At 51.2% G+C, this 141,052-nt stretch overlaps 1 protein-coding gene across 2 annotated transcripts; it reads left to right on the top strand.

Annotated features, from left to right (window-relative positions):
* The first annotated feature begins 27,515 nt into the window (after positions 1-27,515).
* MYH9 (myosin heavy chain 9) lies at positions 27,516-132,643 on the top strand. 2 transcript variants are annotated; one of them, XM_031005427.3, is made up of 41 exons: positions 27,516-27,769; positions 66,244-66,595; positions 73,950-74,106; positions 87,991-88,018; positions 88,818-88,911; positions 92,956-93,048; positions 93,656-93,719; positions 94,581-94,679; positions 95,115-95,258; positions 95,844-95,939; positions 97,148-97,266; positions 98,697-98,849; positions 101,041-101,214; positions 103,147-103,320; positions 106,071-106,185; positions 108,865-109,058; positions 109,421-109,542; positions 110,370-110,439; positions 111,317-111,477; positions 112,811-112,919; positions 113,828-113,959; positions 114,436-114,642; positions 115,229-115,366; positions 116,452-116,575; positions 118,479-118,650; positions 119,778-119,990; positions 120,420-120,564; positions 121,200-121,406; positions 121,635-121,739; positions 122,008-122,160; positions 123,257-123,505; positions 124,623-124,835; positions 124,981-125,193; positions 125,507-125,668; positions 127,074-127,202; positions 127,968-128,056; positions 128,139-128,262; positions 128,591-128,799; positions 129,409-129,517; positions 129,655-129,827; positions 131,136-132,643. In XM_031005427.3, the coding sequence occupies exons 2-41, from the start codon at positions 66,263-66,265 to the stop codon at positions 131,251-131,253; spliced, it is 5,883 nt and encodes a 1,960-aa protein (XP_030861287.1). In that variant the 5' UTR covers positions 27,516-27,769; positions 66,244-66,262; the 3' UTR covers positions 131,254-132,643. The 2 variants fall into 2 exon arrangements, with proteins under 2 accessions (XP_030861287.1, XP_063560999.1); XM_063704929.1 differs by lacking the exon at positions 27,516-27,769 and adding an exon at positions 28,167-28,254.
* Positions 132,644-141,052: the final 8,409 nt, after the last annotated feature.

Raw genomic sequence — 141,052 nt, 5'->3', positions numbered from 1 at the left:
ATCACCTGAGGTCAGGAGCTTGAGACCAGCCTGACCAACATGGAGAAACCCTGTCTCTACTAAAAATACAAAATTAGCCAGGCATGGTGGTGCATGCCTGTAAACCCGGCTACTCAGGAAACTGAGGCAAGAGAATCGCTTGAACCCGGGAGGCGGAGGTTGCAGTGAGCAGAGATCGCACCATTGCACTCCAGCCTGGGCAACAAGAGTGAAACTCTGTCTAAAAAAAAAAAAAGAAAGAAAAAAAAAGAAAAGAAAAGAAAAGAAAAAAAGAAAGAGAGCTTCTTTCTCTAACTTGTTCCAGCAAACAGCCTGGGGCTACTTCCATCTCTGGACTTGATCTCAAGACCATCCTGGAACATACTCCCGGGATCCTGATTGGTTAGGCCGATGTCATGTGCCCACTCCAGACTTGAGAAAAAGGATGGGCCCAGCTTGACTCACGGGAGTTGAGTATGGGAGGCTGGTGACTCCCCAAAGGGAAAGGGGACATGCTGTTGTCAGGAGACGGGTATGACACTGGGTGGGCAGAGGCAACAGGTGACAGCTACAGGTGTTATGAGCCCTGGCCAGGAAGCTGGGATTGTGATCCAAGCTCTATCATTTACTCTCTTCGTGGCCTTGAGGAAGTCACTGACCCTTTCTGAGCTTTGGTTTTCTCATCTGTAAAAGAGGGTTTGACTCTATCACTGGGTCCCAAACCAAGCTGTTGCTAAAATCGCCTGGTGAGCTTTTAAAAATGTAAATTCAGCCAGGTGTGGTGGCTCACATCTGTAATCCTAGCACTCTGGGAGGCCCAGGCAGGAGGATCCCTCAAACCTAGGAGTTCAAGACCAGCCTCGGCAACATAGTGAGACCTCTCCTCTACGAAGAAAAAAAAAAAAAAAAAAAGTAAATTCTCTGGTCCCATCCTAGACATTTTGATTCAGCTGGTCTGGGGTAGGACCAAGGACTCTGCATTTTTGACAACAACCCCAGAGGATTCTGATTGTTTGTTGTTGTGTTTTTCTTCTTTTCTTTTTTTTTTTTAAGATGATCACTCTGTCGCCCAAGCTGGAGTGCAGTGGTGCGATCTCTGCTCACTGCAACCTCCGCTTCCTGGACTCAAGCGATTATCCTGCCTCAGCCTCCCGAGTAGCTGGGATTACAGGCGCCTGCCACCATGCCTGGCTAATTTTTTGTATTTTTACTAGAGACGGGGTTTCACCATGTTGGCCAGGCTGGTCTCGAACTCCTGACCTCAGGTGATCTGCCCACCTCGGCCTCCCAAAGTGCTGGCATTACAGGCATAAGCCACAGTGCCCAGCCTGATGTGATTTTAATTTTGGCGTTCACTGGCTGAGATGGTTCCCAAGGTCCTTCCCACTCTAATGGCCTCTAATTCCGGAGTCAATTAATGTTGGCTGAAAGGCTGAGCAGAAAGATCCCGACTGTTGGCCGGGTGCGGTGGCCTGTAATCCCAGCACTTTGGGAGGCCGAGGCGGGTGGATCACTTGAGGTCACAAGTTTGAGACCAACTATGGCTATCATGACAAAACCCTGTCTCTACTAAAAATAAAAAAATTCACCGGGCATGGTGGTACTTGCCTGTAATCCCAGCTACTTAGGAGGCTGAGACAAGAGGATCACTTAACTAAGGAGGTGGAGGTTGCAGTGAGCTGAGATCAAGTCACTGCACTCCAGCCTGGGCGACAGAGCAAAACTCCATCTCGAAAAAAAAAAAAAGATCTCAATTGAGACAAGCAGACAACAGTGCTCACGAAATGCCCAGCCCTGCCCTGTATCCTTTCTTTTTTTTCTTTCTTTGAGGAGGAGTCTCGCTCTGTCGCCCAGGCTGGAGTACAGTGGCATGATCTTGGCTCACTGCAAGCTCCGCCTCCCGGGTTCATGCCATTCTCCTGCCTCAGCCTCCCGAGTAGTAGCTGGGACTACAGGTGCCCACCACCATACCCGGCTAATTTTTTGTATTTTTAGTAGAGATGGGGTTTCACTGTGTTAGCCAGGATAGTCTCGATCTCCTGACCTCGTGATCTGCCTGCCTCAGCCTCCTAAAGTGCTGGGATTACAGGCGTGAGCCACTGAGCTCAGCTTTTTTTTTTTTTTTTTGAGACAGAGTCTCACTCTGTCACCAGGCTGGAGTGGAATGGCGAGATCTCGGCTCACTGCAACCTCTGCCTCCCGGGTTCAAGCGATTCTCCTGCCTCAGCCTCCCAAGTAGCTGGGACTACAGGCGCCTGCAACCACCCCGGCTGATTTTTGTATATTTAGTAGAGATGGTTTTTTGCCATGTTGGCCAGGCTGGTTTTGAACTCCTGACCTCAGGTGATCTGCCAGCCTCTGCCTCCAAGAGTGCTGGCATTACAGGCATGAGGCACTGTGCCTGGCCCCTGTAGATCCTTTCATGGGTGGGCCTGTGGCTAGGTCTGGCTAATGATATGGCAGTGAAAGTGACATATGTCACTTCCAGGATGAGGTAGTTAAAAGCCTATACCCCAGATGTCAGTCTCTCTCTCGCCTGCCTTGATGAATGATTTGTACAGCAGGCCCTGTACTGCAGGGGCACTTGCCACACACAGCGAAGACGTGACGGTGGGCACAGCGGAGAAAGTGGGCTTGGGCCTTGGCATTCTCCCACCCCTCCTTTCTCCAGCTGGATGAGAGTCTGCAATGAAGAATGGTGGGGGTCAGGATCAGACTGTGGGCCCCAGAGGAGGAAGAACAGGAAGGTTTTCCAAGGCCAGAGGCATCCTAGGACAGCTGGAGAAGTCTCACAGTGGATTGGCAGGATGGCCCGGGGCTACGCCAACCCCATGTAAGGCATTAAGGTGAGGGGAGAGCTATTGCTCCTTAATGAGGTGTTCGTCCTCATCAAGGTTGAAGGGCAAGTCCACTGGGGAGGAGTGACTCACCCAGCGTCCCTGGATACCTCTGATGCTGAGGGAACTCCAGCCCGAGGGCTTCCAAACCGAGGTCATTTCCCTCCATAGACCATGACTTCAGAGCGGCTTTGAGAATGCTGACAGCAATGAGTGGCCACTCCATTCAGAGGTGACCCTTGTTAGGGTTTGGACATTTTCCCCATTGATCTTAGGAAAAACCATGACTCTGGTTTTCCATGGTAAATTCTAGCATGTAGACAACAGGGTAAACTTTGCATTTGGGCTTCTCCTTACCCCAGGGGAGGAGGCTTTGACCTATGAAGTTGAAAAATAATTTCTTTTTTTTTTTCTTTTGAGACAGAGTTTCACTCTTATTGCCCAGGCTGGAGTGCAATGGCACGATCTCAGCTCACCACAACCTCCGCCTCCCGGGTTCAAGCCATGCTCCCACCTCGGCCTTCCAAGTAGCTGAGATTACAGGCGTACACCATCACGCCCAGCCAATTTTTGTATTTTTAGTAGAGACGGGGTTTCACCATGTTGGTTAGGCTGGTCTCGAACTCCTGACCTCGTGATCCACTCGCCTCGGCCTCCCAAAGTGCTGGGATTACAGGCATAAGCCACCATGCCCGGCTGAAAAATAATTTCAGATTATATATTTTTATTACTTTTTTTTTTGAGATGGAGTCTTCCTCTGTCGCCAGGCTGGAGTGTGGTGGCACGATCTCAACTCACTGCAACCTCCGCTTCCCGGGTTCAAGCGATTCCCCTGCCTCAGCCTCCTGAGTAGTTGGGACTACAGGTACACACCACCATGCCCGACTAATTTTTGTATTTTTAGTAGAGACGGGGTTTCACCCTGTTGGCCAAGATGGTCTCGATCTTCTGACCTTGTGATCCGCCCACCTCGGCCTCCCAAAGTGCTGGGATTACAGGTGTGAGCCACTGTGCCCAGCCTTTTTATTACTTATTATGTTTTAAATAATGTATTACATTTAAATTTAAATTCTGTATCTCTAAAAAGAATATATATGTATGTATATATGTGATGTGTGTGTGCGTGTGTGTATATATATATGTATTTTGAGACAAGGTCTCACTCTCACTCAGACTGGTGTGCAGGGGTGTGATTATAGCTCACTGCAGCCTCCAACTCCCGGGCTCAAGCGATCCTCCCACCTCAGCCTCCCAAGTAGCTGGGACTAGAGGTGCATGCCACCCATGCCCAGCTAATTTTTAAAAAATTTTTTGGTAGAGACAAGGTCTTGCTTTGTTGCCCAGGCTAGGTAAAAAAGAATATATTCTCATAATACCAATTCAGCAGGTGAAATCATCCGTCCAAGGTCACACAGTAAATAAAAGGCCCAGCCAGGGCCAAGGTCATGCTTTTTCCAGTGTGCTGGCTGCCTCACCATACCACTAACTAACATTGGTGTAATGCTTTCTGTTTATTAACGTGTCATAAGTCATTTACAACTCATGACAATCCTATGTGGCAGGCAGGGCAAACAATACCGTATCCAGAAGACAGCTGATGAGATGAAACCAGGTTCCAGGAGGTGCCATGGTTCTGCTACCACACGTGGCCTGGCTTTGTGCCAAGTGCTTTGAAAATCTTAACTCAGGCTGGGCACAGTGGCTCACACTTGTAATCCTAGTACTTTATGGGGCTCAGGTGGGAGGATTGCTTCAACCCAGGAGTTCAAGACCAGCCTGGGCAACACAGTAAGAACCCAATTTCTCTTTGTTTTTTGTTTTGTTTTTTTTTTTTTGAGACGGAGTCTCGCTTTGTCTCCCAGGCTGGAGTGTAGTGGTGCGATCTTGGCTCACTGCAAGCTCCGCCTCCCGGGTTCACGCCTTTCTCCTGCCTCAGCCTCCCCAGTAGCTGGGACTACAGGTGCCCACCACCACACCCGGCTAATTTTTTTTTCTTTTTTTTGTATTTTTAGTAGAGACGGGGTTTCACTGTGTTAGCCAGGATAGTCTCAATCTCCTGACCTCGTGATCTGCCCGCCTCGGCCTCCCAAAGTGCTGGGATTACAGGTGTGAGCCACTGCGCCCAGCTAGTAAGACTCAATTTCTACAAAAATAAGAAAAAAATTAGCCAGGTGTGGTGGTGCCTGCCTGTAGTTCCAGCTACTTGGGAGGCTGAGGCAGGAGGATCGCTTGAGCTTGGGAGGTTGAGGCTGCAGTCAGCTGTGTTTGTGCCACTGCACTCCAGCTTGGGTGACAGAGATCCTGTCTCAATCAATAAACCTTAACTCATTTAATCCTAACAACAGCCCATGGAATTCTTTACAGTTGAAGAAAGGGAGAATCAGAGGATAAAGTGATTTGCTTAAGGTTGGAACACAAGTAACTGGGAAAAGCAAGATTTGAATTCAAATCTGTCTAACCCAAGTGATACTCTTAACCACCAAGCACAATGGCTTGCAAAGACCCTCGTGTTTTCCATTTGACTAGCCATTGGTCCTCATATCGTAGCTGGGAGGGCAGTGTTATTATTCCTATTTTCCAGATGAGGAAAATGAGGCTTAGAAAGGTGACGCGGATTGCCCAAAGTCGCATAGCTAACAAGTGGTGGAGGCAGAACTTGAACTTGCCTCTTGTTCTCTGAGAGGCTCTGACCCCCAGCAGCGAGGCCTTGGCTCTCCTGCGGACGCCGAGTCCTTAACTCAGAGAAACGTGGCTACATCTGCAATGATTTCTCTGCGTTCACCGAGACTACGTGGGCACCGGGCACCTGGAGCTTGGCAGGAACTACGCCGAGGGAGGGAAGGGGTCAGCCCGGGGATCAGGCGACATGGCCTCCAGCTTCCGTGAAGCCTGAGCTTGTGTGATTACACGGCCGTAGGCCTCGCTTCAGCAGTCTTGATGGCGGCTTGTTTCTCCGGCTTCTGGAATTTCAGTTCTTCCTGCCACAGCAGAAACGTGGCAGAGCTCCCAGAGCATCCTGAGAACTTGAACCTGGGCGACCTGCGGCGCCTCCGCAACCATTGGTTGTCGTGAGGCGCGGGGGCGTGTCAATTTGCATAACGTATTCGATAGGCTAATGAGACGGAAGTGGGCGTGCCCTGGCTAACCCACCTGTCCTTGGGTGGAGCGTGCAGGAAGGGTGGAGGGGCTACCTGGCTGCGGCGAGTGGGGCTGGGCAGGGGCCTGAAACTTCTTCGCCGCCGCGCTCTCCGCTGCACCGCCCGTGTAACCTGAAACGCGGGTGTGAGGGACTCGCTGGAAACATGAATCGGCTGGAGCAGGACACAAAACATAACGACGTTGGTTACTTCTCCGGGTGGGCAAATTTCCCTGGCGGGGGCCGTGAGAATACAAGTGGAAAGGAGATTTTCATTGTAAAATCTTTTATGCCCCAACTGAATCATGGGAGCCTATTAAAAGGCTATTATACATTAAAAGTCCGGGCGCGGTGGCTCACGCCTGTAATCCCAGCACTGTGGGAGGCCGAGGCTGGCGGATCACTTGAGGCCAGGAGTTCGAGACCAGCCTGGCCAACATGGCGAACCCCTGTCTCTACTAAAAAAAATTAGCCGGGCATGGTGGCGCGCGCCTCTAATCCCAGCTGCTTGGGCGGCTGAGGCAAGAGAATCGCTTGAACCTGGGAGGCGGAGGTTGCAGTGAGCTGAGATTGCACCACTGCACTCCAGCCTGGGCAATAGAGTGATACCCTGTCTCAAATAAATAAACACTTATTATGTGTATATGTGTATATGGATAGATATAGATATTGATGATATATAGATACAGATTGCTCTTCTTAGGACACTATCAGAGACTTGTAAACTCCAAATAGCTTGGCATTCAAAGCCCTCTGCAACCTGCCCTAGCCTCCTCCTCACCTGCTCATCAACCCTAAACCCAAAGCCACATGGATTGGTCTCCCTAACCCAGTTTTCTGCCCCTGGAAACAGCTTTGCCCTTGACTGCCCTTGCCATTCCTTCCACATGAGATTCTCTCTCTCATTATAGTGCCACCTTTGAAGTTTCACCCAGCCTAAAGGGATCACTCAGAGGCCTCCTCGTCCCTGCCCGGAGGTCAGAACTGATCTCTGCCTTCCCTGTACTTCCAGGACAATTTGTACTTGTGTAAGAGTACTTCTTAGAATGTCACCAAGACAGTCCCCTACAGTCCCAGATGGTTCATCAGCACAGCTTCACAGCCTTGGCTCAGTGTCATTTATTGATTCAATAAACATTTTTTGTTTTTAATTTTTTAACTATTATTATTTTTGTAATTTTTAGTAGAGACGGGGTTTCACTGTGTTAGCCAGGATGGTCTCGATCTCCTGACCTCATAATCTGCCTGCCTGGGCTTCCCAAAGTGCTGGGATTACAGGTGTGAGCCACCGCGCCTGGCCCATCAACAAACATTTATTAAATGCAGGGCTGTTGTAGGCACTGGAGATAGGGCAGGGGACTAACCCTAAAAGTTCCTGCCCTCCTGGAGTTTATGTTTTAGTGAAGACAAAGAGTAAACGGATAAAGCAACACAGTGTGCAATTTGTCAGTCCGTGACAAGGACATGAAGAAAACTAAAGCAAGGGAAGGGGCTGGGTGCATTGGCTCACACATGTAATCCCAGCACTTTGGGACACGGAGGAGGCAGATCACCTGAGGTCAGGAGTTTGAGACCAGCCTGGCCAACATGGTGAAACCTTGTTTTTACTAAAATACAAAAATTAGCCAAACCTGGTGGCAGGCGCCTGTAATCCCAGCTACTCAGGAGGCTGAGCCAGGAGAATCGCCTGGACCCGGCAGGCAGAGGTTGCAGTGAGCCGAGATCTCGCCACTGCACTCTAGCCTGGGCAACAAGAGTGAGACTCCAACTGAAACAAAACAAAACAAAACAAAAACAACAACAACAACAACAAAAACAGGGAAAGAGGTCAGCTCTAGAGAGTGACGTTGGTTTTCATTTGGAGTAGGGCTTTAGCGATGGCGTCTTTGTGGAGGTGACATTTTAAGAGTGTCCTCAGTGAAATAAGAGAGGGTGCCATGTAGTATCTGGGACAACTGCTCCTGCTTGAGGGAGAGCAGGAGGAATAGCCATGTGCCTACTCAGTGCCCAGAAAATGGACATGAAATTAAATTGGACAGTGGAGGAGGGGAGAGGAGATGGTCACTGGTCCAGACGTCTTAGATTCTCTAGGAGCGGCCAGCCTGGCCTCTACCCAGGTGGCTGAGCTGTAACCAGTTAGCAAAGGGTTTAGAAGCCGCATCCAGTGAGCTAGAGTTCTCTAGGGAGGCAGCGGGGGATTTCAGGAAAGAGAACCTGGTTGTGGGTTCTGGTCCCGGTTTTGGTCCCTGTCATTGTGACTTGAGGGGCCACTTCATCTCCCTGAATCTCAGTTTCTACCCTTTTAGTAGGGTTATAAAGCCCAGCTTGCTGGTGTATTGTAGGGACAATGATATTAAGAGCTACCATTTCTTTCTTTCTTTCTTTCTTTTTTTTTGAGACAGAGTTTCACTCTTGTTGCCCATGCTGGAGTGCAGTGGTGCAATCTCAGCTCACTGTAACCTCCACCTCCCAGGTTCAAGCAATTCTCCTGCGTCAGCCTCTCAAGTAGCTGGGATTACAGGCATGCGCCACCATGCCCAGCTAATTTTTGTATTTTTAGTAGAGACAGGGTTTCACCATGTTGGCCAGGCTGGTCTCAAACTCCTGACCTCAGGTGATCTGACTGCCTCAGCCTCTCAAATTGTTGGGATTACAGGTGTGCACCACCACGCCCGGCTAATTTTTGTATTTTTAGTAGAGATAGGGTTTTACCACATCTGCCAGGCTGGTCTCGAATTCCTGACCTCAAGTGATCTGCCAGCCTCAGCCTCCTAAAGTGCTGGGATTACAGGCTTGAGCCACCATGCCTGGCCAAAATGCTGTTTTTGATGCTGCTATGGGTAAAGCACACACTACAGAGTCTGGCACGAGTGGTTTGCCCTGAGGGTTGCTATTGGAATGTAACTAATTAGGCCACACACATGGAATCGCTGGGTGGCCCTGAGCCCTCAGACCTCCAGTGCCCATGCTGGACTGATGCCATCAACAAGGACAGTTGGATTAGTAGTTCTTATGACTATTACTATTATTATTATTATTAAGATCCTAAAAACCACACCTATCCCTAATCCCTTTGCTACTTGGCTCTCAGGCCAGGCTCTGACCAGTCATCCCCATCTCAAGGCTAAAAAGCAGAGGAGTTGCCAAGAAAGTGGGTCCTGGGGGCTGGGTGCGGTGGCTCAGGCCTGTAATCCCTGCACTTTGGGAGGCCAAGGTGGGTGGATTACCTGTGGTCAGGAGTTCGGGACCAGCCTGGCCAACATAGTGAAACCTCATCTCTACTAAAAATACAAAAATTAGCCAGGTGTGGCGGTGGGCGCTTGTACTCTCAGCTACTTGGGAGGCTGAGGTGGGAGAATCTCAGGAGATGGAGGTTGCAGTGAGCGGAGATCGTGCACTTTAGCCTGGGCAACAGAGTGAGATTCCATCTCAAAAAAAAAAAAAGTGGGTCCTAGAGGCAGATGGCCTTGGCTTGAAGCCTAGCTCTGCCACTTACAAGCTCTGTGATCTTGTGCAAGTCACTCAGCCTCTCTGTGTGTCAGTGACCTCATTTTAACATAGAGAATCTAAGTCCTACCTCATAGGGTTGTTGCAAGGATTACAGGAGTGAATAGATGGAAGTGTTTTCAGAAAGTGCCTGGGACATCCTATGTGCTATATAAATGTTAGCTGCTATTGTCCTTCTTGAAGACCATGGGAAGCCACTGAAGGGGGAAGGGACTGTAAGCACAGGAGGAACCCCTAGCCCCCTGGGAGCCACCTTAAACCTGGGCATCAGCAATGACAGTAGGGCTACCTCTATCCCCTGCATTTTGCCTCCAGCAGCATGACCCCTTTGCAGCCTGTTTACCAGGAGGCACTCAGCTGTGAGCCTCTTGCCCCACTTGCTGGCACCTCCCTGTCTTGCCCAACGGTGCTTTGTGGTTTTGTCTCCATTTCCTTTGGTTGAATGACTTCGAGGTGGAGGGATTTTTCTTGGGCAAGAGCAGTGCTTCCTCAATCACTCTGACTGCTGGGGTCTTTGCCCCTCTGTCGGGAGCCTCAGCATTGCTCAGAGCCTTCCCTCATCTCCAGAATCTTGCAAGTCACTCTCTTTCCACGTTACCCAACATGACCATGTAAGCCTCTCGAGTTTCTCTAGCGTTTTCCCCACACATTTTGCCAGATAAGCCTCATCAAACCAACCTTGTTAGTTAGATGGGGCCTAACACATTTTTGTCTTTTGACAGATAAGGAAACAGGCCCAGAGTTGAGAAATGACTAGTTTAAGATCACACAGCAAGGAAACAGCAAAGCTGACACCCCAGTCCAGCCCTCTTTTCTACCCAACAATAAAACACCATCTAGCCTGAGCAACACAGGGAGACCCTGTCACTACAACGATAAAATAAAGTAAGCTGGGCGTGGTGACATGCACCTGTAGTCCCAGCTACTCAGGAAGCTGAGATGGGAAGATTGCTTGAGCCCAGGAGGTTGAGGCTGCAATGAGCTGTGATCACACCACTGCACTCCAGCCTGGGCGACAGAGTGAGACCCCATTGCAAAACCAAAACACCAACCGAACAACCGCCGCCCCCCCTGCCCCAATAATATCCGTATGTATGGCACTGATTTTGTGCTAGGGTTTTTGTTTTGTTTTTTGAGATGGAGTTTTGCCTTTGTTGCCCAGGGTAGAGTGCAGTGGCGTAATCTTGGCTCACTGCAACCTCCACCTCCCAGGTTCAAGCAATTCTCCTGCCTCAGCCTCCCGAGTAGCTGGGACTACAGGTGCACGCCACCACACCCGGCTAATTTTTGTATTTTTAGTAGAGACGGGGTTTCATCATGTTGGCCAAGATGTTCTCCATCTTCTGACCTTATGATCCACCCACCTCGGCCTCCCAAAGTGCTAGGATTACAGGCGTGAGCCACTGTGCCTGGCCACTGTGCTAGGTTTTAAAAGACATAACCTTATTTAATTTTCACTCAGCTAGTAGGTAGTGGAACTGAGATTCAAACCCAGGTGTTTGGGTACCAGACCCGGGATGCATACCCTTCTATCCCAACTGCTTTGCACTGGGGGGTCAAATTGCATTTGCTCTAAATTGCTGAAATCCTGTGATGTCACCCTGATTCCATTAGCACCCAGCTGGGCTGGGCTGCTGAAACAGCTTTGGATGTTGGCTTCCCTATCTTGGAATGAATTTAACACCACATGGCCTGACCGCCCAGCAAGGCGTATATTATGACCCTAAAGTCCTTTGCCACACAGAAGTAATATAAGGCCAAATGTTAAAATGCAACCTTCAAGAGAAGAGTCTGAGAGACACTCCCACACCAAGTCAAACATGCCAAGCTTGGCTGCGGGTGCCGTGCTGGGCTACGCTGAGATGAGGCTGTGCTCAGGCCGGGCATGGTGGCTCACGCCTGTAATCCCAGTACTTTGGGATGCTGAGGTGGGTGGATCACCTGAAGTCAGGAGTTTGAGACTAGCCTGGCCAACATGGTGAAACCCTGTCTCTACTAAAATTACAAAAATTAGCTGGACATGGTGGTGAGTGCCTGTAATCCCAGCTACTCATAAGGCTGAAGCAGGAGAATCCCTTGGACCCGGGAAGTGGAGGTTGCAGTGAGCTGAGATTGCACCACTGCACTCCAGCCTGGGCGACAGAGGGGGAGATTCCATCTCAAAAAATGATAATAATAATAATAATTAGTAAATAAATAAATTGAATTATACAACACGTGGCCTTTTGTGGCTGACTTCTTCCACTTTTTTTTTTTTTGAGACAGTGTCCTACTCTGTTGCCTAGGCTGGAGTGCAGTGGTACGATCTCTGCTCACTGCAACCTCCACTTCCCGGTTCAAGCACTGCTCAGCGCCTCAGCCTCCCGAGTAGCTGGAACTACAGGTGTGCACCACCACGCCTGGCTAATTTTTGTATTTATAGTAGAGACAGGATTTCACCGTGTTGGCCAGGGTGGTCTTGAACTCCTGACCTCAGGTGATCTGCCCGCCTTGGTCTCCCAAAGTGCTGGAATTACAGGCCCGAGCCACCTCACCTGGCCTGACTTCTTCCACTTAGCATGACGCTTTCAAGGTTCATGTGTGTATTACCATGTATAATCACTTCATTCTTTTTTATTGTCAAATAATACTCCATTATATGTATATGACACATTTTGTTTATCCATTCTTCAGTTCATGGACATTGTTTTCCATGTTTTCACTATTATGAATAACACTGCTATGAACACTCATTCATATACATTTATATACAAGTTTTTTGTAGGCATGTGGTTCCATCTCTCTTTGGCAGATTCTTCTACCTAGGAGTAGGAATTTCTAGGTGATAAGGCCGGGTGTGGTGGTTCATGCCTGTAATCCCAGCACTTTGGGAGGGCGAAGAGTTTGAGACCAGCCTGGCCAACATAGAGAAACCTCGTCTCTACAAAAAACACACAAAAAATTAGCTGGGCGCTGCTGCGTGTGGTGGCTTATGCCTGTAATCCCACCACTTTGGGAGGCTGAGGTGGGAGGATCACAAGGTCAGGAGTTCGAGACCAGCCTGGCCAATATGGGGAAACCCCATCTCTACTAAAAATACAAACATTAGCCGGGCACGGCCAGGTGAGGTGGTGGGTGCCTGTAGTCCCAGCTACTCTGGAGGCTGAGGCAGGAGAATGGCATGAACCCTGGAGACAGAGGTTGCCGTGAACCAAGATTGTACCACTGCACTCCAGCCTGAGCGACAGAGCCCACTCTGGCTCAAAAAAAAAAAAAAAGAAAAAAGTCAGCGGGCACAGTGGCTCATGCCTGTAATCCCAGCCCTTTGAGAGGCCAAGGTGGGTGGATCAGCTGAGGTCAGTAGTTCGAGACCAGTCTGGCCAACACAGTGAAACCTTATCTCTACTAAAAATACAAAAAATTAGCTGGGCATAGTGGTGGGCGCTACTCGGGAGGCTGAGGCAGGAGAATCGCTTGAACCCAGGAGGCAGCGGTTGCAGTGAGCCGCACTCCAGCCTGGGCAATAAGAGCGAAACTCCATCTCAAAAAAAAAAAAAAATTCTAGGTAATAAGGTAACTCTATGTTTAAGGGTTTTTTTGGTGTGTGTTTATTTGTTTGTTTGTTTTTTAGATAGAGTCTTGCTCTGTTGCCCAGGCTGGAGCGTAGCAGCAGGATCTCAGCTCACTGCAACCTCCGTGACCTGGGTTCAGGTGATCCTCCCACCTCAGCCTCTCAAGTAGCTGAGGATGCACCACCGCGCCTGGCTAATTTTTCTATTTTTAGTAGAGACAGGGTTTCACAATGTTGGCCAGGCTAGTCTTGAACTCCTGACCTCAAGTGATCCATCCACCTCGGCCTCCCAAAGTGCTGGGATTATAGGTGTGAGCCACGACGCCCAGCTGGCCTCTATGTTTAATATCTTCAGGAGCTGCCACAGTGTTTTCCAAAGTGGCTGCACTTTTTTACAATCCCACCAGCAATATATGAGTGTTCCAATATCTCCACCGTTTTGATTTACCCATTTCTTGTTAAAGCTTCCCAGTGGAAACTGAAACTCCCACTTGAGCAATGCAAGGTGAACAAAATATGCAATGATGGCTGCGTGCGGTGGCTCATGCCTGTAATCCCAGCACTTTGGGAGGCCAAGGCGGGAGGATCACGAGGTCAGGAGTTCGAGACCAGCCTGACCAACATGGTGAAACCCCGTCTCTACTAAAAATATAAAAATTGGCCAGGTGTGGCTGGGTGGGGTGGCTCACGCCTGTAATCCCAGCACTTTGGGAGGCCGAGGCAGGCGGATCACGAGGTCAGGAGATTGAGACCATCCTGGTTAACATGGCGAAACCCCGTCTCTACCAAAAATACCAAAAATTAGCCAAGCGTGGTGGTGGGAGCCTGTAGACCCAGCTACTCGGGAGGCTGAGGCAGGAGAATGGCGTGAACCCAGGAGGCAGAGCTTGCAGTGAGCCAAGATGGCACCACTGCCCTCCAGCCTGGGCAACAGAGCAAGACTCCAACTCAAAAAAAAAAAATTTAGCCAGGTGTGGTGGCATGCGCCTGTAATCCCAGCTACTCAGGAGGCTGAGGCAGTGAGGCAGGAGAATTGCTTGAACCCGGGAGGCAGAGGTTGCAGTGAGCCAAGAACACACCATTGCACTCCAGCCTGGGCAATAGAGCAAGACTCCATCTCAAAAAAAAAAAAATGCAATGATGGTGATGTGTTGAAGCACGTCTCTCCTTGGACCCTTGGAAACAGAGGCTGGCCCATCCCAAGTGTCCTTGGAAATCACTTAACCTCTCTGAGCCAGTTTTCTCTCGAGACCTAAACTGAGATCTAATAATAGAGATCACAGGAGAGTAAAGTTTGAAAAGTTTTGGGCTCCTGGCCTCCTTTTCCTTTTTCTTCTTTTTTTCACTTCTAATGGTACTTGGACATTTCCTTTTTTTTGAGACGGAGTCTCACTCTGTTGCCCAGGCTGGAGTGCAGTGGCGTGATCTCGGCTCACTGCAAGCTCTGCCTCCTGGGTTCAAGTGATTCTCCTGCCTCAGCCTCCTGAATAGCTGGTATTACAGGTGTGCACCACCACGCCCAGCTAATTTTTGTATTTTTAGTAGAGACGAGGTTTCACCATGTTGGCCAGGCTGGTCTCAAACTCCTGACCTCAGGTGATCCACCTGCCTCAGCCTCCCAACTTTCTGGGATCACAGGTGTGAGCCACAGCACCTGGCTTTACTTATTTATTTATTTTTTTAAGTCATCTACTCCATCTCTTCTTGTCTGAGATGGCTTAGACTTGTAAACTTTGCCTTTCTGTGTCTTCAATTCTTCTTCTATAAGAAGGAGATTAGACATCATATCATGGGGTTATTGTCACGATAAGATGGCAAACATGCAATAAATGGTAGATGTTATTATTATTATTATTATTATTATTATTATTTTGAGACAGAGTCTCTCTCTGTTGCCCAGGCTGGAGTGCAGTGGCATGATTTTGGCTCACTGCAACCTCCACCTCCCAGGCTCAAGCAATTCTCTGCCTCAGCATCCCAAGTAGCTGGGATTACAGGCACCTGCCAGCACGCCTGGCTAATTTTTGTATTTTTAGTAGAGACGGTGTTTCACCATCTTGGCCAGGCTGGTCCTGAACTCCCAACCTCGTAATCCACCTGCCTTGGCCTTACCAAAGTTCTGGGATTACAGGGGTGAGCCACCGCGCCCGGCCATTACTATTATTATTATTTTATTTATTTATTTATTTTGAGATGGAGTCTCGCTGTGTCACCCAGGCTGGAGTGCAATGGCATGATCTCGGCTCACTGCAACCTCCTCCTGGGTTCAAGTGATTCTCTTGCCTCAGCCTCCCGAGTAGCTGGGATTACAGGCACCTGCCACCACGCCCAGCTGATTTTTATATTTTTAGTAGAGACGGGGGTTTCACCAGGTTGACCAGGCTGGTCTCGAACTCGTGACCTCAGGTCATCCACCCGCCTCGGCCTCCCAAAGTGCTGGGATTACAGGTGTGAGGCACTGTGCCCAACCGGTAGATGTTATTATTAAAATACAGGAAGATCTGTTCATTCCACCACTACTGACCAAGTTCCTATTAAGTGCCAGTTCCTGTGATACGAAGATGATTGAGACCCTTGAAGTTTGTGGCTCACAGGTTGGTGGAGCAGACATATAAAAAAATCATTATGCCCCAGTATGGCAAGTGCCATAAAAGAAGTGTGTTTAAAGTTCTTTGTGGTTGGAGAGGAAAGGGTGTGGCAAGAAGGGTCAAGCAGAAGGAAGTGGCGATCGGAAGAGCTGGGTGGCGCTGGGGCAGGTGGGAGAGAGAGGTCCCTTTTCTGCAGAGTGGATGGTGAGGTCTGATGGATTCCTGAGCTGTGGGGTTCCTCTTGGCTATACCCCACCTACCCACATCTGGGACCCAGAAGTGACCTGCATGCACTCAGGCTGGAAGGCTGAACTTTGGCTTAGAAATCCAGATCAGATAAGGGCTTGACACCCTCCCAGAGCACACACCCAAACCTCTGTGTATCCAAGTCCAGGTGGCCATAGGGCACTGTGGACACCATGAATAGTGGGTGTATGAGGGGAAAAGAGACATGTGCCATGAGTTGGATTGGGGAGGGAGGCAGAATGGCACAGAGAAAAGGGTTTCGAGTTATGACTCTGCTATTTAATAGCCTTGTGATCTCGGTGGCAAGTCACAACGGCTCACTCTGGCCTCAGTTCACTCATCTGCAAAATGGGGCTAAACACAACCCTCCTCAAACAGTAAACATCAAAATGAAGCGAGGTGGCATGAAAATGCTATTGCAAAAGCCAAATGCTGTACACCTGCGGGAAGGTTCGTTATTATCTGATGAATGAATCAGTGAAATGTAGCTTATCCATACAATGAAATGGCATTCGGCAATAGAAAGGAATGAAATACTGATAGATGCTACGACATGGATGAACCCTGAAATCATCATGCTAGATCAAAGAAGCCAGACACAAAAGACCACATATTGTATGATTCCATTTATACGGAATGTCCACAATAGGCAAATTATCTGTAGAGTCGGAAGGTAGATTAATGGTTGCCTAGCGCTGGGGGAGGAGGCTGAGGGAAAACAGGAAGTGACTGTTCATGGATATGGAGTTTCTTTAGGGTGATGAAAATGTTCAGTAATTACTGGTCATGATTGCACAGCTCTGTGAATATACTAAAAACAACTGAGTTGTAAGGTGTGTGAATCTTATCCCAATAACGCTGTTTAAAAAAACAGAAGCATGGGCTGGGTGCGGTGGCTCCCACCTGTAATCCTGGCACTTTGGGAGGCCAAGGCGGGCGGATCACGAGGTCAGAGATCGAGACCATCCTGGCTAACACAGTGAAAGCCCGTCTCTACTAAAAAATACAAAAAATTAGCCGGGTGTGGTGGTGGGCACCTGTAGTCCCAGCTACTCGGGATCAAATGATCTGCCTGCCTAGGCCTCCCAAAGTGCTGGGATTACAGGTGTGAACCACCGTGCCCAGCCCACATAGATTCTTATTTCAATTTAGTAGCTTATTTGTTTATTCATGCCATGGACATTTATTGAGGGTCTTGCAGAGTGCTAGGTTCTGTGCCATGTACTTGGGATATAAGCATAAAGCACTCGTCTGTCTTTAGGAAGCTCATGACCTCCTTGTCCAGGGGTAGGCAAGCTGACAGCATGAGAATGCTATGACAGAAGCAACCCTAAGGCCAGGTGGGGTGGCCTTGACTCTAATCCAAGCACTTTTGGAGGCTGAGGCAGGAAGATTGTTTGAGGCTAAGAGTTTGAGATCAGCATGGGCCATACAGAAAGACCCCATCTCTACGAAAAATAAATTAGCTGACTGTAGTAGCACGTGTCTATAGTCCCAGATACCTGGGAGGCTGAGGCAGGAGGATCACTTGAACCTGTGAGGTTAAGGCTCCAGTGAGCCAAGATCACGTGACTACACTCCAGTCTGGGCAGGAGAGTGAGAGCGTGTCTCAAAAAAACATACAACAGAAGCAACCCCAAGTACAATGGGACCACAGAGGAGAACATCCATGCCAGGCTGGAGGATCCAGAGAGGCCTCCAGAAGGAGTTACCACACTCAAAGACTCAAGGGGCAGTGGGGAAGTGTTAATGGTATGCAGACCAGGGTGAGCCCTAGATGGACAGTGTTGTGAATCAGGCACAGGAACCATTGCATCAGATTCCTGGAATGTTTGTTGAGTGCACGTTAGAGAGGGGGCCCTGAGCGCCCATCCAGGGAAGGAGGAGGTGTGGTCCTTCAGGTGGAGGGCACAGACCTGGTGCTCAGTGATCATTTGCTGAATGAATGGTATGAAATGTGGGTGTTCAGGACTCACCACCTGAGGTACTGGTTTAATTAAAATCTCCCTAGGTGGTTGGGCACGGTGGCTCATGTGTGTAATCCCAGCACTTTAGATGTTGAGGGAGAGGGACTGCTTGAGCCCAGGAGTTTGAGACCAGACCAGGCAACAAAGCAAGACCCATTCTCTACAAAAAAATAAAACAATGAGCTGGGTATGATGGCATGTGCCTGTAGTCTTAGCTTCCTGGGAGGATTCCTTGAGCCCAGGAATTTAAGGTTGCAGTGCGCTATGACTGCGCCACTGCACTCCAACCTGGGCGACGGAGTGGGACCCTGCCTCTTAAAATAAAATTAAAAAAAAAAACCTCCCTAGAGATTCTGATGTCTGATGCATTAAAAACTCCTCAGCACAACCACAAGACACTTTCTGATTAAGCCAGTGCTTTGAACACTTTAATATGATGCCAGCCACCTGGGGGCTTGTTAACATGCAGATTCAGAATGAGTGGGTCTGGGCTGGATCTTCAGACTCTGCATTTGTTTTCTTTCTTTTTTTTTTTTTTGAGACTGTGCAGTGGCCTGATCATGGCTCACTGCAGCCTCAATCTCTCAGGCTCAGGTGATCCTTCCACCTCAGCTTTCTGAGTAGCTGGAACTATAGGCATGTGACACCACCATGCCTGGATAATTTTTTTTTTTTTTTTTGAGACAGAGTCTCGCTCTGTCACCCAGGCTGGAGTGCACTGGCGCGATCTCGGCTCACTGCAAGCTCCGCCTCCCTGGTTCACTCCATTCTCCTGCCTCAGCCTCCCGAGTAGCTGGGACTACAGGCGCCCACCACCACACCCAGCTAGTTTTTTTGTATTTTTAGTAGAGACAGGGTTTCACCATATTGGCCAGGCTGGTCTCAAACTCCTGACCTCGTGATCCGCCCGCCTCGGCCTCCTAAAGTGCTGGGATTACAGGCATAAGCCACCATGTCCAGCTGAGACTGCATTTCTAAAGGCTCCAGGTGAGGTTGCTGCTGTGATGCTGAGGGTCCCAGGACTGCATATCTGCTGCAGGGCCTTGCCCCTTCCAACTCCTGCTGCGTTCTTGACATTCCCTCCCCTTTCACTGAGCTTGTGCACAGACTGTCTTCTCCCCTCTGGGCTACGCACCCAGTTTTTCCTGTCTGGAATGAGCTGCTATTCCCCCTTACCCTACACACCCCATCTCCTCTTTCCCCAACAGCACCCTGTGCTGAAGCCTTCGCAGGATTTACCAGGCTGACCTGTTAGTACCTGCATGGATGTCTTCAGAGCAGAGACTGTGGATTGTCTATCACCAAGTTCCAGCACCTGGTACAGGATCTGGCAAATCACAAGCCCTCAGGAAATATTTGGGGAATGAAAAATGAACCTCTGAGAGGAGATAAGATAGGAAGATGCATAATCATCATGACATCATCATAGCAAATACCACTTGGCACTTACTCTGTGCTGGCCCTGTTGTTGGTGCTTGACATTTAGTTAAGTCATTTAATTCTCACAACAACCCAGTTTTGTAGGGATTATCATCAACCTTATTTTATTTTAATTAATTATTTGAGATGGAGTCTCTCACTCTGTTGCCCAGGCTGGAGTGCAGTGGCATGATCTCGGCTCATTGCAACCTCTGCCTCCTGAGGTCAGGAGTTCCAAGATCAGCCTGGCCAACGTGGCAAAACCCCATCTCTACTAAAAATACAAAAGTTAGCCAGGTGTGGTGGCACGTGCTTGTAATCCCAGCTACTAGGTAGGAGAATCCCAGCTGAGGTAGAAGAATCGCTTGAACCCAGGAGGCAGAGGTTGCAGTGAGCTGAGATTGCATCACTGCACTCCAGCCTGGGCCATAGATCAAGACTCTATCTCAAATAATAATAATACAAATAAAAAAACCTCTGATTGTGGTTAAGAAAATGCCAAAACATTTTAATAACTACCTAGCATTTACATTCTACAGTGTATTAGGGATTATAAGTAATCTAGAGATGATTTAAAGTATATGGAAGGATGGTTACGTAGGTTATTCAGCAAATACTATGGTTTTATACAAGGAACTCGAGCATCTGTGAATTTTGGTATCCTCAGTGGGGGGCAGGGGCATTGTGAAACCAACACCCTGTGGATACTGAGGAAGGGTTTTAATAAGATAATGTATATGCCAAACCCTTAGCACTATGCCTGGGATATAAGAACTCCGTGGCCAGGGCCGGTGGCTCACGCCTGTAATCCCAGCACTTTGGGAGGCCGAGGTGGGTGGATCACCTGAGGGCGGGAGTTCGAGGCCAGCCTGACCAACATGGAGAAACCCTGTCTCTACTAAAAATACAAAAATTAGCCGGGCGTGCTGGCTGATGCCTGTAATCCCAGCTACTTGGGAGGCTGAGGCAGGAGAATCGCTTGAACCCAGGAGGCAGAGGTTGCAGTGAGCCGAGATCACGCCATTGGACTCCAGCCTGGGTGACAAGAGCAAAACTCGTCTCAAAAAGCAAACAAACGAACAAACAGAAAAACAACTCTGTAAGTTTGTGCCAAGCTGATGCTTACAGCTGGGCTTCAGGACCATTAACTGAGGATGCAGAAGATACAGGTGGCAGTTGGAAGAGACAGTGGGGGAGGGCCTTGTTGAGAAGCTAAGGTCATGGTGTGGAGGGGAGGAAAGGAGGGCAAGTATCAGAGTGGGACAAGAGTGCTGGGGAGGAGAGGATGGCTGGGTAAGATGGTGGCGAGGAGTGATGGGTCCTGGGAGCCAGGGAAGAGGGCGGAGAAGGACTGCGCATGAGTGTGGTTGACAGAGAGAGGCCGGAAACCTGAATGGAGCAGGAAGTCAGGCATGCAGACAGGTTTGGCAAGAACCAGGATGGTGGGAGCCGGGCTAGACACTGTGTGCTGGATTTAAGGAGAAGGCAGTTAAACAATAGGGAAACACGCCAAGAATCTTGAACTTGAGAGTAGAACTACAGGTAACAAAGGTGTTTTGTTATTCTTTTTTATGTTTTCTAACTTTTAAAATGAGCATGTATTCTTTTGTATCTATATTTGAATTTATAGCATAATTTTTCACATTAAAAATGGATTTACTTTAATAGGCAATACAGCCGGGCGTGGTGGCTGTAATCCCCAGCATTTTGGAGGGCCGAGGTGGAAGGATGGCTTAAGCCCAGGAGTTGAAGACCAGCCTGGGCAAAAAAGTGAGACCTCCTCCCGTCTCTACAATAAAATACAAAAATTGGCCAGGTGCTACTCTGGGCACACTGCCTATAGGGTAGCCCTGCTCTGCAAGGCCAGTACTAGGGGGGGAAAAGAAAAAGAAAACAAAGGAACAAACAAAACAAGGAAAAAAAGAAAAAAAAAATTAGTGGGGCATGGTGGTGAGTCCCTGTAGTCTCAGCTACTCGAGATGCTGAGGTGGGAGATTGCTTGAGTCCAGGAGGTTGAGGCTGCAGTAAGAGTGAGCCGTGATCAGGCCACTGCAACTCCAGCCTGGGTGACACAGAGCTCACCGCAGCCTTTACCTCCTGGGCTCAAGTGATCCTTCTACCTCAGCCTCCTGAGTAGCTGGAACTACAGCTGTGCACCACTCCGCCTGGGTAATTTTTGTATTTTTTTGTAGAGACAGGATTTCGCCATGTTTCCTGGGCTGGTCTCCTGGACTCAAGTGATTCCCTCACCCCTGGCCTCCCAAAATGCTGGTATTACAGGCATAAGCCACCACACCCTGCCCTTTTTTCTTTTTCTTCTTCTTCCTTTTTTTTTTTTTTGAGACAGAGTCTCGCTCTGTAGCCCAGGCTGGAGTGTAGTGGCGAGATCTCGGCTCACTGCAACCTCTGCCTCCCGGGTTCAAGCGATTCTCCTGCCTCAGCCTCCCGAGTAGCTGGGATTACAGGCGCCCGCCACCACCCCGGCTAATTTTTTGTATTCTAGTAGAGATGGGGTTTCACCGTATTGCTCAGACTGGTCTTGAACTCCTGAGCTCAGTCAATCCGCCCACCTCGGCCTCCCAAAGTGCTGGTATTACAGGCGTGAGCCACCACGGCTGGCCCCATTTTTCTTAATTTAGATGTTCTTGGTAACTTCTGGGTACATATTCTTTGTTAGATATATGTATTGTAAATATTTTCTACCAGTCTATGATTTGATTTTTCACTCTTTTAAATGTGTCTTTTGATGAACAGAAGTTATTAATAATAATGAGGTTCAATTTAATAATCATCCATCTCTTATGGCTTATACTTTTTTTGTGTGTCTTAAGAAATTTTGGTCTACTTCAAGGTCATGAAGATATTCTCCTATACTTTTTTTTTTTTTTTGAGACGGAATTTTGCTCTTGTTGCCCAGGCTGGAGTGCAATGGTGCGATCTCGGCTCACTACAACCTCTGCCTCCCAGGTTTAAGCGATTCTCCTGCCTCAGCCTCCTGAGTAGCTGGGATTACAGGCGCATGCCACCATGCCTGGCTAATTTTTGTATTTTGGTAGAGACAGGGTTTCATCATATTGGTCAGGCTGGTCTTGAATCCCTGACCTCAGGTGATCCGCCCACCTCGGCCTCTCAAAGTGCTGGGATTACAGGCGTGAGCCACCACACCCGGCCGATATTCTCCTATGCTTTCTTTTAGATGTTTTATTGTTTTTACATTTAGGTCTCTGATCCATCCTAAACTATGTTCATTAATGGTGTGGTCAGGTCACGATTCATGTTTCCCTATGTGGGTATGTAATTGACCTACTACCATTTATTCAAAAGACCATTCTACCCTGACTTGTTTGCAGTGACACTATTATAATAAGTCAGGTGACCATGTACATGTAGATCTCTCGATTTTATTTTATTTTATTTTATTTTTTGAGACGGAGTCTCACTCTGTCACCCAGGCTGGAGTGCAATGGGATGATCTTGGCTCACTGTAACCCCCGCCTCCTGGGTTGAAGTGATTCTCCTGCCTCAGCCTCCTGAGTAGCTGGGATTACTGGTGTGTGTCAGCACGCCCGGCTAATTTTTGTATTTTTAGTAGAGACAGGGTTTCACCATGTTGGCCAGGCTGGTCTTGAACTCCTGACATCGTGATCCGCCGGCCTCAGCCTCCCAAAGTGCTGGGATTACAGGTGTGAGCCACTGCGCCCAACCGTGTAAAGATTTGAAGGAAATAACGAGTTTTTTTTTTTTTTTTTTGAAAGAGTCTTGCTCTGTTGCCCAGGCTGGAGTGCAGTGGCGTGATCTCGGCTCACTGCAACCTCCACCTCCCGGGTTCAAGTGATTCTCTGGCCTCAGCCTCCCTAGTAGCTGGGATTATAGGCGCATGTCACCATGCCTGGCTAATTTTTCTATTTTTAGTAGAGACAGGGTTTCGCCATGTTGGCCAGGCTGGTCTCGAACTCCTGACCTCAAGTGATCTGCCCGCCTCTGCCTCCCAAAGTGCTGGGATTATAGGCGTGAGCCACCGCGCCTGGCATAGGAGGTTTGTTAATAGTAACTGTGATGGGGTTGTAAGCTTATGGGGTGATTTTTCTTTTCTTTTTTTTTTTTTTTTGGTATACTCCACACCGAACGTAGTATTAATACTCAGACAAAATGAAGAAATATTTTTCTTTTTTTTTTTTTTGAGACAGAGTCTCACTCTGTCGCCCAGGCTGGAGTGCGGTGGCGCAATCTCGGCTCACTGCAAGCTCCGCCTCCTGGGTTCACACCATCCTCCTGCCTCAGCCTCCCAAGTAGCTGGGACTACAGGCACCCGCCACCATGCCCGGCTAATTTTTTGTATTTTCTAGTAGAGATGGGGTTTCACCATGTTAGCCAGGATGGTCTCGATCTCCTGACCTCGTGATCCACCCGCCTCAGCCTCCCGAAGTGCTGGGATTACAGGCGTGAGCCACCGCGCCCGGCCAGAAATGTTTTTCAAAATCTACAGGAGTAGAAACTATTAAGGGTGCAGGTTCTTAGAGGCTGGAAAAGGGGTTAGGCTTTATGCAAGTGAGAGGGCTACCTTAGCTAAAGGACTCATGTAGCCTAGGGGATGGGGAGGAAAGAATTCAGGGCCTGCCTGATGGAGGCCTTTTGTCTTATTAGTGACCTTAAGTTTTCCCTGGAGAGGGTGATGCTCAGAGGCTGGGGGCATGAGGAAAATGGAAATAATCATTACCAATAATGCTCTGTTGTATGTGCACATTGCTTAGTGGTTTATAAAACACTTTCAGGTCCATAGTCTCCTGTGTTCCTCCCAACAGTCCTGTGGGCTGGGCCAGGCCCAGTGATCACATTCATTTTGCAGATAAGGAAACAGGCTCTCTGAGTCCTGCTTAAGCATTCACTAAAGGCCATTTTATGTCAGGCCTTATGCTAGTTCTGGGCCCAGAGAGACAAATAGGGCTCAGTCCCTGACTGTCCACAGGCAGCTTCCAGCCTGGGCGGAAAAGGCAGAAAGTGAATGAACGATTAAAACTCAGTGTGTAAATACAATGAGAGAATAGATACCAGAGAATGGAGTACAGAGGAGGAGTTCCTAACTGGTCTTGAGAGTCAGGAAAGATGTTTTAGAAGTGGTGACATCTGGCCGGGCGCGGTGGCTCACACCTGTAATCCCAGCACTTTGGGAGGTCGAGGCGGGTGGATCACAAGGTCAGGAGTTCGAGACCAGCCTGGCCAATATGGTGAAACCTCGTCTCTACTAAAAATACAAAAAAATTAGCCGGGCATGGTGGCACATGCCTGTAATCCCAGCTACTTGGGAGGCTGAGGCAGGAGAATTGCTTGAATCCGGGAGGCAGAGGTTGCAGTGAGCCAAGATCACGCCACTGCACTCCAGCCTGGGTGACAGAGCGAGATTCCATCTCAGAAAAAAAGGAAGTGGTGACATCAACATGAGTCTTATTATTTTTTAATTTTTTTTAGATGAAGTCTCACTCTGTTGCCTAGGCTGGAATACAGCGGCGTGATCTCAGCTCACTGCAAATTCCGCTTCCTGGGTTCAAGCGATTCTCCTGCCTCAGCCTCCTGAGTAGCTGGGATAACTGGTGCATGCCACCATGTCCAGCTAACTTTTGTATTTTTAGTAGAGACGGGGTTTCGCCACGTTGGCCAGGCTGGTCTTGAACTCCTGACCTCAGGTGATCCACCCGTCTCAGCCTCCCAAAGTGCTGGGATAACAGGTGTGAGCCACCACACCTGGCATGAAATGAGTCTTTCAATTTTTGTATTTTTTCTTTCTTCTTCTTTTTTATTTTTATTTTTTCCAGAAACAGGGTCTTGCTCTGTTGACCAGGCTGGAGTGCAGTGGCATGCTCACAGCTCATTGCAGCCTCAAACTCCTGGGCTCAAGCAATCCTCCCACCTCAGCCTCCTGAGTAGCTAGGACTGCAGGCAAGTACTACCATGCCCAACTCAGTGTGTATGTATATTATTGGCGTGAGCGACCACACCAGGACAAAATCATGTTGTAACAGCATTCTATAAATTTGCTCTTCCTCACTTAGCAGATTTTCTTTTTCTTTTCTTTTTTGAGACAAAGTCTTACTCTGTTGCCCAGGCTGGAGTGCAGTGGCACGATCAAGGCTCACTGTAGTCTCAACCTCCCAGGCTCAAGCAATCCTCCCAGCTAAGCCTCCTGGGTAGCTGGGAATACAGATGTGCGCCACCATGGCAGTCTAGGTTTTGTATTTTTTTGTAGAGATGGGATTTTGCGATGTTACCCAGGATGGTCTTGAACTCCTGGGCTCAAGCAATCCTCCCACCTCACCTCCCAAAGTGCTGGAACTACAGGCATGAGCCACTGCGTCTGGCCACTTAGTATATTTTCAATCAGCAAATACAAATCTACATAAAAATTTTAATGACTTTTTTTGTACTTTTCGACATATGATTATATCGCAATGTATTCAATCTTGTAATATATTGTACATTTATTTCTAACATTTAGTGACTATAAACAATGTTGCAAAGAACTTTAAAGTTCATATCTGTGTACTTTTCTAATGTCTTTTAGGATGAATTCTCAGATAGAATTGATCAATTTACTTTCTCATCTGCATCTATAAATCTGACCAATATTGAGCATTTTTTTTGAATTAGGTGAAAATGGCATTTTATGTTGTTTTGTTTGCATTTCTTATGGCTTTTTAAAAATAATTATTGGCCATTTATAATTCTTCTTTAAAATCACCTGCTCCTGTTTTTGGCCATTTTTATTTTGGAGTCTTTGAGGTTTTTCTTTTTCTTTTTCTTTTTCTTTTTTTTGAGACGGAGTTTTGCTCTTGTTGCCCAGGCTAGAGTGCAGTGGCACGATCTCTGCTCCCTGCAACCTCCGCCTCCCGGGTTCAAGCGATTCTCCTGCCTCAGCCTCCTGAGTAACTGGGATTACAAGCATGGGCCACCATGCCTGGCTAATTATTTTGTATTTTTAGTAGAGACGGGGTTTCTCCACGTTGGTCAGGCTGGCCTTGAACTCCCAACCTCAGGTGATCCGCCCGCCTCGGCCTCCCAAAATGTTGGGATTACAGGCATGAGCCACGCGCCCGGCCGAGGTTTTTCTTATCAACTGGGAAGAGATCTTTATATATTGCTGATAGTAATTTGTCACAGAGTTGCAAAATCTTTTTTTCCCAGCTTTCTTTTGCCTTTAGAACATAGTTTTTTTCTGAAGTTAATTTGGAAGAATAGTCATGATAGCAAGCACATTCCAGTAAGAAAGAGTAATGATGAGAAATTTGCCCTCATAGATATAGAATGTATTATAAAGGTATCTTCATTAAAGCATGGTGGGATTGGCACAGGGGCACACAGAGAGATCAATGTATACAAGTCAGAAACAGCTTCAAGTATAAAATAGTTCAATAGGCGATGAAGGTGCCAACTAAAATCAGTGGAGAAAATAGTGTTTGGACAAGTGGCTATTACAAAAATTATCTTAGGTTTCTTCCTTACCCCGAAAATAAATTCCAAATGGATCAAAAGATTTTTCATTTAAAAATGAAAACATTTTTTATCCTCTTGTAGTGGACAGTAACCAAAAAAAAGTGCAATTTGTAACAAGTACCTGAAAGGATGTATGCGAGTTAATGACATGGAGGTGAAGAGAGGCTCGGAAGGGTATTATTCCAGGTGGAGAGAACGGCCAGAGCAAAGGTTTGGAGGCTGAAAGGCAGCAACGTGCGGACCCTACAGAGGCAGGGTCAGGAATCGAACTCAAGACGCTCACTATGGAATCCAGGGCTGAGTCCATGCCCGCCCCCACAGGGATCATAATTATGTAAAATAGCATTTTTCCCATATATGGTACTTAATATCTGTCCTTCTGGTGGGATGACATGAGACTGAGAGCACAGCTCGCGGGGCGGGGTGTCAGAGTTCCAGACCTTCCCAGTCGGCTCCCGCCGGGCCTCGCCCCGGCCCAGGCAAGGCACCAAAACCCCGGCCCGGAGCCCTCCGCGCCCCGAGTCGCCGCCTCCTGATTGGATTCCCGCTGTGTCAATCCTTGTCCTAGAACCTGGCTGTCCGTTGGACCCGCCCTAGAGGGCGGGGCTCCCGCCTAGGAAGCGCGGGGGAAGGTGGAGCGGGTGGAGGTGGGGCCGAAAGAGGAGGTTGAATCCCCACCCATCTGGCCGCAGAGGCTCCGCCCATCCCTCTTTCCACAGGCCAACATGTCTGCCCATCAAGGCCAGGCGCGGCCTGCAGTGGGTGTAGCAGGAAGGGGGGCGGGATTGTGCCCCAGGCTCCGCCCCGGAGCCGGCTCCCGGCTGGGAATGGGCCCGCGGCTCCGAGGGCGGGGCGGGAAGGCGGCGGGGAGCCGAGCTGGGTGCGGTGAAGCGCGCAGATCACCGCGGTTCCTGGGCAGGGCACGGAAGGCTGAGCAAGGCTGACCTGCTGCAGCTCCCGCCTCGTGCGCTCGCCCCACCCGGCCGCCGCCCGAGCGCTCGAGAAAGTCCTCTCGGGAGAAGCAGCGCCTGTTCCCGGGGCAGATCCAGGTTCAGGTGAGCGAGCCCCACCGCGGTCCCGCCCCGGGCAGGCGGCGGCGGGCGGGCGGGCGGGGGCGAGACGCGCTGCCGCCAGGCCGACTTGTGGTTCTTGGGCTCAGTGCGGCCCGCCACCCGCGCGGGCGGGCGCGAACGCCGGCGGCTCAGGGCCCGGCACCGCATCCTTCCCAGGGGGACCGGGACCCCCACGCGGGCGCTCGGGGAGGGCGCCGGCGGCAGCGAGGCCTCGGGGTGCAGGGGCGGCCTCGGGACCCGGCGCTCCCCGGCGCCCCGCGTGTCCCCCGGCGCGGTCCCAGGACTGGGCACTGGAGCCGACCTCCCCCAGCCGCTGGGGCACGCGCCCCGCCCTCGCCTCGCCCAGGCCCGACTCGGGCAAACTTTTTAACCCCTTCCGGGAGCCGCGGCCCCTGGGACGCAGCCTCACGGGTTGGGAGCCCGGGGCAGCCGCTCCCGTGGAAGTTTCTGGCGTCTGAGGCACGGAGGTAACGGGCAGCGGGCACCGTTTGGCAGCTGTCAGGGCGTCCTCCTGAGTCAGAGTCGGACCGTCCCGCTGCAGACCTTGCACCCGGGCCGGTTTCCGCCTCCGCGGCCGACTTCCTCATTCGCCCGCTGCCGTCGTACTGGTCGGGGAGGGCCCGGGGGAGGTGCGGCGGCTGCCCGGACAAGGGGGACCCGGCGGGGACCCGGGCGCGAGACAGGAAGGGCCACCCCCAGTCCCTGCTCCAGCCCTCGACCTCCGAATTCTGATCCCCGGGGGAGGGAGGCCCGGAATGCAGCAGCCGTCGGGGCCGCCCAGGCGTGCACCTGATTCCACCGCACCCAGGGGCCATCCCGTCTGGGCGGGGTGCGGGGGCAGCTAGCTCTGCCGTTACGACCAGGCCTGGGCGATTGCATCTTTCCTGTTTGAGCCAGATCGGAGTTTTCTATTCTCCACTTCCCGCACCCGCTTCCCTGTGCTGGAGTCCTCACCCCATCCTGTTCTGGGGTCACGCACAGGAGACAGGACTGCGGCACCCTCATTCTCCAGGGAAGCCCCGCTGTTTCAAACTGAGACTCAGCAGCCCCAGCACTAGCTTGCCGGCTGTCCTGTGGTGGGGGGCAGGGTGAGCGCACGGCCCCACCCAGCCGGTGTGGAGAGAAGACTCCTTGGGAAGTCCCAGGTCGTAGAGGCAGGCGGCTGTCTCCACCGGGCAGCTGAGAGGCCCTGCCACTTCTCGGTTCACTGCGCCCTTTTCTGGGTTTAACAGGATTTCAAAGTGACTGATGAGTAACTGTGGAAAGGGAAGAGAGCCTTAGCTCCTTCTCCATGCAGCGCAGCACTGTGGCCATTCTAACTCCACTGTCTGGGCCAGTGTTTGGCTCACCTGATGGCTTAGGAGTCCCTTTTTGGTAAGGAGGGAGGCCTTTTGAGACAATCACTCAATTAATAATAGTCAGTTTATATACAAGGCTGCTATGTGTGGGGGAAGGGGACACAGATGTGTAATTGAGCAAATATTTAACTGCCCTCTCTGTGCCAGGGACTCTGCCAGGTGGTGGGGGGTGGGAGGTTGAGTAAGACTTGGCCCGTGCCCATGGGCACTTAGCGGAGAACTGAGACAAATCTGTAGATGAGTCTAACGTGAGGTGGAGATGACAGGGACCCCGGAAAGGTACTGTGAGTCATGGGGATTGGGAGAAGGGAGCCAGACTGCCCTGTGAAATCCCTGGGGCCCTGCCTCTGCCCTTGGGGAGTTTACAGTCCTCAAGGGGAAAGTGGCAGAACGAGTGAAATACAAAGGCAGCCTGTGATGTGTGTCCCAAGTATGCCATAGACAAAGGACTCGAGGAATTTCAAGGCTGAGAGGGGCCACTTCTCTTGGGCAAGGAGGAGGCTGCTACAAGGGAGAAGCACATTGCAGGTTTGGCTAACTGAGGCAAGCATGCGGTGTTGGAAAGTGAGGAGCCACTTAGTGGGTAATTGGGGGGTAATTAAAAACATGGAGAGATTGCTCAGTGTAATTTGAGAGCCACTGCGCTCTGGATGACTGTGGGGTGACACCAAAGAACTTCAGTCTCCACACTCAGCAGACCCTGGCAGCGCAGGTGGGCAGAGCCAGGTGTCTGGAGAGCCGGCATTGGCAGGCTCTGTTTGGGGAGCTCTCCAGCCCCGGAGAGAAGGGCAGCATTCGGTGAGGCTGTTCATCTGAAAGGTTCAGGAGGGTAGAGGAGAGGGAGGGCCCTGGCTTTCTTGCTTTTATTTTTAAACTTTTTAACCTAAGGGGTTAGAGATGGGACAACTTCTCTCTTGTAGGATGAAGGACACATGTTAATCACAGCCTGCCTTTTGCCCGCTCTTGCTCCAGAAAAAACAAAACAAGGATCTGTTAGCTCTTTAAAAGAAGAAAAACACACTCAAAAAATGCAGCATTGTTGTGTAGCCTGGTAGGGTATTGCTAGAAACCAGGCTGGCTGTTCTTCCTTTACTTCCTCTTCTAGCTAATTCTTCAATAAAGTACTTAAGACAGCCCTTACCAGCTTGACATCTTTATTTCAAAAGGAGAGGAGGGGTTGGCTGTTGTTTTCCTCCGAGCCTGGCCCTACCCTTCTCTTGGAGGGGGAGAAAGAGAAACCCAAAGCAAAGGAAAAAGAGAGAGAGAAAAAAAAAAAAAACCCGTGCCTTGACAGCTTCCTCCCAAGCATCATGTTCCAAAAATATTTAGAATAACAAAATCTGTGTGTCGTCTTAATTAAACAAACGTCCTAATTTACTGAGCATAAAACAGCATCTCTGCCTGCTGGGGCAGGAAGTGCATTTCCCTTTGTGCAGCCCCAGAGAGTCACTGCCTCTCAGCCTTAACCCTTGGTGTGCTGAGTCCCTGGGCTGGAGTCCTCTGCTGACAAAAGAATGGAGCCCTGGCAGTGCTGCTGCTGTGGCTTACTGAATCTCACTCTTAGAGCTGGGAAGAGTGGGGTAGTGGAAAGAACGTGAGCTTTGGAAGCAGGCTGATTCAAATCCTGACCATGCCACTTACTAGCTTTGTGACCTTAGGCAAGTCACATAGCCTCACAGCTTGGATGTGCTTATGCATAATGTGGGAATCAAGATTCTACCCTGTGGGGTTAGATGCATGAACTGAAAGAAATAAGGTATGTACATGGCCTAATATGTAGTGGCTGTATATATATATATATATATATATATATTTTTTTTTTTTTTTTTTTTTTGAGACAGAGTCTTGCTATGTCGCCCAGGCTAGAGTGCAGTGGCGTGACCTTGGCTTGCTGCAACCTCTTCCTCCTGGGTTCAAGCAATTCTCCTGCCTCAGCCTCCCGAGTAGCTGGGATTACAGGTGCCCACCACCACACCCCACTAGTTTTTATATCTGTAGTTGAGATGAGGTTTCACCATGTTGGCCAGGCTGGTCTCGAACTCCTGACCTCAGGTGATCTGCCCATCTCGGCCTCCCACAGTGCTGAGATTACAGGTGTGAGCCACTGTGCCCAGCTTGTATATGGTTTTTGTTTGTTTGTTTGTTTTTGAGACGAGTCTCACTCTCGCCCAGGCTAGAGTGCAGTGGCACAATCTCAGCTCACTGCAACCTCTGCCCCCAAGGTTTAAGCGATTCTTCTGCCTCAGTCTCCCTAGTAGCTGGGATTACAGGTGCCTGCCACCATACTTGGCTAATTTTTGTATTTTTAGCAGAGATGGGATTTTGCCATGTTGACCAGGCTGGTCTGGAACTTCTGACCTCAAGCGATCCACCGGCCTCGACCTCCCAGAGTGCTAGGATTACAGGCGTGAGCCACTACGCCCGGCACCCCCTCACCCACTTTTTTTTTTTTGAGACATGGTCTCACTCTGTCACCCAGGCTGGAGTGCAGTGGCACTATCTTGTCTCACTGCAACCTCCGCCTCCTGGGTTCAAGCGGTTCTCATGCCTCAACCTCCCGAATAGCTGGGATTACAGGTGCCCACCACCATGCGTGGCTAATTTTTTTGTATTTTTAGTAGAGGCAGGGTTTCACTATGTTGGCCAGGCTGGTCTCGAGCTCCTGACCTCAGGCGATCCACCCACCTCAGCCTCCCAAAGTGTTAGGATTACAGGCGTGAGCCACCGCACCTGGCCCCCGCCCCCTTTTTTTTTTTTTTAATATAAATGATCAGTCTTAACTCCCTAGGTTATCAGGTTGAGGGGGTGGGGATGAGGCTGGGGGACAGATTGTTTTCCTGGCTTCTAGCTCGGTGTTCTTTCTGCCTCTGTGCACAACAAGGTATGCGTGTTTTGTGGTTGTGGACTGTGGTTGTGGACTGCCTATTCACAAGTGGCTATGAGGCCCATCTGCTGATGCTTTTGGATGCACTTGGCCATGAACTTGTGCTGAGTAACCTCTTCACAGGGCCCCGGCTGGGACAGAAGGTGTGCAGACTGTGGTTTTAGTTCAAACACATGGTTTCCTGTGGTCTGGGAGATAGCCAAAGGGTGATACAGGAAGAGCACTGGACTTGGGTGACTGGAGACCTTACTTCCAACTCTGGCTCTGGGTGAGGGGAGGTTTGATTTCCTTTTTGTTTTTTGATTTCGTTTTGAAGCGGGGTCTTGCTCTGTTGCCCAGGCTGTAGTGCAGTAGCATGATCATAGCTCACTGCAGCCTCAAATTCCTGGGCTCAAGCAGTTCTCTGCCTCAGCCTCCTGAGTAGCCAGGATTACAAGTGCACACTGCTACACCTGGCTAATTTTTGTGTTTTTTGTAGGGATGGGATCTTGCTGTATTGCCTAGGCTAGTCTCAAACCCCTGGGCTCAAGCAACCCTCCTGCCTCAGCCTCTCAGAGTGCTGGGGTTACAGGTGTGAAATACTGCACCTGGCCAGGTTTGATTTCCGAGGAGGTGCCGTATCTCTCTACAAAGATATCATACCAGTTTATGTGCCCACAAGTTATGTATGGGAGTGCCTGAAAAACTGAAAAATTAAGTAATTTTATTTATTTATTTATTTATTTGAGATGGGGTCTCACTCTGTTGCCCAGGCTGGAGTACAGTGGCATGATCTTGGCTCACTGCAGCCTCTGCCTCCTGGGTTCAAGCAATATTCCCACCTCAGCCTACCGAGTAGCCAGGATTACAGGGGCGCACCACCACACCCGGCTAGTTTTTGCATTTTTAGTAGAGATGGGGTTTTACCACATTGGCCAGGCTGGTCTCGAACTTCCGACCTCAGGCGATCCACCCGTCTTGGCCCTCCAAAGTGCTGGGATTATAGGCATGAGCCACCACGCCCAGCAAAATCAAGTAATTTAAATTTCCTAGGCACTCTTTTTTTTGTTTTTTGAGACTGAGTCTCGCTCTGTTGCCCAGGCTGGAGTGCAGTGGTGCGATCTCGGCTCACTGCAACCTCCGCCTCCTGGGTTCAAGCGATTCTCCTGCCTCAGCTTCCCAAGTAGCTGGGATTACAGGCGCCTGCCACCACGCCCAGCTAATTTTTGCATTTTTAATAGAAACGGGGTTTCACCATGTTGGCCAGACTGGTCTCGAACTGCTGACCTCAGGTGATCCGCCCGCCTTGGCCTCCCAGAGTGCTGGGATTACAGGCGTGAGCCGCCGCGCCTGGCCAGCACTCTGGTACCTTATTGATGGGAGTGTATATTGTACAACCCTCTTTTTAGAAGGTCGTTTGGAGCTGGGCATGGTGGCTCACATCTGTAATCCCAGCACTTTGGGAGGCCGATGGGGGAGGATTGCTTGAGCCCAAGAGTTCGAGATCAGCCTGGGCAACAAAGGGAGAGTCTGTCTCTGTTACATTAAACAACAACAACAACAAAAGAAAGTTGTTTGGCAGTATCTGTCAAAGCATTCTCCTGACTGTATTCTAGGAATTTATCTCACAGATAAACTCAGATGTGCTGAACGAAATGTCTGAGAATCTTCACTGCGGCATTGACATAGAAAATGACAGGAAACAAGTTTTGCTATTAAAAAGGTCAACTAAATCATGGTACAGCTGTACAGTGGAAGTCCTTGCATCCCTTTGAAAAATGAGGTCAATCCATATGTACTGATAGGGTGTGCTCTCCAAGCTATGTTGTAAGTGAAAAACACCAGACGCAAAGTAGTGTAAATGGTGCTTCGTTTTGTGTAAAACATGTTATGTAAACTCTGCTCTGTGCATGCAGTATTTCTGGAAAGATACTGAGACCCTGGTAATGGTGGTTGCCTAGGGTCTAGGCAACAGGAGCAGGGAGTGAGCAGTACATTTCACTCAATACTTTTTTTTTTTTTTTTGAGATGGAGTCTCGCTCTGTTGCCCAGGCTGGAGTGGCATGATCGATCTCGGCTCACTGCAACCTGCACCTCCTGGGTTCATGTGATTCTCCTGCCTCAGCCTCCTGAGTAGCTGGGATTACAGGTGTGCGCCACTGTGCCCAGCTAATTTTTTTGTATTTTTAGTAGAGACGGGGTTTCACCATGTTGCCCAGGTTGGTCCCCATCTCCTGACTTCAAGTGATCCACCTGCTTCTTCTTCCCAAAGTGCTGGGATTACAGGCATGAGCCAGTGTGCCCGGCCATATTGTCCCTAAAGAATCAAAAATTCAGCTATTTCTTATTTTTCTTAACTATAAAAATAAGGGGTCCAGCTGGCCAATCTGTAGGTCTCAACTTTAAAGTGCATTGCTTTAGGTTCCATATTGCATATTGAATGCCTACCTTGTACAAGGTAAGAGGGAAGGGTCTTTGTGCTTGAAACCTTTGGGTCCCGTTTTCTTCCCATGATGTCACATCACTAGAGTAACCCCTTAAACAGAAGTCCTTTCTGATCTACTTCCTCATATTCTGGGAAATGGTAGAGATGACTGATTTTTCTTTGCTGTGTGAGAAGAGAAAGCCTGCATGTGTGTCTGGAAAGCGTTTTGGGATACCCTCTTGCAAGGTTTCCATAATTCACTTGGCTCCAAATCATAAGCTGTCCTGTCCTGGGGAGCCCATCCCAACCTGAAGCCCAACCCAGGCCCTCACATACCTGGCTTACTTTCTTTTCTTTTCTTTTTTTTTTTTTTTGGAGACAGAGTCTCACTCTGTTGCCCAGGCTGGAGTGCAGTGGCGTGATCTTAGCTCACTGCAACCTCCACCTCCCAGGTTCAAGCGATTCTCCTGCCTCAGCCTCCCGAGTAGCTGGGATTACAGGCACCTGTCACCACGCCTGGCTAATTTTTGTGTTTTTATTAGAGGCAGGGTTTCACCATGTTGGCCAGGCTGGTCTCAAACTCCTGACCTCAGGTGATCCACCCGGCTTGGCCTCCCGAAGTGCTGGGATTACAGGTGTGAGCCACCGCACCTGGCCACCTGGCCTTCTTTTTTAACTTGGGGTCATTGCATCCACTATTATGCCCCTTCCCACTCTGTCCCCAGTTTCCCCTAAGACATCTGGCCTGTGGTTTTTATGTATAACAACATTGGAAAAGCCGAAATTATTGAGAAGATGTGATCAGAGGGGTGTTTTGAATCGGAGGGCCCTACCCCCCTTCTCAAGGATGGCTGTCTTTCGCCTTGGATGGTGTGGGCCCTGGGAGGAGCTGCCGGCGCTGCTGTTGTGCCCGATTGACTCCTTTCCTGAGTGAAGTCTGGAAGACCCCATCAGGGTCCTGAGGTCCTGCAAGGCAGCCTCCGGGCCTCCTGGGGGAATGGTGTGAGTCACACATGAGCACACACTATGAGACTGGCTCTAAAATGGGACTGCCGCTGCATGGGCGGGCGGCCTGTAACTGTACCCAGCTCCCTGTCCCTTGTGCTTAGATGGCACCAAATATTTGGGAGGCAGGAGGGGAGCTGCCCACTCTGTCTGATGCATGTCTCTTTAAAAAGTAACCTAGGCTTCTGTTGGAATTACTCAGGTTCCCATTCCCACGATTAGCTTCTCGAGCCTGAGATGATTCAGCACCCGGGCAGGTGGCCCCAGAGAAGGCCCTTAGCTGGCCTGCCAGGCGCTGGAGCAGCTGGGAGTCCCTCAGTGGCTGTCTGCATCTCTAGCCCGGGACCCTCCTGCTGTGGCTGGAAGGAGCCTTTGCAGGGCCTTCCGGAAGGGTGTGGCTTCCTGCCGTGCAGGTTGGGCTAAGGCCTGTAGTGGGGTTACAGGTAGCTGATCTTCCCCACCCTCGAGTCACTTCCTTGGTACCTCTCAGAGGCCCTTATCATCCTTATGGTATGTCCCAGAGGAGAAAAGGGGCTTCTCAGGGAGGTCCCTCTCTTGCCTTCTTAGGCCAAGATGATGTCTCTCTGTACAACTTTTTATTTTTCTGAGACGGAGTCTCGCTCTGTCACCCAGGCTGGAGTGCAGTGGCGCGATCTCAGCTCACTGCACGCTCCACCTCCCGGGTTCACGCCATCCTCCTGCCTCAGCCTCCCAAGTAGCTGGGACTACAGGCACCCGCCACCACGCCCGGCTAATTTTTTTTTGTATTTTCAGTAGAGATGGGGTTTCACCGTGTTAGCCAGGATGGTCTCCATCTCCTGACCTCGTGATCCGCCCGCCTCGGCCTCCCGAAGTGCTGGGATTACAGGCGTGAGCCACCGCGCCTGGCCTCTCTGTACAATTTTTAATATGTTGGGGGAGCTCGAAGCTAATCTCTGGGTAGGTTGCCACTCACCAAAAGGACGTGGGCCTTAGAAAGAAGAGCCTTTCTTCTTGCATTTTAACTCTAATTTGAAATGATCCCCTGCTTAAAAGAAAAATCAGCAACAACAATGAAAACCCTCCCTACTGGATTTAGAATTATAGAATGCCTGGCTGGAAGAGATGTTGGGAATAATTAAAATAACATTTCTTTTTTTTTTCCTAATTAGAGAAAAAGCAATTTGCTCAAGCTCATTCTGTGAGTCAGTAGAAAACCTTGGCCCCTGGTTTCGCTCATTCCCAGTGCCTTTCCAAATCAGGAGGCTTCATTTAAACGTGTTTTCTAAATGGTGACTCTCTTTTTTTTTTATGTTTATGCCGTGTTTAGCCAAGCAACACATACTTAGCTCCTTTAATCTTTCCTTAAGAGTCTATTCTTCTACTCCCTTCGTCTTTTTTGTTGTTTTTTGGTGGGGGGCACTAGGGTTAAGGAATGGGGTGGGAAGTGTTTTGGGTTTCTCTGAACTTCTTCCAGCTGGACGTGGCCACTTGGGCTGAAAGTTCCCACAGCTCGAAAAATCAATATTTCACATGGGGTGGTGCCAGGCAGCAGGGTGGGCCATTCAGAAAGCCACACCGCTGCCCACTGTCCTCAGCCAGCCCTGATTTCTAGTAACTTTAGGTCACTTAATGTCTCGGGTGATAATTTGTTGTATTTTCAACACAAAATGCACGGGAGAAGGAACAAAATAAAGTTTTGGGATCAGGCAGAGCTAGGAGCAGACCCCCCGCCTTTTCTCCTGCTGCTCACCTTAGTTTTCCCATCTGCACCGTGGAGAAGCCTCTTTCTTAGCATTATAAATGGATGTGAAGTGGTCTGGTCCTCCTCTTCCTCCCCTTCATCTCTCTCCTTTTTTTATGAGACAGCGTCTTGCTCTGTTGCCCACGCTGGAATGTGGTGGCGTGATAACTCACTACAGCCTCGGCCTCCGTCTCAAGCATTCTTCCCACCTCAGCCTCCTAAGTAGCTGGGATCACAGGCGTGCACCACCAGGCCTGGCTAATTTTTTTTTTTTTTCTTTTTTTTGTAGAGACAGGGTTTTGCCATGTTGCCCAGGCTTGTCTCAAACTCCTGAGCTCAAGCAATCTACCTGCCTTGGCCTCCCAAAGTGCTAGGATTACAGGTGTGAGCCACGTCCCCCAGCTTCTCCTTTTCTTCATAGTAACAATAACATCATCTCTCCTCAGGTAGTAGGAAATACACGTTCAAGTTTGTTTTTGTTTTTTTGGGACGGAGTCTCGCTGTGTCGTCCAGGCTGGACTGCAGTGGCACCATCTCGGCTGATTGCAAGCTCCGCCTCTCGGGTTCACGCCATTCTTCTGCCTCAGCCTCCTGAGTAGCTGAGACTACAAGGTGCCCGCCACCATGCCCGGCTAATTTTTTTGTATTTTTGGTAGAGACGGGATTTCACCGTGTTAGCCAGGATGGTCTCCATCTCCTGACCTCATGATCCGCCCGCCTTGGCCTCCCAAAGTGCTGAGATTACAGGCGTGAGCCACCGCACCCGGCCAGGTTCAAGTTTTAGAGATTTCGTATTTATCCAACAAGCCTGTCCCTCGATAACAAGGTGCGGTGATTAAGATGACTGAGGAACCTGCTGGAACTCGCCCCCGGCATTGATGCTGGGGTTTCTGATGCCTGCAACTTTCGCATCCTTTTCCCATACAGTTCAGTTCATCTCATTACACTGATCTGAGCTGGTTTAAGAATTTTTTTTTTTTGGAAAGGCTGTTACAAAGCGATAGAGGCACCTTTATTTAGAGTTGTCTATGTTCAAAAGCCACTGCGTTTCCTGTGTTTCACATTAAGTCACTGAGCTAGAGAAGGCAGCTTCCTGTCAGATAAACATAAGAACGAGGCATTTGGGACAGTCTGGGTGACTTAATCTAACTGGGCCAGAATCGGGGAGAAGATTTGAGAACTCGCTGTCCTGTGCGGATGAGGAGGTCAAAGGCGGGGTCTTCTTTCATTTCTGTCCCTAGGCTGTAACTCCGTGTTTGGGACAGAGTCAGCTCCTAGTCCTTATTGCACAAATGGGGTTCAGGTCTCATTGGTGTCTTCACTTTTTTTTTTTTTTGAGGTAGGGTCTCGCTTTGTCGCCTAGGCTAGAGTGCAGTTGCACGATCTTGGCTCACTGCAACCTCCACCTCCCGGGTTCAAGCGATTCACCTGCCTTATCCTCCCAAGTAGCTGGGATAACAGGTGTGCACCACCACACCCAGCTAATTTTTGTATTTTTAGTAGAGACAGGGTTTCACCATGCTGGCTAGGCTGGTCTCAAACTCTAGACCTCAGGTGATCACCTGCCTCGGCCTCCCAAAATGCTGGGATTACAGGCATGAGCCACTGTGCCCAGCCAGTGTCTTCAGTTCTAAGCCTGCGACAGGGAGGCCTAGATAGCCAAAAGCTTTTGAATGCCGGTTAGTGACCTCTTCATTTTACAGAACACTGATGGGGGAATCCCTGGGAGGAGAAAGGTGGCGGTAGGGGGGCATTTTCAAGTTTTTATTTTTTATATTTAAGAACCAAGTATTGGGTATAAGGGAGTTGCCCTTTGCCAAGTCAGTCCGCAGAGACTCCCTAAGCTCCAGCTGTGTGGTCTGCACTGTGCTGGCTTGGTGGGGCTCAGCAGCGATGGAGGGCTGACAGCCTGTCCCTGTCACCAAGCAGCCTTATCCTCCAACAGGGAGTTGGGTTACTGAGGCAAGCCCATGCTACCCTGAGTCAGGAGACATCTGAGCATCTTGAGCTAGGTTCCTGGAGGCTAGGATTGCCTGGGAGGAGGAGGGAGGATGGGAAGGTGGGCATGGAAGGGGGGAAGAGCTGCTCTCTGGGTCCCATCACAGCCTCGTTATTAATTATAATTATTAAATTTTACTGGCCAGACACGGTGGCTCACGCCTGTAATCCCAGCATTTTGGGAGGCCGAGGTGGGTGGATCACCTGAGGTCAGGAGTTCGAGACCAGCCTGGCCAACACAGTGAAACCACGTCTCTACTAAAAATACAAAATTAGCCGGGTGTGGTGGTGCATGCCAGTAATCCCTGCTACTGGAGTGGCTGAGGCAGGAGAATTGCTTGAACCTGGGAGGCGGAGGTTGCAGTGAGCTGAGATTTCATCACTGCACTCTAGCCTGGGCAACAGGAGCAAAACTCCATCTCAAAAAAAAAAAAAAGAAATTATTGAGCACTTGTATGTACTAGGTACCATGCTGATGCTTTTTAAAAATTATTATCTTTTATTTAAAAAATTGTAACTTACATTTAAAAAAATGGAAATGGGGTCTCACTGTGTTGTCCAGGTTGGTCTCAAGCTTCTGGCCTCAGGTGATCCTCCCACCTTGGCCTCTCAATGTGCCGGGATTATAGGCGTGAGCCACCACTGCACCTACACCTGGCCATGCTAGGGCTTTTACATGGATTATCTCATTTAATTCTTCCCTTGTTTCCATAAGGTAGGAACTTATCCTCATTTTGCAGATGGGGAGACTGTGCAGGGATTCAAACTTGGGTGCTCCAGCTCCTGACTCTCTGTGGCCTTGGAGACGCCCTGCACTCCAGGACTTGTGTTTCCTCACTTGGCGGTGAGTGATTGGGCTGGTCCTTGAGGCCTCCACCCTCACCAGTGGCTGAGCATTCATTCAATGGGCTGAGAGAACGCTGGGCTGCAGCAGAATGGGATCTCCCGTACAGCAGTTGGCAACCCACAGCGGGGTTGCCAGGTCAGCAGTGATGCCTTGGCTACTGACTTCACCTTTAACCCCACTGGCCATTTTTCAAATGAATGTGGTTGGTCCTAAGGGAGAGCAGGTGGAAAGATCCTGGCCCCAGCGTGAATCCAGGCACTGCTGTGCCTGTCTGAGTAGTGCCCTCTGGGGAACCAGCTAGCCAGGCAACCTGCCATCATGTTGCCTAGTGAGCTCTTGACATCAGCCAACTTGAAACCGTTGGGTTCCTTTCGTCCTTCATCTGTCCACCCATCAGATTCATAGTCATTCAGTAGTGACTCCTACTAGGAGGAACTGATTCTAGGTATAAGGCACTGGCTGGGTGCTAGGAATATGGAGGGAAAAGAAACATAGGCCCTTGTTTCCGGGAGCTGATGGTCTCCCACCAGATACCGATGCTGGAAACCCAGGGAGAAGCCAGGGGGGAGTCTGAGAAGGCTTCCTGGAGGAGGCAGCCTTCGAGATTGTAAAGTAGAGACATGGTGTGGCAAGTCCAGGGAGCAGGGGTGGGACCTCGTTCAGTTGCCCAGACTCAGGCAGAGCTTTGTTCAGGGGTGATTCAGGTTGGAGAAGGCCCTGTGAGTCACCTGGGGCTGGTGAAACGTTTCCTCTCCTCCTTAGGCCATGACCCAGCCTCTGCATAGGCCAAGACGGCCCGTGAAGGCTTGTTTCCTTGCCCCATTTCCCAGGAAACGTGGGAGTGCAGGATTCCACTCCCAGGTCACTCACCTTGGGGGTGGATGCTGGGAACGCGGCCTGCGCCCTCTGGTTGTGTGGCCAGCATGTTTTTCTAGCCAAAGGACTTGGGATGAGATTTTTCATGGAATATTGAGAGAGACGCAATTGTTATTAGAATCAGTTCTGTTTTTATTTATTATTATTATTTGAAACAGAGTCTCACTCTGTTGCCCAGGCTGGAGTGTACTGTCACAATCTTGGCTCACTGCAACCTCCGCCTCCCAGGTTCAAGCAATCCTCCTGCCTCAGCCTCCCGAGTAGCCGGGATTACAGGCGCGTGCCACCATGCCCAGCTAATTTTTGTATTTTTAGTAGAGATGGGGTTTTGTCATGTTGGCCGGGCTGTTCTCAAAAACTCCTGACCTCAGGTGATCCGCCCACCTTGGCCTCCCAAAGTGCTGGGATTACAGGCTTGAGCTACCATACCTGGCTAATTTTTGTATTTTTAGTAGAGATGGGGTTTTGCCATGTTGGCTGGGCTGGTCTTGAACTCCTGATTTCAGGTGATCCACTTGCCTCAACCTCCCAAAGTGCTAGAATTACAGGTGTGAGCCACTGCGCCCAGCCAGTTCTTCTGTTTTTAAAGTAAAAAAAAAAAAAAAATAAGGGGGGTGTGTGGTGTTTATTGCACAAGCATTATTGCAACAAAGCTGGCAAGAAGCAGATTTGCCCCGCACCTCATCCACCGTTTTGCATTTTTCTGGGTTTTCTGTCCATATACACATGTATTTTACAAAATTGTAAGCAGAACGGAGACCGTGTGTGTTCTGAGTTGCTTAGTACTATAATGCAAAGTTCCTATGTTGCATTGGTCACCAGAATTCATATTTTAATGACCCTCTTATGTCCACTGAGGAGAGGGACCATTTTTCATGTTGCCAGAAAGTTCCATGAGTTTTATTGAGTCTTGGAAATTCATTCAGCAAATGTATCCAGTACGTCTATTCTAGATCTAGGCCAGAAACTGCCCGCTGGTCAGGATGCAGATGAACGAGAGGTCCCAGGCCCTGTCCTGGAGGGGGCTTGCAGTGTAGACCTAGGAACATGCCACTTCACTCTGGTGTGGTTGTGATTGAGGGGGCTGAGGAGGTGGTGGCTGCTTGGATGCCCAATTCCAGTCAATTCCAGCTGATGGAAAACAGGTAAAACCACTTTGTCAGTAGTGGTGAGAAGGCTTAGACACAAGGGAGCTGGGAGATCTGTCTGGGCTTTTGGAGGAAGCTCTTCAACCTGTTCACCCCGCCTCCGCCGTGTGTGTCACTTCCAAGGCCCCTGGCCAGAAAACCCACTGGGAGGAAGCGAGGGAGAGAAAAAGTCTCCAAGGGACCATGACAACAGGGAGGCTTGGGAAATAGCCCCTGGCCCTACTGAGAGAGACCCTACCGAGGGTGACAGTGGAGCAGGGGCAGCTGAGGGCAGGGGGAGGATAGTGGGGTGGAGTGGTCTTCCAAAGTCGGAAGGCCACTGGCAGGAGACTTGGGCTCTGCTGAGGCCCCTGCCTTTTCCAGGATGGTGTGAGAATGGTAGCAACAAGTTGCAACAGTTTAGTTTTGTTGTAAAGAGGAAGTTTCAGAATCCTAGTGGCTACTTTTGAGCAGACAGATGTTTGTAAAAAGAGAGTATTTGGGGGTGGGCCTAAGGGGAGAAGATGGGTGGTCAAGGGGCTAGAAATTGGAATGCAAGAGCTGCCTTTGCTCCGGTATTTCCTTTCACTCCAGAGAAAGGCTTCCTCTGCCAGGTGTTGTGGCCGCCTCTTTCGGCCTCCAAGGCCCCTGTTCCCCAACCCCGGCTCCCCACTCAAGTCCCGCTGACCTGAATTCTGCTGTCTTCCTAGACAGCAGGAGAGAAGTCGTTTGCTTATGGGAAAGTTTCCAAAGTCTTGTTGCTCCCCACCCCACCGAGGGCACGAATAGGGCTGGGGGCCCAGGTGGTCACGGTGGCCACCGCTGCCCTTGTGTGTTGCAGATTTGCCGAGCTCCTCGCGTCCCCCCCTCCAGCCTGCTCTTGGGACCTGGATCAGCACCAGGCCTCTCGGGTTTGAGGTTTCACTGGGACAGCTCTGTCACAGTCCTTAATACCTCCCATGATTAAATACAAACTCAGCAAAAACACAACCTAAACCTTAACCTAACTTTTTTTTTTTATTACCTGTCAATTTTTTTTTTTTTTTTGAGAGACAGAGTCTCACTCTTTCTTTTGCCCAGGCTGGAGTGCAGTGGCGCAATCATAGCTTATTGCAGCCTCAACCTCCTGGGCTCAAGTGATCCTCCCACCTCAGCCTCCCAAGTAGCTGGGACTACAAGTGCATACCACCACACCTGGCTGATTTTAAAATTTTTTGGTAGAGATGGGGTCTTGCTATGTTACCCAGGCTGGTCTTGAACATCTGAGTTCAAGTGATCCTCCTGCCTTGACCTTCAAAAGTGCTGGGATTACAGATGTGAGCCACTGCACATGGTCTGAATTTATACTATTTAAAATTATTTAGTAGCTGTTATATTGGAGGAAGGAGAGGTGGATACAAGGAATAGAGAAAGCAACAGGAAGTGGGGTGTGGGGCAGGGAGTGGGTGACTTCAGAAGCAGCTGCTGGGTTTACATTTCATTTTCATTCAACTTATTTGTTCATTAAATACATATCAATTGCTAGAGACTGTTCTAGGTTCTGGGGACGCATCATTGATTAAGGCAACTGAAGTCCCTGCAGTTTACTCTCTAGTGGCGGAAACAGACAATAATCAAACATACTTACTAGGTAGGTCAAGACAGTAAGAGCTGTAGAGAGCCCAAGCAGGTGAGGGGGTATGTTGAGAGGTACTAAATTGCTCAGGCAGCTGGGTGTGGTGGCTCATGCCTGTAATCCCAGCACTTTGGGAGGCCGAGGCGGGCGGATCACCTGAGGTCAGGAGTTCGAGACCAGCTTGGCCAACATGGTGAAACCGTCTCCACTAAAAATACAAAAATTAGCCAGGCGTGGTGGTGGGCACCTGTAATCCCAGCTACTTGGGAGGCTGAGGCAGGAAGAATCGCATGAACCTGGGAGGCAGAGGTTGCAGTGAGCCGAGATGGCGCCATTGCACTCCAGCCTGGGCAACAAGAGTGAAACCCTTTCTCAAAATAAAAATACGAATAAAAAAAAATTGCTCAGGCTGCTATGATGAAGTACAAGATTGTGTGGTTAAGCAGCAGACATTTACCCCCTCAGTTCTGGAGGCTGGAAATGTAAGATCAAGGTGTGGACAGGCTTGGTTTCCTTTGAGCCCTCTCTCCTTGGCTTATAGATGGCCGTCTGCCAACTGTGTCCTCACATGGTCTTCGCTCTGTGCACGCACACGCCTGGTGTCTCTTCCTCGTCTTATAAGGACACCAGCCATGGGATTAGGGCCTACCCGAAGGACCTCATTTTAACTTAATTACCTCTTCCAAGGCCCCGTCCTCAAATACCACAGTCACATTCTGCGGTACTGGGAGTTAGGGCTCCAACATAATGGATATTTTTGGGAGGGACACAATTCAATCTGTAACAGGGAAGAAGGGAGTAGGGGAGTGTGTTTGTGTCAGCAGAGGGTTCTCTGATCCAGGGACATTCTGTGGATGCCTTCAGATCCGGGGGAGGAGCCCTCCCGGACGGTGCTCTACCGGTTGTTTAATTGCTTTGAGCTCCAGTTTCTGTATCTGTAAACTCTGGTTCATAGAACTATCTGTTAGTGTTCTCTGGGTAGCTAAAGTATGAAATGCTTTCAGCAGTGTCTAGTTCATGATGGACTCCCGATAAGTATCAATGCCCCTCCTGCCCTGCTTCCCACCCCCCACTGCCCACCCCTGGTTCACCAGCGCTTTTTCCTTTTGTCCCACTTTGCTCTCTGCTCCGGGCTTCTACTTCTGATCAAAACACTTGAGAACCGGGTGGGGGCTGCCCTGGCTGCTCCCAGCTCCCAGGCTGCCCTGCCTTCTGCCCAGTGCCTGTGAGCCAATTGTTCTTGGAGGTGGCTCCTCCCCTCTGTTAAGTCATAAGCACTTTTGACACCGGTAAGGAGGAACTGTTGTAGAAAGCTGGTGCAGGACTATAACCTAAACTCCCGGTTACTGGCCCGAGTGTTGGATGGCTGCGGTTCGAGCGTGCGTTGCTGAATGCTTCGCTTATGCCACTGTTCCCAGCAGACTGCTTCATGTCTTAGCAATTCTCTGTGCTGACTTACGTGCTGGTCTCGCTTCCCCTTTTAGAGGCCTTGCCGCCGGGACCCTTGCATGCTGCCTTGCCCATGGTGAGCACTTGATACATGCTTGAGAAACAGGTGAGGATATTCATACTAGAATGTGGGTGGCACAGACCCTGATGTGCCCTGGGTAGATGGCTTTATTTCTTTGGCTTCTGAGCCTCACCAGCATGATGGGCGTGTGTCTGGTGCTTAGGTAAATAGGCAGGCACTCTGGACTCAGACCATCTGCCGTAATCTTGGTTCTCCCACCTGCAGGCCCTTTGACCTTGAGTGAGTCATACAATCTTTCTATGTGCCTCAGTTTTCCTTATCTGTGGAATGAGGAAAATAAATGCCACAGAGGGTTTTGATGCTAATAAAGTATAGCTTTATTGTTTATATGTTTTATCTGTCCACAATTTATCCAGCACAGTGCCAGGTGATATATTTTTATCTGTTTAAAAATTTCAGTCTATTTTTTATATCATGTTACAAAGGTTAAAGTCACTTTCAGGTTATTGCAACAAAAGTCTCTCAATCCCATGAAGGTGGCAGTATTAGTGTTCCTGTTTTGTAGCTGGGAATGTTGAGAGTCCAAGAAAATCTACGTGACTAGTCCCAGGTAGCAAGTGAATGATCTAAAATCCTCTCCCAGCTCCTCATTTTCAGGCCAGTTATTTTCCATATCTACTTCCATCGCCTCTCCTGCCTTCTCATCCCACTTCAACCATTATGTGGACAATAGTTGTGAAATTGGGTTTTTGTAGACTTGCACGCATAGCCTCACAGTGGTGGTTGCTGGGTCGCGTTACCTAGTTGGCTTTATGGCACCAGCTGTAAATTACAGCCCTCCCTGTTCCATCCTAAGAGACCTGTCGGGTAGACAGCAGGTGAAGGCTTGGCAGGCTGGTGTGAGGTCTGGTTAGCCTGGTCCTTGTGGGGAACCTGGGTTTTTGCTGTCCTTCCTCTGAAGAATGGATACCGCCCCCTCGTATCTTCCTAGCCCACCAGCATGCTGTTCTCAGCCCGCCTTCTGCCCAGAGCCGGCCTGCCGCCCACTGTTTCCTGCCTTTGCCAGGGCGAGGGGGAGGTGGGTACATAATGCCAAGTGCTCATGAAAAACGCCTCATCATGAGATTAATTACTTGCTGCCGAGCACTGTGGAATTCACGAGTCTCCATCAGCACCTCAACGTCTTCCCCTGAACTCTACCTGGGGTTAGTTCTGTGGACTCTCTGGCTAGAACTTTAAACCTATGTTAGACAGAAAGAAAGAGATAGTGGCCACCAGTACGATGCTGAGGATCAGTCTGGCAGAATCCCTCCTGCCATTGACTAGCTGTGTGTCCTGGAGCCTTGATGTCCTCAAAGGGGGGGACGCTAGGCTGAGGGCGCTTCCTGGTTGTGAGGCCCGGGTGTGCCTACCTGTGCAGTATCATACACCTTGGAGGACCAGCATGGTACAGAGGGGCTGCAGAGGGGTGGGTCTCTTCCCTTTTAATACAGGTCACAGGCTTTAATGACCCTTAGGTTGAAATTAGAGCCCCCCCCACCCCCACCCCCTTGCCTTACTTCTGGCTTTTACACAAGAATCTGAAGAATGTGATGCTCTATCGCAGACGGGGCGGGCTTCGCAGGCTCTTCCGGGCTTTGCAGGGCAGCCTTTGTTGTGCTGCAGGACCTGGGGCATTCCGAATTGGTTGTGGTTGGGAGTCAGAGACAACTCCAGGCTCATTAAATTCCTGGCTGTTTAGGGCGATCTAGACAGCTGGGAGGGGTAAGGGTGGGGAGATAACACTCCTCCACCTCCCAGCACTGTTATCTTAGAGAAATTGGGTTAAAAGTGAGTCTGCTGGAGGGAATTGGTAGCAGACAGGAGGACAGATACTGGTGCTTTGGCCCTGGGCTACTGGAAAGCTTGCGGGTCCACCCTCTGCTCTTCCCCTTCCTGATCACGGAGCAACTGCTGTTGACCAGGTCCTATGTGGAGCCTTGCCAGATGCTCTGTGTGCATTCGCTGTCTCATTGCACCCCTAGAGGCAGTGGAGCAGAGTGGTTAGGGATGGAAGACCTGGAGCCCCAAGTGAGACCTGCAGGGTACAGACACCGGCAGCTAGTGCCTGTGTGTCCTTCAGCAAGTAAGCCTTCTGGCCTTGTTTCCCCATCTGCAAAACGGGATACCACTAGAATCTACCTCACAAGAGTGCTGTGTGCTAAAGTGAGATTCCTGGTGAAAAGCACTCAGAATAAAGTGCAAGTGGCCATTATTTAATTACCAACAGGGTCCTGGGAGGTGGGCCTTTTCATTCCCATTGTACAGATGAAGAAAGGGAGGTTCAGGACATTTAAATAATTTGCCGGATTTCCTGCACCAGTGAGGAGAATCCAGCGCTTACCTCCAGGTTGGCCTGACTTCGGCCATATCCCAGCATCCTCTGGGGTGCCCGTATGCAGGCATGTGTGTGTGTGTGTTTGTATATGTGCATGTCTGTTTGCACAGGTCTCTGTGTGCATGTCTCTGCACCTCTGTGTGCACAGATCTTTGCACGTGTCTGTGTGCATGCCTATCTGTGTGTGTGCAAGTCTGTGTGCACCCATCTTGGAGTGGGGAGGGTAGGAGGGGGCCTGGGGCTCTGTCCAGGGCAGGATGGCATTGGCCCAAATCTGGCAGCTCTCTAGAGCAGGGGCCGCTGCTGCTTCCTTCTTTCATGTGCAGCCACAGCTTTGGCCACTTTCAAACCAGACTGTGGCCTGGGCAAAGGAGCGCTGCTTGGTGAGTGGTAAAGTAAGCGGTAGTCACGTTTCTGGGGAAGGACTTGGTAAGGTCATCCTGCCGGCCAGGCTGCCTGCTCAAGGACACTGGGGTTGGCCAGCCTTTCAGACAAGGGTGCTGCCGCAACCCAGTCTAGGAGCGGTAAGTTAATTTTTCTGTAAAGTGCAAAATAAGTGGATTTCATCCTCACTTGTATTTGATCATTTCCCCCCGGGAATGCAGGAGGCTCTGGGATGCTTCTCTGGAAAGCTTGGCACTGCCTGCCATGCCTTCTATATGTCCAGGGCTGGCTGTGTGCTTGCTCATTTGAGAACCGGACCAAGGGATGGAAATGTCGGGAGGAGAGACCGTTCACCCTTCAGTTTTGGGCTTCTTGTTCCTGGAGTCCAGGGCACCCCAGAGCAGTGCAGGAGAATCGGCCTCCCTCCCGTGCCACGTGGACTCTTGCTATTGGGTTATTCTGTCCACAGCTTTGCTTCCTCAGCGAGATCCTGCTTAACCCTCCGGAGGGTGACGAAGAAAGAGATCCTGCCTCAAGTCTTTGTTCATGTTGCCTCGGTAGAAAAGGAGGCCGCACTAGTGCCCCATTACCTTTGAGTTTGTGACCAGGGGACTCCTAAAAGTCCATGGACCGCACTGCAGAGTCTCTGCGAGCCCCCTAACGTGGTCTGCAAGGCGTTCACCGCCTCTCACAAGTTCTCAAAGGGGTCCTTGACCACTGACCTAGACAAATAGAAGCTTTGGGTTTTCCATTTGTAGAGTGTGCACACGTGAGTGTCACATAACGGATGCAGCCTGGGGGCCGTTAGGATCAGGATGGGGGTTTGTTCTAGGCTAAGTTGTGCCACCCCAGGGGTGATCACTTTCCTGGGGCTCATCACTGTAGCTCCAGCACAGTGGCCTCCCCTCCCTGATGATCCTTCTTGTATTTAAGCCTTTAGAACACCGTCACTTCTGGGTATCTCTTCAGTGTGGGGCTGGGCCTGGAGATGGGAGGGGTGATGTTTCTGATGCCAGACTTGATCTCTTGTTACCTTGGATGCTGAGGAAGGTGGGCTCCTCTTTCGTTCTTGTGCTCTTGCCCCTGCACATCGGCAAGGATGTTCCCGGGAAGCCCTGTACCTAGGCAAGTCACTTAGCCTCCCTGAGCCTCTGAGGCTCTCTCCTTTTTTAGGGGGAGGGGCCGCATGACCCTTCACTTTGCCAAGGCTGGCGGGATCAGATGATGTAAACACCACGAGATGAATGTGTCTGGTGATCGGGTTGCTACAGCTGAGTCTCACTTGCCTGGAGTGGGACACTCCCCCCGACCCCCCACCCCTCACTGAGTTTCCCTTTGGCTTTGGACTTGAGTTTCTTCTTGGCCTGGCTATGTGATCTTAGGCAGATCGTGCCTCTCCTTCCTAGCGTAGATAAGTCAAGGTGGTGTTTTTCAAGAACTTTCAAGTGAGATTCATTGGTGGGTCGTGAAGTGAGTGGCAACCAGTTTGTTTGTTTATTTATTTATTTATTTTTGAGATGGAGTCTCGCTGTGTCACCCAGGCTGGAGTGCAGTGGCAGGATCTTGGCTCACTGCAAATTCTGCCTCCCAGGTTCAAGTGATTCTTTTGCCTCAGCCTCCCGAATAGCTGGGATTACAGGTGCCTACCACCACGCCTGGCTAATTTTTGTATTTTTAGTAGAAACAGGGTTTTGCCATGTTGGCCAGACTGTCTTGAACTCCTGACCTCAGGTGATCTGTCCGCCTCAGCCTCCCAAAGCGCTGGGATTATAGGCGTGAGCCACCATGCCTGGCGGGCAACCAGTGTGTTTAGAAATGAAATAAAATAGACTTGAATGGAAAAGAATCAGAGTGAATAGCATGTGTATGTCACATTGTGACAGTTTTGTTAGACATGTTTGTATTTATGACAAAAAGTTTTTAAATTAAAATTAAAAAAAAAAGGCCGGGTGCGGTGGCTCATGCCTGTAATCCCAGCACTTTGGAAGGCTGAGGCGGGCAAATCACTTGAGGTCAGGGGTTTGAGACTAGCCTGGTCAACATGGTGAAACTCTGTCTCTGCTAAAAATACAAAATTTAGCTGGGTACGGTGGTGCATGCCTGTAATGCCAGCTACTTGGGAGGCTGAGGCAGGAGAATTGCTTGAACCCAGGAGGTTGCAGCGAGCCAAGATTGTGCCACTGCACTCCAGCCTGGGCGACGGTGAGACTCTGTCTCAAAAAAATAAAAAAAAAAAAATAAAAATTACCGCTTAAGATAAATGTTGGGGCCCCAAGGATGAGATGCCCTGGCGCCTCTGGCAGCCCTGACTTAGGGTGGTTCCTGCCTCCAGGCCCGAGCTGAGCTGCATGTTCAGCCAGGGCTGTAAAGGGAGCCCCTTGCCAGATCAGACTCTTTTACTAAAGGGCTTAACAAAATTCTGGGAAATGAGCTACATTCCTGGGGTGGAATAAATCATGTCGAGTTGGGTTAGGCAGGATGTGACTTCAAACCCTCGAAGTGGGCTGTGTGAGGGCATCGTCTGTGACTGACTCATTATGAGCTCAGTGGCGACACAGGCTGTCTTGAGAGGAGGCAAAGATCATGGGGGAGGGGCTGGTGTTCGGGGCTGCCCCGAGCCCAGCTCTGGGAGCTTATTTTGTCCTCACAGTGGCACTGTGAGTTAGACGATACTCCGATCCAATGCAGAAGAAGGGGCTGGTGGGGGTGGGGGCTGTCAGCTAGACCCACTGGGGCTCCTTGTAGCTGTCCATGGGGGTAGCTGGGATCAGCTCCATTTTACAGGTGGAGAAACTGAGGCTTGGGGCCCAAGTCAAGCTGCAAAGTTTGTTGTTAGTTAAATGGTGGCTCTGGTATTCCACCGGCAGCCTGTCTACCTCCTGGCTGCGGCTCGTCCTCAGATGTCTTCTGTGAAGGCTGTAAGTGAATAATCACCATGAGCAGGTCCCTCTCCTTTTGAAGCCCATGATCAGAGTCCACTGTAATGACCGCTTGATCAATGCAGGGAGATTGTTGCTGACCCCTGGCCAGTGATGTGCCTGTTGGAAACAAAATAAAAATTAGTGTACGGCAGATATAGTTATCAGTGAGGCAGGGGGTGGGGCGGAGGGTGAGGACCCTGGATGGCCACAGAGAAGCTATGGCCCATTGTGGGTGGCCCTTGCTGTCTGTCCTGCTAAGGGGAGACATGAGCCACACCATAGTCATGTGGACTTATTTGGACAATAAGATAGAAGATGATTGGGCTTAACATCAGGCACTTAAGAATGGGTGACGCAGATTTGACTGGAGTTGGTCCCTGGAGTCTGGACCTTTGGGAAGATGGGAGCCTCTCCCATGACTTTAGTTCAGCACCTCCCATATGTGGGGCACTGGGGATGCAGTGGTGACCCGATCTCTGCCTTGGAGCCCTCAGCCCTGCAGGACTAGAGGTGAGATGGCTACTGGGGGAAAGTGGCTTCTCATTCATTCGCTTTTTTTGTGTTATTTAAATAATCACTCAGAGGATAAGCTGCTGAAGGCTTGAAGGGTTCTAGGCTGAGCGACCTTCAAAAGTGATCTTCTGTTTCTGGTCTCTGGTTGCACTTCTCAGCAGTCGTGATGTGGACTCAGAAAGCCCTCATGCTGCACTTTCCCACTGAGACGGTGGCCATATAATTACATCTTCTGAGTATGGTTATTTTTCTGCATTGGGTTTCAGCAAACTGTGCTCACATGCTTGAGGAAAGAAAAACCATTCTATCAGCAGAAGCTAAGGGAAGGAATAACTTTGCTGCAGGAATCTGAAGGGTTCAAGTTCCCCCTCCTGGGGGTGTGGGAAGCCTCCAGCCAGCTGGGGAGATACCATCTGCAGGGGGACATGCTTGGTGCGCTTGGTGAACCCAACCAAACCCTTCCCCTGTCAGCCGCTTCCAACCTGGGGGTGAGTCAAAGGGGATCATCTGCCCCTCACTATTTAGGAGGGGACGTCCCCACCATACCTGAAACAATTTGCTTTTCTTTGCAGTTTCTCCTGGGTGACTGAGAGAAAGCTTGTTATTGAGTAGGTAAGGCGCAGGTGTGATGTCACTGTGCAAATATTGAACCAATTAAAAGCAAAGCCAAGGGTCCAGTGTAGATGACTTATCTGCAGATCCAGCCCTAGGTCTGTCTGCCTGGCCTCTTAACATGGGGCAAAAGCTGCTTAACCTATTGTTTCCTCCTCTCCTTCCTTCCTTCCCTCCTTCCTGCCTCCCTCTGTCTCTCCCTCCAGCTACCCTTGGAGTGGTCATTCTCTTGGACTGCCAGGTTCCCAGAAAATACTTGCAAGCATTTTCAACAATTCAGTTATTTTCAACAAGCATTGATGCTCTCTCTGCAGCACCCTGGGCAAGAGCAAGAGGGTTGGGGAGACAGTTCCTGCCTCTAGAGAGTTCTAAGAGACAGCAGAGGACACAGGCAATGAAGCCATGGTTCTGTATAAGGCAGATTGCGCTGGGCCTGTTGGGGAGGAGGGAGAAGGGTGAGTAATTCATACTAGGGTAATTCATACTATGAGTCATTCATACTAGGAGAGGCTGCCTGGGGGCGATGGCATGTCCACTTGGTTTTGGGGACTCTCAGTCTGCGGAGAATTGGGGAGATGGGCCCTCCAGCTTGTCTCTGGGTGACAGCTGAAGCAAAGGCTGCTCTGGGGAGTGTGCTCTAGTGACTGGAATGGAGGGTTGTAGCAGGGGATAAGAGAGGTGTGGCTGGAAAGATGGTTGAGAGGCACTGGTGGAAGGCATTGGGGTGGGGTTATAAAGGCTGTAGGGGGCACACTTCTATCCATGCTGGGCGGGCTGTCATTCTGGGGTGATGGCAGGGCTGGCCTCAAACTTTTGCTGCTTTCTGCCCTGGCTCATTGGTTGATTGATTTATTCATTAAGAAATGGTTTCAGGCCGGGTGTAGTGGCTCATGCCTGTAATCCCAGCGCTTTGGAAGGCTGAGGCAGGTGGATCACTTGAGGTCAGGAGTTCAAGACGATCCTGGCCAACATGGTGAAACCCCATCTCTACTAAAATACAAAAATTAGCTGAGCGTGCTGGCATGCACCTGTAGTCCCAGCTGAGGCGGGAAAATCACTTGAATCCAGGAGGCAGAGGTTGCAGTGAGCCAAGATCGTGCCACTGCACTCCAGCCCGGGCAACAGAGCGACTCAGAAATGGTTTCCGTTCTGAGGATCTAAAGCCATGTCTCTGTGGTCCTGAAGTTGGTATCTTAGTGGAGGACACCCCATTGGACACTTTATTGTGTAGTCTGTGTGACACATGCCACATGAGATCTGTGCCTAAGATGCTCTGGAAACACTGGCCCTGGAGCTCCTGGGATTGCTTGGTCACTTCTCACTGTCGTAGGACGGTGATTCCAGGACTCTACTCGAGCCAGGCTCTATGGAGTAGGAGATCAGAGGGTAAAGTCTGTGGCTGCACTTGTCCCTCTCGTGTCATTTAATCACTCTCCACCTAGCCTGGTCAGGGAACTGTCTTTTCTTCTCTTAGATTGGAAGCTCCCTCCTTGCAAGTCCCCAGTATTTTCCAACCACTGACTTCTCATTGCCCCCTCCATGCAGGTAAGGGAGGATGATTTCTGTTTTTTTTATTTTTGAGGCAGAGTCTCGCTCTGTCCCCCAGGCTGGAGTGCAGTGGCGCAATTTCGGCTCACTGCAACCTCTGCCTCCTGGGTTCAAGCAATTTTTGGCCTCAGCCTCCCGCGTAGCTGGGATTACAGGCGCACACCATCACGCCTGGCTAATTTTTGTATTTTTAGTAGAGATGGGGTTTCACCATGTTGGCCAGGCTGGTCTTGAACTCCTGACCTCGTGATCCACCTGCCTTGTCCTCCCAAAGTGTTGGGATTACAGGCATGAGCCACTGTACACCCCCAGCCAGTTACTTTAAAATACAAATCTGATGTCACCTCTGCTCCTCCCCAATTATCCCTAGAATAAAGTCCACATTCCTAAATGGCTGATAAGATCCTGGGTTAGCTGCCCCAGTTTATCTCCTCCAGCCTGTCCCAAGCTATTGCCCCCACCCCTTCCCACGCAGGAGGAGGGACTCTATGTACCACATTCTGGTTTCTGGTGTCATTTTTTTTTTTTTAAAAGAAAGTGTTCATTTAATTTTTAAGTTGACAAAAATTGCTTATATCCATTGTGTACAACATGATTTGAAATACATACTGGTGTTGTTTTTGATAGCCTGAGTTTCCTTCAGTGCCAGGCAAAGTGAAAGTGACCACAGGCCCTCCCTTGGACAGGCAAATGCCATCATCTTTCATTGTTCCCTGGACTTTCAGCAGTCACCTGAGCCCCCCTCCATGCCCGCTTCAAGGAGGCAAAGGCAGAACCTGCAGATGGGGCAGGCTCTGGGGCCCGGGCACTAAGTTCCTCTCTGGTTTTCTTATCTGCTAAGCATCAACACAGGCTTGGGTTGGAATACTGCTAATGGAAACAAGTTCCAGCTTCTTCTGTAAGCAAACAACATTCCTGAGGTGGAAAGGGAAGGGGGGCCCACCCGCAATCTTCAGCTCCTACCTCCTGGGCACTGGCAGCTGGGAGGAGCCCCCCACTCCTTGTTAGCCTGGGGAGAGTGAGGACCTAGGTCGAGGCTGCTGTAGATTATTAGCCCTGGGTGACAGAGGAGCCACTTTATTGACCCACCCTGTAGATAACTGCTCTGACAGCCCTGGTGTGTATTGCAGAGAGTGGCCTTGTGCATACCTGTGAGCAGATAGGACATTTTGCAGGTGGGAAAGCCGAGGCGTGGGTGGTGCCTGCAGGATTGCACAGCTGGTCAGCACCTCGCTGGACTCAAATCCAGCTCTTCTGCCACAGGCTTTGTGCCCATCTCGCCAGACCAGCATTTCCCAGACCAGCATGGAGAGAGGTTTTTCCTGCAGGATATTCCTGGGATGGAGTTAAGCAGATTTCTTTTTTCTTTTTCTTTCTTTTTTTTTTTTTGTGAGACGGAGTCTCACTCTGTCGCCCAGGCTAGAGTGCAGTGGTGCGATCTCGGCTCACTGCAAGCTCCCCCTCCCGGGTTCACGCCATTCTCCTGCCTCAGCCTCCAGAGTAGCTGGGACTACAGGTGCCTGCCACCATGCCCGGCTAATTTTTTGTATTTTTAGTAGAGACGGGGTTTCACCGTGTTAGCCAGGATGGTCTCGATCTCCTGACCTCATGATCCGCCCGCCTCGGCCTCTCAAAGTGCTGGGATTACAGGTGTGAGCCACCGCGCCCGGCCTAAGTTAAGCAGATTTCTTTTTGCAGGCTGCTTCCTACAACATTTTGTGCATATTGTGATTGCAAGAGGGCCATAGGGAGACGGCATTCCATCCTTACTCGGCCACGAAACCCTCTTCCCTCTGCAAATTGCTGTCTTTATAGTCACTGTCCCTGAGAACTGTCCTCTATGGATGGATATAACCTGCAGAAAGAGTCACTAGACTCCTGGTAACTGATTTTCAGAGGGCCCAGGTGTCATTCCTAGGAAGAATGGGGATTAAATAGCTCAGAATCACAAGATAGAGGAATTGGGAGGGAAATTCCTATCATGCCATTCTCCACTGGGAACTTGAGCTACAACTCTTCTGATGTTAGGTGGTGGTGGTGGTGGTGTTTGTCCTCATTCTAAAGCTAGGAAATTGAGGTGCTAACAGCTTCAAGGTCACAGGAATTGTGAGCAGGGGACCTGGGACTCCAATCCAGGTCTGTCTGGCCCCAAAGCCGTAAACTCCATCGTGGTACATTACAAGCATTTATCTTGGGATTTGCAGAACCGGGACCTCATATGGCTGTGGTTTTTCCACTTCTGTCTGTCAGTTCTGAGTTGATACCAAAGGTTGATGTTGCCAGCACCTACTTGATAGATGGAGGCGTAGCATTCCAGGAGGGCACACGACCTTCTCATGGCATCCTAGCAAGAGCAGAGGCCATGCCAGCCAAGATTCTTTCTGGTATGTTGGACTGGTAGTAGGTGGTAGATGCCTCTACACTGGTTAATCAGGGGGTGCTAGAAGGTTCTAGAAAACAGAGATGGTTGAACTATATGCAAAACCGGTAAATTATCTTCAGTTCTATTTCTCTTTGTAGATTGAAAGCCCCAATATGCATTCTTTCCCTTTTTGTTTTGAGGATATAAAAATTAGTCCATAAATGGTTTGGTGTTTTGTAACAAATTAGGTGGCTATAACCCTCATGCATGTGTGGTTTCAACTTGGCTCTTCTGTTACCTTCAGCTCTCCAGCCCTGTCCCTCTTTGCACAGCCACAGCCCAAGGGGATTTTCCAGCCTCTGGGGACCTTCCCCATTAAGTCTTTCTTCCTCATTTTGGCCTTGTTTCTCATTTACTCATTCAGGACACTTTAACTGAGCACCTGCTCTGGGCCAGGCATTGTGCCAGACATTTGGAATTGATGAATGAGACCCAATTCCTGTCCTCAAATAAAACTACAAATAATGAGTATTTAGCTGTTTGGTTACAGTGGAACAAGTACAGAGCACAGACGGGAGGGACATATATATGAGACGTCTTTTTGCTGCAAAAAGTCTTTAGAGAAGGGAGCATTTGAGCTTTGATCTCAGAGAGGTTTCCTAATACAAAGGACACTTCTCTGGCTTCTTTGAAGGCCTGGAGGCCTGAGCAGAGTGTAGTATGAATGGGGAATTGATTATATGCCGCTAGGAATGACTGTGGCAAAAGGAAGGGCAGGGGCAAGATGAATGGGTGGGGTCCTAGAGGGCTTGCTTAGTATGCAGATTTTATTCTGGAGAAGGTGTGGAGCTGTCGAACCATTTTGAACTGATCAAATAATATCAATAAAATAGGAAGTCATATAAATAGGAATTTGAATTTGTGAGTCATCAGAAAGGAGTTCTGTAGAAGTGGCAGGGGAGGCCAGGAGGGAGGCAGTTGGAGCAGTCCAGAAGGGAGGGCCTGTGGGCCTGGACTGGAACAGGGCACGGGCAGTGGTGTTGGCGGAGGGCTGGGGAGGAGTTTACGGTGACTGTCTTGGGTGGCCAGATGGATGGTGTCTCCCAGAGATGGACACCCAGAAGAGGGTATGGGTCTGGGGAGAGAAGGTGGGGGAGTTCAGGTGTGATGGTGCATCCACCAGGTGGAGATGGCTCGTTGGTAGGTGTTTAAATATATTTATTAATATATGAAGGGGTGTGGGGGAGAGCTCTGGGCGGGAAATAATCCGGCTGTCCCAGTGGTGGAAGCCATGGATTTCCTGGGTCTAATCCAGATTGATTTGCCAAAACTATTCAATAAATAGCGTTTGGGCCTGGTGCAGTGGCTCACACCTATAATCCCACCACTTTGGGAGGCCAAGGCGGGCGGATTGCCTGAGCTCAGGAGTTCGAGACCAGCCTGGCCAATATGGCGAATCCCCATCTCTACTAAAATACAAAAAATTAGCCGGGTGTGGCGGTGTGCACCTGTAGTCCCAGCTACTCGGGAGGCTGAGGCAGGAGAATTGCTTGAACCCGGGAGGTGGAGGTTGCAGTGAGCCAAGATCACACCACTGCACTCCAGCCTGATGGGATTCCCAGGGTGGGGTGAGCTGGCACAGCTGTGTCAACAGCTCCCAACCCCAACCTCCAAAATGTGGCTCCCGCTTGTCTTCCGTTAATCATCTGGACCCTTTGATGCTGGTGACTTTGCTTATGAGTCGCAGGCTGAGCTGCCGTGTTGGAGGTTCTGAAGGTGCTTCTTGCCTGCCTGGGGAGGCACATCAGTCTCTTCTGCCTGGTTGATTGGTTTACTTTTAAATTGGGTATTCAGGATCTTTAAAGCACAGTCCAGCAGGAGAATCTAGGTCAGATCTCTTAGAATGCAGTATGTTACAAGGGGCTGTCATTCCTTGGTGACAATGCCATCCATAATGGCCATTTTTATGGGGTCCTGGGAATCCTTTTGCCCTGAGGATTTCTGTTTTGTTAAGGAGATTTGGCCCGTGCACTTCAGAGATGGGGGAGGATGGCGACTGAGAGGTCTGGCTTCATAGTGCTGCATTTGTTCATGCGAACCCCTTCAATCAGTGGGCTCAACTGGGCGTGATTTGTCTTCCCCCGCAACCCCCAATTTCCACCTTTGGTGATGTCTGGAGACATATTTGGTTGTCACAACTGGGGACAGGGTGCGACTGGCATCTAGTGGGTAGAGGCCATGGGTGCTGCTCTGCTGCTAAATACCCCACATGGCACAGGACAGCCCCGCCACAAAGGATTCTCTGGCCCCAGATAGCCATAGTGCCGTGGCATCGTTTTGTATGTGGTTATTGAGTGATCGTACCTTCTTCCTGTACGTTGGCTCTTGCTTTTCTCCCTCAGCCCGGGATACCTTTCCACCATCTCTTCCCTTCCCTGCCAATATTCTACCCATCTTCCAGGACCCAGTTTAAATGTCATATCCTCCACGACACTCTTCGCTTGAGTGTCCAAGGAAGTGTCCCTTTCTCTTTGTTCCCACGGCAAGTTGCGTGTTCCTCTCCTCTTCTTCGCTGAGTCTGTGGTGGAGCCGGTTGTTGACGTGGGTCTTCCTCTCTGCATGAATGTTCCACTATGGTAGGTGTCCCGTCTCATCATTATGTGTATTTAAGGAATACATGCTGCATTAAGCAGCCCTGCAAGGCAGGGAAGGCAGCATAAAATATTATCTGCATTTACAGTTGAGGCCAGAGAGGTGGCACCGGCCGAAGGCCACACAGCAAGGAGTTTCTGCATTCATCCACATGGCAGATCTGTCTAGCGGGTGCTTACTGCATTTGGGTGTTGGATTCAGCAGTGAACAGGACAGAAGGAAGCCCAGGAGCTTGCTTTCTGTCTACTCTACCACATTGCCCAGGTGGACACTCCACCTAGTCACCTAGGTTCATGTCCGTCCTGCCACGCGACCTCATTAGAAACCCCCTGGGATCTTTATGCCTTTGTCATGATTTTTTTGCATGTGGATTCTCTATGTATTAGTTGATTGAATAAGTGAATCAAATGAGCTTGAAAAATTCTACATTATTATAGCAGCTGCTTTCAAAGAATCTTTTTTTTTTTTTTTTTGAGATGGAGTCTCACTCTGTTGCCCAGGCTGGAGTGCAGTGGCACCATCTCAGCTCACTGCAACCTCTGCCTCCTGGGTTCAAGCGATTCTCGTGCCTCAGCCTCCCTAGTAGCTAGGATTACAGGCACGCGCCACCACGCCTGGCTAAGTTTTGTATTTTTAGTGGAGACAGGGTTTCACAGTTTTGGCCAGGCTGGTCCCAAACTCCTGACCTCAGGTGATCCACTCGCCTCAGCCTCCCAAAGTGCAGGGATTACAGGCATGAGCCACCACGCCTGGCCCAAAGAATCTTTCTTAACAATGGAAGCCAGCTACGTCGATAGTTTTATTTAACTCAAAACCAACGGCCGCAAGTAGAAAGAGAAAGGACATGTTCACCTGTGTTCTCCAGGATGGGGGTGGGGATGGAAAAAAACAGAGGGGCTGCTTGCATACATCAGTGGTGAGGCTGGAATAGGGCTTCCAGTGTCTGGGCTGAGGCCGCTGGGGTGTCTGAACTGAAGCCTTGGCGTGTCCAAGGCCATTGGAGATTGGTTAGGTCAACTCCTGGCAGACTGGGCACAGAGAACTCAAATGGCTCACCCAAGCTCACACTCCCACCTTCTTTCTTACTTTTAGCACCCAGCAATTTAGGTCGGAAGGATGGAGTCCCTTGTGCAAGCCAGCATGGGGAGATGGGGTTTACAGCTTTGAGGTGGCATTATCAGTGTCTGCTTAATTAATAAGGGGGGGGTTCTCTGTTTGTTTGCTTCTTGTAGCCCCCTTGACCTCACCAGTAAGGCAGCTAAGGGGGAAACGGAGCAGGGCATTGAAGCCACACGGGGCTGAGTGTGACCCTAGGTTTTGTGCCTTGTCTGAGCCCCATTTCCCCCACCTGTAAAATGAGTATGTATGTGCCTCATGAAATTATTGCAAGGATTGAGTGAGAACATACAGTGCTTCCTAGCAGGCCCTCGGTCTATGCAGCTTTATGGTGAAGGTGATGACTTGGACACTCCCAGCCTAGAACTTGGCCCACGGAAAGGTTTACATCAGCCCTCGTTGTCTGGGAGTGGAAATGCTCTCAACGTTTCAACCAAAGATCTGAGAGTAGAATACATTCTGTCTTTAAGGTGCTAGCTGTTCATTTTCCAGACAAACCCACAAATAAGTAAAAAGAGAAACGGAGGGAGGGAGGGAGAGTATTTTCTGGGAAAACAGGGAGAAATAAAAGATCCATATGGATGTTGGGGGGAAGGGGAGAAGGCAAATAATTGAGGCATTACATTTTGGGTTGAAAGAAGATGTTTTTGGTCAACCTATTTACTTTCAGTTTCATCATTTCCTGAGAGTCCTAATTTAGCCTCTGGTTGTGTCCCGCTCGATTATGGCCTAAAAAGGCAACTGCTTGGGTTTCTTGGAGCTGGGCTGGCACCCGCAGGAAGCCGGCGGGAAGGAAAGCGCTGGGGGATGGCCTCAGCCTGATCCAATCTCATCTCCAGGGGCGAGAGCTGCCTGCTTCCTTCTGAACCTCTTGCTGGCCTGCCCATTCCCACAGGAGCTCAGGACTTTCTGAGCCACGGAGATCTTTCCTTTGTGTGTGTGTGTGTGTTTTGTTTTTTGTTTTTTTGTTTTTTTAAGTGGTAGATGATGATGCTGGTTGGTTGCTTTCACGTGTACATCCTGCTCAAATGGCAGTGCATGTCGATTCAGCCCTTTTGGAAAACAATTGGATGGGACATCCCAGGACCGTAGAAGTGTTTGCATGTTCTTTTCTCCCATAACTCCACTTCTGGGAATGTATCTCAAGGTGGTGGTACACTACGGCCGGGCGCGGTGGCTCACGCCTGTAAGCCCAGCACTTTGGGAGGCCGAGGCAGGCAGATCACCTGAGGTCAGGAGTTTGAGACCAGCCTGGCCAACATGGTGAAACCCCATTTCTACTAAAACTACAAAAATTAGCTGGGCGTGATGGCGGATGCCTGTAATCCCAGCTACTCGGGAGGCTGCAGCGGAGAATCGCTTGAACCTGGGAAGCGGAGGTTGCAGTGAGCTGAGATCACGCCACTGTACTCCAGCCTGGGTGATAGAGCGGGACTCCATCTCAAAAAAAAATAAAGATGGTATATACTAGATAAGAGGGTAAAAAAACCTTATAAGTGGTCCTTAAAAAAAAAAAAAACACTTGAGAATATTGAGAATATGGTGCAGCCATTAAATGATGGACAGTGAGGCCTTGGCGTCAGGAGTTCTGGGTTCAGGTCCTCATTCCCCAGCTTGTGTGACCGAGTAGAGTTACTTTCTCTCAGGGCCACCACTGCATCATCATCTGTAAAATGGGTTGGATAAAATTGATTAACAGGCAAATCTGAGGCTGGGTGTGGTGGCTCACACCTGTAATCCCAGCACTTTGGGAGGCCAAGGCGGGCAGATCACATGAGGTCAGGAGTTTGAGACCAGCCAGGCCAACATGGTGAAACCCCGTCTCTACTAAAAATACAAAAAATTAGCCAGGCGTGGTGGCACATGCCTGTAGTCCCAGCTACTCAGGAGGCTGAGGTGGGAGAATCGCTTGAACCCAGGAGGCGGAGGTTGCAGTAAGCCGAGATCGTGCCATTGCACTCTAGCCTGGGTGACAGAGCAAGACTTCATCTCAAAAAACAAAAACCAAGCAAATCCTAGCCCTACAGGAAAATAGTCACAGTAAGTAAGGAAAATACAAAATCCGAAACTCTGTCCTCTGCCTGATAGTTAAAAATCAAGTGTTTCCATGAGCCGGGTCCAGAAAGGACCACGAAAAGAAAGAGAAAACTGATTTTGCAAGGCGGGGAGAGGTGGTGGGGGGAGTTCAGGAATTTAGGGGATTATTTTTCTTTTATTTTCAAAAACTTTTATATTATGGGCAGTTTTAAAAAGTTTCATCCGGGCGCAGTGGCTCATGCCTGTAATCCCAGCACTTTGGGAGTCCAAGGCGGGCGGATCACCTGAGGTCAAGAGTTCAAGACCAGCCTGACCTAAAACCCCATCGCTACTAAAAATACAAAAATTAGCCGGCTGTGGTGGCGGGCGCCTGTAGTCCCAGCTACTCGGAAGCCTGAGACAGGAGAATTGCTTGAATCTGGGAGGTGGAGGTTGCAGCGAGCTGAGATCTTGCCATTGCACTCCAGCCTGGGCAACAGAGTGAGTCTCTGTCTCAAAAAAAAAGTTTCAAAGAGGCTGTTTAACAGCCCCAGGACAGAGTAGGAAGGAGTGGCTGCACGCTGGCTGCTGTGTTTGATAGACTACCTCCCGGGTATCCCGCTGTTGTGCCCCTTATTGAATTTTTAGCAGCTCTTTACTATCCCCCATTCATAAATGAGGCATATGGATTATAGATAAGGTGGTTTAACCCACATGCATCCTGGAGAGGTCTGAGTATTAACCTGACTGAACACACTTATACACACACATGAACACACACACACACACACACACGCCCCCAGAGGCACAGGATACAGGTGGAAACAGCAGCTCTGCTGCAGCCCTGTGGCCCCTCATCATTGAATGTGGCTAATCCTGCCCAGGCGGGCGAGGGGGCTTTCATAGAAACTCCACTGTTTATCCTGACCTTTGCGGCTCTCCCTGCTGGTCTAACCCGTGTATTGATCTTGGCGCTGCTGCTAACCCACGTCATTCTAGCAGAGTTGCTGAAACCAAATAGCCCTGTCCTTGGCCAGGCTGAGCAGAGCCCAGCCTTGCTTAATGAAAAGTTCTGGGAGGGAGGTGCCCAGGCAAGCAGGGGCTCTGACCTTCGGCTGGAGCCTTGGTCCTTGGAGGCGGGGGGTGTCCCTGGTGGGATGCATTCTCTCTTCCTCTTGCAAGAACTGTGGCTTGGTGGCCAGGCCTCTGCTAGTCTTCAAGTGGACACCACTGGCCTGTGACTGTCCCCTGCCCTCCCACCAAAGCCTGAAAGTCGGGCAGGGTGAGGTTCTGAGGGCAGTTGGTTGGGTGGAATTCCTCCCCGCCAGCTGGTGTGATGTTTGTGACCCTCCAGAGTGGATTTCCAGGGCAGTCTGAGTGCCTGGGCCCTGCACCCTGAGGGTGGCCGTGGGCTGCCGAGAAGCCAGGCTACCAGATGGGTTCTTTGCTGTTAGGGTTGGCATTGCTGGGGCGAAGCAGCGTTTGAGGACAGTCAGAGCTCATTCTGCCATTGCTGATGGGCTGCAAGCTTGCGCCGACAGTAGCGGGCCGAGGGAGTAAATCTTGAGTTCTAACGTGCCTGCTTTTTGACGGGCCATGTGGTCCACACTGGGAAGGCTCACTCAGCCTTCCTGCCTACCCGATTACATCCGGCAAATATTTGTTGAACGCTCTGGAATGCATTCCTCTCCACTCCCCACATCATACTCAGCTTGTGGGGACAGTTAGGGCCCAGCTCCAGTGCCGGCCTGGCTTCCGAGGGACCCCAGGCACAATTGTTCTGGGAGTAGGCCAGACACAGGAGCCAGGCGTCCCTGGGTTAGCGTCCCACTCCATGCCTGGGCTGGGCAACTCTGGGCAAGTGACTTGCCCTTTCTGAGTCTGTTTCCTAGTTTATGAATTGGGGATGATGAGACAGCTCTTTCCCACGATGGTTGCCAGTTAGGTGAGGTGGTGAATAAACTGAGCTTGGTGCTGGGAGGTACTTAGTAACCGTCCCCTGCCCCTTCTGCTCTCGGTAGGAGTCTCGTGAGGGGCACCGATGTCCTCAGATGCCTTCATTGGCGGGGTCAGCAGCACACTTAGGGTTTGGGGGCATGGGGTTCAAGTGAGTCTCTCTGCTATTCATGGAGTTATCCTTCGTGGGTTTGAGGTCTATGAAAAGGCTGAGAACCCGCAGCCTGAGACCTGTGTTCTGTGATTGCTGCAAGGTCTTCAGCAGGGCAGGGGTGCGATGGGGAGACTTTGGGGAGCCTGGGTGCTGGGACGCTAGGGGTGCCTGTTGACTGGTTAGTGGTTAGACACATGGTAGGGAGAAAGAACAACTAGGATTTACCTGGCAGGGAGAAACCTTGGATTTGCGTGAATGGACTGGCCAGGGTGGAAGTGCAGACAGCTGAAAATAAGCTGGTGGTGCCCTGGGGGCTGCTCCTGGTATAGACCCTAGACCTCCGACCCGCAGCAAAGACGAGGGGTGGCCAGGCAGTTCACAGCCACCGTTCCTGTCTTGTTTGCTCTGACTCATTCTGAGCCCGGCCTGCTCTCAGGGTGGTCCTTGCAGAGTGGATGTGCCCCCTGGCCCCCACAAGGGTCTGTGGGGTTTGCCTGTGTTGGGAAATGTCAATAGAGCCACCGGCCGGGGAAGCTGGTGACACTGCCAAGCTCTGTTCCTGGGACTTGTGTCCCTCCTGGCAAAACGGAGCCAGCAAAAAGGTTTTTTCCTGGAAAACCGCCCCTTCTGGAGTGAGTCCAGGGGAGCCCCTTGGCCTTGACTGAAAACCACTAATGAGCCCAGATGAAAAGTTCTGGTCAGCCTAGATTTTTCCCTTTGTTCTTTCCCTCCCATGCCCCCAGCCTCCTTGGGATCCAAGTCCCTCTTGGAATCTGGAAGCACAAAAGCCCATGGTGTTGCGTGTTTGGATCTGGGGACTTCCTGGATTGCAGGGGCCTGAGGGGAGGGGGCTTGATCTCATAGAGGGAAAAAAAACCTTCCTGATCTTCCTTGATTTCCCAGCGGGAGCTGGGCAGTGAGCTTCTGGGCTGCCTCCTCTGGTGGCCACAAGCTGAAGTCTGTTTTACACTAGGGTAGTCACCTCAGGTGATCCCAGCCTGCGCCTCTGAGCAGGAATAACGATGGTGTTAGTCATGGAAAGGCCACAGGACTGGATGACTATGGAGAAGCCCCTTACATCCAGGGAGCTTGTTTCCTCATCTGTAAATTGGTGGTAATAATATATACCTTACCTGGTTTACAGAGTTATTACGACAAAGACCTTTCGAGATAGCGAAATATGTGTGAAAGCATTTCATAAACTATAAAACCATACAGATATATAAGGCATTGTTATTTTATGTCTTTTTTTTGAGATGGAGTTTTGCTCTTATTGCCCAGGCTGGAGTGCCATGGCACAATCTCGGCTCACCACAACCCCCGCCTCCTGGGTTCAAGTGATTCTCCTGCCTCAGCCTCCTGAGCAGCTAGGATTACAGGCATGCACCACCACGCCCTGCTAATTTTGTATTTTTAGTAGAGACGGGGTTTCTCCATGTTGGTCAGGCTGGTCTCAAACTCCCAACCTCAGGTGATCCGCCTGCCTCGGCCTCCCAAAGTGCTAGGATTACAGGCCTGAGCCAGCATCCCCAGCCTATTTTATATCTTCATTTTGCAAATGAGTTTTGAAAAAAGCAAACACACATGAACTTAAGTTCTCTTGGCTCGTGAATTGTGAGGGTCGCTTTTGACCTTAGTGTCCCCAAGGGGAAGCACTCTTAGCATTCTCCATGTTTCTTGGAACCTGGCATCTTTTCTCTGTGCTTTTTTTGGGCTGTATTATCAAGATGGAATTAAAATCTGGTGGCAACATGTATTGATGTTTTATTTTCTTCTCTTGTCTTAGTTGACTTCATGAACTAATAACAAGTTTTTTAAACTGGAAACTTCCACTATATGTGGGGTTGTAGTCAGTTGCATTTTTTGGCTGATTAGAAACCTGTTTTTGTTGGAAATCCTCCCAAACTGTGTGGCTACTTTGCTACCTTTGTATCTGTAGCATGGTGACTTGAATTGCATCTGTCTTTGAGACTCTTGTTATGTTCATTTGGCACAATAGTTTTCTTGATTGTGGATTGACCCTAGGGCGATACACCTTACCATTAGTTGCTAACAAAATCCCTGCTATCAGCTTGTTTTTCTGTTGCCCAGGCTGGAGTGCAGTGGTGTGAGCTGGCTTACTACAACCTCCGCCTCCTGGGTTCAAGCGATTCTGCTGCCTCAGCCTCCCGAGTAGCTAGGATGACAGGTGTGCACCACCACGCCTGGTTAATTTTTGTATTTTTAGTAGAGATGGGTTTTCACCAGGTTGGCCAGGCTGGTCTTGAACTCCTGACCTCAGGTGATATGCCTACCTTGGCCTCCCAAAGTGCTGGGATTACAGGCATGAGCCATTGTCCTGGGCCCAACTTATTTTTTCAGTGATGCACATCTTTATCCCAAAAGTGTGGAGCAAGAAAGTTGTGCAGCCTGGTTATATAGAGTTTTACTGTGTCTTAATCCTATACAGTTTGCAAAGAGAGGAGGTGTGAGCATGAGTGATCTTGTGTGGCTGACGTAGTTGTATGTAATGTATTGTCTTTTTCCTCCCCCCTTAGGTCCTGGCTATAAGTCACCATGGCACAGCAAGCTGCCGATAAGTATCTCTATGTGGATAAAAACTTCATCAACAACCCGCTGGCCCAGGCCGACTGGGCTGCCAAGAAGCTGGTATGGGTGCCTTCCGACAAGAGTGGCTTTGAGCCAGCCAGCCTCAAGGAGGAGGTGGGCGAAGAGGCCATCGTGGAGCTGGTGGAGAATGGGAAGAAGGTGAAGGTGAACAAGGATGACATCCAGAAGATGAACCCGCCCAAGTTCTCCAAGGTGGAGGACATGGCAGAGCTCACGTGCCTCAACGAAGCCTCGGTGCTGCACAACCTCAAGGAGCGCTACTACTCAGGGCTCATCTACGTAAGTGGCTGCCGCGGCACCCCGCAGGGTGGGTCTGAGGGCCCCGAGGTGGGGGCGGGCTGGGGCCGGGTCTTCCCATCACCCTCACGTGCCTGGGCCCTGGCTCTCTGGTTGAGAAGGGGGCTTGAAGGAGTGCTGGGGTGACATACTTGAACTTTGACATCTGAACATCCTAGTGGGATGTTCTTATAGCATTATTCTTTACCCTTTGCAGCCAAAAACAAAACAGGAAGCCTGTTTTAGAACATACGTAGGGAGAAGAATATGGCCCTGTCTGAGGGATGCCCACCCACTGGCCTTCGTCCTCAAGTTTTGGTGGAAATATGAAGGTTCAGGTCAATGTTGTAGATTCCTTCTTTTTAAATTTAATTTAATTTTTTTTTTTTTTTTTGAGACAGAGTCTTGCTCTGTTGCCCACGCTGGAGTGCAATGGTGTGATCTTGGCTCACTGTAACCTCTGTCTCCTGGGTTCAAGCGATTTTCCTTCCTGAGCCTCCTGAGTAGCTGGGATTATAGGCACCTGCCATAATGCCTGGCTGATTTTTGTATTTTTAGTAGAGACGGGGTTTCACCATGTTGGAGAGGCTGGTCTTGAATGCCTGACCTCAGGTAATCCACCCGCCTCGGCCTCCCAAAGTGCTGGCATTACAGGCGCGAGCCACCGCACCTGGCCTGTTTCTTTGAATTTTGATTATTTTTAATAATATCTTTAAAAAATCTTCTTTTTTAACATTTTATTTTTTAAATATCTTAAAAAATTTTTTTAAATAAAATATCTTAATTATTTAAAATATTTTAAAAAATATCTTTTAAAATAAAATATTTTAAATATTTTATTTATTTATTATTTATTATATTATTAAAATAATGAAATATTTTAAAAGATATTTTAAAAAATATCTTTATCTCTTGATTTCTTTCCAATAAGCTTTTTGCATTTTAAAAATGTAGTAGATTCCTTCTAAAGTAGGGAGTGCCAGTTCCTGGTTTCCTGCTTTGTTCCTCTTGCATCACTGGATCTCCTCTCCCTTCACCATTTGCCCCAAGCCCATTTTTGGTATCTCTGCCATCTTACTATTTTTTTTTTTTTTTTTGAGACAGGGTCTTTTTTAATTGGCCAGTCTGGTCTCGAACTCCTGACCTCGTGATCTGCCCACCTCAGCCTCCCAAAGTAGCTCTGTTGCCCAGACTGGAGGGCAGTGGCATGATCACAGCTCACTGCAGCCTCAAACTCTTAGGCTTAAGCGGTCCTCCCACCTTAGCCTCTCTGGTGGCTGGGACTACAGGCCTGTGCCACCACGCCTGGCTAATTTTTAATATTTTTATTAGAGACAGGGTCTCGTTATGTTGCCTAGGGCTGGTCTCGAACTCCTGAGCGCAAGTGATTCTTCTGCTTGGACCTCCCAAAGTGCTGGGATTACAGGTGTGAGCCACTGTGCCCAGCCCATCTTGTTCTTTACGGATGCTTGTTGGTGTGGGTTACTTCCCTAGGGAGTGTGCTTTGAGCAGAGGTGAGCCACCAAGAGTAAGACTTGCTCTGGGACTCTGTCCAGCACTTTAGTGCTGGTCCCTTGCCAGGCTTGACCAAGGGGAAGTGTATTGAGAGTCCAGAGAGCAGCATGTGCAAAGGGCCAGCACATGCAGCAGATCAGGGGCGTCATTTTCTTTCTTCTGGCAAGAAAGAAAATGCAGAAACGCAGTCCATCACCAAGTTAGGAGACAGGGAGATGAGTATTTATGCATCCCAGAGGCAACGGGCTCTGGGGTCACAAAGTCCTGTCCAATATCAACCCCAAATTCCTCTGTTCAACTCAAAGATATTTCCTTCTGGTTTTGTCCCCAGTGGGAAAGAAATATCTGCTTGTTATTATTCCTAAAATAGCTCTTTATTTCTTTATGTTGCTCTAGCCACCTTGAACTTTGGGCTGAATAAAACAGTCCTCAAAATGTTTTTGACCTAGTGGAAAAAAGCCATGAAGAGGTTATTATAGGCTGGGCATGGTGGTGCATGCCTGCAATCCCAGGACCTTGGGAGGCCAAGATGAGAGGATGGCTTGAGCTCAGGAGTTTGATACCAATCTGGGCAACATGGTGAAACCCCATCTCTACAAAAAAATAAAAAAGTTAGATGGGCATAGTGTGGCGTGCCTATAGTCCCAGCTATTTCTTAGAGGCTGAGGTGGGAGGATCACTTGAGCCCAGGGGGTCAAGGGTGCAGTCAGCCGAGATTGCACCACTGCACTCCAGCCTGGACGACAGAGTGAGACCCTGTCTCAAATAAAAAAAAGAAAAAAGATTATTATGGCCTTCCCACTTTACAGATGGGAAGACCAACTTTCAGACTGAGGGATTTTGCTCATGGTCACATATGTAATAAAAGCAGGTGGTGGCAGGCTCATTCTGTTACAGAGACAGCAGCTCTCAAAGGGTCAGCCGTTTAATTTTCTTTGTGACTTCAGACAGACTTAAGCACATTTCTGCGAGGTAGACTCATGCTTCTGAGTGCCCTGCAATGTGCTAAAGCCTTCAATGGGAGCCATGGGCCATTGTATTTGCCCGGAACTCCTGACTAGGACTGCATTTCCTTGTTGATTGCTAAATCAGTCTGTGACAACGAGGTCTTTGTTTTCTGCCATCGATGCTCACCCTTTGGGGATGAACCTGGCTCATCAAAGACCTATCAACAAGTAGATATGTGGAACAGTCTCCTTTACAACCCAGCCTTCTTTTTTTTTTTTTTTTTTTTTTTGAGACGGAGTCTCACTTTGTCGCCCAGGCTGGAGTGCAGTGGTGTGGTGCCATCTTGGCTCATTGCAACCTCTGCCTCCTGGGTTCAAGCGATTCTCCTGCCTCAGCCTCCTGAGTAGCTGCAACTACAGGTGCCCACCAGCATGCCCGGCTAATTTTTGTATTTTTAGTAAAGACGGGGTTTCCCCATATTGGCCAGGCTGGTCTCGAACTCCTGACCTCATGATCCGCCCACCTCGTCCTCCCAAAGTGCTGGGATTACAGGCATGAGCCACCGCGCCCGGCCCCAGCCGGGCCACGTAACATGGCAGGTGGGAAGAATTGAGGCCCAGACATAGCAAGGAACTTAAGCAGGGTCACACAGCCAGGTGTTGGCCAGGCTGAGGCTGGAACTTGGGTTCCTGATTTTCAGACCTATTGTGTCTCATCTGTTGCTTGATAAGATTATCATGTGGACCAAATTAAAGGCCCCTGTCCCTAAGGAGTATTAACCACTGAAATTCAGAATTAGTGACTTGCAAATAAATGAATGGCAGACTGTGCTTTAAGGAAGCACAGTGTGTCTGTGGGGGTGACATGGGAGCTGCAGCCTCATTGTCTGGGATTGGGAGGCGCTCCTCTTGGCAGGCTTTATAGCTTATGTCACACCCACTCTGCTGTGCCACTAAGCTGAGATGGCCTCTGCTCAGTAAAGCAGAGCCCTTAAGTGCTATAGTTGGAGCCTCGAGGACCTGGTTCAAATCCCAGCTCTGCCCCTTACTGGCCATGAGACATGGCTATGTGGAGTCTCACTTCCTCATCTGCGAGGATTCCATGGGAACATTTTTTTTTTTTTTTGAGACGGAGTCTTGTCCTGTCGCCCAGGCTGGAGTACAGTGGCATGATCTCGGCTCACTGCAACCTCTGCCTCCTGGATTCACGCCATTCTCCTGCCTCAGCCTCCCGAGTAGCTGGGACTACAGGCACCCACTACCACACCCGGCTAATTTTTTGTATTTTTAGTGGAGACGGGGTTTCACCGTGTTAGCCAGGATGGCCTCGATCTCCTGACCTTGTGATCCTACCGCCTCGGCCTCCCAAAGTGCTGGGATTACAGGCGTGAGCCACCACACCCGGCATCCATGGGAACTTTCTAAAGTACCCAGCCAGCACCTGGCTCAGGGCAAGGCCTGGGGGCCTGGACTCAGGCTGCTGATGTGTGTTACAAGTGAAAGTAACTCCTGTTTCTCTGCTTGGCTCTTTATTGGTGCCTTTTTAACTTGAGTCTCTTTTGGGATCTGCTGGATATAAATTGAAACAAGTGGAGCACCTGAGCCTGCCTGAGCTTGCACAGGGCCTCTCCCTCCCACGAAAGGGAACAGTCATTATTCAGATACACTCAGTGTTAGTGGCTGCGTCTTTCCATTGCAAGCCACACGCGGAGGTTTTACTGTGGGTGGGCGTGGTGGGTAGTGCCCACACCTTTTCTCTAGAACTCTTTGGCTGGAGGCATTAACTCTCATTTTTGCTTCCTTGCTGTCACCTCTGGTGTGCAGTTCCTCCTGCCTCTCACCAGCCTTCTTCTAAGCATCATCACTAAGAGGCCCATTGATGGCCTCTGCAGTCATTCTAGTGGAGACCCCAGCAGGTGCAGAGTTATTAGCATGTCAGCGCCCCTGGGCGGGGCCGCCTGGGCGGGGAGGTGCTGCCTCATTCATGGTCTATCTCTCCATCAAGCTTCCAAATCATGACCTCAGGAGCCTTCGTGCAGCCTGTTTGCCCAGCATTGTGGGCGGCGTGGCTAATTCTGAGCCACAGCTGCTCTGTCTTTTTCTTCGGGGGGTGAGGCCCTGGGATGGGGGCGGATGGGCACAAAGAGCCTCTGTGGCCTGTGAATGGAGCAGCGCCGTGTTGTGGCCGCGCCGCGTGGGAGCGAAGCCGCTTGCTCGATGTCTTGCCTCCACGAGCATCCAGTGAATCTCCTTCCTCCCACCTGAGCCTCAGTGCTCATTCCGCAGGGCTTAGCTCCGTCATCACTGCTTTGACGGGATTAGCCCAGAGAACTTTGAGCTCCCGTAGACCACTCCACAGGACCATCTGCCCACCCAGCTGTCAGAAAGACTTGTCCTAATGACCCGTGGTCCCCTTCTGCTGTCAGCACCAGCTGTTTCCAAACATCTGGCTCCATGGCACTCCCTTAGTGTGCGACCACGTGTCCTTGGTTTTCCTGGGCTGGATTTCCTAGAGTGTGGGTTTTCTCAAAGTCCAGGAACAAAGCTTGATTGTTTCTGAGCTCCTGGGGTGACCTTGCTGCTCCCTGGCCTTCTCTCTTGTCCCCACTCAACATTCACGCAGAGGAAAAACCAGAACAGGCTCCCGTGTCTCTTCCTCCTGAAATGCCTGGGCCCGCAGGTTGCCAATACCGTGTTTACACTTCTTCAGAGCTTTCCTGGTCTCTTGTGAAAAGAGTAGTTGGAGGGAAAACAAGTGACTAATTATCCCAGGAAGAAAGGAAATCAAGGGCCCTGCATCTCCTTTTCCAAGCAGCCAAACACGCTTGTCCATTTCTAAGCTCAGCTGCTCTTTTTTTTTTTTTTTAAGAGCAGGGTCTCCCTCTGTCACCCAGGCTGGAGCACAGTGTTGCCATCATGGCTTACTGCAACCTCGAACTCCTGGCCTCAAGTGATCCTCCTATCTCAGTCTCTTGAGTAGCTGGGACTACAGGTGCATGCCACCACACGCAGCTCATTTTTATTTTAATTTTTTAATTTTTTGTAGTGATGGAAACTTGCTTTTTTGCCCAGGCTGGTCTCGAACTCCTGGCCTCAAGTGATCCTCTCACCCTGGCCTCCCCAAGTGCTAGAATTCCAGTGTGAGCCCCTGTGTGTGGCCTCAGCTGTTTTGAATGCATACCATTGTGTGGTTGTTGGGGCCCTCTGGGTTCTGCCTTTAGTCTAATTGCTGCTTGGAAATTCCCTGTGCCATAGCCTTTGGCCAGTGCCTGAGAAGAGCCTTCTCTTCATGACTGGTTCCTATGTGGACCCTGTCTTTGGGTTCAGCCACAAGATCCATCCCCAGTTTTGGAGCGACTGGAGAGGGCACAGGTGGAGGGGGCTGGGTTGACTCTGTAGTGCATGCAGTCCCTCAGATGGTGGCTGCTTCATGAACAATGAAGGTGCAGGCCACTTGTGATGAAGAAAACAAAAGGTTGGAAGGAGCTCGGAGAACTGGCCTCCGTGACCAAGGAGGTTGGCATTGGAGACCCGAGTCTGCTCCCAGCTCTGCCCGATGCCTTGTGACCTTCCATCATCACTTCACAGAGGCAGGGCCGTAGGTGATGTGGTGCGTGGAGTCCCGGCTTCACTTCACCAGGCCCCTCAGGCCCATTTTCTTAGGAAGAGGGTACTTGGGTCACTCCAGTTGCTTAAAGAGGGTTGCGTTCCCCAACTGAACATCTGCCACCCTGGATGGTCTTGGGAGTCTTGCGCAGCTTTTAGGAATCTTTTTTTTTTTTTTTTTTTTTTTGGTGGGGGAAAGGGATCTTGGGAGAAAAAGTAACAGGAAACTTATTAGAAAAAGAATTAGTAGTCACAAGGTAAAGTATATTTCCCTGAAGACATGGAGGTAGTCACAAGGTAAGGTGTATTTACCTGAAGATGAGGAAGGACAGATGTGTGTAAACTGTTGCTGTTGGAAATGGTTCTCCTCGCCTACCCAGAGCTACTCTCCAAGGCTATGCTGTGTGCTGTGCTATGTGCTTCATTTAATCCTCATAACCACCCAATGAGGTCTAGAGCTCTGCCTGTCCCCGTTTTTCACATCGAGAAATGGAGGCGGAGAGAGGTTAAGAACCTTACCCTTGCTGAGATTTGAACTCAGGACATGTGACTCTGGGGGTCTTATTTGAATTTGATCAAGTCACACTTGGAGTATTGGGTATATTTTAGGTACCTCACATTAAGGATGTTGATTAATTGGGTTCCCCTCCAGAGAGGAAGTCTTGGAGAAAGCTCACAGGGGACGTGAAATAGTCTTAAAGTGTTTGAGGGATTTGCATGTGAATGTCTCTAGAAGATTCCAGAGAAAGAGGTGTCTGTCAGGGACCCACTATCCCACAAAAGATCTAATTGGTTTAGGACACAGTGTGTTTTTCCAGTGCTAGAAAGGTGTAAGCTTCACTATCTCTCAGCGTCCTTCAGTGTGGAATGATTTGTGTTTCTACAGTTTGCTGCGCTGCAGCTGAGCCCTTTTCTGTTTGTGCCTCTCTCACGATGACAAAGACATCTCTCATTGTCCTCGGATCTGAGTTTTGTAACTGGACTTCTGCTGTCTGCTTGGCCGCGGACCTTGCCTGGTGGATATGCACACTCACTGATCTATGAGGCTGGAGCACTCCTGCAGTGGAGAGGGACGATCTTCACTTACAGGGCAGAAGGAGGATGCCAGTGCTTCACACCTGCAGCAGGGCTGCGGGAGCTGGGCCACTGGGAGCAAGGGCCATCAGGGAGTGCCTTCACATCAGGCTGACTCAGGGGTCCTTTGAAGCCGCAGATATTTTGCTGCAAAGTTTGTACACTACTGAAGTCAAACTTCCTAACCTGTTCCTATCTGCCGCTCTTTTCTTTAGACCTATTCAGGCCTGTTCTGTGTGGTCATCAATCCTTACAAGAACCTGCCTATCTACTCTGAAGAGATTGTGGAAATGTACAAGGGCAAGAAGAGGCACGAGATGCCCCCTCACATCTATGCCATCACAGACACCGCCTACAGGAGTATGATGCAAGGTGGGTGACGTAGTGTGTGTCCACCTGGGGCTGAATCTTCACCTGAGGCCTCATCGACACCTTTTGCAGGTGCTAAGTCACATTTGGTGCCACATTGATCTAGTGGCTGGTGATGGGCAGTGCATCATGGAGGTCTGTAGACCTCTGTATGAAAGCCAGGGCCAATGGCTATCCAGAGGACATGTTTATATGTTGATAGAATGTTCTAGAAGCTTTAAAATATACATTTCCTAATTTTTCTCTCAATTTCTCATACTTTTCAAGAGCTCTTGTGCCTGTCCCCTCTGCTTTCTTTTAGGCCCCTTCTTCTTCCTGTTCTTCCCTCCCCTTTGTGTTTTTCCCTCTTCCTTTCTTGCTCCTTCCCCACAGTCTAGAAACACGTTCGAGTTCTTCCCATCTCTACACAAACAGATGCAGAGCCTCGGGTGGCTTCTGCCCCCCTGTCACTCTGGCTTCTGTGCCCCTTCTGTTCCATCGCAGTGAAGCTTTGTGGAGGAAGTGTCTGTGCTCACTGCCTCTATCCCCACCTCCTGGTCACTCCCCTCGCCCTGGCTGTCTGTCCCCACCCCTTCTCCAGACTGGCCAACAGAGGTCACCTATGTATGACCTGTGTGTTGCTAAGTCCACGGCTCTCAGGAGTTCCTACCTCACCTCTCCCCAGCATCGGACAGTCTCTACCACTCCCTTTCTTTCTTTTTTTTTTTTTTCGAGACGGAATCTCGTTCTGTCACCCAGGCTGGAGTGTGCAGTGGCATGATCTTGGCTCACTGCAACCTCCGCTTCCCAGGCTCAAGCGATTCTCTTGCCTCAGCCCCCCTAGTAGCTGGGATTACAGTCTCGTGCCACCATGCATGGCTAATTTTTGTATTTTTAGTAGAGACGGCGTTTTGCCATGTTGGCCAGGCTGGTCTCGAACTCCTGACCTCAGGTGATCCACCCACCTCGGCCTCCCAAAGTGCTGGGATTACAGGCGTGAGCCACCGTGCCTGGCCAACTTTACTCTTAATAGAGCCCCCTACCCTGTGCTTCCACCAGCTGGTCATCTTTCTGGGATGTAAATGTGATCAAATCACTTGATTTGAAATCTTGACAAATCATAGAAAGGCTCCTCATTCCCCCAGAGCTATTAGGTTTGCTGCAAAAGTAATCGTGGTCTTTGCCATTACTTTTAATGGCAAAGACCGCGATTACATTTGCACTAGCCTAATAACACTGTGACTCTGTGTTAGTGTACAGTGCCCTTCAAAATTGGCCCCTTGCCTACCTTCCCACCTTCCTAGCTATGTGGAACTCCTTACATTTCCCTAATAGCTCTTTCTGCTTCAAAACACCCTACCTGCTCCATCTGCCTGCAATGCCTGGCAAATCCCTATTCTTTTTTTAAAAACATGACTGAAGCATTAGGGCCTCCAAGGAGAATATCTGGGCTAGATTTGCATCAGAGCCCTGGTAGTGCTTTATTTGACTGCAGTGTTTACACGTTTCTTTTTCTCTCCTAGACACAGACAGGGCCCATGTTGCCTTTATATTCTCAGAGCTTAGCCAAGTACCTGGCATATGTAATCCTGACTCAAACCCAATTTTCAGGCAGGGCCGTGTTCTCCTATCTTGTATGGATAGTGGTTTGTTATGTCCCATTACATATGGATCCTTTTTTCTTTAAACTTTGCAGTCTATCTAGACAGTAGTGGTAATGCATCTTGTTGGGTTAACCGCTTTGTCCCTGGTTTAGTGGTTTACGGTGGCAGCTTGCAGCCTGTCCTCCACCACCCACGCTGTGCTGTGAAGGAGGCATTTTACTGTTGAGCTTGATGCATTATGTAGGATGCTCAAGTTTGGCCGAGTCTTTGGCTTATGTTCACGTCTATCAAAATATCTTGAGGAAGTCAGGCCTTCAGTTCTAAAGTAGAATGTCTGTTTCAAAATGCTAACTAGAACAGCCTGGTGGAAAAACATTCTGTGGGATTCCAGAAAGGTCTGATTCTTTGTCTCTAGAGGTTATGAGTCAGTTTGCTCCCAGCTCTCTTAATTGGCCTAGTGCAAAAAGTGTACTCCAGAGTCATCTTGAGATCTGAGCTACTGAGTAAGGGCCTGTTCTCACACTTGGATCCTGGATTGGGATGGTTATCTAGCAACTGGGCATTTTTGCTTTTAGGCAAGACATTAAGACTGAGTAATGTGTACTGATGAGGCAGGAGACAGTCTTCGGATCTGGACTTCAGACTGTCTTCAGTTAACCTGTGGAACTCCTTCTCCAAGAGATTCATTCAATTTTTATTTGTTCAACAACAACAAAAATTTGGTGGTGGCCTGAAAGCTCCATACATTGAAAGTAATTGGGGGACAAAAAAAAGGATGCAGAGAACCAGAGCTTTCCTTTTTCTTGGCCATACCGAATGGCCTTCATAGGAACTTAGGGGCCGCCCTCGTACATCTGTGCAATTCAGGGTCTCTTCATGATTTATCAAGATTCTGAATCAAGTGGTTTGATCAGATTTGCAAATTATGAGGGCAGGTAGGTGGGCGATTTCTTTTTTTTTTTTTTTTTGAGATGGAGTCTCACTCTGTCACCCAGGCTGGAGTGCAGTGGCACGATCTCGGCTCATTGCGGGCTCCGCCTCCTGGGTTCAAGCAATTCTCCTGCCTCAGCCTCCTGAGTAGCTGGGATTACAGGTGCATGCTACCACGCCTGGCTAATTTTTTTGTATTTTTAGTAGAGACGGGGTTTCACAATGTTGGTCAGGCTGGTCTTGAACTCCTAACCTCATGATCCACCCGCCTCGGCCTCCCAAAGTGCTGGGATTATAGGCGTGAGCCACCGCGCCCAGCCAGGTGGGCTATTTCATCTTTTGGAGACCAGGGATAGGAAATACGTTTGTGAGCACGGGAAACTTGTATTGTTGATGCCTCCTTTAAAGCAGTCCGTGCAGGAATTGGGTCCATGTGTTTTCTCACCCTCAGTCTGAGAGGTTTTCACTTTGCCTTCTGCTAGCTTTGGACTTGCTGCCGCTCTTGAGCTCCCACATTGACTGACGAAGGACGTCTCTAGGCTATTTTCCTTCTGCTTCGGCTGGGTGTGGTGGCTCACACCTGTAATCCCAGCACTTTGGGAGGCCGAGGCAGGTGGATCACCTGAGGTCAGGAGTTCGATACCAGCCTGGTCAACATGGCGAAACCCTGTCTCTACTAAAAAAAACAAAAAAATTAGCCAGGCATTGTGGCGCACGCCTGTAGTCCCAACTACTCAGGAGGCTGAGGCATGAGAATTGCTTGAACCTGGGCGGCAGAGGTTGCAGTGAGCTAAGATCGTGTCATTGGACTCCAGCCTGGGCAACAGAGCGAGACTCGGTCTCAATTAAAAAAAAAAGAAAAGAAAAGAAAGTTCCTTCTTTTTGTATATAGCTGACCTGCAAAGCAAATACTAATAGGTTTCTTGCTCTTGGAGCAGGGAGGAAGTTAGTAACAGAAGTTGTCCATGTTATGACAAGCTGGTTCACTAGTAAAAGAAAAATATCCAGAGGAACCTTTGGTTCTTGCCCTGGGTCATGTGTCACCCGTGGAGCCTCGGGGTCTGCAGGCTGTTAAAATCTGCTCCTGTCTTTTGGAGTGAAGTCTTAGTGCATGCTGCCCACCTGGCTTTGGGGGAAACAGATTTGTTCTCTGCCACTTACATCTTAAAAGGCACAGCCGGAAAGTTCCTTTTGTGCTTTTTCTTTAAACAAGAACTAGACAAAGATTTCCTTCCTGAGCTGGCTGTGCCTTATGACATACTAGCATTTATTCTGCCAAACAGGGCAGTTGGTGGCTCTGTCTGGGGACTTGTAGGAGAGGAGCTCTTTGACCCTTCCTGGGGACCTCCATCTGCCTTTATCTGTTCAGTGTACTGGTTTGCCTGTACAGTCCTGATTTATGCCTGTTGTTCCACAGTTATTATTAATAGCACTCTCTTTCACTTTCAGAAGCATCCCAGTTTGGAGGATAAATTATATGTCACTCACCTATTGTTAGACTAAGCCAGGGATTCTCACTCTTGGCACTAGTGATATTTGAGGCTGGATGATTCTCTGTTGGGGGTGGGGGATCTTCCTGAGCACTGTAGGATTTTTAGCAGCATCCTGGCCTCTATTCACTTGGTGCCAGCCACACCTTCCCTCTCCAGTTGTGACAACCAAAAATATTCTCAGACATTGCCATCAAGTTTCCGTGGGGGGCAAGATTATTCCCAGTTAAGAACTACTGGACTAAGCATTGCAGATTAGTTTTACTTTGAGTGTCATCTCCGATTGATCAGTAGTGGTTGCCTGGAGCCCTGTGCTGGCAAGGATTTGAGACTCGATGCAGGAATTCTGAGATGGATTAGTGCTGTCTGCCGTGGGCACGGGTGGGGCATGACAGCATGTAGTGCCTTGGATTAGGCCGTGGAGGTAGGTGACAGAAGGTGCCAGAATGCCAGGAGGTTTTGACATTATCCTGTTACTGGATGCCCTGGTGGTCCAGGTGGAGAGACGAGGCATGTTTATAGACAGAGATTTGTGGCCCTAGCTACAAAACAAGACATTTGGTGCCTACACCTGCGCCAGCACGACTGAGCCAATGTCAGGTGTCCTGGGAGTTTTGTCAGGTGTGGCGAGGTCGGATCTTGCAGAAAGGCGGTGGTGTGTGTCAGTCAGTAAGTAGTTACAGGGCATCCTAGACGTGCCCAGCATGGCCTTGGGTGACATGGTCGGTTCACCCTCCTGCCCCTGGCTTTCCCATGTTGTTAATTCGTTGTCATGGCCGTTCCTGGGTCTTCCTGCCTTGGGGATTGGACTGTTCCTCGGAACTCTGTGATGGCACCAAAGGCTTTGAACTGGCCAAGGCCAGGAGAGTGAGAGAGCATAAACGTTGTGTTGCTGGCCCTTGCCAGGCAGCGGGGGAGGGGTGGGACTGTGTCCCGGGGCAGGCACAATGGTCTGCTGTAGAGTTCAGGTGAAAGCAGCTGTGGTCTGCAAAAGGTCTGCCTCGCCTAGGAAATGGTGCTTCTGGATCCCGGGCCAGACCCTCTGGGGTCTCCCCTTTGGGGAAAGGTGTGTATGTCTCTACAGGAGAACTCACTGGTTGAGGAATTTGACATGAGCCCAGTTATCTCCCCAGTGAGTAGAAAAAGCCCCTTCTATGTGAATTAGGTAGAATGCCAGGTTTGGTTCACTTGCAGTGACTTTATGGTATTAATATTTTAATGAGTTCCCAGCATTTTGGGGGAAGCAGATCTGCTTTCATTCTAGGCCTAAACTTGTCTGAGAGCAATTTAACCCTTTGCTCTGTGCCAGTCTCCCTTCCCACCCGATCCCTGGTTCCCAATGGAAGCTGCACCAGAGGTGGTTGGTCACCCAGCAGCCGCTCAGAGTGCCAGTGAGTGTGCACATGCCCCTCGGTGTCTGACCTTTTTCTGTAAACAATGAGGGGTAGAATTTTGGTGTATCTTCACGTCTGAGCATGGCTCTTCGAATTCATACGTAAAGAGGCAGGCACAGATAATGTTAACTGGCTTGTCGAAAAGCCCGCAGAGAGCCAGCCCCAGAAGGCAGTCTCCTGATTTCCTGTCCTGGTGCCTGTTACCCTGGCACAGGCCCGTGGGGCATTGGTGCCCCTCATTTTCTCTGGCTGGTCTTGAAGGAATTCTTATCTCCAGCTCAGTGGTTGGGGGGCACTAGGGGAGGAGAGGCCCTCTCTTTCCTTCTCTCCACATTCTCCCTGCCCCGCTAGTTGTGTCTCCTGTGGAACTGTCTGCTTTCCAAGGTCTTTCTGAGGAAAAGTGCCATGTTTGGCAGAGGCTCAGGAAAAAGCTTCAAGGGGCAGAAAAGCTCTGTTTGAATCGACTCACCGGGACAGGCAGCTGAGGAAGGAGCGCCATGGAAGCCACAGATGGGATGACTCTGCTGAAGCAGGAATGCACCCAGCCGGGAGGCCGCCAGCCCTGCCAGCCGTCAGCACACAAAGGCACCGCTGTCTGCTGGGGAGGTCGGGAGCAGGCCCTGTGTGCCTAAATGTGCCTGTGGAGGCAGCGTGGGCTCTCCAAGATGGGGCGTGTTCTGTGTCTGCACCTGCTGGTCTCTCTGTGCTGGCTGAGCTGAGCACCTACTGTGTGTGTGCCGGGCACTCTGCAGAGAGTGTACAGACAGCAGGCTGGGGCCTGCCTGGAGGAGGTGACTGTCTCGTGCTCAGAGACAAGCAAATCAGCTTCAAGATGAGAGCGAGAGACCAGCACAGAGGAGGGGCGCCCCACCGAGCCTTGAGAGCTTCTGGGGTGGGTACAGGCCTTTGATAGATGACACAGCACTTCTATAGGGCACCAAAAAGGGGCTGCTGGGCCTGTCTCAGCCTTAGACTTGGGAAAAGTGCCACGTATTGCCTTTGAGCAAGAGGAAGTGTGTCGTGGAGGAGAGACTGTGGGTTTTGGACTAGACAGAGCAGGAATCTGCCTCTTTCGCTTCCTAACTGCAACCTGGCTGGAGCAAGTCAACTCACTCTAATTGAGCCTTTGTCCTCTTGTCCTCCTCTTGGGCTTCATAACACTCCCGGGCAGGGCCATGGTAAGAAGTAAGACGCCGTGTGTGTGATGCCTGCGATAAGTACCTGTTAGAGCTGGCAGTAGGAGTCCAAACACTTCTTGACTGAACAGCCCCGCCTTCCACGGAGGCTTCAAATCGCTCATTCCTTCCGTCCACACTCCTGCTCGCTTAATGAAGGTGATGGCCAAATGCATCTTCCAGGCAGCCATTTGAATCTCTCCAAAAACACTCTCCCGAGAGTCCAGGTGCAGGAAGTGAGTTGTCACAGCCGCCCCTGCAGCGACCGCGCCACACACTGGAACGCGATAGCAGACGCGGTCCTGACTTATCTGGTCTGGTCCACGCAGAGCTGAGGCCTGGGGCTGATGTGGCCTCAGTGGAGCTTTAGGAGATATGCTTGATCCAGAGTTGGTTCTTCTGCAGCCCTGAGACACTTTTCTGTTCCCTGGGATGCTGGTGGACCAGACAGGTGCTGTGGGAAGCAGGCCCTGGGCCACCACCCAACACCATGGCTGCAGCCGGGAGGCGCTGTCCTCGAGCTGATGCGAGCTGGCTGCTTTGTGCTGCTCCTCCAGGAAGGAAAGCCCGGCCCCAGCATGAGGCTGCTGAACTACCCATGGTCCTGCCTGTCAGTCTCATTTCTAGAACTTCTTCTTTCTAGAAGAGGAATCTGCGGTTAACGGGCCCTTTTCAAGGATTCAGCGTTAGGCTTACTTTTTTTTTTTTGTAAATCCAATCCAACAGGCCCACCATGCTTTGCTCTGGGCCCACTGAGCGGGAGATAAAAAGGAAGTGGCCTCTTAGAACCTGAAATTTTGGGTGGGGGTGTTTGGAAGCTTTGCCCAGTGTTTTTTGTTTCTGCTCCCCATCCCCTGAAATAAACCAACAACAAAAACTCACATCAAATCCCTAATCACTAAGCCACTTTGTGCTTTTGGCCTCCCGTGATGAGTTCTCTTGCTGCCTGGTGAGTGTCACCTACCAGCCCGTTTTTCCTGTTCTCTCCAGCTCTGGCTTAGAGACTTCAGTTGAACTGTGTCCCAGTTTGTCAGGGCTGAACAACAGTGTGTTCAGAGAAAGGAGTTGCTTTCTTTTACATACCTGATTTCTGGAATGAAGTTATCAGTTGAGAACCAAAGTAATTCCCTACAACTAAAGAAAGATAAATGAACTGAAAATCTGCAGGTATAAAAGTTGGGATTCTGCAAGTGGCTTCTGTCAGATTTGTTTAGTCTTGACCAAGGCTGTCAGCCCCGTGTGGACCTTGATCATAAACTCCATAAACTCTTGAGACCCCAGGTTTTCTTTTGGCAAACAGACAGTGCTGATGGGGGCTCAGGATGTCATTCCCACCTGGCTTTGGGATTCTTCCTGAAGATCTTGTCTCTTCCACATGAGCTGGTCCACAGATACAACAGGGCACAGGTCTAAGCTGAAAGGAGAGGAAGTGTGAGCCGTGCTCCAGGAGTGAATCCTAGCCTAACAGTCACCAACATGCCTTTCCTTCTACCGACCGCTCCTCCGAGGCAACATGTTCATGCGCTGTTACTGTTCACCTCCTACCACTGATGTCCCTGGTGCTCTCAAGCACGTTTGACTCATCAAAAGGAGTTTCACAAAGCCGGCTGCTGTCTTTGCAGGCCTGTTTGTGCTCCAACAGGGAGCCGAGTTTGTCATGAGCAGTGCCTGACTGTGTCTGCCATGCTCCTTGTGTGTGTCCCAGCTCCTTCCCTCTTATTCCCTGTTGATCCAGCCCTCTGCAGAAATCAACAGGGGCCCCTCCTGCCTTGTCTTTCCTTTTCCCAAGGGAAGTGTTAGGTAGGAGCAAGGCGGAACTGGACTGGGAGTGTCCCGGTGGCATGTGCTGTGGGTGGTCAGCACTCCTATGTGGCTTTTGAATTTCCCTCCAGTCTGACAAACCTGTTGGAGCTGCCTTGGCAACAACCCCAGAAGGAGAAGTTTCCCCCTCCTGGCCCCACCCACAGAAACAGCAGTGCTGTTTCTGGCAGATTTGCCTGTGTGCTGGGAACTTAACCTGTGTTTTCCTAATGCATTTTGGCCAAGAGAAGGCTTGTTTGGGGCCTCGCTTAGTCTGACATAATGAAAGTTAAGAGCAATCCCTTGAAGTTTTTTGTTTTTTTTTTTTTTTTAAATTATCCAGAGTGCCTGGAGGGGGAGGGCTACCCATTCTCTGCCTCCTATAAGTGGGGACTTGGGTCTCAGCAGGTTCAAACCAAGGTTCCACCTGGGAGATCACAGGGGCTATGGGCAGAGGCACTGGGCCGAGTCGAACTGGCTTCTGGTGTGGATGCTGCTGAGCAGGCATGTCCCTTGGTCTGGGCCTACCGTGGTGGCCTGGAGGGCACACTCGCCCATGACCACATTGTGTGCCTGGGAGCGACGTAAGGGGCTTCCTCCTTTGCTGGCAGATTGCTAGGCAGGCAGGCTGCCAGGAAGCTCCACCCCACTTGGCACAGATCTGCAGCCTCTGCTAATATGAAGCATCATTTTGCACTTGCTTTTCTTCACCTCTCTGTTTGCCTCCCAAAGACTTGTAACCCAAGCTTGTCAATTGAGCTGGCTGTGGAGAAGCAGAGCTTCCCGTCATGAGAGTGTCGCGGCCCTTTCTTTGCAGCACTGAGGCAGGCCTGCGGGAGGTGCCGAGTGCTGTGCTCATAGGGGTGTTCGATGGAGGGGAGTCCTGGGGTGGGTGAGGTTTCCAGAGACCTGAGTTCTCGGCCCCATTTGTGCAACTCTGATCAAGCCATCCTGGCAACGCAGGGCAGGGCTCACAGTGCCAACACATATAGCAAGCCACCCCCCAGGGGCCACTCTGGAGTTTCCCTGAAAGCAGAAGACTCCCTGGTGGTGGAAAGTTTTGGTCCCATTTGTCTCAGATTATCCCATCAGTCTCACCCAACGTGGGCATGTTGTCCAACCTGAAACTGCCCTTTTTCCTGTCTTTCTTTCTTGGCCCATACCCATTTCTCAAGAAGCCCAGTGGAGCCGAAGATGGGGTCCTGCAGGGGCCTCTCCCAGGTGGAGCCCGAGAGAGCTGCTCCATGCTGGAACCTCGGGAGGTGTGATCTTGGGAGCTGGGTGATGAGTCAATCCCAGCAGTGGCTGCTGGTGAAGCAGGCCCCTTCCTCTGTACTTCCTGTTGGGCTGATGTCACCGCTCTGCGAGCCTCGTGGCCTTTTATGGACAAGAGTGAGCTGCAGCTCCTCTCACAGAGGAAGTGAGGCTTAAGCCCCCAGCAGAAGTCTGCACCTGGGATGAAATACCTGCGGTCAGGTTCCCCTTCCTCCCTCCTGGGCCCAGCCTGCTGAGCTGGCTGGAAACACCTGTCCACAGGTAGATGGCCACATCAGCTCAGATGCCCTCACTGCATGGGCTTGGCCTCAGGACATTTTAGGTTGAAAATGAAATCCAGGGAGAAAATGGCCTGGTTCCTGAATTTGTAACTTTTATGAAAGACTTTCTCGTGGCGGTGCCAGGGAATTGCCCAGTTGGGAGCTCCAAGACAGCAGGCGGGTGAGGACGGCATGTCTGGGCATCTGCCTCACACCGTGTACGACAGGAACACCATTTCCTTCCATCCTCAGAGCAGTCCCTTCATTCCCAGAGAGGTCAAGGGGCCAGGCATTGCGTGGGGAAGAGCGGAACCCAGGGCCGCAGCGCTCTCGGCTGTGGCTTCCTCCTTTGCAGAACTGCTCCAGACACATGGACTAGTGGTTGTCAAACTGTGCTCTGAGGAACCCCGTCTCCACCACCCACTGTCCCTTGCTCAGGAATTTGGGAAGATTTTATCTGAGGAAGGACTGCCGCTGCTTTTTGAAAAGTCTGAAAACTACTGCAGAGTGACTCATAACCCCGTCTCTACCCCACCCTCACCAAGAGAGGGGCTGGGGTAGTGGGTTCAGGCGCCTACCACGGCTAGACTTTCATCTGGCAGGGGGCTCGTGTCCCAGAAGAGGCTTGTCCCTGGCGGCCTCCTCCCGTTTAGAGGAAGGAAGGGCGTTTTCAAATAAGCCTTCAGTCCTTACAGGCCAAATAAGGACTCGAGCCAAAACAAGCGGATTGGGCCGGACTCTGAATGTGCTCATCCTGTGAGATGACAGTGCGGGGAAGGGTTGATGGGGTGGGCGCCAATGGCAGTCTCCACTAGAATGCATAGGGTGGGGAGGTGGGCTGCAGAGTAAACTGAGTAGGCCAAAGAGCCCACTGGTTGCTAAGAATTCTAACCACCCCACTGCCCAGAAGAGATGCCTCTGAGATCAGGAACAAATCCAGAAGAACCGCTGTGTGGAAAGATTGCAAAACAATGATGATAATACCTGCTTTGTACATTACAATACAATACCTTGTAAGGTTATTGGAGGCCACACAAGATAACAGACCAAAACCCTTCCTGAGCATTGGAAAGACCTTTTCGGTTGCATGGGGCCATGGTACGATTCGTGGTGCATAGGGCCGGTGGGTTTAGGATACTAAGCAGTGCGGTAAGAGATGCAATGAGGAGGCCTCCCAGCAGTTTGCCTTTCAGAAAGCATTTGTCCAGATGAATGTTCCTAGCAGAACAAATCCAGATTTCTTTAAGGTATGGTTAGGCTGTGTTGACAGTGGTAAATTGGCTTCAGGAATTGGAGGGGGAAGGCTGGAGAAGTGGGAGAGCTAGGGATGCTCGGGTGGATGGAGAGGAGGCACTGAATTTGGCTCTGGGGTTTCGGAATTTGAAGTGTGTGTGCCTGTGCATACATCCGTGTGTGTGCATGGCTATGTACATACATGTATGTTCACATTCACCTGTGAATACATGTGCCTTGCGTGCCTGTGTTTGCACTTGTGCTTGTGGATATGCATCTGTGAATGCGTGTGCAGCTGTGTGCCTTGTGTGCGTCCATGTGTGGATCTATGTATATGGCTTTGCACACATGTGTGCGCATGTATTTCTGTGCACACGTACCTCTGTACACCTACCTCCATATGTGACTGTGTATGCACAGATGCTTGTGTGTCTATGTGTGTGTCCATGTCCTCGTGCGTGCGTGCGCCTGTGTGTGCATGCCCTCGAGTGTGTTTGGGGGCTCTGCTTCCTGTTGTTCAGCAGCAGAGCCTCTGACTCCTCCTCACACAATTAGAGGAATTCCAGCCATCCTAGGGACAGCCCTGGGAAAACGGTTCCTCTGGAAGGGTTGGGGAATGTTTCCTTTTATGGTAGCATTGGGCCGTTGCTGCTCACGACTTGCCAGCACTCGCAGGTACATTCTTGCCTGCTAGTAGAGCCGGTGACTAAACATGCCCACAGCTGGGGCAGACCACAGGGAGACGCAGTGGGGGAGGGCAAGGGGCTGGGATGACAAAAATGTTTGTTCCAAACCCTTATCAGTTGCCACACTGTCATTAGGGGCCAGCAATGAAATTGCTCTGTCTTCCCCAGGCTGTCGTTCCTGCCGCCTCCCTCCCTTCTGTCTTCCCGTCTGTCTAGTCGAGGATGCAGGTCTCTAATCTCTGTCCTCGCTGTGCAGGCTTGAAGGACTCTGTGTTTTTTGAAAAAGGCAAGGGGGAGTAAGGCTTGCCTCCCCTAGAGCTTGCCTCCTGAGTAGTTTCCACATCAGAGAGCAGGGTGTGGGGTGTGTTTGTGAATGAGAGTGACCCAGCCCCTCTGCGCCCCCACCCCGTTGATGCTTAGGGGGCTGGGAGGAAGCTGCGGCCCAGGGCAGGGGCAGCTGCCATTGGTGTTGGGTGTGAGGTTTGTTTTTTCTTCTTTCTGTCTGGGCTTCCTTTTCCCTCCTGAATGACCAGTGGGCAGAAGAAGAGATTGGAGGCAGTGCCCAGCCCCACACGCTGCTGAGGTCAGGCATGCTAGAAAGCTCACCTCGGAAGAGGCAGGCAGCCTAGCTGGTCGGTGGCTACTGGTGTTGAACGGTTAAATGTGTCTCCTGAGGCCATGCACGTGGAAAGCCGTGAGTCATTCTCCCAGTGCCTAGTCACGCAGGGCCCTGACCAGGCGGTGCGAGCCACTCAGTGTGTCCTTCACACGTCGCTGAATCCGTGTTTCCACCCAGGGCTGATACTGTACCAACAGCCACGGATGCTCCCACTGCCCTGACAACGCCACTGCCACCCATCGTGGCGACGTCGCGATGGGGAAGTCGGTATAGACAGCAACCGTTTGTGGAGCTTACTGTCTTTACAGGGACTGCGGCAGGTCCATTTTATGTGTTATTTCTATTTTTCAAACTAATCCTGCAAGGGAGTTAGTAGCAGATCTTACTTTGTGGATGTAGAAACTGAGACTCAGAATTAAATACCTCACTGCAGCTCAAATATTTGTAAGTAGCCTGATCCTGGATTCAGGCCAATTTGACTTCAAGGACGGTGAGGCTATTAGATGGGGCGGGATAAAACGGAAAAAAATGAGTTTGTATTTTCAGCTGTTGCTTCAATACCCAGTACTGAACAGCCAGGATGCCTTAGTGTTTCTGGCAAACTTAGCTTTCAGAGTGTGGGCATTACTGCCCCTCCTGTACTGGGGGAGGGTGAGTATTTATAACCTTCCTTGCCGAGCAGTTCATAGAGCTGTTGATAGTTGCTGAAAGTTCCTGACACCCGGCTAGAGAACAGGTTGTCACAGAAACCCATCAGAAGCTGTCATTCTTTACAAGCTGCCTCTAAAGTGACATCATTGCACACCTTCCACTTGCCAGACACCGTGCTGGTGTGTTCACGTGTGCTGTGGACACAAGTACTGTTATCCCCACGCTGCGGAGGAGGGAGCTGGGGCTCAGAGAAGCCTGCGCACCTGTCCCGGGTCTCAGGCTGTGAGGCAGCATCTTGTCCCAGGGCTGTCCCGTTGCAAAGCCAGGCCTCGTCACCCCTCCTTCCCCAGCCTCTTAAATGGTGCTCCTTCCTTCAGTGGGGATGGTATTTACAGCACCTGCAGCAGGCTTCTAACAGCTTCAGCCCCCCACCCTGTTATAAACACACAGGGCAGGTCCCACTCAGCTCCCAGGGAAGTCGACTCCTGGAGAGTTTTCCACACACTAGTTCCTCTAAGGTGGGAGACACAGAACTATTTCTGGTTTTCTGGTGGGGGCTGAACAGCGTGGGTGGACAGTCTGAGCTCCTGGGCGGCAGGAGCAGCTGCCCAATGGCACTCTCCCCCGCAAATGCTCCTCCCAGCCAGGTGTGAGGGTGGACTGCGAGATCCCCACAAAGACAGCATCTGTGACACTGTGCTCCCTGTCTGGGAAACGGGCAGCTCTTTGGGAGCAAGGCGGGGAGGCTTTTGCATCTGGCGGGAGTTAATCTGATGTCTCCTTTGTTTCAGACCGAGAAGATCAATCCATCTTGTGCACGTAAGTATTTCTCTGTCTGGGTAGTGGTTCGTTTCACCCCAGTCTGTTCTCATTCTTGAGGTCTCCTACTGAAACCACAACTGGGGCTTGCAGAGTCCCCCATTCCCAATTCAAGGCCCCTCCTCCACTTCTCCAAGGGATAGGACTTCAGTTTGTGTGTTTGCTACTCAGTGGTCCCACTGCATGGATGAGCTCAATTTCAATCATCCTTCCTCAAGGAGCCAGTGGGAAGGAGGGTGGAGCTTATGGCAGAAAGGAAAAGCAAGATCTCTCCACAATCCAGCTGGGAACCAGCTCCTCCGTAACTTCTGGGCAGAAGGCATTCCTTCTTGCTCTGGATGGTGGCTTTTCTTTACCTGGATTGAAGTAGACACTGGGGCCTCTCAGCCTCTGAACTTAACAAGGAGATCCATAAACCCCATTGCCAAGGGAGTTAATGGCACAGAACGTTCCTTTAAGTGACGTTTCAAAGGAACATGTACAAGTGCCTTTGACCCCTAAGTCCACAGCTGCCTAAAACTGATTTTTAAAATACTTGGATGTGAAGTCACTTGCCCTGCCAAGTGACCAGGACAGGCAGTGGATTTCAGTTTACTTCTGTCTGGCCCCTGGAGAGCCATGGGAAGTGAACTGCCTGAGGATTCCAGAGCGTTTATGTGGCAGTCCCATTTTCTGCCACACGTTGGGTCCTTCACGGGCACCCAACAGAATGCGAGGCAGTGGAGCGTGCAGTGGGAAGGGACAGAGGTCAAGGACTTGGCCATGCCTAAGCCCGGGACTTCCTTGCCTCTCTTGGTAGTGGTGAATCTGGAGCTGGCAAGACGGAGAACACCAAGAAGGTCATCCAGTATCTGGCGTATGTGGCGTCCTCGCACAAGAGCAAGAAGGACCAGGTGAGTGCTGCGGCCCTTGTCCCCGTGGCCGCTTGCTTGGCCTTGGTGGGATGATGGAGGAAGAGCACTTAGTGGTCCTGGCTTCAGCTTTACAAGAGGATGCTTTGGGGAATGAAGCAGAGGCTGGGCCCATTTCCGTTGAGGCGACGGCGTGGCCTGTCCTGGGAGTGGTCCGGCGGTAGCAAGCCCATTCCGTCCTTGGCCTCCTAGCCTTCTGAGTTGCTGTGGAAACTGGCGAGGTCCTGGAGTTTGCATGGCAGCCCTCTTGGCTTTTGCAGCTCATTGCTGTGTGTCCTCCCCTTCTGAGGCTGGAAGGCAGATTCCAAGACTTGGTCCTCAAGTTGATGGAGGCTTGAAAGGTCTCAGGCAGACCTGTATTTGATTCCATTTCTTTTCCCTGCTGTTGAAATGCCTCTGGGTGGACAGCCACCCACCCCCACCACCCCAGCGAAGACAGAAAGGGCAATTGGAAAGTCATCTCACCTCCATTTTTTTCCTCTCCCTTTTGATGGATTATGGTTGAACCCAGCAGTGTCCTCGCTAGGTGAGCTGCACGTTTACTGCACGTTCTGCACTGGGAATGCGTGTTCTGCCCATCGTGTGCCCTTGAATTCTGTATTTTGTTCTAAGCAGCTTTTCACCCCACACTTGTCACTTTCTGCAGCTAGAACTCTTCTTTTAGGCTCAGCTCACTGACTGTCTTGGGAGGAGGGGCTGGGTGTGGCACACAGTGACCTCCTGTGCACTCTGAAATGACAGCTCCTGCAGAATGGGGACGGGCCTCACACCTAGTTGTTCTCAGAAACTCCAGTCATGCCCAGATTTCCCCACAGCGCACCATAGCTGTCATGTCCCATGCGGAACCTGACCCCGGCACGGTGGATGGGGACTCCGCCCTCATGGAGCCCTCCACGCTCTGTGGTCCAGACCAGATGCAGATGGCCGGCTGCCCTCACCTGCCACCGCCGTGCCAGTCAGAAGCAGTGCCGGGGAGTTCTCACGTTGGAGTTTTTCAGAGGTTGGGGTGATCAGACTTAAGCATGGCTGTGGGATGCTCTCTCTCAAGCACACACTCTTAACCTCCCCTGTGAAAGCTAAGTGCCAGTGGTGTTCCTTGAAGCCGTCAAGGGAGCTTGGCCGCTCCCGGTGGCTCCACCTTACTGGCGTGCCGTGTGCGGCCTTCGTAAGTAAGGAGGGGTGTGAGTCTGCATGCAGGTCTGGGGTGTGGCCTGCAGAATGGCCTAATGAGTACAGTGTTCTGGAACCGAACCAAAAGTAACTTTTCATGTGCCAAGCTTCTCAAGACGTTTGGAATCTTTTTCCATGGGGCGTCAGGAGTTATATTTAGAAACTAATAAAGTTTCTTTTCTTCTGTCTCCCTCTCTGTCTCTCTCTCTCCATCCCTCTCTCCCTCCCTACCCCCCATTTTCCATTCTTTTTAGGAGGCCTATTTTAAAAACAGAGCTGTGAGGTTAGGAGTTCTCTAGCTGTGCTTTTCCATCTCTGAATTTGCAGTAAAATCCATTTCCCAAATATTTATTGACTGCCTAGTATGTGACTGGTTCTTGGGAGGGTGACATTGGAGTTCCTGTCCTGGAAGACAGGAGACAGGACACGGAGAGCAGTGAAATAGATCATATGCCTTACATCTGGGGTTCCTGTTGTAGAGGGGAAGGCAGCACTCAGCAAAGACAGCATGCTGGGGTTGGGGGTGACAGTGGGAGCCACGTTGTCAAAACGCAGACTTTGGTAGGCACCCCGTCCCTGCCCTGAGCCCACTAGAGTGAGGGAATAGGTTGCCCCAGGCTTCCAGTCATAGCTCAGGCTGTCAGCGTGAAAGGCCATTGGCCGGTTTGGTTGATTTCCTTGCCTGAAGCTGTGCTGTGATTTTCCACAGGCCGCCGGAGCACGGAACACCCTTGAATTGGTTTGGGAGCCAGCACTCTCTCACTTGCAGTGACCGAGTTGACCCTCCCAACACCAGCAGAGGGGTTGTTCCAGACCTCACCTTGCTGTGGGGAGGCCAGGTTTGGCCTGGGCTGCAGGTTGGCAAAGCAGAGCTTAGTCCAAGGGGCTTTCCAGGCAGATGCCCGGATCCTGAACGGTGACCTTTGACTCTCCCTGCTCTGTTATTTGTGTACGAGCTGGGACCCACTGGCAGAAACACCACCCAGTGAAGCCCTTCAGAAACCGATGGGTAACCCCAAACCTTATACAGTACCGCATCATTTCATGTTACACAGATTTCATTGAAAAATTAAAATCTCTTCTGTGCCCAATTAGATGTCAGTAGAGAAAAATCCATAGGTTAGTCATCACTGTTGTCAGCAGGGAACACAGCTCTGGAATCTGAAGTGGCTGCTCCCGACTTGGCCCCGCGGCCCCACTTTCCACGGCAACAGCATGTGGTCCCAAACAGAGGCCTCAGTTCGCCTCCCAGCCAGGGCGAGCACAGGCAATGGAGGGGCCGCGCTCCCTTCTGTCTGCGGGAATGGGAGCGGTTCAGCCAGCCTGGCAGCCTGGCCTGTGCTCTGAGAGGAACGGCGTAGTGGGTGGGGGAGCCATTCTCATCCAAGTCTGGCTCCGTGGGCTGCCTCAGCCGACTTCCCAGGCCCGCCCGAGGCCTGTGGGTGGAAGCCCGGTGTCCAGTTACCACTGGTGCCCAGCGCACACGTAGAGCCTGCTCTGTGGGCTTGACCCCTGCCCTCTGACCTGGCCCTGCTGACCCTCCTTCAGGGGCGGGCACTAGAGCAATGCCCTCACTTGCCTGGATGGTTCACAAGCGGAAGGTTTCCTAGCCCTGGGTTGGGGGGTCCTGGCCTAGGAGGGCTGCCAGAGGAAGAGGCTCTGCTGTGTCCCTTGTGGTCTCAGGTGGGCTTCCAATCTGGCTCGGCTAGACTCCAGAGTGTCCTCGGTGCCCTGCAGATGGGTCTCGTCTGTGGCAGGTGTGCTTGTAAGGCCAGGGTCCATGGCTGTCCTGGGAGCTCCTACTCCTCCTAGTTTTCCTTGTCATCACTCACAGGCGGCTGCTGTTCCCGGAAAACCCTGGCTTGACTCCAGTCTTTAATAAATACAAAGCCTTGCCTGGCCCTTGTGTGATGTTCTTTATCCCAGAGGGCACTCAGGCATTAAGGGGAACCAACTCCCTAGTTTCCTTAGCCAGCATTAGTTAATCCCTGGTTGCATGGGTCTGCTGCACAGGTGCGAAGACAGGGCAGTGGCTGACAGGTTAGGTAGGGGACTGGAATTCTGCCACCCCGCTCTGCTGATTGATAGCTGGATGACCTTGAGCACCCCTCCCTTGGCCTCAGCTTCCTCTTCTGTGAAATGGGGCTGCTCTGTCCTGCCCCATGAGTATGGTGGTGATCCAGGGATAAGAAGGCACAAGGGTGCATTTTGTCTACCACAAAGCACCCTGGAGTTCACAGTAGGATTTATTAACATTCTCAGTAAACAGCTTGGAGCCCAAAGTGGGCCTCATGGATCGCGTGCTCACTGCCTGTCATGGTGGTTTTGGACGCGGCAGTGGAGGGGCTGGTACAGAAAGTGAAGCATTTATCAGGAGACAGATGAGATGAGCGTGCATATTTTCCAGATCCGATCCCCTCATTTGCTTTTCCTATGAAAAGGAATAAAAATGTGAGGATTAGAGGCAAGGAGGTAGAGGGAAGCTGGTGTATACAGGGTGGAGACACTGTCCCAGGGTGTCTGTGCCGCCGGCTCCCTAGTTTAAGTGCTGCTTTCACATGGGTCGTCCAGGGCCAGGTTCCTAGAGCTGAGGGAGCTTCCTGCCTGCCGTTTCCAGGGCCACGGAAGTAAGTTCAAACTGACCAAGGTTTCCAAAGCCTCGCGGGAAGGCCGCACTTGGATGATACCAGGGCCTGGCCTTGGTTGGAGTCGCACACTGGAGCCCACCCGGAAACCTCTGTTCCTGGCATGTTGGACATGCTGACACGGCTCTGCCATCGTCCCCCTTCCAGGCAGGGCAGGCTTGGCAGCCCAGGTCGCTGCCCGGCCTTCACTGCGTCCCTGGGTTCCTTGCAGGGCGAGCTGGAGCGGCAGCTGCTGCAGGCCAACCCCATCCTGGAGGCCTTCGGGAACGCCAAGACCGTGAAGAATGACAACTCCTCCCGCTTCGTGAGTAGCGCGGCGGCGCCCCGGCTCTGGGGACAGAGGGCCTTGCCCGGAGCTTTGGCTCATGCTGCCTTTTCCTGGGTGCCCTCCCCTCCAAACCGAGGACGGTTCAGACTCGGTGCTATCTGGCCTGTCGTGTGGACTAGGCCAGACCGAATGCCAGTTGGTGTGGACCTGCCCTGCCCCTCTTAAGGACGAAGGCCACGAGTAGCTTCTTCAGCCTCCCTCATGAGAGGTGGAAAGGCCAGTGAGGGCACTGCCTGCTCTGCCCCAGAGTGCTCAGCTGTCACCAGTAGCCAGTTAGTTCCCGGGTCAGGCAGAGAGGAACACTTCCAGATAACTGGTCTCTTTCCCCCTCTGCGGAGGAACCTGGGTGTGGGATCAGCTTGTCTCAGGCTCATGGCCTTAGGCAGTGTGGCGCCTGAGTCCCGAGGTCCCGTGTGGTGTGGGCGTAGGGGGCCCCTGGCTTGGTACATGGGTCCCGTCTCTGGGTTTTCTCCCTCCAAGCTGTGCCCACCAGAGGTGGGGCAGGGGGCTGTGGTCTCCCCCGTGCTCTCTAGCTCCCCATGTCAGGGGCACCCCTGATCTCTTGCTATCCTTTCTTACTTAGGGCAAATTCATTCGCATCAACTTTGATGTCAATGGCTACATTGTTGGAGCCAACATTGAGACTTGTATCCTTGTGGTTCGTTGGGATAAGAGTTCTGGATCCGGAGGGGAGGCATGACCTCTGTAGACAAGAAGCTGCCTCCTGATTCCAGCACTTTCCCCCTTATGGGCCCATCCTGACACCTCTGTGGAGCTAGGGGACTGTCAGGATCGGCTAGTGCAAACCCAACACAGAGCTTAGGGCTTTCCTTATTTACAGGCAGGATAACCTGTGCTTTGAATGGCATGGAGCTGTTGAAAGCCGTCTAGTGTGGGTCCCAGAGGTAGGCGTTTGGGGGATGCCACTCTCCCGCGTGCCACCGTTTAGCCTTTGCTTGTGGGAATGTTCTTGTTCCCATTACCTGTAAGAATGAGACAAGGCTCCCGAAGGTGTGAGCTCCTCTTGGACATGCCGTGCCCCTTGAAGGTGAGAACCCAGGTAGTTTGCTTTTGCTGTGTTTTGCCATTTTGTGCCATTCTTCCTTCCTGGTGAAGTTCAGTTCCTTTGGACGAGAATAAGAGGACAATGGAAGGCTGGCCAGGCACAGTGGCTCACGCCTGTAATCCCAACACTTTGGGAGGCTAAGGTGGGTGGACCACCTGAGGTCAGGAGTTCAAGACCAGCCTGGCCAACATGGCAAAACTCTGTCTCTACTAAAAATTAGCTGGGTGTGGTGGTGGGCGCCTGTAATCCCAGCTACTTGGGAGGCTGAGGCAGGAGAATCGCTTGAATCCAGGAGGTGGAGGCTGCAGTGAGCTGAGATCACGCCACTGCACTCCAACCTGGGTGACAGAGCGAGACTCTGTCTCCAAAAAAAAAAAAAAAATGAGGAAAGTGGAGGGCTTGCCTTCTCCCCAGCTTGTGTTGCTCCTTAATATTTGCAAAGATCTTTTGGAGAAATCTCGTGCTATCCGCCAAGCCAAGGAAGAACGGACCTTCCACATCTTCTATTATCTCCTGTCTGGGGCTGGAGAGCACCTGAAGAGTGAGTAGTTGGCCTGCAGCCTGACACCGGGGCTGCTGGGCTCTGGGCCTCTTGCCAGAATTGGGCCGTAGACATCATTTGGGAAATGAAAACTTTTGGCCTTGGGTTTAACGGGGAGAAGTGAGAGTGACTCCTGTTCTCTGCGCCATCCTAAGGACTTGGTCTTCTGTTTCTGACCATGCCAGAGAAAAGCTAGGGTGGGTTGCACATGTAGCTGCAAATCACAGGACCCTGGCGCTCTCCTGGGCCAGGAGACGGGAGTGTCAGAGTCTCAGACACTGAGGAAAGCTGAATGTCGCTGGCTACTCTGCGGTTTCCAGGGCGCGTCAGGGCTCAGGGTCTGTCCCAGTCTCTCCAACCTTTGAGGTCACAGCGCTGATGGAGCCTCTGCTTTCAGCACCTTGCTGAGGCGCCCTTGCCCTCCACCCCTTACAGCCGATCTCCTGTTGGAGCCGTACAACAAATACCGCTTCCTGTCCAATGGACACGTCACCATCCCCGGGCAGCAGGACAAGGACATGTTCCAGGAGACCATGGAGGCCATGAGGATTATGGGCATCCCAGAAGAGGAGCAAATGGGTACAGGGCTGGCCCTCCTGTGGTCGAGTGTGGGGCAGAGGAAGGCTGGTACCCACGCCCTCAGGGGCATCAGGGTAGCCGATGGGCCTGGGGAGCCTGCTAGAGGCCAGAGGAAGGGGAAGGCCTTCAGTGTGTGGGAAAATGATTCCTCAGATTTGAGGTTCAAGGTTATTTGTTCCTGGTGGTACCACAGGCATTCAGAAAGGGTGCAAAGGACATGTTCTTAACTGCCCAGGGCTCGGGTCCACTGCACAGCCCTTGCCATTTGCTGAAAGTAGAATATTCACGTCCTGTCTCGGGGAGTGTGGAAGAAGCTGGGGATAGATGGGTGCTTTGTGCTGGTGAAGCCCAGCATGAATGGCAGTGCGGACAGGCCATGTCGGCCAGGAGGGGGTGAGCCCTCTAGGGTGGCTGGGCCCACCGCACACCGTTAGATGCAGACCTGGCGCCCCTGTGGCCCCAGGGAGTTGGGGGGTGTCCCTGCTTGGCTTGTCTGGCTTGAGGATCTCTAGATGAGTGGCCCCCACCCCCGGGAATCACCATGACCCATGTCTGCTTCTGAGCTGCCTCTGATTGCATCCAAAGGCCTGCTGCGGGTCATCTCAGGGGTTCTTCAGCTTGGCAATATCGTCTTCAAGAAGGAGCGGAACACTGACCAGGCGTCCATGCCCGACAACACAGGTAACACCCGGGGCCTCTCTCCGGAAATAATGGGGCAGGTGCTTGGCCATGGATTTGCTCAGGAGGGAAGGTCTTGCGGAAATTCCGGACACTGTTCTTTTTAATGTTAGGTGTGTTTATGGCCGTATATCTGTCGGTATTTTCTATACAGATGTAAAACACACGTAAACATGACCCTGCTTTTTTTTCTCACCAAGTAAGCATTTCAGAAAAACTTGTGATCATGTGGACCAGGGCTTCCCTTATTCATTCCTGAGACCAAACCATTCATCAGGACACCAATGATTTCTGCCGTAGCTCCTCCTTAGTGGGAGCCTTGCCCGTGACTATGTCGAGATCTTGAAATTATGTCCTTGCCACACCCGACTCAGCCCCTTTGTTAGGGTTGCTGCAAATGACCCCATGCAAGTTATTCAGTCTTAACGTGCCCTCCTTAGGGTCTCTCTAAGGATGTAATGCATGGGTGTGTGGATTGTAAAAGACACTCCTGACCGGGCGTGGTGGCTCACATCTGTAATCCCAGCAGTTTGGGAGGCTGAGGCGGGCAGATCACGAGGTCAGGAGTTCGAGACCAGCCTGGCCAACATTGTGAAACCCCATCTCTATTAAAAATACAAAAATTAGCCGGGCATGGTGGCATGCGCCTGTAATCCCAGCTACTTGGGAGGCTGAGGCAGGAGAATTGCTTGAAGCCAGGAGGTAGGGGTTGCAGTGAGCCGAAGTCGCGACACTGCACTCCAGCCTGGGCAACAAGAGCAAGACTCCGTCTCAAAAAAAAAAAAAAAAAAAAAGACATTCCTGTGGGATCCTGTGCTGTTCCGTGCCCCAGCACCAGGTTGGCCTGCTCCTCTCAGCCCCATTGGTGAGTAGGGACCTGCTTTTACACTCTGAGGTGTGCGGCTGAGAGTGGACAGAGGAACCGCTGCTGCCGCTGGGGCCTCCAGTCAGGACGCCTTCCTCTCTGCCCCGTGGGGCTCGGGGGAGGTACAGCTGCCCTGCCCACTGACCTGCATGTGGCTGCTGAGTCTGGGGGGTGCTAGGTGTCCGTGGCCCTGCTAAAGAAGGGCCCAGATGTGGTTGTCCTGGTAATGATTGCTCATTCACCCCATGGCTTTCTTCCTCTCTGCTCCCAAGTCAAGCAGAGGGCCTTACTCTCTTGGGTCTAATTAGGACTTTTTGTCCCTCTCTTATTCTCTGAAAAATCTTAGCTGCCCAAAAGGTGTCCCATCTCTTGGGTATCAATGTGACCGATTTCACCAGAGGAATCCTCACCCCGCGCATCAAGGTGGGACGGGATTACGTCCAGAAGGCGCAGACTAAAGAGCAGGTATGTCCTCTGGGGCCAGGGCAGCTGGCTGCCTCCTGGGTGAATGTCCCTGCAGCAGCACAGTTGAGGCTGTTGTGGGCCATCCTGGGGTGTCCGTATCAGGCACTTTCACATGATTCCATGATGCAGTCCTCACAGCAACCCGGAGAGAGGTGGCATAACCCCATCTAGAGCACTGGAGAAACTTCATGGCACGCTCAAGGCTTCACGCCCAGGAAGTGCCATCCTGAGACTGCATTGTGCCTCTTTACATTGAGATGGTATTTTGGCTGATTGGTCGTCAAGGATATAGGCATGTCCTGTCTGGTATAAAAGCAGGAACTTGATGCCACTGTAGCTCAACTCCTTCTGGTGCCAGGGTGGCGGCTCCCGCCATCCTCGAGCCTGTGCCAAGCGGCTGTTTCTCTACCACCTGCTGCCTTGGGCTTGCCACGTGTGCTGAGAGACGAGCAGCAGCGCTTGCTCCTTCCTGCCAGACTGATGTGCCTGCCTGCCCCCGGAGTGGAGGTCCTGCCCAGTGTGGACCGCTTTCTGCCTCTCTCCGGGGTTTCTAGTTTCTTTTATGGTGCTGGCCATGGGGGTTTTTAGGGTGCCAAACCCATCTCTCAAAAATACTTGGAAGCTCATTTTGTTAGTCTTTCTCCCATTCGCTGTACACTGACAGCTCACGGCTGTTTCTGTGCAGAAGCATTGCATGAAAGACAAGACCGTTGTTTTCAAAAGACATCGCGTATTATTATTGCCACCTGTTCGTTTCCCTGACCATTAAGGAGAAACCTCCATTTTCTATTACAAAAATACTACATGACTCTTAATACAGAAAAATCGAGAGAAGGAAAACAATTCCCAGTGATGAATATCGTTGGGCAGCTCTTTCCTACAAGACTTAAAAAAAAAAAAGGAATTAAACTTAGTTCTCGTTCTGGCTTTTAATTACAGAGCTTTTCAAATGTGCAAAACAAAGAAGAGGGGAGAGTGTAAAGAGCCCCACGTGCCCATCACGTAGGCGGCTTCAGCAGTTACTAACTCACGGCGAGTCTCGGCTCATCGTTTGTCTTATCTCCCCCTGCCCCTCTGCCCACTGCCTTATTTTGATGAGATCGGGTGCGTTTAGGGTGGTACGGCCATAGATCACTGCCTTATTTTGAAGCATCACTTTTTCTATAAATCCTTTAGTGTGTCCCCATTTTATTTCGAAAGATCTAAGTTTATTGTCCCCATATTGTTAGATATTAGGTTGTTTCTACTTTTCATCATTTTAAATAACACCACAGTGAACATATTTGTGCACGAAGATTTTTTTTTTCCCCCACATACTTAGGGCTGTTCCTCTAGGGGGAGAACTCTAAAAGTGAAATTACTGGGGCATAGGGTATGAGGGTTTTCAGATCTTTGTATCTGACACCACTCTCCCCGGGTGTGCCCCGCAGGCTGACTTTGCCATCGAGGCCTTGGCCAAGGCGACCTATGAGCGGATGTTCCGCTGGCTGGTGCTGCGCATCAACAAGGCTCTGGACAAGACCAAGAGGCAGGGCGCCTCCTTCATCGGGATCCTGGACATTGCTGGCTTCGAGATCTTTGATGTGAGCCTTGCCCTTCATTACCCACCCTGCTGCCTCCTTGGCCTGTTGGTTGCCTTATCCTTGGTTAAGAACCCTGCTTCTCATGGTCCCGCACCAATCTGAGTTGGCCAACTCCTTTGCATGAAGACTGTGGTTGGGTGTGGGTTTTTTTTTTTTTTCTTTTTTAAAAGACAGGGTCTCGGCTGGGCCCGGTAGCTCATGCCTGTAATCCCAGCACTTTGGGAGGCCAAGGCCGGCAGATTGCTTGAGGTCGGGAGTTTGAGACCAGCCTGACCAACATGGAGAAACCCCGTTTCTACTAAAAATATATTAGCCGGGCGTGGTGGCGCATGCCTGTAATCCCAGCTACTCAGGAGGCTGAGGCAGGAGAATTGCTTGAACTCGGGAGGCGGAGGTTGCAGTGAGCCGAGATCACGTCATTGCACTCCAGCCTGGGCAACAAGTGTGAAACTCTGTCTCAAAAAAAAAAAAAAAAAGTCAGGGTCTCGCTTTGTCACTCAGGCTGGAGTACAGAGGTGCAGTCATAGCTCACTGCAGCCTTTACCTCCTGGGCTTAACCGATCCTCCCACCTCAGCCCCCTAGTAGCTGGAACTATAGGCACACACCACCACTCCCAGCTAATTTTTAAATTTTTTGTAGAGATGGGGCCTCAGGTGTGGCCCAGGCTCAGTTAGATGTGTTTTAAGCTAAACAGAAGGGCTCATTTTCAACCAGAAATGCTGGAGAAAATGAGACCTTTTGTTTGTTTATTATTTTTATTTGAGGCAGGGTCTTGCTCTGTCACCCAGGCTGGAGTGCAGTGGTGTGAACATGGCTCACTGCAGCTTCGACCTCCCGGGCATAAGCCATTCTCCCACCTCAGCTTCCCGAGTAGCTGGTACTACAGGCATGTGGCATGACACCTGGCTAATTTTTGTATTTTTTGTACGGATGGGGTTTTGCCATGTTGTCCAGGCTGGGAGGATGGGACCTTTTAGGTCACATTCTTGGAGGCTTCCTGGGCAGGTGCTTCCTGTTTATTCTTCCAGCAAATATTCCCTGAGCATCGGGATAAGACGTCTCCCTTGCCCATGACAACTTTGAGGTCTAGTAGGGAAACCGATACTTACAGTAGATTAGAGGTTCTTAACCTGGAGTCCACGGGAGGTTTCAGAGGAGCCATGAGCTGGGATGAGAAAATTACATCTTTATTTTTTACTAACCTCTCATTGAAATCATGTATTTTTTCCAGTTGCGAACTGAACAAACTATACAAACCACAGTTGTATTAGCAGTACTTGTGATCTGTCACCAATAGAAATCAGATGTTTTCGTGTTACATTCCGGTTGTTGCAGAGATCTGGTAGTGTCATTTATGCATCGCTACCTCAAAATTTTGGAAGTTATTAAGCCCATGGCTAGTTCTTGTTAATAAGGAAGCACAGAGGCCGGGTGCGGTGGCTCACTCCTATAATCCCAGCACTTTGGAAGGCTGAGGCAAGAGAATCATTTGAAGTCAGGAGTTTGAGACCAGCCTGGGCAACAAAGCAAGGCCCCATCTCTTCAATAAAAAAATAGAAGGGCCTGGTGCAGTGGCTCACACGTGTAGTCCCAGCACTTCGAGAGGCTGAGGCAGAAGAATTGCTTGAGCTCAGGGGTTCAAGACCAGCCTGAGCAACATGGTGAAACCCCATTTCTACAAAAAATACCAATGTTAGCCATGTACCATAGTGTGTGCCTGGGGTCCCAGCTACTAGGGAGGCTAAGCTGGGAGGATCACTTGAGCCCAGGAAGCGGAGGCTGCAGTGAGCTGAGATTGCGCCATTGTACTCCAGCCTGGGTGACAGAATGAGACTCTGTCTCAAAAAATAAAAAATAAAAATAAAAAACAATGTATTACTCGATCACAATATTTTGATGATTATATTTCAAAATAACTACTTTCTTTGTAATCTATTGGATGCAATTTAAAGCACTATTCTGAAAAGGCTTTACCAGACTGCCCGCGGTCCCTGGCTCCAAAGAGTAAATGTCGCCCACTGCTGGGTGGATAAAGGGAAGGCCAGGAGCATCCGGGCTCTAAAGGCAGCGGCATGGAGGTGCCCAAGGAGGCCCTTCCTGTATCCCTGCCCCACCCTCCTTCTCAAGGGGTGTCTGGGCCTCTTTAGTGAAGGGTTGGCGTCTCTCTGACATTGTTTTCTCTCCTTGCAGCTGAACTCGTTTGAGCAGCTGTGCATCAATTACACCAATGAGAAGCTGCAGCAGCTCTTCAACCACACCATGTTCATCCTGGAGCAGGAGGAGTACCAGCGCGAGGGCATCGAGTGGAACTTCATCGACTTTGGCCTGGACCTGCAGCCCTGCATCGACCTCATTGAGAAGCCAGTGAGTGCCAGGCTTGCTTTGACCTCACACCTGCCTCTGGCTTTTCCCTTCCGGGGCACCCGCTCCTCACCTCAGCTCTGTGTTGGTTGTGGAGGTGTCTTAACTCCCCTTCCTTTTGGTGCCACCCGGAGGATGAAGCCCCGAGGCTGAGATCCAGTGCCTGGGAGACCTGGGTGGGTGCCTCCATTAGAGGAGATGCTCTGGGCTGCAGCTGTGGGCTGGGCTTTTCCCAGCTGCCGGACCAGGTGCAGATGTGGCGGGGGCCCTAGCATCCTGTTTTCAGTCCCAGAAGACCACCCAGCATCCTCCTGAAGGCTGGGCTCGATAAGCATTTCTTTGTCTTAAAGAAACAGCCATGCATGGATGTAGTAAGGCCCTATCGCGGGCTGCTTTCACTGTAGCGTGGAACAGTGCAGACCCTGGGCATTGAGTGCTCTGCCCAGGTGTACACGTACCAAAGCTCAGCTCATCCCCCCATAAAACCAGCAAGCAGCAGTGCTTTTATCGCCAGCATTAGCTGTGTGAAGATGGAAAAGAGGAACCCTTTCCAATGAGTTCATACTTAAACCTCTTGCCAGGTAGAGGTTGGGTCGCCTGTTTGTGTTTTAGGCTTGTTGGGGGTATGATCTGTAATGAAGCCCGAGCTGTTTCTGTGTCTGGGTTTTCTTCTTTTTTTTTTTTTTTTTTTTTTTTTTGGAGACGGAGTCTCGCTCTGTCGCCCAGGCTGGAGTGCAGTGGCCTGATCTTGGCTCACTGCAAGCTCCGCCTTCCGGGTTCATGCCATTCTCCTGCCTCAGCCTCCTGAGTAGCTGGGACTACAGGCACCCGCCACCACGCCCAGCTAATTTTTTTGTATTTTTAGTGGAGGCGGGGTTTCACCGTGGTCTCAAGTCTCAATCTCCTGACCTCATGATTTGCCCTCCTTGGCCTCCCAAAGTACTGGGATTACAGGTGTGAGCCACCGCGCCTGGCCTGTCTCTGGGTTTTCTTTTGATTATGGTTAATTGATCAGAAGGCCTAGGACAAAGTTTTTTCAGTTTGAAAAAAATTTCCTTTTTTTTTTTGAGACAGAGTTTTGCTCTTGTCGCCCAGGCTGGAGTGCAATGGCGTGCTCTCGGCTCACTGCAACCTTTGCCTCCCTGTTTGAAGCGATTCTCCTGCCTCAGCCTCCTGAGTGGCTGGGATTACAGGCTTATTTTTGTATTATTAGTAGAGACAGAGTTTCACCATGTTGGCCAGGCTGGTCTCGAGCTCCTGACCTTAGGTGATCCGCCCACCTCGGCCTCCCAAAGTGCTGGGATTACAGGCGTGAGCCACCGCATCTGGCCAAAAATTTACTTTTGTAATGAGCTTTTTTCTTTAATCAGTTGAATTTTCCAACTAATAGGAACCCACTGGGCTTCAAGTTTTGTCAGCCTCTCTGCAGTGTCCAAATCTGCTTTCTTGTCTTGTAAACTCAGTGTGCAGAAGGCTGCTGGGTCCCTGGGACTGTCTTCCTCAAGGGGCTCCTCCTACATATCCCATCTCATCATAGACATGCAGACGCAAAGCATGTGGGGTGGCATCTCCCGTGGCAGGATCACAGGGTACTTGTTGAGGGCAGCCTCCTGGGCAGACCCCAGTGCACTGTGAAGTCAGACTCTGGCCCCGCGGGTCAGCAGATCTGCACTTTTCATCAAACCCACTGGGGATTTCACTAATGCTGGAGAACCACCGTGATGGATCTTTCGGTAAAGGTGTCAGCCGCAGCCTGGGCCCCAGAGGTTTCTTTATAAACTAGAAATCTTCAACAGTGCTTTGCTTCTCCTGGGGAGTGTGTCGCCCACCCTCTGTAGGATTCAGGGGATTTTGATGTCCGGGATTCGGCTTCTTGAAGGGTGGGGTGCCCCTCCCAGGGTGCGCTCACCTGTGCTGATGCTGTGCTTCCTCCAGGCAGGCCCCCCGGGCATTCTGGCCCTCCTGGACGAGGAATGCTGGTTCCCCAAAGCCACCGACAAGAGCTTCGTGGAGAAGGTGATGCAGGAGCAGGGCACCCACCCCAAGTTCCAGAAGCCCAAGCAGCTGAAGGACAAAGCTGATTTCTGCATTATCCACTACGCAGGCAAGGTGAGGAGCACTCACGGGGAGGTGCTGGCCAGATCTTCACAGGAGAGGTGGAGTCGAGGCTCTCTAGGACCAGGAGCCAGGCAGCTCCTGGGGACGCAGGGGTGTGACCTGAGTACGGTTCTTGCACAATGACTCACCCAGTAATGTGGCCGGTGACAGCATCATCATTTACACAGCTTATAGAGCCCCTTCACCTGCTCCATGCTGTTAGAAGCCTGCGACACTCCACCGCGGTGCCCAGGCTGGTTGTCATCATGCATTATCGTTGGGTCTGTCTGCCAGGTGCAGAACTTTGGCTAAAGGCATGGGCTCAGAGTTTGAATAGAGCTCTGCCACTCATAAGCTGTTTGACTTCGGGTCAGTTACTTAACCTCTCTGATCCTTGGTTTCCTCATCTGGAAAATGAGAATGACCACCCACCATACAGGATTACGTGGATTAAACAAGCTCTTGAGGCCCAACATGTGGCATGAATCAGTGCTCCGGGGCAGGGCTCCTCAACCTCGGCATTCCTGGTATTGCGGGGTGGGTCATTCTTTATTGTGAGACCATCCTGTGCATGCTAGGATGTTTAGCAGCATCCCTGGCTGCTACCCACTAGAGTTAGGAGCACCGTCCTTAGTTGTGACAACCCAAAATGTCTCCAGACATCGCAAACATGTCCTAGTTTCGGGGGGGGGAGGTGCGGGGAATTGCCACTGCTGTGGGTGACAGCTGCTGTTGCCAAGTCTGCCACAGTCAGTCAGTGGTGGACCTGCCCTCAACACTTACCTAGCAGACATCTTCCCAGTCGGCATGTGACTGGGGCTTAGACCCAACTTAGTCCATAGAGGTGCATGCTTAGACAAAAGCTGGTTTTTCTCAGCATATTGTGTGCTTCCTGCACAAAGACCCTAACAGTTAATTGCTGTGATTAGGCAGGGGCTGCGCCATCTCCTTGTTGGTGGTGACTAGTTGGTGGTGACTGGCGAGGAGATGTGGGAGCTTTCACAGGTCTGTTCCCAAGCCACAAGGAGTCCAGGCCCGGTTCTAGCACACCTGTGCCAGCCTCTTCTATTTAGCTTGGCTGGTTCCTGGGGCTGCGGAAGCAACTGTCTTTAACTACCCATGAAAAAAATAATAAAGCCAAAAAAGCGATTTACACCATTAACCAAGGAATGTTTCCCAAGCCTCCTTTCTCCACTCTCACCTTTGGGAAACGCACATGCTCATCAGTGCAGAAGCTTCCAGGAAGGCTTTTGCTGTGGGATTATTTGTAATGCTGAATAATTAGGAACACCGTAAAGCCCACCAAGGGGCCTGCACGATGGCATCAACTGTGGTGCGTCTTTCCGTGGGCTGTGCTGTGGCCGCTAAAAGGACAAGGATGTTGGCCTGGGTGGGAGGGTCTGAGCCTGGGGAAAGGAAACTGGCATCACCTACCTCATGATAAACAGCAACATGCATTCGCCTGCATGCTGAGGGGAGCACCCCTGGGATGCAGCAGCGTGCATTCACCTGCATGTTGAGGGGAGCACCCCTGGGCTGCAGCAGCATGCATTTGCCTGCATGCTGAGGGGAGCACCTCTGGGCTGCAGCAGCGTGCATTTGCTTGCATACTGAGGGGAGCACCTCTGGGCTGCAGTTTGTGTTGGGAAGAGGGAGGCCTAGGTCCCTGATGCTCTCTGGGTATTGTTCTGGGACCTTTTGCAATGAAGATGTCATGCTGTATTACTTGTTTTGTTAAGTATATATTTTAGCAGAGCACAGGGGCTCATGCCTGTAATCCCAACACTTGGGGAGGCCAAGGCAAGAAGACAGTTTGAGCCCTGAAGTTTGAGACCAGCTTGGGCAACATAGTGAGACCCTATCTCTATCTTTTTTTTTTTTTTTTTTTTGAGACGGAGTCTTGTTCTGTTGCCCAGGCTAGAGTACAGTGGCACGATCTCGGCTCACTGCAACCTCCGTCTCCCAGGTTCAAGCGATCCTCCTGCCTCAGCCCCCCTAGGGGCTGAGATTACAGCCCTGTAGCTGGGATTACAGGCATGTGCCACCACGCCTGGCTAATTTTTGTATTTTTAATAGAGATGGGGTTTCGCCATGTTGGCCAGGCTGGTCTCGACCTCCTGACCTCAGGTGATCCACCCGCCTTGGCCTCCCAAAGTGCTGGGATTACAGGCATGAGCCACCGCACCCAGCCCCTATTTCTATTTAAAATGAGAAAAAAGGAATCTATTTCTGGGAGTCTCTCTGAACCCTCTAGTTTAGGAGGCTGCCCAATTAAAAAAATATATTTAAAAACAGAATATATTTCCAAAAAGATGAAACTGACACATACTCAGAGAAAATGTGAACATTCTAAAAAGACAAAGAAAAAACAAAAATTACTTGTCTTATGACTAAAAACAAATAGTAACATTTTGTTGTCCTTCCAGGATTGTTTTTCTTTGTTCATATTACCTAAAAATTTAAAAAAAGCTGAAACCCAGCACGGTACTGTGTGGCCACCATGCCATGTCTAGAGCCAGGCTCCCGTTGTTGGCCATGCCTTGCTTTGAGGCTTTGGCTCTGCACGAGACGCCTCAGAGAACGTCTTGATGCCTCGCGCCCCTTATCCTCATCACTTCCTTCTTAGGGGTGGAAATGCTGGATCAAAGGGTCTTCACGTTTTCTGACTTTTCCACGCATGGGGTTAACCTGTGCTCCGGAGACCCTGTGAGCACACGTGTCCCCAGCGCAGCTTGTGACTTCTGCCTCTCTGACCCCGCCAGGTGGATTACAAAGCTGATGAGTGGCTGATGAAGAACATGGATCCCCTGAATGACAACATCGCCACGCTGCTCCACCAGTCCTCTGACAAGTTTGTCTCGGAGCTGTGGAAGGATGGTACGCCCTTTGCCCTTCGCCCCCTGCCTCCTCTTGGCTGCGGCTGGTCATCTTCCCACCTCCACAGTGGGCCGAGCCGCCAAACAAGGGGTACACATGTGCCCCCTGACATAGGCCAGGTGGTCTCTGCCCTCTGTAGCTCCCATGAGAGAGGGCTCCTCGGACCGAAACAGGAGGCCACGGCCCTCGCTCACACACCGTGGCCGGGTCCTCCTGGGCGGAGCGCTTTCCGTGTGTGGGAAAGTCAAGGGCAGCCCCGAGCCTCGCAGCCCAGGCTCCCAGCCCCGCGCCATGTCGCATTCCCGCCTGTACTCCTTGGTAGGCTGGTTGCTTTGAGTGGTTCTTTTTAATTCTTTCTGTTGGTTTCTCCTTTTCCTTTGCCTGGGTTTTGCTTTAACCTCTCTGTTGCAGAGATGCAGAGCACTCAGAGAGCCTATTTCTATCATCGCTTTCCTATTCTCCACCTAGAACCAGGTGACTGGCCGCCCGAGTGGTGTCTCTTGTCTGTGTGGTGCGTCCAAAGCTGTGCAAGAAATGCTTCTGCCTAGGTTTTCTCGCGCCCCCCCTTGCCTTGGCTTTTCCTGCCTGCTTACACCCCAGTTCCCTGATCTGCCCCTGGGCTTCTGGGCAGGTTCCCCGCACTGTGCCTATCGCCGGCCTGTAGTAGCAAACTGGGCAAATGAGGGGCTGTGTCTGGAATTTGGAGACGTCACATTCAAATCTTAAAACACTGTAATCCCAGCAATCTGGGAGGCTGAGGCGGGAGGATTGCTTGAGTCCAGGAGTTTGAAACCATTCTGGGCAACATAGGGAGACCCTCATCTCTACAAAAAAATTAAAAAAAAAAAAATCAGCTGGGTGTGATGGTGCATGCTTGTAGTCCCAGCTGCTCAGGAGGCTGAGGCGGGAGGATCACTTGAGCACAGGAGGTCAAGGCTGCAGTGAGCTGTGATTGCACCACTGTACTCCAGCCTGGGTGACAGGGTGAGACCCTGCCTCAAAAAAAAAAAAAAAAATCTTAAAACAGCAAAAATTGTTTAAAAATTTGTATCCTCCTTAGAGCTTCATGCCTAAAGACAGTGTCTTAAACTGCTTGAATGGCTGCGAGTGTCTTAGCATGAGGTTCAGGTATGCACACTGCTGTGTCTGTGCACCTGAAAGCTGAAGTGGCATCTGTGTGTTCATTCAACAGTTGCTTGGCAAGGTCTGCTCCATGGGGGTGGGGCCAGGACACACTCAGCTAAAAGGGCCAGTTACGATGAGGCCACATTAACCTTTCTCTGGACAACCTGAGTGGCTTTTGCAAGTTGCCACGCCCAGGAAACCTGTGGTAGCCAGGAATATTGGCCCTGTGGTGGGTACACAAGGTCAAAGATGACTCCCTTTTTTTTTTTTTTTTGAGACGGAGTTTTGTTCTTGTCACCCAGGCTGGAGTGCCATGGTGCAATCTCGGCTCACTGCAACCTCCGCCTCCTGGGTTCAAGCGATTCTCCTGCCTCAGCCTCCCAAGTAGCTAGGATTACAGGCACCCGCCACCACGCCCAGCTAACTTTTGTATTTTTAGTAGAGATGGGGTTTCACCATGTTAGCCTGGCTGGTCTCGAACTCCTGACTTCAGGTGATCCACCCGCCTCAGCCTCCCAAAGTGCTGGGATTACAGGCGCGAGCCACCATGCCCAGCCACCTCCCATTTTAATTGACTGGTTTGTAGGCTCCATCCACACTCCTGGCTTCTGTCTTAAGCAAGCATCCTTTTTGCTGTCTTCAAGTAAATAATAATAATCTGGCTGTGAAGGAATACGAAACGGGCTTCGTCAGTATTCTTCACTTTTATATCCAGTAATAGAAGGCTTCACATTTAACATTAGCTCTTGCTTAAGCTGATCTCAAATCGCTGGCCACTTTGGTTTGGCTTGTTTGTTTGTTTTTTACCTTGGAGGATGCAATTGGTTTAATTGCTGCTGGGCGTGAGTTCCAGTGCTAGGGGCTGCTTCCCTTGAGGGTCGGTTTACATGAGAAAGACCCGTGCACAAGGAGACAAAATGAAATACAAGTACGTGAAGAGATCCCTAAACTTTGGAGTATTTATGATCAAGAGCAGTTCTTTGGAGCTCTCTCTTCCTGAGATGTCTGCGTAGATATAGAGGGGACCCTGCCAGGTTCTGCAGACAGTGACAGGGTGGCCCCAAGCTCTGCCTCCTGACTCCCAGCCCAGTGCTCTTATGACAGGGTCAGTGAGAATTCAAGATGCTGATTTTTTTTTTTCTAACTGTGACCATAGGACAGCAGGATTCCGTAAGCCAGGTTTTCACACCCCTCGTTAGAGCCAGGCTAGTAGAATTCTCACTATTCCAAAATACATGACTAGCTTCATTGAGTCTTTTTGGAAATAAGAGCTTCGAGAGTGGCTGAAGGTAGGTGACAGGAAGGTGAGGTGGCCGTGGCAGATGCATGGCTCCCCAAGAGACAAGCCCAGTGCCTTTGCATCCCCCTTGGCTTCCTGCTGTGTTTGGGGATGACCTTAGCACCCAGTGTAGGCTCCAATTGGAAAGGGTCCTGTTGTTTCATTCTGTCTCCTCTTTTCCTGTCCGACGTGTGCCTGTCTCTCTCTCCTACGTGCTCCCCCACCACCCGGCTGCAACTGTGTGGGCACTCACGTGTTCTCTGTGGTCTCCACAGTGGACCGCATCATTGGCCTGGACCAGGTGGCCGGCATGTCGGAGACCGCACTGCCCGGGGCCTTCAAGACGCGGAAGGGCATGTTCCGCACTGTGGGGCAGCTTTACAAGGAGCAGCTGGCCAAGCTGATGGCTACGCTGAGGAACACCAACCCCAACTTCGTCCGCTGCATCATCCCCAACCACGAGAAGAAGGTGCGGCCGCCTGGTGGGGTGGCCCGGGCAGGGCACTGTGGTGTGGGGTGCTCAGCCCTTGTCTGTCTCCCCAGCAAAAGCACCCCTCCAGCCCCCCAGCACGCACAGAGCCTTCAGTCGTTTCTCTGCAGGGTGGGCCTTGGTTCGCTTAGGAGATACGCTACATTCACAGCCTGCACTTCCTCTTGGTGGCATTGGCCCCTCCCAGACCTGGATCCTTTGACTTCATTGTTCAAACCTGTGGGCTGCAACGACCCCCTCCCTTAGGCTCTTGCCCTGTCAGGTTCATAGGGGTTCCCCGACTATTCTCCGACTGTTCTAGGCACGGAAGTGAGACCGCATGCGTGTGTTTTCTTCCCCAGGCGGGCAAGCTGGACCCGCATCTCGTGCTGGACCAGCTGCGCTGCAACGGCGTTCTCGAGGGCATCCGTATCTGCCGCCAGGGCTTCCCCAACAGGGTGGTCTTCCAGGAGTTTCGGCAGAGGTGAGCCAGGGCCCGGAGCCCGCTTCTCCTGGGCCCTGCTGTGCGTGCAGTGAGTCCCAGAGGTGGGCTGCTGCTCCCTGGCAGGATCCTGTCGTGAGGGAGCGACGTCCTCCATCCATGTGGAACTGAGTCTGGCCAGCTCTTCCCCACCTCCTTCTCTTTTCCACCCTTTGCAGGAAAGGAGACTTCCCCATTTTAATACCGAAATGCAGGTCATCATCATCCTGTTGACTTTTGCTCCTAGTAACTGCCGGCCCTGGTGCTATTTACTACAGTTAGAGGAGCTATGAAAAGAAATGTAAAAGAATCAGCCAGAGACCTAGGATATTACAGGAACTTTGTGGAAATGAAACACGGCCGTGCGTTGCTGTGTGCAAAGACGGCAACACCTTCCTATTTCTCTGATGACTGTGCTGAGTGTCAGTTGCTGTCGGGACGCAGCCCTTTATTTCTTGGGCCATCTCTGTTTATTAGCAGCTCCCTGCAGCGTCCCAGGGAAGCTGTGTGAACATGGCTGTCCCTGGGTGACAGATGAGGATCCCAGGCAATTAGCACTTAGTCCAACCTGAAGCACGCCCTTGAGTGATTGAAACGGTCCTACACGAGTTTCCATTCACTTTCCGGAAAACACCAAGGCTTCCTTGTCTCATTCAGCCGAAGAAAAGAGTGGGGTGGGATTTGCCTGTGTCTTCTTTCCTTAGGAGAGTTTGTGTAAAGAATTCTGTGTCTGTTGCATTGTAGAAATGATGTTAATCTCTCGCCTATATTCCAGGCATGTGGAATCGAGGCAATGGGTAAAATGACCAGGCTTCTCTTTCCTTCCTCAGATATGAGATCCTGACTCCAAACTCCATTCCCAAGGGTTTCATGGACGGGAAGCAGGCGTGTGTGCTCATGGTGAGTTGAGCTGCTGTCCCTGCCTCTCTGGATGGGCAGCCCCTTGTCTGGGGAGTGCCCACATGGCCAGGGCCCGCCTTGCTATATCAGTGGTCGGTGGATGCCCAGGCTGTGTCCCTTCTGATGCTCCGCGTCTGACTCTGCCGGGCGCCTTTTGCAGCAGCCCCTGGGCCTCAGATAGCCAGGGATGGTGTTTGGCACCAGGGTTGTGTGGAGGAGACAAGAACTGTAGCCATGGCCGGGCTCTGATGTAAGATGATGGCCTCTTTGGTTTGGGGGACATTCTCCTGCTTTCTTGCTCACGGGCCTGACTCCACATCCAGTGTGGTGAGCAGGGCAGCTCACAGCCAGGGCAGCAGGCCTGGTGCTCCGTGACCTGGGCTTCTCCTCCCTCCCTCCCCACTCCCAGCCCTAGTGCAGTGCTGGACGGGCCGTGCGCATGCTCTGAGTTCCGGTTGAATGAAAGCCCTGCAGTGACTCAGTGCCAAGCCAGGGCTGAATCCCACCCTGCTCCTTTTTTCCCCTTCCCAGCATCCTGTTGTTTCTGGCGTGTCCAGGTTAGCAGCTGCTACCTTTGGCCTCATTTTACTTCACGTTCTTTCTAAAGAATCAGAAAGCTTTGGCTGCAGAGTAGGGAGTTGGTGGGAGGAAAAGAGAAGGAAAAATTCAACACGTACTGTGTGCACAGCCTGCGTTTGGTGACGGGGAGATAGGGAACAGGAAGAAGGAGGGAGAGGAGATGGCTTTCTGCTCTCCAGATGCTCGTCAGCCAGTGAGAAGAAGGGTGAAGGGCACACCTCCAGCTGTGCCTGGGCCACCCTTTCATGGAGCCGTGGCCAGTTGCTGGCCAGGTAAACGGCCTACTCCTCCCACCTAGATAAAAGCCCTGGAGCTTGACAGCAACCTGTACCGCATTGGCCAGAGCAAAGTCTTCTTCCGCGCCGGTGTGCTGGCCCACCTGGAGGAGGAGCGAGACCTGAAGATCACCGACGTCATCATAGGGTTCCAGGCCTGCTGCAGGGGCTACCTGGCCAGGAAGTGAGTCTCGGGAGATACTCCTGCCCCACACGCCAGGCCTTGCCACGCCCTTCTGTTGCCAAAGAGCACTTAGCAGGCCGTGGTCTAGGACACCCCACTGCAGCCAGTCACATGCCTGTCAGGGAGGCCTAGGTGGCTCTTCCTACCCCTGTTCCTGGATTTCTACCTTTGAGGAGTAGAATTGGGCAGTTCTTTTTTTTGTCTTTTTTTTTTTTTTTTTGAGACGGAGTCTCACTCTGTTGCCCAGTCTGGAGTGCTGTGGCGTGTTCTCGGCTCACTGCAATCTCCACCTCCCACGTTCAAGTGATTCTCCTGCCTCAGCCTCACTAGTAGCTGAGGTTACAGGCACACGCCACCACGCCCGGCTAATTTTTGTATTTTTAGTAGAGACAGGGTTTGGTCATGTTGCCCAGGCTGGTTTCGAACTCCTGACCTCAAGTGATCCGCCCACCTCAGCCTCCCAAAGTGCTGGGATTACAGGCGTGAGCCACTGCTCCTGGCTGAATCGGGCATTTCTGATTGGGGTTTAGAGTGATGGGTGGGAAGAGGCCGACTCTGCTTGGATTTGCCTGCCTGAAAGATCCTGCTTACCAGGACTCCTTACCGTGTGACCCTTGTGGGGACAGCACCCAGAGCCTGCCTGTCCCTAAAGAACCCTGTGATTCCAGGGGAGCAGGCCATCCTCGAGTCCAGACTCATCCTTGACTCCCTGGGGAATGACGGCTCCCCTGCTGCAGGACAGCGGGTGTGGGCACTGCACACTCGTCCCCTTGTGCTTGGGGATGAGGGTCCTAGCAGGAGCGCCGAGCTCTGGGAGACGAAGGTCGAGCGTGTGGCATTTGCACAGATGGAGGCTTGTTTATCCAAAAGCCCTCCAGCTGACACCCGCAGCCCACCTTCACAGAACATCAGCTTCTGACGTTCTCCCACCAAACAAAAGCTCAGATAGGGAACAGCACGAAGGGTGGGAAGCTGAAGTCCAGAGTCACCCAGGGCCAGTCGGCTTAATCACCAAGGGTCACGCCAGTCCCCACACTGAGTAGGATCTGTGGTTACTTCACACGTGCCTTCACCCCCGTGGGCTCCTCAGTGGAGGGGTAGTCTGGTGACCTAGGTCCTTCGCCCACTGTAAGATTAGTGCCTCATGGAGTCACACAGCCTGTAAGTGGGAGAAACTTATCTCAACCCCAAGGCCAGACCCCTTCCCTGAATTTCTTTCTTGAGGTGCCCCAGGCAAGGGTAGACCCCCAGAAAAGCTTGAGGACAAGACCAGGACTGTTAGGTCGGGTCTGCTGTCCACTGCCCCGCGCTGACCATGTTCCTCACCACACAGAGCATTTGCCAAGCGGCAGCAGCAGCTTACCGCCATGAAGGTCCTCCAGCGGAACTGCGCTGCCTACCTGAAGCTGCGGAACTGGCAGTGGTGGCGGCTCTTCACCAAGGTGCGTGCTAGAAGGGCCTCCTGAGTAGCTGGGACTACAGGTGCACACCACCATACATACCTGGCTAATTGTTTGTATTTTTTGTAGAGGTGTGGTCTCACTTATGTCGCCCAGGTTGGTCACAAACTCTTGGGCTCCAGCAATCCTCCCACCTCAGCCTCCCAAAGTGCTGGAATTACAGGCATGAGCCACTGTGCCCGGCCCTTTTTGATTTTTAGTAGAGACAAGGTCTCACTATCTTGCCTAGGCTGACCTTCCTGGCCTTTAAAAAAAAAAAAATCTCTTTATTTTTAAACTTGTCCGGGCTGCTTTTGTGTATAATACATAATTTATGGTAATGGCGAAAAACCAACTCACAAAAAGCCTAAAGAATTAAATAAAAATTCACACATAAACCCTTAGCCTAAACCAACAGCAGCAGCTATTTTAGTGTTTAATCTCTCGCTCTTTTTCTCACTGCCTGTAAAACCTCAGCTATGTAAACAGTATACATTCTTCCATAGCTGAGTTTGACTCATACAAACAGTCTTGTAGTTTGTATGTTCCATTTATGATTCCTTCATAAGCATCGTTTTTTTAGAGGTAGTGTGCTGTTCCCTAGGGAACACATCATTATCTGGGTACTTTTTCAGAGATGGGTCCTTCCTCATTTTCTTGCTGTGATAAACAATGCTGAGGTGAACATCTTCACGCACACGCAGGGATAGTTTCCCTGGAATGTAGTTAGTGGGTCAGAAGCCCGTGGTACAGAGCGCCAGGAAGGATGTGCCTGCTTGCAGCCCCCACCACAGCATGTCTTCTTGCCCCTCACTTTCATGTTTCCAGAGGTGAGGGAGAGGCCTCACACCTGTTGGCAGAGGCGGGCATCTTTCAGCCGAGCATGTCTCTACCTCTATCTCCTCTTCCAGGTCAAGCCGCTGCTGCAGGTGAGCCGGCAGGAGGAGGAGATGATGGCCAAGGAGGAGGAGCTGGTGAAGGTCAGAGAGAAGCAGCTGGCTGCGGAGAACAGGCTCACAGAGATGGAGACGCTGCAGTCTCAGGTGGGTGTCAGTGCAGGCTCAGTCCAGGTCGTACGACCTGCCCGGTCCTGCCACCTGCTGGCCATCGGTAGGCACGGCATGCTGGAAGCTTCTATTACTATAGGAGTTTTCTACAACTGAGTTTCCTATTACTCTAAACAGTGACCAGTCTCTCTGCAGACCCCATTGGGTGTTAAGTGATGTAGGGAGGCCACTTAATAGAATGGAATGTTCACAAGTGTTGGGTTCAAACCTCAGCTCTACCACATGGCTTGAGCCCATTTCCTGGGACCTTGCTCTGGAGCTCACGGGGTAGTGAAAAATCAAGGACATGATGTCTGGAAGGTACCTGGAAGCTTCAGAGCTCTCCAGATGAAAGCTACTCTTGTCTGCATGTTCCTTTCCCTCTGGGATCCCGAGCCACGGCGTCTGTCCTTGAGGATGGAGTGGCTTGAGGGTGTTGCGAGGAGCTTGTGTTTTCCACTTGTTGTTTGCAGCTCATGGCAGAGAAATTGCAGCTGCAGGAGCAGCTCCAGGCAGAAACCGAGCTGTGTGCCGAGGCTGAGGAGCTCCGGGCCCGCCTGACCGCCAAGAAGCAGGAATTAGAAGAGATCTGCCATGACCTAGAGGCCAGGGTGGAGGAGGAGGAGGAGCGCTGCCAGCACCTGCAGGCGGAGAAGAAGAAGATGCAGCAGAACATCCAGGTTCCTGCCCGCTGCACCCGGGGAGGGGTGGCGCCGGAGGGGCAGGGCGGGGCAGAGGAGCAGGAACCAGGAGCTGGGAGAACATGGAATTAGGGTCCAAGGAGGCTGCTCCTCACGCAATCTGCTTGGGGCACTCAGTGAGAGGTGTTCCCTTTGGGCTGGTAGTTTGTGACATGTGCATCTGAGATCTCCATGAGCACTGCCTGGGCCAGCATCGAGGCCAATTTGATTTCCCTGCCATTAGCCCTGGCCCTGGCTAGCCGAAGGGGCACAGGGCCAGCACCTCTGCTTACTGCCTGTTTCATGGGTGGGAGCTTGCTGCAGGAAACCCTTCAGAACATTGCACCGGTGTTCTGGCCCTGTGTCCCAGTTTGAAATCTGGAATCCTACAAATGGGGCTTGGGCCCTGCCTCGGCTGTGGCCCTGGGCTGGCGGACCTTGCCGTCCCCACCTCAGCCATGGCCCTGGGCTCACAGACCTTGCTATTTTCTTCTTGGCGTTTGGATCTGGCCTTCGGACCTTGCTGCCTTCACCTTGGCCATGCCTCTGGGCCTGCTGTCCTTACCGTGTCTCTGGCCCCCGGCAGGAGCTTGAGGAGCAGCTGGAGGAGGAGGAGAGCGCCCGGCAGAAGCTGCAGCTGGAGAAGGTGACCACCGAGGCGAAGCTGAAAAAGCTGGAGGAGGAGCAGATCATCCTGGAGGACCAGAACTGCAAGCTGGCCAAGGTGAGGCCCGTGGCCGCCGCCTGCCGCTGCTCCAGGGGCGCCGTGGATGGGAGAGTGTGGTCACCCTTGCAGCGCTTGGCTCCCCGCTGCTGCTGCTTCCTGTCTCTTCTGCCTGCAGCATGAGGGCTTCTGCTTAACTGCAAGTGCTCCCTGGAGGTCCCATGGGCCTTAGTTGAGGGATTTCCTCATAAGCAAAGGGGCCCTGGGGAAGGGTTTGTCCTTTCCCCTCTGGAAAGCTCTTCTTTGCCAGCCGTGAGACCCGAGCCTGTGTAAAGGTGGCCATCTGTGCAGCATTGCAAGTGTTGGTCACTGTGGGGTTGGGGATACCTTGGTGGCTCTGTGTTGAGATACGGGGTACTCTTCCTCCACTGTCCCTAGGCGGCAGCTGTTCCTCCTGAGAATGAGTTGGGTCCCTGTCGGTGTCTGCCCAGGGAGCAGATAGCAGCCGGGGAACCAGTTAGAGGAGAAGGCAGGAGAAGGCAGCCTCCCCACCTTTTGGGCCTCCTCAGAACATGGGAGCCCCAAAGGCTGGGGAGGCTGAGGTGGCAGGATGCCCACCCGGGACTGGGATGAGGGGACTCAGGTGCTTGTGCCGAGCTGTGGCCGCTGGGCAGGGGTGTTGCGGGGGCCACACAGAACAGAAAGCAAGGAGAGCAGCCCGGGGCACCGCAGGGCTGAAGAGGGGGAGGGGCTGTGGCCCACCTGGCAGGTGAGAGAGGGGCACGGAGAAGGTGGCCTGGTGGCGCAGGTGAGCGCTGTGTGGCAGCCTCTTGAAGGAGTGGAGCCATCTGTCCCTGCTGACACTAGCTGTCACCTGGAATCCTTTCTCACCCAAGCCCACAGGGGAAGGGGAAGGGCTTGGGCACCCACATTTTTTGGTTCCAAGGAAGCATACCTCGCTGTTTCAGGGGAGCTCGTGACCTTTCAACATTATCCTTTGATCTAGGGAAAATCCTGATGAACTTGATCAAGCGTCTAAAGCCCTCTCCATTCAGCCTCAAATTTCCGGGCGAGTCATGCTTTGAGGCTAGCAAGTGTTCTGTGCTCAACCAACACTAAATGCCAGCCTACTCCCCTCTCCCCAGGAGAAGAAACTGCTGGAAGACAGAATAGCTGAGTTCACCACCAACCTCACGGAAGAGGAGGAGAAATCTAAGAGCCTCGCCAAGCTCAAGAACAAGCATGAGGCAATGATCACTGACTTGGAAGGTGAGGGGGTGACGAGCAGGAGGTGATGGGCAGGGGCTGGCGGGCAAGGGCTGGCGGGCAGTGGCCGGCCTGTCTGACCGGAACACCGAGGCCTTCTCAGCTCACGGGTGAGCCTGGGTCACACTACAGCACTGGCTGCTGCCCTTTAGACCTGAGGTCACCAGGTCGAGGGGAGCCGTGTCTGGTGCCTGCGGGAACCTGAGCCTCCAGGCCCCTGTTGCTCTGTGGCTAGATGCCCCCCTGCATGAAGCGTGTTTAGAGAGCTTTGGCATTGCTCTGTTGTGTGCCGTGGGTTTTGGAAGCTTCTGAGACTTCCTAGGAGGCTCTGGGTTTGACCCACAGGACTCACTAGCTCTGTCACTGACTACCCGGCTCATCTTGCAGTTATGACTTAAGCTTCATGAGCTTTAGTTTTACCTAAAAAGGGAACACAGTGCTAGGGTGTCTGTGAGAATTTCATTAAATACATGTGAACACATATGTACCGTAAAGTCCTAGACGAATACTGCGGAAGCTCATTGCTTGACTTGGGGCAGGGTGACAAATCCTGCCTTGTCTCTGTGTGCCCTCGGGATCTGTGGCAGGGAGGGGGCGCTGGGGTAGAAGCACAGGTCCATGGCTGTCTGAGGACCCCCGGCCCTGCCCCTTGAGAGGAGTGGACAGCTGGGGGAACAGGGGAACCCCGACTACTCTGGGAACTCTGAGCTCATATCCAGGGGAGGGAGACCAAAACCTGACCGCCGGGAGGATTATCCCCAGCTTAGTTTCACAGTCTTGTCCGGCCCCCTCACATCTGCAGGGGATGAGGTGAGTCAGGTCCAGCAGAAGAGAGGTCCGGACACAGAGAGATCTCTTCCCTCACAGACACCCTCCCTCACCTGGGAGGAGCCCGGAAGACTTGGTCATCTAGGAGGTCTAGGGGTTGCCTTGCACCCACCAGATGGACAGACATGAAAGGTTGACACTAATAAGGGCTAACGTAGACACGGAGCCGTCAGAGCACACACATGCTGCTGCTGGGACCGCAAACTGGTAGACGGCGTTAGAGAACGATCCGGCAGTCCTAGTGAGGTTGAAACTTAGCATGCCGGTGACCCGGCCGTTCCATCCGTCACTCAGCCGTGTGCACTGAGAGTGAGCAGGATGCTTGCAGCAGTGTTGATCAGAGCGTGCGATGAACACAGCCGCATGCCCGCCAGCTGCAGGACGGGTACATAAGTAAGTTGTGGTGTATTCTCATAATGGAATCCTAGACAAATGTCCTTACACATCTATTCCAGCGAAACTTCACGGGCTGCATCTCAAGATCATGAGATGGGGTGGCAAAGGCACGGCAGGGAATAACCATCACGAGGCAGGCACTGTTCCAGGTGCTTTTTAAGATAGTAACTCATTGGCGCCTCACAGCATCCTAATGAAGTAGGCTGTCTCCTTTTGCTTATTATTCAGATGAGGTATAGAAAGTAGCTTTCCCAAGTGACATCACAGAGTTATAAAGCTAGACATAGAGCCCTGACCGTGCGATTCCAACTGTGGAATTCACACAAGGCAGTTCCATTATATAAGTTCAGATTCACACACAATTGAACATGTTTTTTAGAGATACAGACATGGTACAGCCTTCAAGGGAACCAAGGGAATTACGAACACCAGCTTTAGGAGAGTACTTAATTCCTGGCAGGGAAGGACAAGGGGTGAGTTGGAGAGAGACACGCCAGGGGCTAGCAGTTTGCGGTGATGTCCTCTTCCTGCATCCAGGAGTTGGGTGCGAGTGTCTGTGTGTTTGTCATGCTTTAAGCCTGACACACGTTTCATAACGAGTGCTCAGTATTTTGCATAAGTAATTGACATGGAGACAGAACCCATGGCACTGAGGGCTATGTGGGCTCCCCCCTCATTGCAGAGCGCCTCCGCAGGGAGGAGAAGCAGCGACAGGAGCTGGAGAAGACCCGCCGGAAGCTGGAGGGAGACTCCACAGACCTCAGCGACCAGATCGCCGAGCTCCAGGCCCAGATCGCGGAGCTCAAGATGCAGCTGGCCAAGAAAGAGGAGGAGCTCCAGGCCGCCCTGGCCAGGTGAGGACCCCGCCTGCCTGCCTGAGGCCAGGTGGCCTGGGCCAGCCCTTCCTGCTTGCTGCTGGCCCTAGTTCTCGGCACTAGTGAGCTGTGAGCATTCTTTCCACTGTTGTCTTAGAAGAGCCATTTATTTCATAGCAAAACAGTTGTTGTGCACTCAGGACATGGTGAGGGGCCTCATTTGTCTTTTGTTTATTTGTTTATAATTTGAAAAAAAGTCATCCACAGCTCTATCTCCCACCTACAATAGTCCTTTCCTAATTTCTTGCTATAGGCACACTTAAAAAAAAAAAAAAAAAAAAAAAGACTTGGCCAGGCACGTTGGCTCATGTCTGTGATCCCAGCACTTTGGGAGGCCAAGCCGGGTGGATCACTTGAGGTCAGGAGTTCGAGACCAGCCTGGCCAACATGGTGAAACCCCCATCCCTACCAAAAATATAAAAAATTCGCCAGTGTGGTGGCACACGACTGTAATCTCACCTACTCAGGAGGCTGAGGCAGGAGAATCGCTTGAACCCAGGAGGCAGAGGTTGCAGTCAGCCAAGATCGTGCCATTGCACTCCAGCCTAGGTGACAGAGCGAGACTCTGTTTAAAAAAAAAGAAAGAGACTTTATTTTTTAGAGTAGTTTTAGATTCACAGAAGAGTCAGCAGAAGTTTCTCCATCTATCCACTGCCCCACTCACGCACCGCCTCCCCTGCAGTCAACATTCCCCACCACGGCGGTGTGTCTGTTCTAATTGGTGAACCTACGTTGACCCGTCATAACCATCTAAAGTCCGTAGCACATTCGTATTTTTACTGAGTTGCAGTCGTCCTGTGGTGTAGCATTTTATTTCCTTTTCTTCCCATTTAACACATCATTTGACTTTTAAAAATATTTGAAGCAGTGAATCTTACTTTGGAAATTGAAATGATTCCTCTATGAGGTTTTCTGCTTCTCAGAGGGGTGTTGCCCTTCAATCTGGTTGCCTCAGATCTTGTTTCTGCTGAGAGCCATCCTAAGTGCCATGATTGTGACCACAGGAGGCAGCTTTGGCTGCTGCACCTCTCTCAGGCCTGTCCTGCAAACTCTGCTCCTTGGAGGTGAAACTCTCCTTATACTGATGTTGCTGGTCGCTTTGGCAGAGTGGAAGAGGAAGCTGCCCAGAAGAACATGGCCCTCAAGAAGATCCGGGAGCTGGAATCTCAGATCTCTGAACTCCAGGAAGACCTGGAGTCTGAGCGTGCTTCCAGGAATAAAGCTGAGAAGCAGAAACGGGACCTTGGGGAAGAGCTAGAGGCGCTGAAAACAGAGTTGGAGGACACGCTGGATTCCACAGCTGCCCAGCAGGAGCTCAGGTGTGCCCTGGGACCAAGTCCCTGGGGATGGGGAGGGCAGCCAGGGGGGCCTTGGCTTGGAGACATGGACCCCGGGCCTCTGCACACACACACACACACACACCGTGGCCCTCTTAGGCACCAGCAGGCATGGAAGCTGCTGGTTCCTCAGCGGTTTCTCTCTACAGAGTAGAAAGTCTGTTGAAGGACCTGGCTCAAAAGTTGGGGGTGAGGCAAGGCTGGGCTTTAAAGCTGAAAGGCTACAGAAGCTCTCACAGGGCGTCTTTGAGCCTGGGCTATGGGATAGATGGCTAGGAGGGGCCGGTGGGTAGAAAAGCTGCCTGGAGGGCCTGTGCCCTGGCCAGGCCTCTCTTTGGTCAGGGAAGAGCCCCAGAGACAGCCTCGCTCCAGCATCCCCGGCCTCCACTCCGAGGGAATTTCTCTGTCCAGGTCGAAACGTGAGCAGGAGGTGAACATCCTGAAGAAGACCCTGGAGGAGGAGGCCAAGACCCACGAGGCCCAGATCCAGGAGATGAGGCAGAAGCACTCACAGGCCGTGGAGGAGCTGGCGGAGCAGCTGGAGCAGACGAAGCGGGTGCGGAGCCTCCCTGAGACCGCAGGAGGAGGGCAGGGCTCCCCGTGCTGGGCCCACAGAATCCAAACCAGTCCTGCAGAGCAGTTGCAGGGTCCTACCCAACTGCCTGGTTCTGAGGCCAGGCTGCCCCTCTAAGGGGCTTTGTGACTCGTGCCTCAGTTTCCCTGTTCATAAGGGAGGATTATGGTATGTCTGTCTCATGTGATTATTTGAGGGTGAAAACATTACATCGTTACTTTGAACATCAGACTTCAGACAGGCTTTACTGGAAGTCTAACTACAAACAATTATAGTTCCCCTCATTGCGTTATAAATATTGCTAACATCTGCAACACCAATGCCATGCCCTAGAACCTGGCCTCTACCCAGGGCAGAAGGCTGGGCAGGTATTATTTTAGAGATGGGGAAGCTGTGAGATGTCCTAAGCAGTGAAGACAGGAGCCAAGTGTCACCCACCAGCTAAGAGAGAAGAGCACAGGACAGATGAGGCCCGAGCCGTCTGAGTCCAGGACTCAGGCACACCATCGTCAGGGCTGCAGAAGCAGCGACGTCTGGATCTAGGGTCCAGTGATGATAGACCAGCCAGCCTTGTGTCAGGAGGCCCCCACTCACGTCTTTGCTTTCTTCCCCGCTAGGTGAAAGCAAACCTCGAGAAGGCAAAGCAGACTCTGGAGAACGAGCGGGGGGAGCTGGCCAACGAGGTGAAGGTGCTGCTGCAGGGCAAAGGGGACTCGGAGCACAAGCGCAAGAAAGTGGAGGCGCAGCTGCAGGAGCTGCAGGTCAAGTTCAACGAGGGAGAGCGCGTGCGCACAGAGCTGGCCGACAAGGTCACCAAGCTGCAGGTGAGGCCTCCGCCAGAACCCCGGCGCGGGCAGTGGGCCCCAGCAGCAGTTGTGGCCCAGGTCCCCGGGTGCATGTGTGCTCTCTGTCTCTCTCTCTTCTCAAACCGGCTCCTCAGACCCTCACGGTTCAGCTTGTGACTCAGGTCCAGCTTTACCTAAAGGAGATGAGGTGGGGCAGGAGCAGTGGGGGTGGGTCCATGGTCCTTTGTGTCTCCCCGCCCGGTGCAGGTGGAGCTGGACAACGTGACCGGGCTTCTCAGCCAGTCCGACAGCAAGTCCAGCAAGCTCACCAAGGACTTCTCCGCGCTGGAGTCCCAGCTGCAGGACACTCAGGTAGGGGTGGCGCCAGGTTCCCAGAAGGTGGACTCCTCCAGAAAGGCCTCTGTGTCCACGCAACATTAGCTTCAGAGCCCATCGGATTGCCCATCATCTGCTTCATCCTGTGGGTGGGTCTCTGCGTCCTCCCAGCTCCCTCCAGGTCTTTACGTGGCCATCCCCTAAATCAGCAGGACCAGCTCCTCCCTCTCCTCAAGGGTGTGGGGTTCCTGGGTTTTGGACACCACCCTCCTAAGCACCCGCACCCCTCTCAACCCGCGAGTAGGAGCTGCTGCAGGAGGAGAACCGGCAGAAGCTGAGCCTGAGCACCAAGCTCAAGCAGGTGGAGGACGAGAAGAATTCCTTCCGGGAGCAGCTGGAGGAGGAGGAGGAAGCCAAGCACAACCTGGAGAAGCAGATCGCCACCCTCCATGCCCAGGTTTGGAGGCCTGGGGGACCGGCCGGACTCTGCAGGCTGGGGAGCTGCTGGCCGGGCACTGGCCTGGGCACTGCAGGACAGACCTGCCCGCTGGGCCGGCCCATTGCTGCTCTCCCCCAGGGAAGCCGACCGTGCTCTCCCACATCAGTGCTCTCAAGGAGAGGAATCCAGGGATCTGTGGACTTAGATGGGGGACACCACTATTTTCACTATTTTACACCTTTATTTTCACCAGTCTTTAGCTGAAATTCAGCATTGCTTCCATTATGGATGTAGGCACAAAGCCATGGTGGTGGCAGTCCCTGTGCCGTCATCATCTGTAGAAATGGCCAGTTACCCTGTCAGGGTTGTGGCCGAGCTCCTTGGCCTCGTGGGTCCCAGGCCTGCGCTGTTTGTTATCTGATGTGCTATCTAGCAGCACGTGGCTTCCTGAGCCACGGTTTTTTAGAATGTGTGACAACTGCATTTTTCTGTACTGGTTGCCCTGCTGATCCCATATGTTTATTTCATGCCTGTTAAAACATTGTCATGAGAAGGAGTCCCTCGGCCTCTCTAGACTGCGAAGGGGTCCGTAGCCTAATATGTATTCAGAGCCCCTGCTCTAGATCCTATCTTGGGCCTCCATGTGCCAGGCCAGAAGGCCTGAACCACCTCGGGATGGGCTGGGAGTCCATTCCACAGTCAGGGTAGGAGTAGGCCGTGAGCGTGCCTGATTGTGGGTTTATCTCCAAGTGCAAGGATGGGGCTGGGTGATGGGGACCCCGTGGACACCCTACAGGGCACTGGCCCTGCTCTCTGGGAGCAGTCTCTGTAGAGCAAGAGGCTTGGTGTGGATGTGGGCTGGGAGCCCCCACAGCGGGCCTGGGGGTCAGCCTCCCCCGGGCTTCACACAGTAGACAGATGCCCCTTTGCAGAAGCTCCATTTGTCTCGCCCCTGTGGAGAGGGAAGTGACTGGGGGAGGCGGTTTCATAACTGGGCAGATCCCCGGTGCCCCTTCCACGGTGTGGCAGGCAGGCTCCCAGCTGCCCCAGGGACGGGTGTGCCACCTGAGCAGGTGCCATCTCGGGCATCTGCTTACTCCTTGCTCCTGCCCAGGTGGCTGACATGAAAAAGAAGATGGAGGACAGTGTGGGGTGCCTGGAAACTGCTGAGGAGGTGAAGAGGAAGCTCCAGAAGGACCTGGAGGGCCTGAGCCAGCGGCACGAGGAGAAGGTGGCCGCCTACGACAAGCTGGAGAAGACCAAGACGCGGCTGCAGCAGGAGCTGGACGACCTGCTGGTGGACCTGGACCACCAGCGCCAGAGCGCGTGCAACCTGGAGAAGAAGCAGAAGAAGTTTGACCAGGTGTGTGGCCGTTGGCCCCATCCTTTGCATTTCCTCTCCTTCAAGCACTGAGTCCAAAGCAAAGGGCCCGTCAGAGAAAGCCTGGGCTCCCTCAGGGTCTCGCCCGGGAGGGGCCGTGCGGGGCCAGCGCTTGGAGGACTCTGAGTCTCTGGCTTGTTGAGGGTCCCAGGGAGAAGGCCAGCGGAAGAGGGCGTCTTCATGCGGTGGGTTGAGGAGTGACTTTTCCTTTCTGATTTTTTACATTTTTCAGATTTTCTCTAATGAACTGGTTTGACTGTCTTTTAAACGATTCATTTATGCGTTCATATCACTTCCTTATTCCAAAAGATCTGAGGGCAGCTGAGGGGGATGCGGACTCGGGGGCAGGATAGAACAGTAGAAGACGTCGGGCAGCCAACTGTGGCAGCCGGATCCGGCCCCCTGCATTTTGTAGGGAAAGATAGACTGAACACAGCCACGCTCCATGGTTCTCATGTTGTCTCTGGTTGCTTTGTGCTGTGGTAGTGGGGTTGAGCCATGGCTGCAGAGACTGTAGGGCCTGCGTACTCTAAAGAATGCACTATCTGGCCTTTTAGGAAATGGTCAGCAACCCATAGGATAATTAAGGTTTGGGCCAAAAGGAAGGGAAGGTGGGGAAATAGGATAGAGCCAGGTGGGTGCACACAGAGAACAGATGCCAGGGGACAGAAGCTGTCATTAGAGAAGACCACAAATGGGGTTCAGGCTTCTTGGCAGCCAGCTTGGCATTTACTTTGTGAAAAGTGCCAACCAAATGCCAGCTTTGGTTCAGGAGAACCAAAGCTCTTACAGGTTTAGAGGGCTCTCATGGAAGGGGCAGCGTGCCATAAAGGGTTGCGATTAGTAAGTGATGAAAATTAAACAGACGTTACAACATGGTGTTCGCAGTAGTGCCTGCTCCAGTCGGCAGTCATCCCATCATGAGGATGCACGGGACTGTGTGTATTGTCCTGGGCACAGCCCTGGGCCTGTGCTTCCTAGGCCTGCTCCTCTCCGCCGTGGCCTCTGGGCTCCTCCTTCCCCAGGGAGCTTAGGCCCAGCTGCCCTGCCCTGCTGGGGGCCGTAGCTCTGAGCCTCATGGTGCCCACCTCTTTCCCAGCTCCTGGCGGAGGAGAAGACCATCTCTGCCAAGTACGCAGAGGAGCGCGACCGGGCTGAGGCGGAGGCCCGAGAGAAGGAGACCAAGGCGCTGTCGCTGGCCCGGGCCCTGGAGGAAGCCATGGAGCAGAAGGCGGAGCTGGAGCGGCTCAACAAGCAGTTCCGCACGGAGATGGAGGACCTTATGAGCTCCAAGGATGACGTGGGCAAGAGCGTGAGTGCTGGGCCTGGCAGCCAGGTCTTGGGAAGGGCCCGAGCGGGGTCATCACAGAGGGTCGGTGTGTGCACGGACTCCGGGTCGCACAGACCCAGGTACCTGCCAGTCCCTTTGCTCCTGACTTGGGCTCTCTGGGGCTCAGGTCCACGAGCTGGAGAAGTCCAAGCGGGCCCTAGAGCAGCAGGTGGAGGAGATGAAGACGCAGCTGGAAGAGCTGGAGGATGAGCTGCAGGCCACCGAAGATGCCAAGCTGCGGTTGGAGGTCAACCTGCAGGCCATGAAGGCCCAGTTCGAGCGGGACCTGCAGGGCCGGGATGAGCAGAGCGAGGAGAAGAAGAAGCAGCTGGTCAGACAGGTGTGCATGGCCTCCTGCTACCCCGCGGGTGCCCAAGGCTGCCTTGGCTTCACGCAGGCTTCTGTTCTCTCCTTCCACCTGGATTGTGTTAGGGCCCCTTGGCCACGCCTCCCCTCCCATATCCCTTCTTTCTAGCCTCCTGTCTCGGGGTTCAGTGACTCACCTTCTTAGAGTTCTTATGGTCAGTAATCCCCACTGGCTTCCCGAGGCCCCATGGATCCTGCAGAACTGGCCTGAGGCTCCTGAGTTCAGAGCTAGGGCAGGGTCTCCCAGTGGGTCCAGCTTCCCAAGTTGTTGATGTTCCTTCCCCCAGGTGCGGGAGATGGAGGCAGAGCTGGAGGATGAGAGGAAGCAGCGCTCGATGGCAGTGGCCGCCCGGAAGAAGCTGGAGATGGACCTGAAGGACCTGGAGGCGCACATCGACTCGGCCAACAAGAACCGGGATGAAGCCATCAAACAGCTGCGGAAGCTGCAGGTGAGGGTGGGCGGGGCCCAGGAGAGGGTGGGCGGCACCCGACTGAGCCAACTACATATGAAGGTGCCAGGGCTCGGCCCAGGGCGGGAACCTGGCAGGGTGGCACCTCCTGGGAAGGTCCTGGGTGCTTCCAGCCCCATCTCACTGAAAGAGACTCAGAGGCTCAGAGGTGAGTGGAAACATGATAGTCCAACAGCAAACTTGCAAAACAGTGTATGACTGGGTACGTAAAACACAGAAGCAAACAAGTACAAGCCTAGACGTGGGTGGAGTTTAAGAAGGTCTCACTTAATGCAGACTTCCAGAATCACCCGGGTCCTGACACCCTTCAGCCTTCTGGGCTCTGGGGCGATGGTTCCAAGAAGCAGCCTGGAGTGTGGGACACATACTTGGAAATCTTCACCTCACTAATAATTAAAGAATAATTAACACGTAAAAACAGCTCTGATACGCCATATCATGTAACAAGAATAACCTTAGTTTAACAAATTTTTCTTTTGTTTGTTTGTTTGAGACGGAGTCTCGCTCTGTCGCTCAGGCTGGAGTGCAGTGGCGTGATCTCGGCTTGCTGCAAGCTCCGCCTCCTGGGTTCACGCCATTCTCCTGCCTCAGCCTCCCCAGCAGCTGGGACTACAGGCGCACGCCGCCACGCCCGGCTAATTTTTGTATTTTTAGTAGAGACGGGGTTTCACCATGTTAGCCAGGATGGTCTCAATCTCCTGACCTTGTGATCCACCCGCCTCGGCCTCCCAAAGTGCTGGGATTACAAGCATAAGCCACTGCGCCCGGCCAAAAAAAAAATTTTAAGTGTAAAAAAAAAACCCACAAAAACTTTAAAACTTCATTGTGGTCAAGGTTGTGGGCATAGATGCTCTGATTGCTGGTGGCATTTTTTTACTGATGTGGTCGGGCTGCACACAGCCAGTCACTCTCTTTGATTTGGGGAATCTCAATTTCGGATTTATCTGCAAAAGGAAAAAAAGGCTATTTGACAAAGATCTTTAGTGTTAAAAGAAGTAACAGGAGAATAACAAAAGGAAAGGTGTTTCCTGCCTGTGGTGGGGATGGCCTGGCAGGCTGGGCACTGGTTTTGAGTGGCAGGTGCGCATTAGGGGTGGCACCATGGGCACTGGCTTCCGGCCCAGAGGAGGGGACAGAAAGTAGAAAATGAAGCTCAGCTTGGGCTCACGTCCACAGTGATGAACACTGTCAAAGTGTGCATTACGGGGTGGGAAACACAGATGGTTGTCTTTAGTTGCCTTTTTGCCCTGTCACCATGGTTAGTTGGTTAAATACAGCATTGAGTGGAGCACCAGCCATGAGCCCTGTTGGCGAGGTGACCCATGAGGGTTGGGGTGGAGGGCCAAGGAGCTGGGTGGATGCCAAGCCTCTGTCCCCACCCCAGGCCCAGATGAAGGACTGCATGCGCGAGCTGGATGACACCCGCGCCTCTCGTGAGGAGATCCTGGCCCAGGCCAAAGAGAACGAGAAGAAGCTGAAGAGCATGGAGGCCGAGATGATCCAGTTGCAGGAGGTGGGTGGGGCTGCAATGGAGAGCGGCACCGCTGCCCTGCGGCCAGCAGGTGGCAGCGTGGGGCTTTCAGCTGAGGACAGGGCTGGAGTCTGACTGGGCTCCAGGAATTGGCTGGGGATGGCTCTCAACGTTACATAAGGATTCCCTCCAGGGTTCCATTTCATAGCGGGGCTCCCTCGTATGATCAGAGAGTGTGTGTGTGTGAAACTGGCATCCCTCACATGAGATGAGGCTTTGTGGCCACCACCACCTCCTGCTGTGAATGCTGCCTGGTGAGAAGGGGTCTGAGCATCCCCTTGGCCGCCCTGCCTGTCGCACCTGAGCCCGTCCTGAAGTGTTTCCCAGGTCTGGAGGGTGCCCTGCAGTGTGATGTGCCGGCTGCGAGTGCGTCCAGGGTGTAGCCATCTGCCTGTGGCCTCCAGAGCTGACTCCAAGCTCTGGCTCACCCAGAACAGGGAGGGGCCGCCCTGAGTGACTCTGTCCACGTGGTCTCCCTGGTTAGGCCAGGACACTTCTTACTTATCGCCATACCCTGGCACCTGGCTTGATTCCTAGCACTTAAATGTAAGAGTTTTATAAACATATGGTGTTTAAGCTATATCTTCAGGGGGGCACCAGCCCTGTGAGCTAGAGGGTTTCTGGAGGAAGGGCTTCGTGGGGAGGTGGGCCTGGGGAAGGGCTTGAGGGGAGGGTGCCTGGGGCTGGGAAGGATGGTCTTGTGGGGCTGTGGCTGCCTTCAGGTCACACTCTGGGTCTTTGTGGCAGGAACTGGCAGCTGCGGAGCGTGCCAAGCGCCAGGCCCAGCAGGAGCGGGATGAGCTGGCTGATGAGATCGCCAACAGCAGCGGCAAAGGGTGAGCCGAGTGAGGGGGCAGAGTTGGGGGGACCAGGTGTGTCCCCAGGGTAGGCCCCTCACTTCTCCCGCCCACCCCGCAGAGCCCTGGCGTTAGAGGAGAAGCGGCGTCTGGAGGCCCGCATCGCCCAGCTGGAGGAGGAGCTGGAGGAGGAGCAGGGCAACACGGAGCTCATCAACGACCGGCTGAAGAAGGCCAACCTGCAGGTGGGTGCCAGGCCTTCTCCCACCCTGGGCTCTGGCTGGAGCCACCACGGCAGAGCTGGCCTTGGACCCAGCCGGCAGAAGCACAGGCTAAGTGCCAGCTGCTCCCCAGGTGCTTAGGGGAAAATGTCCAGGCACCTGGACATGAAAGGTCCCCCTCTGGCTTCTGTGTTGGGTGTTCAGAAGTTTCTAATCTTCCCTTTTCTGGGAGACCCAAGACTCTGGACCCCAAGGGTTTGGTGGGATCCTGCTGCCACCTTCCTCTGGCCCTGCTCATGCCTTCCAGCCAGGGCCCCAGCCCTCCCCAAGGTCACTGGCCCTTCTTCTGCAGATCGACCAGATCAACACCGACCTGAACCTGGAGCGCAGCCACGCCCAGAAGAACGAGAATGCTCGGCAGCAGCTGGAACGCCAGAACAAGGAGCTCAAGGTCAAGCTGCAGGAGATGGAGGGCACTGTCAAGTCCAAGTACAAGGCCTCCATCACCGCCCTCGAGGCCAAGATCGCACAGCTGGAGGAGCAGCTGGACAACGAGACCAAGTACGTGCCCCTGGCCCCGCCCAACCCCAGCTGTCCTGGAAAAAACTCTGGCCCCCCTGCAGTCCTGCCCAAATCTGGGCCACAACCAGCTCTCTGTCTCCTGAGCCTGGGGCTGTTTCCCTCCCTCCTGATGGGGCCCTCATCCCTTCCACAGGTTGGGTGGTTGGGGGAGCTTGTGGGGTTTGAACAGGATTCTCTGTTCCACCTCTAAAGCCAGGAGTTTTGGTGGCTGTGTCTGAGAGTGAATCAGAGCAGGAGGTACAGGGGGGTCCTGCCCACTGGGGCAGTTGTTCTATGGGCTCAGCAGGACTGAGACTTCCTTGGAGGGAATGGGGTTTACACTAGGCCCCCAAACCTCTTTTCCAGTTACATAGATGCTGTTTGAGGTATGTCGCTTCCCTTACCTGAGCCCGTTTCCTCATCTGTAAATGGGGCTATTTGCAGTGCCCGTCGTAAGAAGCCAGGCACACATAGGTGTCTAGCAAAGGCCTCCCTACGTGATCCCTAGATGCCAGTGAGCCCCGGGGAATGGGTGGTCCAGGTTAGGGCTTGTTGGCCGGACCCTCTGAAGGAGGGTGTTCCCTCTCAGCCACCTTGTCTGTCATACAGGGAGCGCCAGGCAGCCTGCAAACAGGTGCGTCGGACCGAGAAGAAGCTGAAGGATGTGCTGCTGCAGGTGGATGACGAGCGGAGGAATGCCGAGCAGTACAAGGACCAGGTGTGGGTGCTGGTGGGGCAGTGAGAAGGGCAGCGGGGCTGGGCAGCAGATGGGGTGACAGGCAGGGCAGTGGGGCTGGCTGGCTGCACGCCCAGAGCCCCTAACCGGGGCCACGGGCCACACGTCCATCTCCGCAGGCCGACAAGGCATCTACCCGCCTGAAGCAGCTCAAGCGGCAGCTGGAGGAGGCCGAAGAGGAGGCCCAGCGGGCCAACGCCTCCCGCCGGAAACTGCAGCGCGAGCTGGAGGACGCCACCGAGACGGCCGATGCCATGAACCGCGAAGTCAGCTCCCTAAAGAACAAGCTCAGGTGAGCCGCCCTGCCCACCCACCCCTTTGCCTCGGCACTTCTCTCAAAAGGTAGCTTGTTCCTCAACCAGAGCCCACAAGCAAGGCACGAATGTCACCAAGAAAGGACTGCACAAAGCCATCCCTGCCCCTTCTGGCTCCTTGCCTTTGAGGCTTTAGCTTAGTGTTTTGAACACACAGTAAACTCTAGGTAGTTTATTCCCAGCTGTCCTAAAAGTCTATTGTCTTTTGAATTGGAAGTTGCTTGAGGCCACCTGGCCCAGTCCTGGCACATGTTAGGTGCCTCAGTTAAATATCTGCAAAACGAATGTGAGCCTCATGAACAATGCCTACAGAGGTTAAAAACGCTCCTTTGCGTTTCTCAGGGAGTGTTAACACTCAAGAAGTAGTGAATGTTTGAAGCAGAGGATCTTATTCTCTGAGATTCTCATTTCTTATGTGTTTTTTATGGGTTTTTTGAGATTCTCATTTTGTGTTTTTTGAGATTCTCATTTCTTACGTGTTTTTTTCTTATGTGTTTATGTGGGTTTTTTTGTTTGTTTGTTTGTTTGTTTGTTTGAGACGGAGTTTCGCTCTTGTTGCCCAGACTGGAGTGCAATGGTGCAATCTCGGCTTACTACAACCTCTGCCTCCCGGGTTCAAGCGATTCTCCTCCCTCAGCCTCTGGAGTAGCTGGGATTACAGGCATGCACCACTATGCCCGGCTAATTTTTGTATTTTTAGTAGAGACGGGGTTTCACCATGTTGGTCAGGCTGGTCTCAAACTCCTGACCTCAGGTGATCCACCCACCTCGGCCTCCCAGAGAGCTGAGATTACAAGCATGAGCCACCGTGCCAGGCCTTCATGGGGCTCTTTTTTTAAGCATAAGTAGTCAGTATTGTATATGAATTTTCTGCTATGTGGTAGAAAGAGGGTGCCTGTCTTTGTACTCTGTGTGAACAGGCACACCTGTTTACCTGTCTTGGTTTCACTGGTTTTATAGGAGTTGCAACAGAGGATGGCATTTTACACTTACTTTTGTGCTTTTCCTGTTGTAATTGGTCCTGTTTGCCTGAGCTGTTTTTGTGCTACTGTTGTGTGTGAAGATGTCTGACACCTAAACATTTTGCGGGAAGCTTTGCCTGCTTTCCTGAGAGTGGTCCTGTCTAGCTCAGCTGTGGCTCCCAAGACTCCGCTTTGCTTCTTTCTGGTGGGAGCAGCCAGGCACCTGGTTTCCCTCTCGAATTCGCTTTGAGATGTGTGGGCTGTGCTGTGGCCGCCCCTGGCCTGGCCGGGCCGCTGACCCTCTGCCTCTACCTCTGCCCCCAGGCGCGGGGACCTGCCGTTTGTCGTGCCCCGCCGAATGGCCCGGAAAGGCGCCGGGGATGGCTCCGACGAAGAGGTGGATGGCAAAGCGGATGGGGCTGAGGCCAAACCTGCCGAATAAGCCTCTTCTCCTGCAGCCTGAGATGGATGGACAGACAGACACCACAGCCTCCCCTTCCCAGACCCCGCAGCACGCCTCTCCCCACCTTCTTGGGACTGCTGTGAACGTGCCTCCTCCTGCCCTCCGCCCCGTCCCCCCATCCCGTTTCCCTCCAGGTGTTGTTGAGGGCATTTGGCTTCCTCTGCTGCGTCCCCTTCCAGCTCCCTCCCCCGCTCAGAATCTGATACCAAAGAGACAGGGCCCGGGCCCAGGCAGAGAGCGACCAGCAGGCTCCTCAGCCCTCTCTTGCCAAAAAGCACAAGATGTTGAGGCGAGGAGGGCAGGCCCCTGGGGAGGGGCCAGAGTTTTCTATGAATCTATTTTTCTTCAGACTGAGGCCTTTTGGTAGTCGGACCCCCCGCAGTCGTCAGCCTCCCTGACCTCTGCCACCAGTGCCCCCACTCCTCCTCCTTTCTTTGCTGTTTGCAATCACACGTGGTGACCTCACACACCTCTGCCCCTTGGGCCTCCTACTCCCATGGCTCTGGGCGCTCCAGAAGGAGCAGGCCCTGGGCCTCCACCTCTGTGCAGGGCACAGAAGTCTGGGGTGGGGGGAGGAGTGGATTCCTCCCCACCCTGTCCCAGGCAGCGCCACTGTCCGCTGTCTCCCTCCTGATTCTAAAATGTCTCAAGTGCAATGCCCCCTCCCCTCCTTTACCGAGGACAGCCTGCCTCTGCCACAGCAAGGCTGTCGGGGTCAAGCTGGAAAGGCCAGCAGCCTTCCAGTGGCTTCTCCCAACACTCTTGGGGACCAAATATATTTAATGGTTAAGGGACTTGTCCCAAGTCTGACAGCCAGAGCGTTAGAGGGGCCAGCGGCCCTCCCAGGCGATCTTGTGTCTACTCTAGGACTGGGCCCGAGGGTAGTTTACCTGCACCGTTGACTCAGTATAGTTTAAAAATCTGCCACCTGCACAGGTATTTTTGAAAGCAAAATAAGGTTTTCTTTTTTCCCCTTTCTTGTAATAAATGATAAAATTCCGAGTCTTTCTCACTGCCTTTGTTTAGAAGAGAGTAGCTCGTCCTCACTGGTCTACACTGGTTGCCGAATTTACTTGTATTCCTAACTGTTTTGTATATGCTGCATTGAGACTTACGGCAAGAAGGCATTTTTTTTTTTTTTAAAGGAAACAAACTCTCAAATCATGAAGCGATATAAAAGCTGCATATGCCTACAAAGCTCTGAATTCAGGTCCCAGTTGCTGTCACAAAGGAGTGAGTGAAACTCCCACCCTACCCCCTTTTTTATATAATAAAAGTGCCTTAGCATGTGTTGCAGCTGTCACCACTACAGTAAGCTGGTTTACAGATGTTTTCCACTGAGCATCACAATAAAGAGAACCATGTGCTACGAGCCGTGTCTGTAGCATTTGTCTGTGGCCAGGGGGCCCTGGACAGGACTAGGCCTGGCTTCTGCAGCCAATGCCGGCTCTGCATCGTCGGGAACCAGATTGGCTGAGGCGTAGGCTGGGCTAGCTGTGGGCGGTTGTGCAGAAAAGCTAAGATGGAAAAGGTGGGCTAGGCCAGATCCAAGGAGGCTAAGAGCGTCTTAGAAACCTTGGTTCAAGGCCGGGCACGGTGGCTCACGCCTGTAATCCCAGCACTTTGGGAGGCTGAGGCAGGGGGATCACCTGAGGTCAGGAGTTCAAGACCAGCCTGGCCAACATCTCTACTAAAAATACAAAAAAAATTAGCCGGGCGTGGTGGTGTGTGCCTGTAATCCCAGCTACTCAGGAGGCTGAGGCAGGAGAATCGCTTGAACCCGGGAGGCAGAGGTTGCAGTGAGCTAAGATTGAGCCACTGCACTCCAGCCTGGGTGAGAGTGAGACTCTGTCTCAAAATAAATAAATAAAAAAATTTTAAAAAGTGGACACTATCTGGGTCAGCTTAAGAAGGTGACCGATTTTTGGCAAAACAGCTGCATGCACATTCCCTGGCCCTTAGCTTCCTATGTGCCACCCTGCCCTGTCACCCTGGGCAAGTCACTCCCTTCCCGGCTAGCTTCCTTGTCTGTTAAGTAAAGTACACTGGATCTTTGCTGCTGGATGGTGGTCCTTGCACCAGGAGCGTTGGCTCCACGTGAGAACTGCTTAGAAACTATTTCAGACCCCGCCCCCAACCCTCTGAATCCAACTCCACTTTAGCAAGACAAGATCTACAAACGATCTTCATGGCATTTTGTCAGAATCTTTTTTTTTTTTTTTTCCCTGAGATGGAGTCTCACTCTGTCACCCAGGCTGGAATGCAGTGGTGCAATCTCAGCTCACTGCAACCTCCGCCTCCCAGGTTCAAGCTATTCTTCTGTCTCAGCCTCCCGAATAGCTGGGATTACAGGTGCCCGCCACCATGCCTGACTAATTTTTTTGTATTTTTAGTAGAGACAGGGTTTCACCATGTTGGTCAGGCTGATCTGAAACTCCTGACCTCCGAAGTGTTGGGATTACAGGCGTGAGCCACCACACCTGGATTTTTTTTTTTGAGACAGAGTCCCTGTCACCCAGGCTGGAGAGCAGTGGAGCAATCTTGACTCACTGCAACCTGTGCCTCCCAGGTTCAAGTGATTCTTGTGCCTCAGCCTTCTGAGTAGCTGAGACTACCGGCGTGCACTACCACACCTGGCTAATTTTTGTATTTTTAGTTGAGATGGGGTTTTGCCATGTTGGCTAGGGTGGTCTCGAACTCCTGACCTCAGGAGATCCACCTGCCTCGGCTTCCCAAAATGCTGGGATTACAGGCATGAGCCACCACACCTGGCCATTTCACGCCATTTGAACCTTAGTTTTCTCCTCTGGGAAGCCAAATTAATGTTTTTATCACAGGGCCGTCGTTGAAGCATGTATGACTATGTGTGTGAAAATGTTCTGCAAACCAAAAAGGGCTCAGGTGCTATAATTTTTTTTCTGCAAAGGTTGGGCTTTGAAAGGACTTTAATTAAAGATTTTAACTGTAAAATATTCGTAACCTAAAATTGCCTTTTTAACCATTTTTAGGTGAACAGTTTCGTGGAATTACGTTCACGTTGTTGCACAACCACCATCATCCACAGAACTCTTCTCTTGCAAAACTGACACTTTGTACCCAGTAAACATGAACTCCTCATTCTCCCTCCCCCAGCCCTTGACAACCACCACTCTGCTCCTTATCTTTATAAATTCGACCACCGTAAGAACCTCACATGAACGGAATCATACAGCATGTGTCCTTTTGTGACGGGCTTATCTCACTTAGCAGAATGTCCGTAAGGTTCATCCTTGTTACAGCATGGGTCAGAATTTCCTTCCTCTTTTAAATAATATTCCCTGTGGGTACACGTACCATTTTGCTTATCCGTTCATCTGTCAAAGGACACCTGGGTTGCCTCCACCATTTGGCTATGGTGAACGATGCTGCTATGAGCATGACTGTACAAATATCTGGTCAGGTCCCTGTTTTCATGCTGTTGGGTATATTCCCAGAAGTGGAATTGAGGGATCCTATGGTAATTCTATGTTTAAGTTTTCAAAGAACCGCCATATAGTTTTCCACAGCAGCTAAGTGCTATTTATTTATTTATTTATTTATTTATTTATTTATTTATTTAGAGACAGAGTCTCCCTCTGTCACCCAGGCTGGAGTGCAGTGGCGCGCTCTGCAACCTCTGCCGCCCGGGTTCAAACGATTCTCCTGCCTCAGCCTCCCAAGTAGCTAGGACTACAGGTGCCTGCCACCACACCCGGCTAATTTCTGTATTTTTAGTAGAGACAGGGTTTCAATTCACCATGTTGGCCAGGCTGGTCTCGAACTCCTGACCTCAGGTCCTCAGGTGATCCTCCCACCTCGGCCTCCCAAAGAGCTGGGATTACAGGCGTGAGCCACCACGCCCAGCTAAGTTGCTATCATTTTTAAGGTCATGCTTTGGCACCGCAATGACTCCAGACAAGAGTCTCCTTTGTCTCTTGGCTGCTGGAGGGAAGGGGATAGAGGTTGGCAGTGCCCCTTGGTGCACGTTCCAGAGATCCTGGTGCTGTGGGTGCTCACAGCACCCTCCCTACCCTCCACTCCTCATTTCTCCTGTTTGGGATCCACTGAGCTAGATGCTTCTCCCTCTCCCTGGGCTAAAGCTTATTTGCAGCACCCTCAGTACCTATTAGCAGAGAGGCATTCAAGCTGAAATCCTGCATCTATATCAATTACTCAATTACCTATTTCAAATTTGAATCCAAAAACTACTCTGTTAACTCTGTGAATGAGTCCAGTTCTCTTAAATGTTATATGTGCATCAAAATGAAACACACATTTGTCTTGACTTCAGCAGGAAAATATGAGCTTGATTGTGTTTGTCATTTTTATACCTACTTCTGAACCTTCCTGAAGCTGACACCTGTTACTCAGGGCCCAATTTTTCCATACGAGGAAAGACAAAAAGGATTGTCCATGAGACACTGCTAGTGGCCGGGCTGTGAGTGGCTGGGACCAGTGGCTGCTCCCTCAGCCTCCTATGGGGTCCCCAGGGGCTGTGGGCATGAAACACAGTTCCCTTCCCCTGCACTTTGCAGTCCTAGGCTTGTTTGCCTCCGCTAGCCACTGATGCCTTCAGAAGCCCCCATTGTCAAATGCCCAGCTTGAAGCTCGCCACCTCCTTCCAGGGTGCCTTGAAAAAGAGCAGAACAGGGCGCTGGGGTCCCTGTCATGGTGCACACAGACAATGACATCGGGCATGACCTGGCCAAGCACACCTCTCCATTGGCCGGGCAGGGCGGGGTGGGGGTGGTGGCTGTGAGGAGGGCTGTCCACACTTCCAGCTTCCACTAGGTGGTGCTGGCGATGTCACCGTACATCTTCCAAAGCAATTTCAGGGTTCATTTCCCCCTTCGAGTTGGGTTTGCCTTCTTGGTGGCCGAAATTGCGTATGGACCCAAGATTTTGGCCCAAGCCCCCTCCTCTGGAGCTGCAGACATCCTGGGTGAATTTTCCTGCGGTGTCGGTGAAACTGAGCCCTATTCTTAGTCACTAGATCCTCGGAATCTCCAAATGGATGGTCTCTGCTCACGTCCCACGTCCCTGGAGTTAAGAGACACCTGATTCTCACCTGGATTTGAGTCTGCCGTCCCCATTCTGGTTGCTCCACTATGAGATTACGTTCAGGGAATCTGTCGTCAACCTAAAATAACAACAGAAAGGGAGTCTCTGAAGATAACAAGTTTATTCTGGAATGAGCAGAAGGATTTGTAAATCCGGGAATACATGATGTGCCACGATACTCCATGGTGGGACCGCAGGCCAACTCAGGGAGACAAAGGAAAGCAGAGGTGGTTTTGTTTTTTTTCTCCCCCCCAAGACGGAGTCTCGCTTTGTAGCCAGGCTGGAGTGCGGTGGCGCGATCTCGGCTCACTGCAACTTCCGCCTCCCGGGTTCCAGCAATTCTCCTGCCTCAGCCTCCCAAGTAGCTGGAAATACAGGCATGTGCCACCATGCCCGGCTAATTTTGTACTTTTAGTAGAGATGGGGTTTCTCCATGTTGGGCAGGCTGGTCTCGAACTCCTGACCTCAGGTGATCCATCCGCCTCAGCCTCCCAAAGTGCTGGGATTACAGGCGTGAGCCACCACGCCCAGCTGAAAGCAGAGGTTTTTAAAGACAAAATGGGGAGAATTATGTAAGTTATTTTAAATAATGATCCCTAGGTACAAGAATTAATAACAAGGGTCACCTTAGCTCAAAGTTAAACAGACAGTTGTTGGGCAGATGTCCTCGTAGAGGTGGCCTTTGTGCAGGGCTGTGATTCATTCTGCATGGTTGTGGTTTGGTGGGATCTCTTACAATAGTTCCTGTTATCCAGGAAACTGTGTGTGAGGCCCCCACTTCTTTTCTTTTTTTTTCTTTGAGACAAAGTCTCACTCTGTCTCCAGGCTGGGGTGCAGTGGTGTAATCATGGCTCACGGCAACCTCTGCCTCCCGGGTTCAAGCAATTCTCCTGCCTCAGCCTCCCGAGTAGCTGGGACTACAGGCACCCGCCACCATGCCCAGCTAATTTTTGTATTTTTAGTAGAGACGGGGTTTCACCATATTGGCCAGGCCGGTCTCGAACTCCTGACCTTGTGCTCTGTCCGCCTTGGCCTCCCAAAGTGCTGGGATTACAGGCCTCCCAAAGGTGGGATTACAGGCCTCCCAAAGGTGGGATTACAGGGGGAAGCGCTCAGCTTCCCCCTTCCATATCATTTAAAGGGACTACACTCTTCCCTTCCCAGCACTTCCATATCAGAGGCAGGCTTATTTCTCACTGGCATATGCTTACATTGCTCCATAACCTTCAAGGAAAGTGACACCAGAACCTAACTTGCTATTGAGGTTAGCAGTTACTAACTACTATAAACTGACTTCTGTCCTCTTAAATTAAAAAAATAAAGTAATAAGTGAGTGCAGCAGATGGTTAAGACCAATCAATTAGTACAGAGGGCTCTACTTACCCCTTCCCAATCAATCAATCAATTAGTAGAGACGGCTCCACTTACCCAAATTAAGAGCAATTAGTCCCAATTTTAGCTTTTACTTTTTTCTTTTTTTTTTTTGAGACAGAGTCTCCCTCTGTCACCCAGGCTGGAGTGCAGTGGCGTGATCTTGGCTCACTGCAACCTCCACCTCCCTGGCTCAAGCGATTCTCCTGCCTCAGCCTCCCGAGTAACTGGGATTACAGGCACATGCCACCGTGCCCAGCTAATTTTTGTACTTTTAGTAGAGACGGGGTTTCACCATGTTGCCCAGGCTGGTCTTGAACTCCTGACCTCAGGTGATCCACCCGCCTCAGCCTCCCAAAGTGCTGGGATTACAGGTGTGAGCCACCACGCCCGGCCCTAGCTTTTTCTTTAGGGAGTAAATAAATATATTTAAATAATTTTCTTATGCTGGGACATGAAATAGTGAGAGTGCATGCTCTGGAGATAAGAAGCCTGAGTTTGAATTCCGGGTGTCACTAGTTAGGTGCTGTCACTAGCTTAACTTCTCTGAGCTTCAGTTTCCTCATCTGAAGCATGCAGGTGATAATAGTATCTTTCTAACAGTTGTTGTGAGAACTAAAAATAAGTTAATGCCTGCAAAGCATTTAGAAGGTTCCTGGTGCAAAGCAGATGGTCAATAAATATAAGCTATTGCATTTTTATTTTTCTCCATTTTGAAATTTAGACATCACTATTTATTTGCTTCCTATTAGGATAGAATTTTTTTATTACTATTTTTATTATTAATATTTTTATTCATTACTTATTATTTATTTATTATTATTAAGTTATCTTTACACTTCTAACTCCCCTCCCCACCTTCTTCTAATATTATATTGCTAGTTTTATAATCCCCATTAGAAACTTTGTCTCTGTAAACAATTTACTTGCAATGTTTTTCTTACGCCCTCACTATGGCCAGTGTTTCTTGACTCCCCATTTTATAAAATGAGGATATTAATCTTCCTTCCTTTTCAGTGCCTCCCTTCCCAAGCACTACCATTGTACTTTAATTTTGGTACCGATTGGCAACAAGTTTATTTGGTTCTCATATTTAAATGTTCTGTTTTGTGCTCTGAGTTAAAAATCAAACAAGCGTGTTTACACATTTTTGTGATGTTTTAAATACTGTTTACTATAGAGTTGAGTTGTACAATATGGCTGCACATGATTTGTGGCACAGCTTTAGTTTTTCCTGATGTTTCTAATTGCCTTTGTTTTTCCCCCCTTGCACTGTTTGCCTTCATGATTTCCTCAGCTTCCCTCAAATTGTGAATCATATGAGGTATTCTGTGAAGTCCCCACAGAACCCTTCCCTTCTTATTCCATCCTGGACTGGTTGTTCTGTAGGCCTGCTGCATGCTCCGCCATGATCCTTGGATTCCCTTCTCACTGGGTTGAGTTTCTTGTTTCCTGGATCCCATGTCTTTTTCTCTCTTGGTTATCCCCACCCACTCACCATGGGTGCACACACGTGCACACACACGCATGTCCTTCCCACTCCCTCTGCAGCTCTTTCTCAAGTAGCTTTCCAGGAAATCATGATGTATGGTAACATTTCAATTCTGCTTAGCTCCATTTCTCCTGTCATCTTTCTGGTTTATTTTCTGGAAGCTTTTCTAGACTTTTTCAACCCTCTCTTGAGTTGTTTATTTTGTCAATAGTTTAATTCCCAAGAATTTTTTTTTGTTCTATTGTTTCCCCTCCTTTTCAGTACGTCTTGTTCTCAAGCATACAATTTTATTTTATTTTGAAACAGAGTTTCACTCTTGTTGCCCAGGCTGGAGTGCAATGGCACGATCTCAGGTCACCGTAACCTCCGCCTCCCAGGTTCAAGCGATTCTCCTGTCTCAGCCTCCCGAGTAGCTGGGATTACAGGCATGCGCCACCATGCCCAGCTAATTTTGTATTTTTAGTAGAGACAGGGGTTTCTCCATGTTGGTAAGGCTGGTCTCAAACTCCCGACTTCGGGTGATCTGCCTGCCTCGGCCTCCCAAAGTGCTGGGATTACAGGTGTGAGTCACTGCACCCGGCCAGCGTGAGTTTAAATCTCTCCAAGGACATGAGTTTGATTTTTTCAAAATTATTGTCCATTTTCAAAATTATTCATTTCTTCTGGGCTTATTTTGCATTTGTTAGTCTTGGTCTCTTTTCCTTATTTTGTCTTTCTCATATATCTGATCGTAGATCCATTCCTATGTAGGAGGAAGACAAGTCCACTGGCAGGCTTACCTGTGGGGTGATTGGATGGGAACCCCCTAAAGTGTCAGAATACAAGGATATTATTTCTGGGGCTTTTTGATTGAGTCATGAACTCTCTGATTTTTTCATTGGTGTAGACTCGAGGCTGCCTTGAATCCTATATGGGTCATGGGGCTGGTGAACTTCTCCTCTCTCTGAGGCTCTGCCTAGCAGGCGATTCTTGGCTGGATGTCCTCTCCGTATTGCTGTGGATCGCAGCTGCCTTCACCCATGTCTATTCGGTTGTCATTTCTTCAGTCAGTTCTGTCTTCCAAATAGCTGTTGAAATCTCTGATCTCCTGTTGGTCTCATTCAAGTTTTTTATTGTCAGCAGAGAGGGTACCGAGGCAATGTGTGAGTTCTGGAATCCATATGACTGGGTCGGAACCGAGTCTTTAGCCATCAGTAGATTTCTGACCTTGGCCAAGTCATTGAACATCTGTTTCAGTTTCCTTATCTGTTAATGGTGGTACAAATGATACACACTTCAGAGGTTCTTGAAAGAGTACGGTGAGTTTTTTCTAACATCTTAGAGCAGTTAGTGGTGCAAAGTAAAGTCCACACATGTTCGCCACTATTAGCATTAGTTGCTGTATTAGTCCATTCTCACACTACTGAAAAGAAATACCTGAGACTGGGTAATTTATAAAGAAAAGGGGCTTAATTGGCTCACAGTTCTGCGGGCTGTACAGGAAGCATGGTGGTATCAGCTTCTGGGGAGGCCTCAGGGAACTTCCAATCATGGCAGAAGGTGAAGGGAACTCACTATCAAGAGAATAGCACCAAAGGGGAAATCCACTCCCATAACCCAGTTGCCTTCCAGCAGGCATCACCATCAACGCTGGGGATTACAGTTTGATGTGAGATTTGGGCAGGGACCCAGCCCCAAACCATGTCAGCTGCTATTATACCTATAAGTGCCTTGACTGTGATTTTAGTCTGGTCTCAGAAGGGGTGGTTGAAAAATGCTCTTTTGTCTTCTTAAAGTAATGCCTAAACATGATCAACTTTCGCTCTTTCCCTCATCTCTGCAGGCAGGATAATCACA

Source organism: Gorilla gorilla, chromosome 23 (assembly GCF_029281585.2).
Source record: "Gorilla gorilla gorilla isolate KB3781 chromosome 23, NHGRI_mGorGor1-v2.1_pri, whole genome shotgun sequence".
Taxonomy (NCBI): Eukaryota; Metazoa; Chordata; class Mammalia; order Primates; family Hominidae; genus Gorilla; species Gorilla gorilla.
Note: the sequence above shows the minus strand (reverse complement) of the source record. Positions and strands in the feature narration are given on the sequence as shown.

Excerpts from the sequence above, each read along its gene's own strand:
- MYH9 (XM_031005427.3), top strand. The coding sequence starts at position 66,263 with ATGGCACAGCAAGCTGCCGATAAGTATCTCTATGTGGATAAAAACTTC. Across the intron at positions 93,720-94,580 it reads TGGAGCCAACATTGAGACTT|ATCTTTTGGAGAAATCTCGT; the intron begins GTATCCTTGTGG and ends ATATTTGCAAAG. Across the intron at positions 95,259-95,843 it reads CCCAGAAGAGGAGCAAATGG|GCCTGCTGCGGGTCATCTCA; the intron begins GTACAGGGCTGG and ends TTGCATCCAAAG.